We start from the raw sequence: 135175 nt of genomic DNA, 5'->3' as shown, positions 1-135175 counted from the left end.
AATCTTTGCGTGGAATGGAAAAAAAAAATTGAACAAATTTTAAATCAATAAATCATTTATCACTCAAAGATTGGTTCTGTTTAATAGGCCGTGTTGAATGTGACGTAATTTATGAAGTAAAAATAAATCACTCAAAGATTGGTTCTGTTTAGAGTACATTGAAAATCGGCTATTAAAAATTGATCAGTCTAACTGATTTGGAATTTTTTTTAAAAGAAAAATTGACTTATCAGTGCTGCTTTGAGATTTTTAAGGATTAGACAACAACCTTTTTATAAATTATAGCAAGTAACTAAGAATCTCATTACACTGAAAGGCAAAGCAAAAGGAATTCATTACATTTGCTTTGTGCAAGATGTCAATGTTAGAAAATTACATAATTTAACAGGATTTTAATATGTACAATTTGTTACACAGCTGTACAATTTTCATAGCCCCTTGCCACGATAATGATGATGGAAGGCTGCAATATTTAAACAGTGCTCGTACAAACCTAGCCTGTTACTCCTGAATTTCCATATCCAACCTTGATAGATCTTAGAACAATATGGAGATGAGATTGAGAGTAACCAAAAGCGCCTGCAGTAATGCAAAAGAGACTCGTAACTCCCAACTGATATCAGTTATCACTTATAAGTTACAATAAATACATTTACTACCGAGCTTTTAATTAGTCCTTGTTAGTTGAAGATATTCTAATTGAATCCTTAAAATCATCAAATGTTACTCAATGAGTCTCCGTTGTGACCAGTTTAATCGGGACATCCATTCATATTCAGTAATGATATGCCAGCTAACTTTATCTGCAAATACTAAATCATGTTTGCTTTGAATTCTTTCAAACAACGAGCATTGATTAGAAACTACAAAATTTCCTTCAGCGAAGCACTCCCAAAGAGCATGTGAATACCTAGGAAAACATGTGAACCTGTTTGCAAGAATTCTATCTCAACCATGTTTAACAGGTGGCCAAATGATCCGTTTCCCTCTTATGTTAAAAGAGAGGGGGATGGGCTGTTTTGACCACCTTGGATCCACGAAAACCAAATGGTATGAGTAATCACACGAGCTCTCCATTTACCACATCATCACTAAATTTATAGATATGTTGGTTGTAATGTGCACCCAGTTGGAAACTATTCATAACTTTAAGAACCCAATTAGAAAAACTTACAACTAGAGACTAGGATGAAAAATGTGTAAGACCAGGCACTAACATAGTACATAAACCTGAGACTAAGTTAAGCATGACTGAAGCTTGGACAAATGAAGACAATGATCTAACATTGACTGCTAGGAATTAAAAATGGGTTTTTAAGATTGAACTAATAAGTGAGATTTAAAGAAAAAATATTAAGGTCATTACTTGCTATGTGAATAAGCTATAAATTTTCATAGAAGAACACACAATAAAAGAAGTGTACCATCATCATGATTGGAAGAGAGTTATTGTTGCAATATATCCATTCTTCATCACCTGCAAATATCACCAGAATATAAGTGGTCTCTTCAAAGCATCATAGTAGACTAAACTATTAAAATAGCAGAGGACAATATAAGTACAAAGAAGGACACACCTCAAAGGCAATATTTTGATAACCATATACAAGAGTAGAACCAAAGGGGTTACTTGCTGAGCCTTGTGTTTGGATGGCAGCTCGCCCACAATCCCCAAGTATTTCCTAAAAAAATCAATTAGAAACTATTATATGATATAAACTAATATTAATCATTATAAGAAATTCACATCAAATGCCAGTCACAATTTTCTTCTAACAAATTGTTTCATATATTTCAAGTAAAAATCTTTCATCACTCCAAAACAAGATCATCCAATATAAGGGCAACCATATGATTTGAAAGAGATAGATCACCTTAACTTGTTCCCATTTGGTGCTAGGTGTAATAACCCTCTGTTTGCTGTTATTTACTTCCTGGAAAGATCCCCCTACTGCTGGAAAGGCCAAAAATATATTTCATCACTATTTCACAACAAAAATTTACATCTGTTACATCAAGGCCAAACTAAACACTGCAATGCAAATAAGAGATTGCTTACAATCTGAGCCATAGACAACAAAGTTGCACTTAATGTAAGAATTGAAATCAGCATGACCAGGGAAGTTGGTGTGTAACACAAACTTCTTGATTTTGTGAGTCTGAAAATACAACAGACATGTGGGAGTTTCCATTATCAGTTGTGCTGTGGCACATTGTATAGAAACAAAAGCATGATGTAAGTTACAAACCTGTCCATCAAATAATATGTCCAGACCACGAGTAAAATAATTATAAAAGTAGTCTCCACAGAGAGTTGTCCGTGGCCGAAGATCTGAAGCAGAATGAATAACCATTTGATCTACCTATAGAATTACAATTAAGAGTCAGACTTCATACATAGCAAAACTCATTCAAGCAGTTTACTAGCTTAAAATATTATGAAGTTGCTTTGTGCTCAAGGTAGAATTTAGACCTCCTTAAATTTTTTTGATGATTAGACCTCCTCCTTAAATAAATATATATTTGGACAAAAACAATACTTCTCCATGAAGAAAGTAACAAACAAGAAGATTTTCTTTTGACTGTCCTTGTTGGAAAGCCGCCTTAATTGTGGTACCCCTAGCCAGCCTTAGTTGCAGCCTCTTTGGGGGCTGCCTTAATTGCAGCCTCAAGGGTGGTCACTGGTGGTTTAATCCCACATCGACTAGTGATAAGGCCAAAAGTAGTGTAGATAAGTGAGGGTAACCCTCACCTTACAAGCTGGTTTTATAGGGTTGAGTTAGGCCTAAAACCCACATTCTATGAGTTCTCTCTATCTTAGCAACTTCTGTTTGGACACACAAATAAGGCTTAGGCTTTATATATTCCACACAGAAAACCATAAGAAGTACCAATCTATGCCAGCCCTGCTTATAAAAAATCCTTGAAAGAAAACCCAACAAAGAAAATTTCATAATAGAAAGTTTGAAAGAACAATCAGTTCAATAGGAAGGGAAGTTCACAGAAGCATAGCTACATAGCGTGTGAAACATGCCAGAAGAGAGAGTGATTTTGGAAACAGAACAGTTTCATATTCTGTACATTGACCCTTTGTTTTCACCTATCCATCCAAACTGCAGAAATACCTCTATTCATTAATTTTCCCACCCCCTATTTATTTCCTCCCTCTTTTCTCCTAAACCAAATTACCAAAACAAAAGGTATAGTCTAAAACATGATGCAATCAATTGCCTAGGTCCTCATATGATCCATTACATATCAGTCTAGTTCAGTTCCACAAAAATCCTACAGATTAATCATGTTCCATTTAAGAATTACCTGCTTTTGATGAATGCCACAGGGACGTCCAAGCTCAGTCCACACATCCTGCATAAAACAGGAAGCATTACATAAACTTTCCTTCAGATAAAGAATATGAATCAAGTGAAAGATGACGAAAGAAGCAACAGAGAGCACAGGAAAATTTATCCACTAAAAGCATATAAAAGATGGTTTCAATTGTATGTAACAGTAACAAAGTTTACCTGTGGAGATGCACCAAAAGGAATGTGTTGTGAGCCAACAGTGAAGTACAATTCTTCCCCTAGCTATGTAACCAAGAAAGAACTTAATTAGATGCTAATACTAGTATACTACAACCACCTTGCCAATTTAAGCAAAAAAGTCTCTAAAATGAAGCCAACTATATGTGTCATGCTAAATAAGCTAAAAGCCCAAAACCCCAACTGATATAGGGTTTAAAGAACTCAAACCTTCACATGGACCTCTTCCATGTAAATGCTGCCAGCAGGTAATGGAGGAGCAGAAGCCTTGTCCATTAAGGCCCCCACACCAACCTTCTTACCAGAGGAGCTATCATATATAGAAACACGGCATGTAACTGGCGTGGTCCCATCAGGAAACTCCAATGGCAATTCCACTGTCATAATTAAAAGAGAAAATGTAAACATATTAAAATAGAACTAGAAAGCTTGGTAAAACATTTCAATTTCAATTTCTAGATGATACAATAAATACCTCCCCCGTCATGACAGCAGTCTGTAAATTGACTTGGAATAGGAAATGCAAAGGAAAGTCCCTAAAGAACAAACCAAAAATATAAAGCAGAAAGTATTAGTAATGTGGAATTGTAGGAGGAAGAAAAAAAAGCAATAATAGATCAGCATTTGATATCCAAAGTATGTACCGGATAGAATAGGGTGTAAATGCGTCTATCCTTGTCAAAAATTCCAGGATATGTGGGCCCAAACAGTGCATATACAGCAACAAATGTAGCTAAAGTTGATGGTCCCCTAGAAGTAGAAAAAACAATCAATAGTGTTTTACAACAAGTATATACTAAAATTACAAGTCCCAATACTCACCCAATCAAGGAAGTAGAATAGCACATCTGAAGTCGCTTTACATCAAATATTTCAATAAGGCGCAATCTCTAAAATAGCAATGAAATGTTTCATCAAGCCAGAGTCATTTAGACATGTACAGATACCAATAAAAACAAGCACTATAAAACATCTTTAAATGATATTGAAAGCATAAAACTGATGCACACAACAGTGTTATAGCTTTAGATCTTCAAGAGCAAGCAAAAGAAAATAGGAAATGCTCCATTACTTGAACAAAGCAACAATATCTTGATGGGAAGAAGCACATTATTATTGTAACAAAAGAAGTAAAACTAGTGTAGAAAAAAACCCAAAACTTCAAATAATTCACCCCAATTAAATTAACTTGGAGAAGAAAGGATAGCATATAGCTAAATTTTAAGCTTGGATTACTACATTAGTTCAACAGTTCTCATTTGGAGGGGGAAAGTACCAAAAGATCCTTATACAATTTTTCATTCTCATTACTCTCTTGTCATGAAGCATAAAGGAATTCACTATAATACAACTAAAAACTACAGAGTTTTCTAAGAGAATCCAATAACATTCAGAATCCACTTATTTTTTGCAGGAATCCTTTACACAATTGCTGAATTTGCATTTTCACATGTGTCTGACTCATTTAGTTGTGTTTTTTAATAGTTATTTGTGAGAACTAGGGGTACTCATGATTTGGGTATTTACCTAACTATAACCATACCTGATAAATAACTAGATTATAAGTGGGTATTATCTATAACTATTAATAAAGGCAATTACCCCCTTTGGAGTACACATTTCTTATTCCTAAACTACCCTTTTAACATATATAACTGTTTTTATTTCCTTCATAAACTTTCAAAATGTAAATGCTGCCACTTCCCTTAAAATAACAGTTACCACTACTTTCTTTAACAACTTTTTCTTTTTTCTGTTTACTTTTAAAAATAAAGATAGAGGCACTAAGTGCCTCTCTTTCAACTAGTTACTGTAACCATAACTATTTTTTAAAATATGGGTATAATTTGATAAAACTAGTTATTGTTTTTAAAATATGGGTATATAACTAGTTATGAATAAACTAGTTATATAACAAGTTATGTCTAAAACCAATTGCATAACTAGTTAAGGAAGAATAAAAATAAGTTATTTAAAATATCTATCTAGTTTTATAACTATTTTTTAAATAAAAATAAGCTATTTGAAATACCAATAACTATAAAATTGGTTATAGTTTTAGACCTACTCTTATATAAATAGTTATAGTTATTTTTTTAAAACTAGTTTTTTTGAGTGGATAGTGAGAACATATAGCTACCAAGGCACTAGTGATGGCCCCATCAAATCAATTCTAAACAAAAACTTCACTAACTGAAACGCATCACCTCAAGCTTTCTCCAAATAAGGACTCTACATTGGAAGCAAGATGAATGGGGAAAAAATACAACACCTGAGACCACGGATCAAAGCGAAGATGGAAGCCATGATCAGGAAAGCTAATAACAACATCCAACTTCAGGGGTTCCTGCATGTGCATTAAGTAGAAGAACTCAAGATAAAAACAAATGCATCTTTCAAAAAATAAAACAACAGGAGCCTCACAAAGGCAAAGCAACAGATAGTAGTAACCTGCCCGAAGCAGACAGTCAATTGCTAGTGCAAGTTCAAACAATAATAGAAAACATAAATGACAGTAAGTTAAGCCATAAATCATATGCGACAAACCTCATCAAAATACTTGACATGCACCACATCGTATATGTTAGGTTGCTGCTCTATCTGAGCAAATGCTTCACATATAGGCATCCCTAAACAGCACACGAAAACGGCAACAAGCCAAGTCAGTAAACACAGAATCACAAAACGCAAACCACAAACGGGACGCCAATAGCATCATCGACTTCAATCGTCGAATAAGCTGAGCTATTATTATTGAATTAAACCACACGATATGACTTTCAACATCTGATAACCACAACAAGCAAAATTACCATCTCTTCGACCTAAACTTATTATCCTCTCAATTTGAAACCCGAGAAGCGACGAATATTGGAAATAGTAAGAGAATCTAAGAAAAAAAGGGAATTGAGTATGGATAATTATAATAATTACCGAGGGAGAAGGGTCCAATTCCGAGACCGGGACGGAGATCGAGAACGATGGCGCCCATGGCAGTGCCCTCGCAGCGGCGTCTAGGTCTCTGCAACATAGTGGTCGGTGAGAGAGAGAGGGTATTTGAGAGTTTGTGGGTTAAGGAAATCCCTCCGTTACTTTCGGTGAGTAAAGCAAATGAAACGACAGCACGCAGCGCAGGTTTTGAAGGCTTATATAGGGTTGTATTGTATTGTATCCAATCCAATTCGATTTGATTTTGATTAGACGGAAAAACAAACAAACCACCTTCGGTTTCCTTTTTCAACACCGCAGTCGCCAAAGATGCCCCTCTCGCACGCCACGGAAACCCAACTTTTTTTTCTTTTACATAAATAATTATTTTTATCCATAAACATGTATTTTTAATAAGTTTATTCTTAAAAAATAAAAAATTTAATTTAAATTCTCAAACTAGAAAGTGTGGCAACGTATGTTATCGTTAACTAATGAACATACACATTTATCAACAAATTTGTGAGTGTCTTGTATATTTACGGAAGAAAATAATTATTTATCTAAAATATAATTTAATTTTCATATCACATGTAAGTATAATATTATAATGAACACTTAAAAAATAGAAAAATAAATATAAGTTAAAATAAATATACAAACATAATTATAAGTATAATATTGATTAATAAACATAATTTATTTGTTGGTAATGTGATAATATTAGATAATGGTAAAATCAAATTAGGTCTTATTTTTTTAAGGATGAACTTAATAGTTATGTAATTTTATTCGAGTATTATATTTTGGGTAAGGTAATGTCACATCAATAAATAAATTATGTTTATTAATGAATGTTATGTTTATTATTATGTTTGGAATGTTATTCTTCTAAGGATTAAAGTTAAAAGATGAATATTAAATTATATTTTAGATAAATAATCATTTTTGTTCATAAATGAGTATGGCGCTAACAAATTCATTATTGAATGTGTCACATAAATTCTTTCATTAACGATAATGAAGAACAAAAGTTAATGAACTGATAACATTGTCACACTTTAGGAGAGTAAAATTTAAATTTTCATATTTCAGATATGAATTTATCAACATTCTACACATTCACAAACGAAAATAATTATTAATCATTTTCTTTCCTTAAATTGTTACACCTTGTTGTATGTACACTTGTCATATTTATGGGCCAAATGATTATTTTTTTACTTTAGTCGATTTAAAGTTAATATTGTTAATTAGTATTTAAATATCAATATTTTTAGCGTGACAATATATATATATTTTTTCCACATATTCCTCTTTCTCCTCCTTTTCTTTTACCTCTAATGGATTAAAATATTCTTTTAAAATATAAAAAATAAAAGTAATTTTTTTTTTAAAAAAAAAGTCATTTAGCCCATAATTTATGGATAAAATATGTTTGGAGTAATGTTTTTAAAATCTTAAATTGGTGAAAACATTGGTTTAATATTCCATAGTTCAACCATGATTAAATTTAAGTTTAACTAGTTTTATATTTTAATAAAATATAATATTTTAAATGTAAAATAAAAAAATCAGGAGTATAAATTAGTAAAATGACTCAATTATATTTTTTTAAAGTGTCCAGATTAGTTGTCACACTGGTTTTTGGTTGATAAAGTTTTCAAAACAATGGTTTGGAGTCCTTTATTTTATTTTAATGTTAAACTTAGTCCTAATTCTTATATTTTTTTCAATGGGGAAATTATATGTTTTTTTATTTGTCTAATTGATCCAAAAAAAATATGTGATTAAATAATCTATCTTTAATAATAAATAGAATTTAGACAAATATTTTTTAAATTTTTTTAGCACTAATGCATTAATTATTTAATGTATTATTTTTAATTAATTATATTATTAATATGAAGTATTGAATGAAATTATTGATTTATTACCTTTATCAAAGAGGTTATTTCCGATTTCGACCGCATTTTATCCATTTATAAAATTGGAATTGGAATTGGAAATCTCACCTGTTTTATGTCTCTTTTGTTTTGTTTGTTTTTGATGGGTTTTCCAAGCTACAGGTGGCGCCAGTCAACATGTTGCCTCTTGGTGTGCCAATCAGCGAGGCCCTTTGGACGTTGAGTGACGCGTGATGCGATTCCACCAGGCGCTTTCTTCTATAAACGGGGGAAAGGGATGGACAAAGCCTTGCAAGGTAAGTCCTTTTTATTTTTTTGTTTTTTTTTTATTATATAGTTGTTTTCTGCCATTTGGTATTTGTTCTTCTTGTATTGTATTAGGAAAATGTGGTAGAAAAAAATTATTTGTTTTAATTTATTAGGTCACTTGTTGGTTTGTAGTGTTTATTTTTTATATTGTCATTGTGTTTTATTTTTTAATTATTTGCTAGCTCCTTTTTTATGTTTTGTGTTTTTTTCATATTTTATTACGTAGGAAAATATATCTTTGCTTTGTTATTTCTGATTTTTTTTAATTTATTATTTCATTTGTTTTTTTAACGTTTTATTAATTTGTTTTAGTTGTTAAGTAAGTTTTAGAAATAAAAAAATTGTATGATTTAGGAAAAAATTTTCTACCTTTATTGTTTATTTTCGATTAAAAGGCTCATTTTACAATGATTTTGACACAGAAAATATCACTAGATAGACCGATGTAGAAACTAACGGAATCATCATCATTTTATGGAAAAATTATGCATTTTAACGGAAAAAAATCACTCACAATACACCCACTTGAAACTGTTTTTTTTTTCCTCAAGTAATAGTATATATATATATTTTCAATTTTTAGGCTCATTTTATACTAATTTTGATACCGTTTCTAGCTGCACATATGATACCATTGGATAGACCGACTTAAAAAAGACGAAGTCACCTTCATTTTATGGAAAAAAAAGCACCCACAGCACACTCACTTCAAACTGTTTTTTTTTTTTCTCAAGTAATAGTGAATAGATTTTTTCAATTTTTAGGCTCGTTTTATAGTGATTTTGATACCATTTTTGGCTTCACGCGTGATACCATTGGATAAACCGATGTAAAAACTAAGTAATCACCTTCGTTTTATGGAAAATTACACATTTTAACTGAAAAAGCACCCAAAACACACCCACTTGAAATTGTTTTTTTTCTCAAGTAATAGCGAACAAACTTTTTCCCATTTCTAAAATTACTTAAATTATTCAATTACTTAAATTAAATTAATTATTAAAATTATTTAAAAAATGTTCTAACCTCACCTAAAGGATGATATAAAATAAGATGATATCATCCACTACATGATAAAATGCAAATGAGTGTCATAAAACAGAGTAATATCACAACCTCACTTGAAGGGCACCACCAATTACATGACAAGTACCGATGGCGTCACTTTAAGTGTCGCCACACCCAATTTCAATGTGACAAGAATCATCATGACTCTTAAATAATTTAAACAATAACCCAATTGAGTAAAATGTTTTTTAAAATCACTCAAAATGGTCAAATACCCCTTGTTTGGGTGTTCACGGGTCCTATACTATTTTTGGTGTGTGTATATAGTGCAAATGCATGTGAATCATTTCAGCAAACCACGAGCAAATTGCAAATTTAAGACTAGACAATTAAACCTCGTCAATTACTAGCACTAGCTAAGAAAAGAAAAATGAAGGTTGAAGTTGAAGTAATCTCCAAAGAACTCGTGAAACCCTCCTCTCCCACCCCCAACCATCTTCGTCATTACAATCTCTCCTTGCTCGACCACCTCACTCCCCAACTCAACAACTCCATGGTCTACTTCTTCGCTGCCAATAATGTTTCAAACCAATTCTTAAACACCTGCACCGAAAATGCTTCCAACCACCTCAAGAAATCTCTCTCAGAAGCCTTGACACATTACTACCCTCTTGCGGGAAGACTCGTGGACAAGGCTTTCATAGAGTGCAACGACGAGGGTGCCCTCTACTTGGAAGCCAAAGTGAGGTGCAAGCTCAACGATGTTGTGGAGAGTCCTATCCCCAACGAGGTTACAAATTTGTTACCCTTTGGAATGGATGATATCGTTGACACACCCCTTGGCGTTCAACTTAACGTTTTTGAATGCGGTGGAATAGCCATTGGTGCATGCATGTCCCACAAGATTGCTGATGCTATGTCCTTTTTTGTGTTCATTCAAACTTGGGCTGCTATTGCACGTGATTACAATGAAATCAAGACACATTTCGTTTCTGCCTCCTTATTTCCCCCGAGGGATATACCTTGGTATGATCCCAACAAAACCATCACAAAACCTAACACTGTGTCCAGGATATTTGTGTTTGATGCTTCTGTTATAGATGGTCTTAAAGCAAAATATGCAGAAAAAATGGCTCTGCAGAAACCCCCTTCACGAGTTGAGGCTCTATCAACTTTCATATGGACCCGCTTTATGGCTTCCACTCAGGTTGCAGCATCTGAGAGCTCTAAATTCTACGTGGTGGCTCACACTGTGAACCTGCGTTCGAGAATGGACCCTCCACTACCAGCACATGCTTTCGGGAACTACTATCGGGCTGTTAAAGCGTTTCCATCACTTGATGATAAAGGGGAATGCTATGAGCTGGTGGAGAAGCTGAGAGAAGAAATAAGGAAAATTGACAATGAATATATTCTCAAACTTCAGGAGGGCTCTGAGTACTTGAGCTCTCTTAGAGAAGATTTGCGCAGATTCGAGAATATTAAGGGGGAAATTGTGCCGTTTACCTTCACTGCTTTGTGCAGGTTTCCAGTGTATGATGCTGATTTTGGCTGGGGAAAGCCAATTTGGGCATGCCCACCTGCATGGAAAGTAAAAAATGTGGTCGTTTTTACAGATACCAAGTTTGGTGGTGGCATTGAAGCACATATCAGCATGATGGAGGAGGATATGGCTAGATTTCAAAATGACAAGGAGCTCCTTCTACATAGTTCTACTAAATATCTAAATTGATACAGTCAATGGGGGGAGCAAGGTCTTACGTATTTGTAATTTATGACTGCATGCATGTCCTATTTAATTTCTAAACGTGTTGTTGGTTATTGATAAAATTCCTCAAGATCTTGTCTATCTTTAAGCCATAGTATACCAATAAAGGAAATGCTTGATATTTCTTAATCCAGTTGTCAATCTTAATTTGACATCTTTATGTTATCTCTCAAATTCAAAATATAATTAACAAAACTGTCCAGAATAGAACATGTGTCCATACCTGCTGCAACTACACAGAAATTGAATGCGATGTATTCGATGTCCCCAGAATTTAGTGATAAATGAGAATACGATAATGGAAAAATTCTTCAATTATCATTGATATGCATATGCTTGTTTTCAGTTTTGTCCATTTTCTCTACTATTTCTCAGTCATTTAATTCTTGTTATTGCCCTTTCAGGCAGAAAAAAAAAACTTATTACGACTCTCTTCACCCCATTTAACAGTTACCATTTTCATGCTTCTAGAGTTTTAGATCAGGCGCACTGATATCGGACCATTTCCAGCTTTCCCTGTCCTGTCGCTTAAAAATTACACAGTTTTAAAATTGAATCACAAAATTAAATACTAACAAAATTAAATATCAACACAACTACATGGATAACACTGAGACAGTTGAGAAAAGGACAACAGAGAAGCTAATTTCCACTGATGTCTTTGAACTTTTAAGAAATTGCTTTTTTTTTTCTTTTTCAATTTTAACGAGTCTTTTTTTTTCCAATTACATTTTTTCATCCATAAAGCTTCAACCTAAAACCTTATTTAAAGGATTTGAATTCAATTGCATCGCATCAAAGTCTAGTTGGTGAAATTGTTGTGGTTTAAATGTTTCATGCAGTAAAACTAGTTCTGGTTTGCCCTTCTTTGTGGTGAGTACTTATTTTGCTTTCTGTGGTTCTTGTTAAGAAAGATTGTTGATGAGGATTGTATTTGGGTAAGTTTAGTTGTAATTTGTTTGAGGTTAATATTCATGTTATGACATTTAGAGTGGAGGATATCTGCAAGTAGAAGCAATTTTGAACCTGAGCTGAAATTTAGCTGGTTTAGAGTGCACAGATTGAAAATCAATTGAACAAGTGAAAGAAGTGTTGGAGAGATCAATACAGGTTATCAAGAATCCTTCAATTTCAATTTTATATTGATTATGGACCCTATAACAGCAGTGGAATTTTTCTGTTTATTTTCGTGTGCATATGGGCTTGTTTATACCCCGAAAATAGATTATTTTATGCTCTCGTTGGTGGATATCCTCTGCAGACTTTCGTGTTGCGTGGATGTTCTTCTATCTGCCATATATATATTCTCAGTTTGGTTGTTTTTCTTTTAAAGGGTATGGATTGTCTTGCAGGCAGGAGGGCATAGAACAGAATAATAATAAGGATTTCGTATACAAAAATATATATTGCATAAAATATAAATAATACTTAATTTCATTAAAAATGATAGTATTTGATGTAGAGCATCCATTAACTTTCATGATTACTGTTTTGGTATGCCACAAAGTCCCACATTAATCACTTAGGAATCAATAACAATGAGACTTCAAAAATATTTTTCTCCCTTATTGATATGCCTTTTAAAAATAAGATTATGATAATTCTTCGAATATCAAAGAAGTGAATAATACTTGAAGATTTGATCCTAATTATATTTGAGGATTTGAGGTTAAAATGTTGGTGTTTATAATGAACTCTAAGTCACCATTCTTGTCCCTTATCTTTGACTAGTTGGGACTTATTTAGTTATTTCATAAAGTTTCACATAAATTATTTAGGAGTTAAGATCAAACAAAATTTATAAATATTCTTTTCTTTTAACACATTGAGACACTTTTAAGGATAAAATTATGATGAGACATCAAACATAAAAATCAACAATACCTTAAATAAGATGATCCTAATGATACATGTGAAAATTTAAAATCAAAATAATTACTAACTTAATGGAAAGATTTGATTGACCATTGTCCCTCAAGACACTCCTAATGTCTTGTTATAGTAAGTGCACTTTAAATCATCACGGTTTCAATCCCTTTAACAAACTCAAACATAAACATACACACTGAATTAAAGTTAATGCTATTTAATAATTTCTTATTTTTAACTTTCTTGCTCATATAATAACAATAATAATAATATCATTAACATTAATCTTTCAAATAATCTAACTCAAGTTTTATTTTATAAATTTCACGATCCAACAAAATTACTAATAAAAAAAATTCTAAAAATTCATATTTTTACATTACTATCGAATTGTTATTTGTTAGGTAATTTCACACAATCGTGCTAACGATAAAAAAAAAATGTTAGTAATACATGTTTTAATACATTTTTTTAACCTACTTTCTACTAGTAATTGAAATTGATTAAAAATCATAAATTTTGAATTTTTTTTAATGAATTTTAGTGTTCTACTCATAATTTTATAATTTTCAATAATTGACAATCATTACTAATAATCCTCTTAAATTTCATTTAGATCAATCTATTTATAGAAAAAGAAAATACGAAAGTAAGTAAACAAACATTAACTTATATATTTAACTTTTATAAAAATTCTTCTCATTTAACGTCTTTAAAAATTAAAGTGAATAAGTTAATTTTAAGTTATGAAAAAGTTAAATACATTTTTTTTTATTTTCTTATCTATGTTTTTAAAATTTTTTATCCAAACAACATTTGTATTTATTATACACAACAACCATTTTTCACAAAACCCATAAATTTCATACCTTTGAAGTAGTATTTGAATTTTTTTCAGCAACGATTTCCTTTAATTTAAATTAGGGTACTTCAAGTATTTTATTTTTAACTATATATTGTTGTAAAGGATAGGATATATTAATAAAATTTTAATTGCAATTATTGATTAATCACCAACATTATATTACTACTTTACATTCTTATTTTCATTTAAATATTTTTTATTTGTGGAGCATGGTCACGCCTTTCGTGATTAAGTTTTTAAATACTTTCATTAATTTTGTACGTGGTGATTATTTAAGATGTTCAGTAGTCAATTGTCCTTAGGTTTCCTTTTATCTTTTTTAAGGGAAGGTTTCCTTTTATCTTTAAAAAGGAGTATTTTTTATTGTATTTTTTTAAGGTTTCCTTCTATCTTAAAAAAAACATTTTTCTTCATCATATTAATTATGGAAATAATAAACTTATTAAATATTAGCTTTCAAATTAGTAATTTATATTAGATAAAATTATTCAATAAATAATGTTGTTGTACAAGTAAATAATTGGTTGTATTTGAAAATCTTAGGAAACTTTAACTAAAACTACAAATTTTATAATTTTGTGTCAGATTCATACACTACTTCGTGATATTTGCATGCAGGTTATGCATAAGTCTTGTTAATTATAATAATTTCATTAAATTTTTCATGATGAACTTATTCGATATTTGGTTCTCGAAATTAATCATAGGACAAATATATCATAATAAAAAAACACTAAACATAATATATGAAAGAAAAAAAATATGGTTCAAAGAAATTCTACTCATGTAACAAAAGAATGACTTCTACACATTCACCACCCTAAAAAGTTAAAAAAAAAATGTAATGCAAGAAAAAAAATGTAGCAAAAGAAAGTAACATATGTATATTTTAACATGCCAAAAAAAAACATTAATGTATTTCAAGTAAAGTGAAGAACTGAGTAAAAATCATTATTTAACACCACATTATTCCTATAAAAAAAACCACCACGTTATTTTAAAGAAAGTAAACTTATTACCTCGTTTAAAAATTCTTCCTCAAGTTAAAATATATACTGAAAACAATATTTTGTCTAATGCAATACAAATGTGAAATAAACATCATGTATATAGTCCCAATTGCCTAATTCTATTCGACAAACTAATTTCCTACAAATTTATTTGATAAATGAGTTTCCTATATTATGTAGCGTTTAATTTTGTTCAACTTGCTGCGAGGTCTAGAATTAAATTCATATTATGCATCATCTACAACTCTATATTGGGACCCTGTGATGTAAACCACCACGGCCCGCCGCCCATGCAAAAATAAATAAACAAGTTAAACAATTAATGAATAGTATTTCATATTGTATTTTTTTTCCTATAATAACATATCTAATATCTTCTTCTTGAGATATCATTTTTCCAAATGAAGGAAAAAAGTTCAATCACTATAAAAAAAAAAGAAGCAAGTACAGTATATGCTAGTATGTGGAATGGAATCTTCTAATGTATATTCATTTGTTTTTTAAAATTGTATTTTAACCAACTATAATTGGAATTTCTTTTAAAAAAAAGGTCTTTAAAATATATAGCTTATTAAAATGAAAAGTAAATTAAAAAAATAAAAGATTTTTTAATTCAGAAGATATTGGCGTTCACATTTGTCAAATCAATTTGGATTGAAAAAAGCAATCTACACATAGAAGGGGGGGGGGGGGGGGGGGGGGGGGGGGCGGGGGGACTATTCATTTGTAACAAATTGTTTACGATTCCATGTTACATAACCCACGGGCCAAACGAAGCATTTATTAGGATAGCATCATCACATAAATAATGGCGGAACTTCTTGCCTAATGACAGGTATCATAACAGTGACGTAATTATCGCGGCTAACATGAGATGAGAGTGAATCACGATTACGAATAAGAATAATCCATTTTTTTAGTCCCTTACAACTTTCGTGTGGAATTCACCTCACAATATTCTAATGCAGCGAATAACACAAGCACACAGGGATGGATCATGGATGTCAATTGTCTAGTTCTACTTCTAGTAGCTGGCAAGTGTTGTGAATATCTGTTTTTTAATGTTTTCTGTGAATTGGCCTTCCCATTTCAGAAAATTACCATTTAAAGGATTAAACCAAAGAACGTAGACAAATGGGAAAGCGGAACAAGTTAGCCTGCCTTCTTTTTCACCAAACATCCCCTTTGTGCCTCAAGAATAAAAACAAACCTAACTTTCCCTTTTTAAACCGCAGCAAAAAGTAGTTTTCAAAAAGAAAATAATAATAATTAAAATCAAGGAATATGAACCATATTAAAGAATTTAAAATATTTTGGGCGTGTTTATAATAGCGTTGAAGAAAATTAAGCAAATGGCTCCCACATTGGCTTCCCACTAACCACGTGGTGCTCGAGAAACACAGAAACAGAATCGCGGACTCAAAAGGAGTCGCGTTTTGACGATTCACGTGAAACTTAGAATTCTCATCTCAACTAGTGAGATGAAAAATTGAAAGCATGGAGAAAAAGAAAAAAAACCAAAAATACTACTGCATGTTTAGCTTTTTCGGGTGAAAAAATATTTTTGAAACAAAATTAATTTTGTCAAATAATCAGAATTTCATTTTATTTTATTAATTGAAAGACACATAATATTTTAAACTTGAATTTAAGCATACACCGGATAAAATTGAGAGAGAGAGAAATTAGCAGGAGTTGGGCACATTCAACCAATCCAAAAGGAGTATGTCGTCTACCTTCTTCTTACTGAGAGGTCAGAGTTCCACACACTCTCTCTCTTGCAATCGGGATCTCTCCGCTTTTTGACACGATTTTACCAACAAAACAAACACTGCCTTATTTCATCTCCCTTTGGTCTGCACTCCCATGTTAGACTTAGGGTTTTCTTTCTCCCACCTCATGCTCCGCAATCATTGATTCTCTTCTCTTCCTTCGATTCGTTTCTATTTTGTTCTCGCTATGGAGCAGCCGCTTCAACCGCAGCCAGAGACTGCCGCGGGCGGTGCTAGGGATTCGGAGGGCTCGCGGTTGGTTGGAGTTCCCGTCGCGGTCGCTCGCGATGCTGACGTGGCGGAGAGAGAGGGGAACAGTTGCGCGCCGAATTTGCAGGTCACCGTCGTGGACGTCGGTGCCGTTTTGAAACGGAAGCGCGGCCGGCCGGCCAAGGGAGCTCCGAAAGTGGTGCCTCCGGTGAGGCAACAGCAGGACGAGGAGGATGTTTGTTTTATTTGCTTCGACGGTGGGAGCCTCGTTCTCTGTGATCGCCGGTGAGCCATCATTGCGGTTGATTTCGTGTTTGTATGATAAATTGAAATTGATTGATCAACTTCTTTCTACCTCCACTTGCCTTTTTTAGCTTGCAATTAATGAAGGTCGCTTGTGCTTATGCTTTGTGTTATTCAATTCTAATCACTCGTGTCAGTTTTAGTATTTTATCAACTAATAATTGAATTGATTAATTTCTATCTCTTTTCGTTTCCGTTTTTAGGGGATGTCCAAAAGCGTATCATCCCGCGTGTATTAAGCGAGACGAAGAGTTTTTTCGATCAAAGGCCAAGTGGAATTGCGGTATGTTGCGTTTATTAATTAATTCTTTTGGTTTATTGGCATGCAATTGGATTTTTAACCCTGCGTGTTTTATGGGACATGGTTTGATTTCCTATGCACGCGTCATTCTTTGCATTTTTTGCTAGAAAGATTTGGAGTTGGATAACTGTTATAGATTACACAGAATCAGCTCAATATTCTCCAATGCTATTAATCTATTACTGTATCTCTTTTAATTGAGCGGCTTATTTATTACATTTGGCAATTGGCGCACACTTACTCTTTTTTTTTTTTTTTGAGAAGTTAATTGCCTCTATATGTTTTGGATTTTAATATTTAAGTTTGCATTAAAATTAGGAATTTTTCCGTTATTAACCATTTTTGTTTATTGTGCTACTCAGGTTGGCATATATGTAGCGTTTGTCAGAAGTCGTCACAATATATGTGCTATACTTGCACGTACTCTTTGTGTAAGGGATGCACAAAAGATGCTGATTTTGTTTGTATCAGAGATAATAAAGGTTTGTGCGGAATATGCATGAGGACTATAATGATGATTGAGAACAGTGCCCAGGGAAATAACGAAAAGGTATGCTAAACTTTCTTATCTATGCTGGATTACTTGTGTTGAGTTAATGATGCACGATTGCTTGATGGCCTAATATTTTATCTTTGTTTTCCTTGTGGTACACTCTTACAGTGTGAAGTGGATTTTGATGACAAAAGCAGCTGGGAGTATCTTTTCAAGGTGTATTGGATGTATTTGAAAGGAAAGCTATCTTTAACATTTGATGAGCTCCTTCGAGCTAAAAACCCATGGAAAGGTGCTGCTCCTATGAGTTATAAGATTCAAAGTCCCCATGAACTTTATCATCTTAGAGATGACAAAGGTTCTGGTTCAGAGAACTCCTGTATAGACATAGAATCAAATAATTTGAAGAACAAGAAGCCCAAGAGACAGCCAAAGCTTCTTGGTAAGGGTGATTGCTTGGATAGGATAACTTCAGGTGGTGACAGTGGTGTGTCTTTGCCTGAATGCACAAAATGGGCATCAAAGGAGCTTCTAGAGTTTGTTGCGCATATGAAAAATGGTGATACATCTCTCATGTCTCAATTTGATGTCCAGACTCTCTTGCTGGAGTATGCAAATAAAAATAATCTTCGTGATCCTCAACAGAAGTCCCAAATTGTTTGTGACTCTAGACTTTTAAATTTGTTTGGAAAAGCACGTGTTGGCCACATTGAAATGCTAAAGCTCCTTGAACCCCACTTTCTTTTAAAAGACAATGGCCCTGCAGAAAATACTTTTGGAGCAGGAATTATTAATGTTGTTGCTAATGAAGGGGAGGCCATTGACAATTACAATAAACAGTTGATGTTAGTTGATGACAAGAGATGTAAGACACATAATCCAGATGCATATGCTGCTATAGATGTGCACAACATTAAGTTGATCTACATGCAGAGAAGTCTGATGGAGAATCTAACTGAAGATGCTGAAAAGATTCATGAGAAGGTTGTTGGTTCATTTGTGCGGATAAGAATCTCTAGCAGTGATCAAAAACAAGATATGTATAGACTTGTCCAAGTTGTAGGTAAATGAACTTCCACAGCATCCAATACTCAGTAAATTACACTTATTACAAATTGCACATGACTTGAAATTGGTTGTGGTAACTATTTGTGCAGGTACAAGCAAGGTTGCTGAACCTTACAAAATTGGCACAAGAACAACAGATATTAAGCTTGAAATTTTAAACTTAAACAGGAAGGAGGCCATATCCATTTCTGAAATTTCTAATCAGGAGTTCTCTGAGGTGAATAGATATTTTAATCATATTACCTTTAGTAAAATCTCTAGAATGTGTAGAAGAGTAAGTTTCTACTATGTGAGTTTGCTGATGGTTAATATATTTATTTAATATCCAGGACGAATGCAAGCGGTTGCGTCAGAGTATAAAATATGGGCTCTCAAAGAGATTGACTGTGGTTAGTGTGCACATTATGTCAATTTCATAAAGTGTGTTGTATTTTGTGTGTTTAAGATGACCTTTTTTGTTGGCTGTAGGGAGAGATTCTAAACAAAGCAGTGACACTTCAAGCAATTAGAGTTAATGATGTAAGTTCGTTTCCTTCTTTATTGTTAATGCTCATTTTTATTGCAAGAAAAATTCAAAGCATAATAAAAAATGTATACAGATTACAGAAAATTATTAGGGTACCGTATTATGTCACTTAACTACATCTATTCATCTAAATCTTTTTGAATGGAATGATTATTATCTGCCACTTAACAATTGCCTAATGGATTCAATACATGAATTTAGTGAAATGTTTGGGTTGAAACAGCAAAGCTCTTACTTTAGAGGCAGAAAATTTCCCCCTCTTATATTACCAGAGTAATATATATATATATTCCTTGATTTTAAACCTTTCCCATGGTTTTTTAAACATTATGCTCTTTATTTGATATAGTTGCTGGAAGCTGAGATATTGCGGCTTAATCATCTTCGTGATAGAGCAAGTGAAAAGGGGCATAGAAAAGAATATCCTTTACCATTATTACTTTATTCTTTGGTGTTCATTCCTCCTGATACACTAAACTTTGGGTACTGAATAATGCATAGGTTTGATTCTGCAACTATTCATCATCCATAGGTGAAATTTATGCTTATGAATACACAGTAGTTTAGTGTACTAAGCCATTTGGGGTGCTTAGCTGAATGGATGCTATAATCTTGGGAGTTCTATGGAGGAATACATGTTAAAAAATTAGTTTTATTTATAAATATTCTGTCTTATTTTGTCTTGTGCATCTATATATTATTGCTGGGATTACATTTTTATTTTATTTACTTTGTTGTTAAATTTATGAATGCAGCATGTGATATGCTGCACTGTTTTGCTTTTAACAAAAATTGGACATGCGAAAAATATTTGTAAACAGATTGAAATTATAACAAAGATGGGTTAAACAATAAATGGGTAGGTGCACATTAGTTGGTGATTGGCTTATCTGCATGTGTGTGTGTGTGTGCACATGTGCATAAGCATCTACCAAAGGCATGATCAAGGTTCCTTGACCAAACTGCACACTTAAAGAATATGTGGAGAAGTTGCAGCTACTAAACTCTCCGGAGGAACGTCAACGCAGGCTGCATGAAATTCCAGATGTACACTCTGACCCCAATTTGGATTCAATGTTTGAGTCCGATGAAGATGATGGAGAGTCAGATGAAAGGAAGCAAGGTAGCATTCATTTGCTCCACAGACCTTGTTTCATGTTTCTTTTGGCAGTTGTCCAAACAATGTTTGTCTCATGGTAACTATAATTATGTATATGCAGATAGCAACATATTTTCAAAATATCTTGGGTTTGATAGAAAAGAGAGGGGTTCTATTTTTCCAAGAATTTCGAATGGCATCTCCAACGACATGGGAAGCAAAACACAAGACTTGCCTGCTACCCAAGAACCGGTTGGGAATACATGCACATTGAAGAATAATATCAACTCTGATGATACAGCTATTGATGATAGCACTAATGCAGTTGTGAAATCAGAAGTGTCCAGTGTTGCAGTGGAAGTTTCATCATCGCTTCTGTCTACTGGGATGCAGCAGTCATTTAATGATTTTTTGAATGATAGATCATGGCATTATCAGGATCCAACTGGGAAGATTCAAGGACCTTTTTCTATGTTGCAGCTGTACAAGTGGAATGCAAGTGGATGTTTCCCTCCAGATCTCAGAATATGGAGGGTAGGTGAGAAACAAGATAACTCTATACTGTTAACCAATGCACTAAGTGAGAAGTGTTCCAAAAATGTGTCATTGCCATTCAACAGCCAATTGCTCTCTCTAGGGGTCAGTGTTACATTGGATGATAAAGGTAATAGTCAGGATGCTGGGAAGAATGCAAAGAATGAAATTTCTACAGATGGCCAAATTATTGAACAGACAAAGGAACAAAAGCCACAGGTGGATAATACCTCTACCCAGTCTGATGGCAAAGATGAACCGGTTAGGAGCAATGGATGTTCCAGCCAGCTGCCTGTATACCCTTTGCTACTGTCAACTGCCATTCCTGAGAAATTGAATGAGAATACTTCTGATAAATTAAGGAAAGGCCATGCAATTGTGGGAAATTCCGAAAATAGAAATAATGGCTCGAACAGGACATCTGATGTGCAGAGTAATAGTGGGCAGAGTTATCAGAAGCAATCAGACAGTGAAGAGAATTCAGGGCAATCTTCTGGACAGACCTGGAGACACCCTAATGTAAATAGTTCTTCCAATTGCTTGGTTACCACGTCTGCTCATGTTTCTAGTACAAAAACATCACCACATAAGCTGGGATTTGATTTGCATAATCCTCCTTCCCCTCCAGCATGTAATACAACTTCTGGACTGACCTGGATTCACCCTAATGTAAATAGTTCTTCCAATTGCTTGGTTAACACATCAACCCATGTTTCTGATACAAAACCATCACCACATAAGCTTGGGTTTGATTTGCAAAATCCTCCTTCCCCTCCTGCTTGTAATACATCTTCTGGACAGACCTGGAGACACCCTGATATAAATAGTTCTTCCAATTGCTTAGTTACCACATCAACTCATGTTTCTTCTACAAAAACATCACCGCATAAGCTGGGATTTGATTTGCATAATCCTCCTTCCCCTCCAGCATGTAATACATCTACATGGCAGGCAATCATTGGTGAGCCCAATGATTTTGATGAATCAGTTTCAGATCTGTTGGCAGAAGTGGAAGCAATGGAGTCACTTGGTGGCTTGGAATCTCCCACTTCAATCATGAAATGTGGCGAGGATTTGACTGAAGGTTCTAAAAATGATTGTCTCAGTTTTGTTGCAGAGCTTAGCCCAATTCTTGATGCGGGTAAAGGTGATGCCCTGAGCTCCACTGGTGATTTAAACTTACCATCTCACCCGACAGCAGCTGAGGAACCATTACGACAAGCAGATGTGCATCACCATCATCATCAAAGAATTTCTGCGGAGGATTCTTCAAGAAGTTCTAAAGTTGAGGTGGGTACAAAGAACGGTGTTTCAGGTAATCAATGGGATTCAGGCTCAGAAAATTCACCCATTGTTCCATCCCCTGGAACATTGGGCCTGGCTATAGACACCACTTGGAGACTTGGCTTAGAGAATACACACTTGGGATGGAGTGGAATAGATCAAGGAAATGCAAATGTGGGTTGGGGAGTAGGACAGACTGCAGTGCAGGAAAACAGAAGTTCAAGTTCGTACACTTCTACAGTAACTCCAGGCCTTGGGGATAGCCAAACAAGATATGGCAGTGATCGATTTTCTGTGTCCAGAGATCGGGGTTTTCAAGGTCATGGTAGGGAATCAGGTTTTAGTAGAAGCAGAATTCCATATAACAGGCAACCGTCATATGGTGTTGGAAATGGAGGATCATATAGGCCTCTGCCCAAAGGGCAGCGAGTTTGTAAATTTTATGAAAGTGGGTACTGTAAGAAGGGAGCATCCTGTGATTACTGGCACCCATGATTTTAGATTCCATTAGCACTGGTCACACTTGTTTTTTTTGTAATCCTTAACATATCTGAAGTTGGCTCTTTCCAATTGTTGTAATTTAACCGACAGTATTAGTCTAGTTGCATAATTTTTTTTATATGAAACTACTCTTGCTTGATCTATCTGTCTTTTGTGATTGCTAATTACCAATTTGTTTGTTTATGTTTTTTTTCCTGTTCATTCTGTTTCCTTTATCTTCTCTCTCTCTCTATATATATACATATATATATATAGAGAGAGAGAGAGAGAGAGAGAAACAGACAGAGAGACATTTTCATACCAAATTATCATGAGTATATTCTTGAATATGAGTTCTCAGTTTTGTTAGCATGTTTGAATTGTGAAATCTTAATGGCACCAATACACTCAATTCTGATTGTTGTTGCTTGCTAAGTTAGCCTCTGCGGGAATCAGGTGAGTCTGGCATTAGAAAACAGCAAAACAAAAATGGCAAACAAACTGATCTGTGTATATGGCATGACATGGATTGTTGCTGCTGTTTTTGGTTCTCCTGTTCTTCCCCTCTCCCCTTCCTTTTCTAGTAACTGCCCCATTTGATTCCATGTTTCGTGGCTAAATTTTGGTTCTATATTGGCGACTATTTTTGTTTCTATTTTTTTGTACTTCATATCTTTTATTTTTTTTATGATATGCTTCTTCCCAATATATCATTTAAGGATAGTGTATGTGAATGTCACAGTTCTTGCAATTACTATCAGAAGAATTTGGTGATGATTATTCTCAAAGGTCAGGTCAAGAACCTGCTTTGTCAGAAGCTGTTGATGCTACACTACTAGCCTCGAAAAGAAACTCAATCTTTAAAATCTAAATGTGAAAGTTTTTAAGGAATACAAGAATCAATTTTGTGAAAAAGCTTTCAGTTCATATTCGACCAATTTTTGAAAAGGTTGTTCTCTGTTGATGAGGGACCAATTGAAGAGGTAATGTTCAGCTATATGAGGAAAATGACAGTTATCTGTGAACTTGTCTGTCAATTTTAATTGTAACGTGTGAACAACAAAAAATATATTTGGAGAAGAAAAGGCTATGGTACAAAATAGTTTCTAAAATGAATCTTTGAATTGGTAACTTTTTGCAATTGAACTACAACTTGTTATAAGTTGAGGTGATCATGAGATACAAAGTTTTACTATTTATAGTTTTTACTATATTAACATGCTAAGGTCTTAGCTTTGGTTAACATTACTTATGAGTTCACCTTGATTTCTGGGTTACTTGTTAAGGTCAATCATTTATGCATTTAAGTTATAATTTTTGCTTTAAATTTTCATTTATTAAACATCCTACACCTATTGGATTTACATCTTCAATTTATGAAGTTGTATATGTTCATTCTGCAGGAGGCCATTAGCATAGTTGCTAGTTTAGCCATGGCTTTCATTAAAAAGCAAGATTAAAATGGAGGAACTTAAAACAAAAGAAAACTAGTGAGCCAAATTGAAGTGACGTATTATTGGTACCACTGCATTGGGTTAGTGAACCTTGATTACTGCTACTGGGGGTATGAATACCTTAACATTGTTTCCTAATTGTGTTTTGGATTGTATAATTTCAAGTTGATTTATAGTTTTTATGGATTTGATTTTTTGTGTTGTAAGCATTGAGTAGTGATAATTTTTCTAGCAATTGATGCAGGATTTGGTGCTTTAGCTCCAATTTTGGTACCCTGATCCCTGTAATTAGAGCAACTGGATTTGCCACCGCTGGTAGTGCTGCTGCAGGAACTGTTGCTGCTTTGCTTGTGCATCATATGGAGGTATATATGATTGGATTTGCTTGAAATTGAATAGCTTTGTGAAATTCCCATCTTAAACATATTGTTTGAACCACCAAGTTCGTATTCATATTTTTATGGGTCTTAGGTGTGTGTTATGTTCATCTGGGGTTTTGGATTGGTGCTCAATATGGTGGTTTTTGTGCTACATTTACTGATTAACCGGTACATTTTTGTTGCTACAATTTATTGCTTAGCAATTTAGCATGCTTATAGTAATTGCTTGAATAAGATGACTTAGATAACTACCCATCAAGCTGCAAAAGGAACGCTTTAATTCACCTTTAAGAAGAGTCTGGATGAGTAATTCATGCCTTTTAATACTTCATATATTCTCAATGTATTGAAGATGGTACGATCAGTAATGTTCCTTTCTAGATGATGATTTTTCATGCCTTTTATTTTGTATCGATTCTTTCTGATTTTATCAACTTCTGTAGCTGGACTAGATGCAAAATGACTATAGGAAATAACCATAACCGGTGCATCATTTTTATTGATTTCATATCCCTACTTTCAGGGAACATTTTTTACTTGATTGAGTTATGATTTATGCATGTGCGAGCACATTATATTATCTAACCTTTGGTGTACTATCAGACACTATTTTTGTACTTAGTTTATTATTTCAAATTATATTTTTAATAAACTTCTGCTTGCGGAGGCTAGGGATTGAATCTTGATCTCTGGATTTGTCTTATGCGGAGTCTTTTCTAAGGCCATGGGAAGGACAAAATGACGACTTAGAGAAGCACTCATCCTTGTCATTTTCCTTCTAATATGGGAGGAGGTGTACTTTTTTTTGGTGAATCATTATTTAAGTATAAGGAAAATGCAAATTGAATTGAATACAAGTTTCACTGGCCAAGGAAGGTAATTTTTGCATTAAATATGCTCGATTTGGATGAAAATTACTTTATCATATTGTCATCCCCTTGTACCTTTATTGAGTTTCTCTTGAATTTAATAATTGCATTCTTAATATTCTAAAGATTGATGATCCAGTTAAACAAACGACATTTCATGTTGCCTTGCCAAAAGTCAGAATTGGAGTACATGATTTTGGTTTCTGGCTGCCCGTATAATTTAGTAACCTACGATGCCAACATTGCTGTAATTTGCATTAGGAATTAATTGCCATGGAGCGGGCGAACCGAGGGTAAGCAATGATGACTGTTGTGAGTGCACTTTCAAGTTTCAACTGCATCACTTGCAGCAACCGATTTCGTAGACAGCACGTGAGCAATTACTTTTATCACTTGATTATATAGAACTTCTGCATGGTGAGGGGAAAGGTTGGATCTATTTCAACTTTTTGGTTATGTTCAGTAAAACTAACTGAAAATATGAAAAGTTAAAAGTTATTGTTTCAAAAAAATGCTAAAAATTAATGAGAATTTATTAGAAAAAACTTGTTCATCGAACAATCAAATGAGTTTTTCATTCACTAAAAAAAAGTTAAAAATTAATTAAAATATCTTATCGAACATAATTTTTGTTACTCCATAAGAATTAAGTAGGTCATTCGAGAGTTTTTAGTTGTTTTTGTTTAGAAGACTTCCTATTATCACAATCAAATGGATAGATTATCGTCTCCCGAGCGATTAACTCCTAAAGATAATGTAAGAATGAATTATACATGAAATTAAAATAAGAAAGAATAATATTAAAGAAAACACCTGATTACATTGATAGATATGAATCATTACAATACATTTGTTGATTTTTTAGGTCTGTCAGGACCTAACTAAGAGGAGGTTTAAACTCTCATTGTCATGAGAGATTTTTATACTTTAGGGGGTTGATGTGGATGGAAGAAGATGATGGATGACTAAAGAGAGAGGTTTTCCTAAGGGATAGACCCAGTGTGTGGGTTCTGAGACTCCGTGTCTTGGTTCTGAGACTTTGTGTCTTTTCCTTCTGCTTTTTCCTCCTTATATAGGCACCAGGTCGCTTACTTTTCATGCTGACTTCGCGCTAAGCGTGCCTTTGGGCTTCTTTGTGGGCCTTTTTCGCGTTAATCGTGTGTTGTGCGCTGGGCCTGTCTTGCACACTAAACGGACTTTTCAATTTTTTTAATTTTTTTTCAAGGTTTTTTCTTCTAATTTTTGCACCAATTTTCCTCTAAAGCACTTGAAATATTCTTCTTTTGCATTTTGCTAATAAAAAATAGCAAAGATGTTAATTTCTTTATTATTTCATTAAAAACAATAATAAAGTAAAGAAATTACGTCCACTTGTTAATTCAAATTGACTATCGAATTAATTTATATTTCGCAGTTATCAAGTAAAAAATAATAATAAAAAAAATAAACATAGGAGTTGATTCCAGTTGGGCTTTGATTCTTTACCATTCATAATTTATTCTTGGTTTTTTTTGCAATTGTTCAAACTTTTATAAATTAACTGAAGCATTAGAAATTTTTAAGATCATAATATAATTTTATTTGCTCTTAAATTTTTTTAATACTTAGATGACGAAATTGTTTTTGTATTCTATTTCTAACTATGATGCACAATTGAGCTTTTTTTTATTTCAATTAATTCATTATACTATTTTGACAAATTTGTAAGATGATTTCAACTAATGATAAGGAATTAGTTTTAAATGGACCGATGAGTGTGAAAAATCTTTGTGAGTTTTGCATCAAATTCATTAGGAAGAATGAGCGTGTAGCATTTAAATGGAATGACATTAATCAAGAATTTGAAGTCATCATCAATCACAAATGTCTTTACAAAACATTGAAGAACAAGTATGATTATATGAAGAGAGATTGTCGCATTTGGAAGTTTTTGAAGTTTAGGGAAACTAGCTTAGAATGGGATCCTACTACAAGAAAGTTTAGTAGTTCAAAGCAGTGGTGGAACAAAAAAAATTAAGGCTAGTTTATTACATATATTGTTATAGTTAATTTATAATATAATTAATTTATTATAAGATTTAATTTAATGATTAATTATCCATTTTCTTAGGAGAAACCTGAGGTTAAAAGACAATTATGCAATTGGTGAAAATGTTGTTGCATTCTCTATGGATCCTAATGTTGATGAAGTTGTGGAGTTGTGGAACATGGATGATGAGGAAAAAGATAAAGAAATTGATAGGGAAGGGAAGACACTCATTATAAGAGAGATGGAGGTGTTGTTTATAAAAAATATAATCGATATGTTTCTTAAGTGGAAGATTTGTTAAATGAAAAATGTATTTTTTTTGCCTAATTTCATGCGTGAGTTTAGTAGTACCCAAGCACATAACCAAAAATTTTGCAGATGGATTTTGCATACTAATTAATTAAAATAGAATAAAATATAAAAAAGTTAGAAATTAGCGTTTTAAAAAAAATACTACTTTAAGTAGAGTTTCAAAAAATGCTAAAAACTACTGATACTCTTCTAAAAAAAGTTTATTTATTGAACATTCAAATGGACTTTTTTAGTTAGTAAAAGAAGCTAAAAGTTAACTAAAACATCTCGTCGAATATAACATAAATAGTATTTCAAAAAATACTAAAAGTTACTAAAAAACTTATTTACTTAACAATTAAATAAATTTTTTAACTAGTAAAAAAAACTATAAATTAACTAAAATAACTTGTCAAATAGTGTTTTGACATTGTTGACTTGAACAAGTATTAAAACTTGTAAAAAAAAACATTGATAACATAATTAATTAAATGTTGAATTTTACTCAAAATTCTTATTTTTTTATTGGTCGACTCAAAATCCTTTAAAAAAGATAATGAAATAAATTGTCTAGGATGGATTATCCAAGAGTTTTTTATTTGTACGAATTCTTATAACTTTAATAATCATCAATATCATGTAATTTTTAATGTATTTGACTTAATATTATTAACATTTTCACCATCTTAACACTTAATAAATCCCATTCACCTGTCTTTGATCATCTAATATCAATTTACATACTCATAAAAAGTATTTCTTAAAAATCTTGATATCTTGAACTCTTTTAACTAATACATTTTTTCTGACAAGTTTAAACCTTAAATTTTTGTTATATTCAAATCTAGGTCTAATTGAAGATTGGTGTTTCAACATTTAAGAAAATTTCTAAGTAGTCAACAACAACACCATACACAAGAATAAAAGAGTCAATTGTAAAACATTGCTTTTAAATGTCAAGTCGTCCATAATCCTAAATTTTTCTTTAAGAATAACGGCAAAGATTTTTATCTTATAAGGTGTAGGTTGGTTATAACTTATATGGATCATATGACGTTCGGTTCATTATTCATGATGATGTCATTAATGTTTTTTTTAACGAACTTTGACGGTAGAAAAAAAAATTAAACGTTTGACAATGGTAGGGGACTAAAATTGAGAATAAATGAGGAATGAGAAAATAAAAAATGCTAAATTTCAAATCATATTTAAATTTAGTTGTTTTTTCATGATCAACAATTGTTCATTTTTCAAAATTCTTTTTTAAAATCTTAATATAAATAAGTGACTATGCCCTCAAAATAAATTAAACTAAAAACATATTAAATCACTTAAAACCAGCTGATATAAGATTTAGAAAATGTCAACAAAGGTTAACAAACTCATATTTGAGTTTGACTTTCAGCTCCAATGTGATGATCTTATTAATGAATAATATATAAGTACTAAATATTTCTATTAATATTTTTTAAATTTTGAAGTCTATCCTAATTTTAATAAATCTCTAAGATCCAATTCACCTAAAGTGTAACAAACTCAAACGTATCTCACAGGGGTCATAAAACTTTCATTAATGTAAAAATGTACATATTAAGTAATATTATAGAATTTAAAACACCTCAAAATTCATAAATAACTGTACTTTTTAAAGAACATCAAACAAAATGTTGTATATGCCAGACTGCCATTAACAGGACGAAACAAATCTGTGTCAAAGCATTTTGTAACTGAGACTTTAATGAGAATAGTTTAAATGCCTAATTGGAGAAAGAATCTTACGCTAGTTACAGTTACAACTTTCACCCGTCATGCATTTATTTTATATACTAATATAGTTAGATTTTGTTAGTAATATTTTTAAATCAAGATATTTAATTAATTTATTTAAAAATAATAATATAATATTTATGTGAAAAATGATTAAATAAAATGAAAAATATCTTAATAGAAATTAAATTCGTAAATAAAATAATAAACCATTAATATATTTGTTTTATTTATTTAATTACATTAACATTATTTCTATGTATTATTAATCAAGATTTATTAATTTTTTTTGAACTATCAAAATTTATAAATTAAAAATATTTAATATATAAATATTTTGAATTTTATGTTGATAATTAAAATAAAAATAATTTGTATATTAAAATCAATTAAAAAATATATATATATAAATAATTTGCATATTAATTTATGAAATTTAATTATAAATTGGTAAAATAAAAATAAAATATGTAAACTATTTAAAATAAAAACGTATAAAATAAAATTTAATTTTTTTATATATTAAATATATTTTAACTATAAATTTTTATAATTTGAAAAAAATTAATGAATTTTAACTAATGATACATAAAAATAATATTAATATAATTAACTAAACAAAAGTAAATGAGTTACTAATTTATTATCCATATAAGGACCAAAATCACGGATAACCTATTATTTATTATTTGGAATATATAACAATATAACAGCGGTCTTGGTATTTATGAAACAATACAATACATACAAAGTAGTATTTTTCAAACTTAAATTCTAAGAATAAATGCTGCCGCTGTAGGAGCCTCCATCCACCGCCCCACGCCAACCTCCTAACCAGATAATTATTGTGTCCTCCGCCTCCCATTTTGTTTCATTTTTATTGTGATTTTGTAATATTAAAAACTACTACTATTCAATATTTATATTTTTAATCATTTATTGTAAAGTGAGAAAATAAAAAAGTGTAAATGAGAGAGAATATAGTTAATATAAAAAGATAAAAAAATATGTCAGGAATTTATATGATTTTTTATGAAATATAAAATAATAATTATATTTCTTAATATATATATATATATATATATATATATATATATATATATATATATATATTTACCAAAACCTTAAATATCAAACAAAATGAGAGTATAAAATATGGCATGTAACTGGTGTAACATATATGGTGTCATCTCCGATCGGAAACTCAAATGGAAAATGACAATTCCACTTCCTAATGAAAAAGAGACAAAATTTACCATTTAGATTACATGAAAACTCAAGATTACTACAAAATATCCATTTCAAGATTATATAATAAATATTTCTTCCACTGCTGTGATATTGATATGTAGATAAGTGTTTTGTTTTAAATTGTTTTGCAGTATATCAGAGCTATCCTAATGATTTCATCTTTAATTAATATCAGTTTACGGGACACTTGTTTGAATAGCTTTGGTGTGTTTGTGTGTGTGTATGTATATAATTAAAAACCTTTTGTATCACGTAAGGGAAGCCGTATTTCTCCAAACATATTTGTCCATACCATATATAATTAATCGATTAAGCCTTATAAACTCCTTGCATAATGATGTAAAATAATCATATTACATAATTGAGTTTCTGTTTTTCGAGTTGAAAAAAATCCTTTCATTACCTTGTTAAAAAAAATCCTTATTACTGACGTAAAATTTGGATTCTATGTTATTATTTTTTTTAAAAAAAAGCTGCTAGATATTTATAAAGGTATCATTAAAGAAAAATTAGGTACACGTGAATCACATCCTCTTGTCCACCAAAAACTTCAATCAAGGAGAGGCTTTGAACAAACTACGAGTCAAACCAACATTTATGATGGACGACATCATATCTTTTAGGTAAAGGCAAATGATAACTAGTATATCGGTTAATATACTTTAAGTTTTTTTTTTGAGATATGTAAAATTATGTTCATGTTTTTTTTTTAATGTTTTTTTCATAATTTTTATAATAAATATATATTTTAAAATTTCTTTACCGATATTTGAAGATCACTAGTAAGACCCTTAACAAAATTGTGGACATCTTGAATAATGCTTAACTTATTGACAGCAAACATCATATAACTGACGTGGTAATTTATAAAAAAAAGTACTCTATAATAACGACTTCATTCATGTTGAAAAAAAATAACGACTTCATTAACTTGCGGGAGCAAAACATTACTCGCAAGAAAAACTTTTTTTCCCCTTAAAATGAATTAATCTCTAAAAAAGAATTTTCCATTTTTAAATTTTAATAATTTAATAGAGATAATTATTGTGATATATTTTAAATTAAATTAATAATAAATAATATAATTTCATTTATTACATAAACTTTGTCCCTATCATACTTACAAAAAAGACCATTTCTTTAAGTGACGTGTTCTTTTTTTTTTTCAATTTATCATTAAAATTATATTTTTAAATAAATAATAAATGTAATATTTTACATTCTCATTTAATCCTGATCTGACATGTATAATATTTTTTTTTCTATAAAAGTTATCTTATAAATTACTTTCAAAGATAATTTTAATTATTTAATAGTGTGAAATTATCTTTGTCTATTAAACTTATACTCTAGTTATAGTTTTGGGTTTAAGATTTACTTCCATCGGAGCAGATTTAGCTGTTTATATAAGTAATTATTGTTTAACAATATTATATCATAAATGATATATTTTTAAATATTATAGGATCTATAAAATTAATTTAAGTATTTAGTTTAACAATCTTATCATTTGGAATGAATTTGTGTTTAAAATGCTTAAATCTATATAAAATTATAAAAACCAACAAAACTATGATAATCAACTTATATATAAGTAATTATGTATTGCATATGCTCAAAATAAAAAATAAATAAAAAAAAACACAAACAGAGACAATCATGCTGTGCCACAAGGATACCCAAAAACAACATGTCGTTTTGTAAAAGGGTGAGAACGTACATGTTAATGGACAACATAACACTACAGTCAATGAAAAAAAAATCTTAAAGGGAAAATATTATAGGAAGTAAATCTATTTAATAAAAGAGAAATAAATACTGTAAAATTAAGTTATTAATTATTTTTATTGTGGGTAATGCTGCACATGTTAGAAAAATTAAAAGAATAATAATATGAATATTTTTCCCTTAAAACAATACTTATCATTTTTTTATTTATATTATTTAGTTGAATTTTCAAAATTATTATTTTTAATTAAAAAATACATTATCTATTCTAAAAAAATTTAAATGGTAAATTTTAAAAAATTGTTATGTTTCTATTGACATTGTTAATATTTTTACGAGAAAATAAGCTCATTTTTTTTTGCTTGCAAATTGGGTCATGGATGGATTAAATAAAAAACTTAATAATAGTGAATTTAAATATATGAAAATTAATTTTTTTCAAAGTCAAAAGGTAAAAAATAAATTATACAAAGAAAAAGTAATACATTAATCGAAATATTTATTTATATAATAAAATTTGATTTTCTTTGGTCATTGTATATATTATTTATAAAATAAAATTAAAATTTTATTGTCTTAATAAAAAAAAGTGGTTTGAAATTCAAATAATAAATTCTTACTTGAAATAAAATAAATTATGACAATTTACTAATACATTTATATTTTAAAAGTAAAATATAATTTTTAAATAAAATGATAATAATTTCAAAAAGTTTTTTTAAAATAAAACAACTTACCTTAAAATCGATTTTAATTTGGAAAACCATAAAACGAATTCTATTTATAATTCATCATCAAAATCTTGATATAATTAAAAACTATAATGTTAATGTAGTATAATAATAATATATTGAGGGTGGTACATGTGGCAAAAGGAGAATTGGATTTGGATCATGTTTATAGCGTTGAACATAAAGAGAAGTAGGTCCCAGCGACAATGAGTGGCGTTTCCTCGGTAACAACTAAGCACGTGCAGTTCGAGAAACGCAGAATCGGACAGACGTAAGAGTCGCTTTTGTCCATTCATTCACAATCTTAATGGATTATCAAGAACGAACCAAATGCTTATAAACATTAATAATATCAACCAAATAAAATATTAATTTAATTACTCCAAAAATAAAAAAGGAAACAAGTCTCCTTACATATGCACCGAGTCCATTTTTCAATTCCGTGTGCCCACTCACTTCATCAGACCGACCACGCCTAAATCCCAATTCCCAAATTCCTCCCATTAGGGTTTCTCTCTCTCTCTCTCCAATTCATGTTCTCTTATTCTTGATTGATTCTCTTCTATTCGATTCGATTGTTCTATGGAACCGCAGCTTCAGCCCAAGCTGGACCCCGCGCCGGAGGTTGTTAGCGGTGGCGGTGGGGATTCGGAGAAGTCGCATGTCAGTGATGTCACCGAGGTTCGCGACGTTGACATGGCGCAGGCAAACGGCGCTTGTTGCCCTTCCGTTTTGAAACGGAAGCGCGGTCGCCCGGCCAAGGGAAACCGCGTTCCGAAAGGGATTATACCGCCGTCGAGGCAGAAACAGGAAGAAGAGGATGTTTGCTTCATATGCTTCGACGGTGGAAGCCTCGTTCTCTGTGATCGCCGGTGAGTCGTCGTCATCATCACCGTTCTGTTCTTCGCTTCGTGTCTGTGATTGATTCATCGATTATTTTGCGATAATTGATATTCAGTTTGGGTTTTTTACTACAAGTGAGGGTTTCTTTATTAAGTTGTAAGCCTTGGAGGGTTTATCTTATCTTTCTAACACTCCCTTTATCTCTCTCCTTTTTTAGGGGATGCCCTAAAGCGTATCATCCCTCGTGTATTAAGCGAGACGAGGCCTTTTTTCGCTCAAAGGCCAAATGGAATTGCGGTATGTTGCTTTTTAAACTGTCTTCATTCATTTTTCCGGTATAACCTATTAACATGCAATTGGATCGGATTTCGCTTGCTCTACGTATTTTGTGAAACTGGATTACACATGCATATACAGTGTTTTGTGTACCTAGTGATTATTGTAAACTGAGGAGTTCTGATTAAAATTTGGAGTTACAGAATCTTTATGCTTGTTTTCCTACTATATGAGACGAGAGATATTTGAATTAATGCAAAATTTTGAAAATGAATGTTTCATTATCGCCTACATGCAGTCTGATCACATCTGTGAATGAAATTTACATTTGAACTTTTGAAAATTATAGCATAATTGTAGGGTTGATTAACTGATGACACAATTGTGTCGAGGGAATGCTAATTTGGACGGGGTGAAATGGTGAATGCTTGAACAAGTGACATTGGTTCCTCTTGCATGGATTGCTTTATGTAGTACCATATAGATTTCCTATGCATGCATCTCTTCTTTTCCTTATACAGAATCAACTCAATGTTCTTCAATGATATTCACTTATTATCTCTTTTAAAAGGTTTTTGCAATTATTACATTTGCTAATCAGTGCACATTCACTCCTTTTTGAGAAATCAATCCTCTTTATTTATTTTGGTTTTAATATTTTAGTATGTATTAAATGGCTTATCTTCTGTTTAATAAACATTCCTTTTTTGCACTACTTAGGTTGGCATATATGTAGCACTTGTGGGAAGGGATCACATTATTTGTGCTATACCTGTACCTATTCTTTGTGCAAGGGATGTACAAAAAAGGCTGATTTTGTCTCTATCAGAGAAAATAAAGGTTTATGTGGAATGTGCAAGAAGACTATAATGCTTATAGAGAATTGTGCCCAGGGTGACAAGGCAGCGGTATGCTCAACTTTCTTATATACGCATGTTCACTGTTACTACCCCCCCTCCCACTTCTGTTACTGTGTGTTAGGGAGAGAGACAAAAAGAGGGATGGGGTGACCGCTTTACTTAATGATACATGATGGCCTAATTGTTTTTCATTCCTTGTGCTACTTTTATAGTGTGAGGTGGATTTTGATGACAAGAGCAGCTGGGAGTATCTTTTCAAGGTGTACTGGACGTATTTGAAGGAGAAGCTATCTTTGACATTTGATGAGATCCTTCAAGCTAAAAATCCGTACAAAGGTACTGCTTCCATAAGTTTTAGGGTTCAAATTTGCCATGAATTTTAGCATTCTAAAGATGACAAAGGTTCTGATTCTAAAATCTCCTGTGTAGACATAAAAACAGAATTAAATCATTTGAAAAATGCTAATAGAAGTGATAAACAGACATAATTGGAATGGTTTCTTGAATAATGTTAGATGCAGTACACCAGACTTGCTCACTACCTGTGAGCCAACTGTGAATATATGTATAATGAAGAACCAAATTAACCCTAATGAACAGCAATTAATGATAGCACAATGCAGGAGTTGCAAGATTAGAAGCATCTGGTGTTGCGGTGGATGTTTCATCATTACTTCTGTCTCCAAAGATGGAGCTGCCAATCAACAATTTTGTGAATGATAAACCGTGGCATTATCAGGATCCAACAGGGAAGGTTCAAGGACCTTTCTCTTTATTGCAGCTGTATAAGTGGGATGCATTTGGATATTTTCCTCCAGATCTCAGAATATGGAGTGTAGATGAGACACAGGATAACTCTATATTCTTAACTGATGTGCTGAGTGGGAAGTGTACAAATAATGTGTCGCTGCCAAACAACAGCCAACAGCTGTCTTTGGGAACCAATAGTACATTGGAAAATAAAGATAATGGTCAGGATGGTGGTGAGAATGAGAACAATCTGTCTAGGAATGAAAATTCTGCAAACCATCAAATTGTTGAGCGCTGTGAGGAGCAAAAAGTGTCTGATACTTGTACACAATCTAATGGTAAAGATGAATCTGTTAGGAGCAATGGTTGGAACTCTCAGTCTCCAGGTTTGACTATACAAGCAGATGGGAATAACAATGAGGGGCAAAGTGGAAATTCTGAAAGGAGGGAGGAGTCCCCCAAATGTGAAATTTCTTGTCATGATGTCCCCCATGTATACGCTTCACTGCCTTCAACTGTATTTTCAGAGAAACTGAATGAGAATCCTTCTGATAAATTAACAGAAGTTCATAAGATTGAAGTAAAGTCTGAAGATAATGGAAATTTTGACTTGAACAAAATTTCTGAGGGTCGAAGTAACAGTGGGCAAAGTTGTCAGAAACAATCAGACAGTGAGGAGAATTCAGGGCTATCTTCTGGTCAGAATTGGAGATGCCCTGATGTAACCAATCCAGTGTGTAACATATCTACATGGCTATCAATCTTTGGTGAACCAAATGATTTGGATGAGTCAGTTTCAGATCTGCTGGCTGAAGTGGAGGCAATGGAGTCACTTGGGGGCTTGGAATCTCCCACTTCTATCATGAAATGTGGTGAGGAGTTGACTGACGGTTCTATAACTGATTGTCTTAGTTTTGCAGATGCGCTTAGCCCAATGCTTGACGCAGGTAAGGGTGATGCACTAAGCTCCTCAGGTGATTTACACTTACCATCTCAAACCACAACACCAGATGACCCATTAAAGCAAGCAGATGTACATCATCATCCTCAAAAAATATCTGGGGAGCATTCAACAAAGAGTTCAGAAGTTGAGGTATGTATCAGGCTAAGAAAACCCTTCACTAGTGTCATAATTTTTTTCTTTTTAAATTTAGTTTAAAAGGATTACTTTTTGTTGACCAGAAAGTAGAATCTAACCTATTAATTTTATGCAGTCTACTTTCTCTAAGATTAGCTGGAACCCAACCATTCAATATTCCTGGGATCCTCCTAATTGTAAGCTGCTTCTCCAATTTCTTGGCTATTTTAGCAAGTTGCTATCTTATTTTGTATAATTTGGATATTTTGCTAGCATTCATAATTCAACGAATTTGAATATTTTGCTAAAATGGTTTTTTTTTGCATTTGCAGGTTGACATGACAGATTATGTTGCAGGGGGCCATTTTTCTTATCTTTAGGCTAAACATATCTTAGACAAACTTGATTTGGATAGATATTATCCTGTTTATAACAGCATTCTTTGCAAACAGTAACCTCTCGCCTTCATTGTTTGCTTGTTGATGAAGAAAAGAAACAGTGTTAGGGTTCTTCGTAGTCTTGTCTATTCTATGTAATCTCATCTCATTGAATTTTAAATGTGAAGAACTTTACTAGGTTTCATTGTTGGACAGATCCGTATTCGTCTTTTCTTCAAAATTTCGAAGAAATTAATAATTTACAGTATGTATCTGTTCTTCAAAATCTTTAGATTGAATTGTGCAACAATAATAATAATAAATAAAAAACCTCATTGGATTGAATTAACGCATTATAGATTGGATCACCAAGTACCAACATCCCACAGGTAGTTGCACGAGTAGGTTCAGAAAACTCGGAATCAAGTTGCTTGTGTGATAGATAGGTCGTAAGCTGGGTCCAACATTGTTATTAGTTGGGCAAATTCCGAATTATGAAGGTGGGAATTGACATTCATTGTGATTACTATAATTTGTTTAAACGGTGTCATTTCCTTTAGATTTTGAAATTTTGTTAACTTTTTTGTTGAAATTTTATTCTAATGAATTTGCATGGTTTCACAAAAAATTTAAAATGTATTTTTAAACTTTGGTTGCCTTGAGAAACAATTTTTCAGTGACACGGTTGATTAGTTCGTGTTACAAGGAATATGTATGATCATTGAGTCAGAGTTTCATTGATGGATGAATATTAGTTTCCAAAGTCCATTCTTTTAAAAGAAATTGAAAAATAAGGAGAGAAAAATGTTATTATTATGCATATAAAATTTTGTATAATTTAAAAATTAATTGATAATTTATTAATTAAGTATATTTTAACATATATTGTACCTATAATTATAAACAAGTAATATCATTTGAAAATTATATATTTATAAGAGTTTAATTTTGGTACATTGTTAATATAAATACTTTTACCTTTTTAATTAATTAAAAATTATTTTAAATATATTTTGGAAGACTCACATCAGGGATCTTTTGGAAGTAATATGGATGAGATTCCAACTGAGGAAAGTGACAGTGCTCTACGAGCTTCTCTCTGCTTGTCTATCAGATTTAGGTGAAAATAACAAGAAATTTAGCCGGAGGAGAAAGGGCTATGATGCTCAACAACGTGTCACTCTGCGGCTGCTAGCAACTTGGCTCGATATCAAGTGGGCAAAAATGGTTGGTGAACGAATCTTTTAATTGGTAACTGAATGTGATTGGGCAACAACTTTTGATAAATTGAGGTGATCTTGAAATATAAGTGCAAGGTTTTGTTTTACTGTTTATACTGTATTAATAAAGACATGGCAAAAACTAACCTTCGCTTTGGTGAACATTGCCTACACATCCCCCCTTGATATATAAGTTGCTAATTCAGAGCCTAATTCTACATAGGGATATGCTATAGACTTAGCTTTAAATTGTCCCTTGTGAAAAAGAAATCACTTTTTTTTGGTTCCATATTTTCTAGTGATAAAGATGAATCTTCACTTTGCAGGAGGCCATTGAGACAATAGGTGCTAGTTCTGCAATGGTTTTATTAAAGAGCAAGAGGCAAGTAAAGAAGAAATTCAATCAAATGAAGACAAGTGGGCTAAATGGAAGAGGGGTGGTATCATTGGTGCTCCTGCCTTAACAGGGGGAACTTTGATGGCTATTACTGGTGGTGTGAATACCTTAACATCTTTTCTGTGTTCTGGAATATATAATTTCAAATTGGATGAGTTTCCTTGTTGATTTGATTGTTTTTGTTTTTATGCATTTAACAGGATTAGCTGCCCCAGCAATTGCTGCAGGGCTTGGTGCTTTGGCTCCAACCTTGGGTACTCTGATTCCTGTAATTGGAGCAAATGAATTTGCTGCAGCTGCTAGTGCTGCTGGAACTGTTGCTGGTTCTGTTGCCGTTGCTGCATCATTTGGAGGTACATGTTTCCTTATATGTGATTGGGCTTTACTATAATCTTCTCATGTTGTGCTATCATGCCTTCAATTTATACAGAAATTAAATAGCCTTTTGTAAATTTCTAGTGTAGTTTAAGGATACTATCAGAACCACCGACTACCAAGTCATTATCCATAAATTTATGTGTCTTGGTGGTGTATTATCTTTAACTGCTACATTAACTTGCATCTTTAATTAAGTGCATTGTATGTGTGATTGTACCCCTCCTTTTTGGTACCTCTGGTACCTAACTTACTAATATATACACATTTGAATTTGCTGATTACAAAAACAAAACATTAATTGCTTTATGGCATTGTTTGATTCGTGTAACTAATACCCCTAGTAGAAAAAGGCTTGGTTGTTTACACTTTACAGTAATTGCTTCAATGAAATAAGTTAGATAATTGTCAGTCAAGCTGCAAAAGGAACTCTTTGAATTGCCTTTATAAGAGAAGTTATAGAGGTTATATGGGATTTTTTTTCTTAAATTTTAAATAGTCAAGAGGAGTTAAGCATGCCCTTACCTCCTATATGCTATTATCTTGAAGACAGTACGTGGCTATTTGGTTTAGCGTTAAAGTAGAATTGATTTTGAAAATGCTGAGAGAGAAATTGCACTGTAATGTGTATTTTCTATTAGAAAGTGTGAGAATTGATTTCTAACTGTACAACAAATGGAGTCTACGTTTAGCCACTAATTTACAATATTCCTTTGCAAATTGCCATACAAGCTAGTTATGTTATTCAGATGTATTTATGATCTATATTGCAAATAAACAACTCACTTTCTTGCAGTTTTTTTTTTTGTGTGTGTGTGTGTGTTTCTGTTGGTGATGCTCCTTTTTTAGACGATGAAAATACTTTATGTATCACTTTGTTTTACTAGCTGCTGGAGCTGGACTCAGTGGAAGCAAAATGGCTAGGAGAGTTGGGGATGTTGACGAGTTTGAACTCAAAGCTGTAGGCAAAAACCATAACCAAGGTGTAAGTTTTTATTGATTTCATATTCCTACTTTCTGGTAACTATTTCTTACCTGGGTCATGATCTGTGTGCAGGGAAAAATATACATGTGCAATCTTTGTCTAACCTTTCTCATATTATCTAACACTACTTTACACTTAGTTTATTGATTCAAATTAGATTCTTATTTGACTTCTGCTTGCAGAGGCTTGGGATTATGATCATGGTCTCTGGATTTGTCTTTGAGGATGACGATTTTATAAGGCCGTGGGAAGTACTGGATGACAACTTGGAGAGGTACACATCATTACTATTTTACTTCTCCTAAAATGGTTATGCTTGGCAAAATTATGACATTGAATTTTAATCACATAAGTTCGTGCAATTTCTCTCCAGTTTAAAAAATGCAATATTTAGTGTGCTTGGTTCAACTTATTTTGGAGAAATAACTGCATATTTTTACTAGCTTCCTAGAGAGTTGTGAATAATAAGGGATTATTACTCTAGAAACAATTGTTTGCATAGAAGCACATAATTATGGCCTTGCTACTCAAATGACATTTCCTATGGCCTTGCCAAAAGTTAGGTATGCACTGCAGTGGGAGTCCAAGAATCTATTTTCCCTGAGCACTGCAATTCAGGATTGGCTTTCTTCAAGTAATTGGTTTTGATTCCAGGCTGCCAGTACTTTTGTATAGTATATTTAAGTAGAGATGTATATGATTGGTGCCAATATTGTTGTGATATTCTTTAGGAATTGCAACGGAGCTGATGAAGCAAGGGGCGACGATGACGGTCTTGCATGCTCTTTTAACTGCATTGGCTTGGCCAGCTGCATTACTTGCTGCAACTGAATTCATAGACAGCACATGGACAATTGCTATCGACAGGTTTACCTTTTTCTCTTGATCGTATGTATATAGAACTTTTACACAGTAAAAGGAAAAACATCTACTTGCTATTTGTTACTTGGTAACACATAGGCAATTGAAAGGTTTCAATTGTTTTGCTGGATTGTACATAGTGATGCAATTGCTAATTAGTGGATAATTATAGTGTTTCATAAAGTTGAAAAACTGTCATTGGAGTTGGCAACTGCATAGAGGGCGAGCCCTGGTGCAGCGGTAAAGTTGTGCCTTGGTGACTTGTTGGTCATGGGTTCGAATCCGGAAACAGCCTCTTTGCATATGCAAGGGTAAGGCTGCGTACAACATCCCTCCCCCATACCTTCGCATAACGAAGAGCCTCCGGGCAATGGGGTACGAAGTTTTGTAGTTGGCAACTGCATGAGACTAATTTGAATTAATTTCCTCTTGGGGGGAACTTGCTTAGCACATATCGTTTATGCTTTTCCTAATTCCTAGCATACAGGGTTTTTAAGGCTACATCTTCTATGTTGTGAAAATGAAATCTTGGGTTTGCTTATTACCTGTTTGTCAAATGTCATCATATTCTAGCCAAAACCTAGTGGATAAACTGGGATGTTGAGTTGATTTGGCATGCCAAGGATGTTATTGTTCGTCTCTCTTTTAATAAGATGCTTGGCAAGGAGGCATGTTTTCAATTTTTGTCATCTCAAGGAAAAATTTGTTACAGTCAGTTTCCATTCTTAGTTTGCAATTAATCCTGCTTATCTCACTTTCAGATCAGACAAGGCAGGAAAGTTGCTTGCTGAAGTATTATTGGGAGGATTGCAGGGAAATCGGTATTTTGCTTATTTCAAAGTTTCTTTAAACAATTTAGCTCCTTTAAAATTGTGGAATATGAAATATTTTTAATCTATGAATTTTAGGCCTGTCACACTTGTAGGTAGTATAGAGTTTTTAGCTGAAACAGAAAACAGTGGTAAGCATTTCCACATTTTTTGTCTTTGATGTGATATAGATTATTTGTCTATCTTTTTGGTATTTTTAATCTTATTGTCTGTCTCTCGAACTTAAACTTTTCAACTCTGGTTATTTAGATATTATATGATTTCTGTGGGGGAATCATGCGTTTATCTGTTAAATAAGATGTTCCCTTTCTTATTGATTCCGAGGCACTGCTTCTGTTTATTGGCAGCTGAACTGGTCGAGAGAGTTGTTCTTCTTGGATTACCCATTGCAATCAAGGATGAGAATTGGGAAGCTGCTAGAAAGGTGGAAGAAGATTTAATTTTTCTCATAAATAGTATCTTCTTGATCTCACATGTATGGTAGAAATATAGTTTTATTAATTACTATGAGATCCTGGTATTCTGTAGATGGTAGCAGGAAGATTTGTAAATGCTTATTCAAGAAATGACTGGATGCTTGGAGTTGCTTGCTTTCCGTGCCAGGTACACAATAATGTAGTGGTAGAATTCTGCCGTGTTGTGAGATTATTCCATACACATAACTTTTATGAACCGATTAATTTTTCCAAAGATTCACTTCACAATCAAAATTGAAAAAAAATGAAAGAATGGCATGAAGTCGGATTCGTTGTTCTCACCACATAATCCCCTTCGACCAAATGCTTTTTATGCAGTTTTACACATGAAGTCGTGAGTTATGGCATTCTGATCCTGCAATAGCCGAGAATAGCATTCCATATTTTCATTGACTCAGTTTCATCTATTGATTAAGATCCATAAAGTTCTCGTGACCGTGGTCAATCTTCACAAAGAGCATGCTTATGTAGTATGAATAGAATAATTTTTAATAATTAAGAAGAAAAAAAAGAGGGATTTCCTGGTAGACTTTTTAGTAGACAGTAGAAACTAATCTAACTATCAATTTTGTGCAGTCTACTTTCTCAAGGATTAGCTGGAATCCAACCCGTCGATGTTTCTGGGATCCAAAATGTAAGATTTTTCTCCATCTCCTTGGCTACGCATGTCTATTGTTGCAAGTTTCTGTTTCTTTGTTCATTTTGGGTTACTAGTGCAATTTGCAAGTTGCTATTTTAACTTATAAACTAGTGCCAGCATTCGTAGTTCTTCTGATTTGGATCTTTTACTAAAATGGTTCCTTGGATTTGCAGGTTGACGTGACAGATCACATAGAGGGCCATTCTTCATATTTGTGGGCTACAGAACAGGTCCTAGATGAACTTGAATTAGATACGTATTATCCCGTTTATAACAATATCCCAAAGAAACATACAGTGTCGCTGTCAAGTGAATCGGGTTCTCCTACAATATCCCAGAGATAAGGATCTTTTCACTAAAATGCTTGTGTTGAATGAACGCCTTGTATTGTATTTGTATATGGATTACTGTATAGCTTTCTAGCCACATGAGCATCATCCATTACTAAAACCAAAATTCTCCATTTTCAATTTGCTATACTATAATGAAAAGAAATCTTTGTAAATTTTTTAATTATCAATATACTTTCAGAAAGGGCAACCTTCAGGTTATAAGGGTAATTGCATACGCGTTAAAGATAATTTATTATAGCTATACAATATTTATTATTCAAGTCATTAAAATTTGTAAGCTGGCGATATTTCTTTTTTTTTTTTTTACAAAAAGCTGACGACATTTAAAACTGTGATATAAATATTTATTTCTTGGTTACACTTATGAAACAACGAAATTTGAAAAACAACAATGAAATGCTAAATGCTAAAACTTTATTAAGTTCAATTAAGCAAGAATAAATGTCTGAATTTCTTTTATCCTTATATCATTTTTTTAGAAAATTTTAGGGTTAAATATAATTTTTGTCTCTGATCTTGATAAATTTTTCTTTTTATTAAATTCTTAATATTTCAAAAATTTTAACTTAGGTCTTTATCATTAGTTCTTAATTATTAATTACTTAGATGGTCACTCAGGAATATCACATTTGGTGTTAGGTGAGATTTTTCTTTGATTAGGATTACATGTGAAAAAATATTTTTTTTAGTACAAAACGACGTCGTGCATGTTAAAAAAAATTCTTTTTTCTTTTTTTTTTCCAAATAATTTATTTTCCTCATGAACCCTAGTGAGGGGTTTTGCCGTGAGTGCAGACCTTTCGCACCGCTTCCATTCTTTCTCCCTCCCAATTTCACTTGTAGGCCAAACGCAGCGTTTCGGCAGCATGATACGCGGAGGCGAAAACTACGTTTCTTCCGCTCCGGCGTTCTCGAACGACGCAAGCGCCTTCTCGTTTGCAGCGGCTCCACCGTGTCCATCTTCAGCACCGCCACCGGCTCCCTCGTTTCCTCGCTCGAAGGCCACACCGCCGTCGTGGTGGTCCCCTCCTCCACTGGCCTAAGCTACTGCTGGACCGCTTCCGTCGACGGAACCATCTGCCACTGGGACTTCTCCGTTCCCGAATGCGTCAAGATTATCGATCTTTGCTTACCCATCTTCTCTATGGTAACACACTCATTACCGATATTGTCCTAAGCTAAGCATTTGTTAAATTGTTATTCGCTTCAAAACTTTTTATATCTTTATTTTTAGGTGGTGCCTTCGATATTGTCTCCGCGGGAAGAAGACGGCGAATGTTATTGCTTACGTGTCTGTTCAAGATATAAACGCACCGGACAATCACCCCAAGCCTCTTTATGGACAGATCAGGAAGTGTAATTTTGTTCTTTCTTTTGGCACAGTGGTGGGGTATGAGGAAGATGAAGCGTGATTAATTTTGCATGCTACCATAATTGTCCTATGTAACAAATGATGAAAATTTTATATGAATACATTCTTGTAAAATGCAGTACTAAGATTTTGCATGCTACCATTTATATGAATAGTAGGGTGTAATTTTGTTCTTTCTTTTGGCACAGTGGTGGGGTATGAGGAAGATGAAGCCTGATGGAGACAGATAGGAGAAAGGGGCAATCCTACATCGTTGTTACTTTTAAAAAAATTACACAATTACATGTGACATCATTCATACCTGACATGCTTGTGTTGTCCGCCAACAGTAGGGCCATTAACGGTTAAACATAAAAAAAAACGTGTATTTATCAAAACCAAAAACATATTTAAAGAAGTTTTTTTTATTTGCTTAAATCATATAAGAAAGATTATATATATGTCTCATTTTAAGGAAGTAATGGTAAAGTACGCAATCTGCAGTCATGTATTTTCCAATCAATGGTCGATATTCTAATATATTTATGATTAGTTGTGTATGTAATTATTTTCATTGAGATTATTTATTTTATTCTCTAGGACTCGTTTTAGAAGAGTTATATTCGAAGATTATATTGGGATAGTTCCTTTAAAGTAAGAAGATTATATGAGGTATATCCTGTGAGAAAATCATTTTTATACGAGAGTAAGAAGAATAAAAGCTAAGGCCATGTAATTATTTGTGGAGGAATTAGATTTAATGTAAGGCGATTATTTTAAAACTCAAAAAATTGTTTAGTTTAATTTTGACTATTCATGACAAGATCTAATTATTAATATTCATTTCTCCTATTCTCATATATAAAAAGTCTCTCACTTGATACATTTCGTATATGAATATTTGTGCCCATTAGTCTTGAATATCTAAAAATAAGGGAAGCTGGTTGTAGTGTTTATAAATTTTTCATCATTTGTTAACATGGGACAATTATAACTAGTACTAGTATGTGTTTGTCTTAGAGAACTAATTTAATTGTCCCTTAGTTAAAATGTAAACATTAATCGAATTTATGTCATGATTACTCTCCACCTGAATTTGTATTAGTCCAACAAAATTTGTTGCGCTGACCCTACTATTCATATAAATGGTAGCATGCAAAATCTTAGTACTGCATTTTACAAGAATGTATTCATATAAAATTTTCATCATTTGTTACATAGGACAATTATAGTAGCTAGTACTAGTATGTGTTTGTCTTAGACAATTAATTTAATTGTCCCTTAGTTAAAATATAGGCATTAATCGAATTTATGACATAATTACGCTCCACCTCAAAATTTGCATTAATCCAACAAAATTTGTTGCGCTGACCCTACTATTCATATAAATGATATGCAAAATCTCTGTACTGCAATTTACAAGAATAAGAAAGAAAGCCTTTTCATTTTATATATTATTCTCTCCAAAAGATTCGGCTCTCTCTCTCTCTCTCTCCAAATCTATTCTAAATTCAACAAAAAAAACCTTGGCATGGGGCCATGACTCCATAATCAGGCCTTCCACGGGTTTATATTTAGCTAATAAAGTAAACACAAAATTGGGCGGTCCTCATTTATTGTTTTGTTTTTAGGTTAATGGTGATCAAATTTCATTGTTTATGCAATTTGTTCACATTGTCTGATTGAATTGAACTAGCAAATTGAAAATATTTATGTCTGACTGTCTAGTGCCTAGTAAAGAGTAATAACTTGACACCTTAACGAGACACATGTCACCAAATGATAATCTGCTGACTTGTTTGAGATTCCATGTCTGAAAACAACCAGTGTTCACGCTGACAAACAAGCATTGTGTTAATCGAGTGCCAGATTTTTGTTTTTCAGAAGCAAAATAGTCAAACAAACGGGGCTTTTAATTTAAACATAAGTGTAGTCTGTGTTGGTATCACAAAGTAGTTAAAGCTTTGCAACCCCGGAGTAGTTCCTCAGTTGACTTAGCCTATGCATACAAAATAAGGGCCCAACAACAAGGGTCATTTTCACGGTTTTAACTTTTTATATTGAATTTCAATATAATCGAAGAATGGCCCCACGTTCCTTTCAACACTCACTAAAACACTTCGACTTCTACTCTCAACTTCCTGTTTCGATTTTACACGCCATTACATATACGCTTTGAAATATACTTTTCCACGCTGCACCTTCAATCAATTCTATTATAATACTATGCACTTTCGTATACAAAACAAATTACTGCCACATGTAGAAAAAGTCTTTCCCATTAGAGGCAGCGTATTCAAACTCAATTAGGAAAGCAATTTATAGCCCAGGGCCCATGCATTTCAACATCATTATATTTATTTTCAGGACTAATCAACCTGAGCGATGTTGATTTTTGGGACACTCGTTGTTGATTTGTATCGCCCCTTCTAATAATGGCTACATTTTCCTTTCAATCTTTCACACTCCAAAGTCATCAACTTCGTCTCTAGAATACACTTACTTAGAAAACAATACTACCACTGTTAAATACGTGATTTGATGTGAAATCCCCGCAACAAAAATAAAATTCCCCATGGGACACACTTGCATATTCACTGTCGCATTGAAGACAAAAATTTGTCACAACAAATTATTGGTAATGCCATTATGCCACCATAACCACTGATTCTTTCAATGGCCGGTTCACTTTTATTTCAGTTTTTTAATCAAAACGGAAGTGAGGCAAAAAGAAACAAAATACATACATAATTAATTGTTTCTGCACAAAAGCTCACATCAATGATCAAGAAGAGTTTTACAAATTTTTTTCTTCCAAATACTCCCACATTCTTATTGCGCACCTCCCTTTTTTCCCTTTATATCATTTATTATGATTATGTATAATTAAGGGATAAAAAGAAAATACAAAGAGGAAAAAAAGAAAGATCCAAGTGTTTTTTTTTTATTTTTAAAAGAGAGGGCACACCACGCGCTTGGTTGGTACAGCAATGAGTCGCGTGGACCTTGGAGCGGTGAGTCCGAACACGTCACCCATGTCCATCTCACTTGGTTTCATTCCATCTGGCAATTCCCACGTGAAGCAGTGAAGAAGATGAGCCACCGCCAATTCAAGCGCGTAGAGCCCCAACACCATTCCGGGGCAGGATCTTCGACCCGACCCGAATGGAATGAACTCGAAGTTGCTCCCCTTGAAATCGGGCACGCCCGGTTTAAGGAACCGGGCGGGCTTAAAAGTTTCGGGTTCCTCCCAGGAATTCTTGTCCCTCCCAATGGCCCACGCGTTGATCATAACACGCGCCTTCCTGGGGACGAAGTAGCCGCCGACGGTGGCGTCCTCCGCCGTCTCGTGGAGGAGGAGCGGTATCGGAGGGTGGAGGCGGAGGGTCTCTTTGAGGGCACATTTGAGATAAGTGAGTTTCTCGAAATCGGACTCTTCGACCCGACGGTCCAGGCCCACTACATCCGCCAGCTCTTGTTGGACCCGCTTTTGGTCTTCTGGGCTTCTCATCAGCTCCGACATGACCCACTCGATTGCTGACGCCACCGTTTCCGTGCCTCCGAACATCACGTCCTGTGTAAAGTGTAATAATATTAACACACACCACAAACAAATGAAACAATCATCACCGATATCAATTTTCTTTATTTACTTACCACCTTCATAGGGCACAACGTTGAATTTTGCATTCAAAAATAAAACTTTGATTGAAACAAAAAAAAAAAAGAGAGAGAGAGAAGAAGAAGCAACTGTAGATATGGACGGAGAAATGACACCAACCCAAACCCACTATGAAACACGTTGGGATAGTCACTCACTAGTACTGCATGTTTGGTGGCTAGTGTTTCCAAATCTTATGATCTTATCTACCTTATTTGTTCATCTCCAGTTAGCCCATAATAATCATAGTAAATCTGCTTTTACTTTTTTCAATTTCGGCATAAATAATCATAATTGATTTGGAGACATTTTTTTGTAAATGTTGAAAATTTGTTTTCTAAATGAACTCAAATCAGTTTAATAAGTAAACTACATATTGATGACACATAAATAGAAAATTTATAACTTAGGCACTTAAATCAACTTCTGACAAATTAAAACTTCCAAACAAAGCAATTTAGGATGACTAACAGACATGCAAATACTTCTATACAACTAAAAGGTTTAAAAAATATTTAACACGCATTTTATGTATAATATATTGATATTTTTAATTTAAATGAAGTATAAAATGTTTGAAAAAAGCATTTAAAAATACATATATCTAATTTAAAAAATGTAAATTCAAAATTGAAAATTAAGAATATCACGAATTCAACCAGCCTTTACAGAAAGTAAATTTTTTTTAAATATATTATAATTTAGCAAACAAAAGTTGATATTTTTACACATTCCCAATATATTATACATACTCAAGGTAGAGCCACTTTTTTTCTTTTTAAGGTGAAGGACGATAAAGAATTAAAAATAGTAAAAGTCTTTTTGGACAACTTCTTAATAAACACCAATAAAAAAATATAAAATGTATAGGAGATGAAATAAATAAACTTTTTAAAAGGTTAATTCTTCATCCAATTTTTCTATGAACATCAATAAATTAAACTTTATAGATCTTAATATTCTTGCACTAAAAAACATTTAACAATTAGATTTCACAATAAAAAAATCCCATTAAAGTATTAAAGTAGAAATTAATCCAAAGATAAGCTGAAGATCAATCCAATCATTGAGGTATTGGCGTTAAGTTGTACGTGCTTAGGTGGTTTTTGAGAAAAAAAAACAGTGCTCTTATCTTAAATACTCTGGATGAAATAGTAAAATGCTTAAACTTTCATGCCATGAATAATTATCGATTTCATTAGGTGGCTGATAAGAATAAGATATATTTATTTGAAAACGAATCCATACCATAATGATAGCCTTGATGTTATCCTTAGTGAGTCTGATAGAGTTCTGCAAATTATCGTCCGATTCATTGTTCAACTTCGCCTCCTCGCCGTAGAACGCCAGCAACTCATCCACCATGTCCGTTTCACCATCACCAATTTCACTGCTCTGATAATTATTCTTCTTCTGCACGTGCTCGTCGATGATCTTATCAATGAAGCTATCGAGCGCGCCACGTGCCCTAGCGAGTCTGGAGTTCAAACCTTGTGGATCTACGCGCCCGAGGTAGGGTATAAAATCCGCAATATTAAACGCGCCAAAGAGCTTAGAGAACTCCTGCAATATTTTAATGAAATCGTCTTGACCTTCCTGCGAACTCGACCCGAACGCGGCGCGGTAGATGATGTTCTTGGTGAGGTTAAACACTAATTCTCCGATGTTGACGGGTTTTCCGACGCTGTTGGCGACGGCGCGGACGGCGGAGTCGACCTCGTCGCGAACGGACTGCCAGGACTCGGCGCGCTTGCGGCTGAAGAGCTTCATGACGCAGAGTTTCCTCATCTGGCGCCAGAAGGGGCCGTAGTGGGCGAAGGCCATGTCGGCGCGGTCGTAGGTGAGGTAGCTGATGGCGATGGTGGCGGGGCGGTTGGAAAAGATGTTGTCTTGGACTTGGAGAACCTGTCGCGCGGCATCGGGGTCGGAGATGGCGACCATGTGGAGGAAGCCCATGCGAAGGTGGAAGATTCCGCCGTAGTGTTTGGCCAGGTTGGCGAGACCGCGGTGGGTTAGCTGGTCCATCATAAACATGTTTCCTATGATTGGGAAGCCCTTAGGGCCTGGTGGATAGGGCGGTCTTGGACGGGTACGAGATAGTAACAGCAGCAGGAGTAGTGTTAGTGGGACGAGGATTAAGATTGTTCTTTGGAATGGGTCCAGGTTGCCCATCATGCTTTGCCAATCCATTTTCACTCTCTAAAATCTTAATAGATGGAATGTGTTTGGATGATTTCGCAACTACAAGTAAGTGTTGTTGTTGCTGGGTTCAGGGGAGTCTCATGTGGACTTATATATACACTTTCTTCTCTTCAGATATTTATTAAACGTGGACGTTTCTAATTAATTTAATATAATAACAAAGATACTACCGATTCAAATAAACTCGACCACTAATTGTATACGTCTAATTTTACTCTTTTAAATTTTATAAATGCATGATTTTAGTTTCTTAAATTTTAATTTCGTTCTCATAAAAAAAAATTTTAATTTGGTGTGTTAATGTTATAGCCAAATATTTCTTATTATTAACTATACTTAAAATATGCTTATGCATTATATAATAAATATTTAGTAAGTAAGTATATTTAAATAATAAATATTTACGATTATTTATTATATTTTACTCATATTTAGTATTAAAATACTAATATATTTAATGAATATTTATTACTTAATATTTATAAGAAATACTTATTACATTTATTACTTAATATTTATAATAAATATTTGATAAATATTCCTTAAATACATTTCACTTTATTTTTCTTAATCTCAAACTATTCCTAATTTCAAGAAAGTACCTAGCACCTCCGGAGTCAATTATAAACAATAAAAAAGATATGATGAACTCAAATATAATTAAGTTTTAACTATTTTAGTTTTTTAATAATATTATCCTAAAAATATCATTCAATTAATTGAATATATATTTTCAATAACTATTTTTTTATCAATTCCAATGAAGAGCTCTTAAGAAAAATTATTTATTAAATATAATTAGTAAAATTAAATAATTAATATTAACTAATAACTAAACTCAATCTCCTTGTGAAAGATGTCAAGTTAATTTGAGCCTTGTATGTTAAAAGATAAGGTTGGAAATGAGATTCTATAAGTTAAAAGTTATCAATGAGATTCTCCAAATCAATGTCATGATATTAATATAATATTATATTTTTTTATCTTAAAATAAGTGTCATTTTAAATTATTTTATATAAATTAAGAAAAAATAATAAATAAATGAAAAATTAATAATTTTATAAAATTAACCTTAATAAAAAATTAATATTAAAGTAAAAAATTAACATGTATGACATTTATTTTGAGATAATATTTTCAAATGTGATATTTATTTAAAGATAAAAGGAATATTATTTAACTTTTTTAATTAGTATAGAAGTTAGTTAAACTTTCTTATAATATATAGAAAAGTTTAAAATTAAAAACACATTTATAATAATTTTAAACAAATTAAATTAGTAAATTTGAAACAACTAAAATCTAATATAGTGGTACCAACTTTCCTTTAAAAAAACATAGTACTCCCAACTATTCCTAATTCCAAGAAAGTATTTATTACGTTTTAAAATTATACAATTTCAAGAAAGTTCCTGGCCCACTCAGGAATAAAAAATTCAAGAAAGTTTGTAGTACATTTATTGGATAAATATTAGGTCAACTCTAAAGTTGTAAAAAAATTGTAAAATTTGTTGACTTTAAAAAACTGAATTCCTATGGAGAAACCTTAGGTACAATATCATATGTATGTTTTTGCTAATGATTCTTCTTGATAATCTACAAAATATTTTAATACAATATAAATTACTGAGAAACTTTAATTTTAATTGAAAAATAGTACAAACAGTACCTAAAGTGATGTTGTTTTCCTTCAAAAAGTTCATGTTATTTGAATTACTTTTCGCTTTAATAAAAATGAGTCATTATTATAGTTAAATTCAGAGCATTTAGTAAAAGTACCGCGGTTGTATGTCAATCTAGTAGAATGACAAAATGTTAATAAAATAAAAGTATAATTAAATAAATTATACTTTTAAAATGAAGAGTATTTAATAATTCTTATTCATTATATAAAACTTCAAATAATAAGGCCTTTTGTTTATTTACTATTTTCAAAACCAGTATTTTGTTTTTTTAATGTATTTGATCATATTTGTAATAAAAAAATCAGTAATTTTTAAATCAATATTTTTACTCTTCAAATGATGGCCATCAAATAGCTATGAGTAAATTATGGAGGAGAATGACAAATTCAATTAAGGTATCTTAGGTGAGATGAGAGGGTTTTCGTCTTTTCGAATAGGTAATAACCCATACTACATTGCACATAGACGATTTTTTTTTTTTTTTTTGCGAGTGTTGAATGTTAATTGTGCAGTGCATTTGGCAAAACATTAATTTGTGTTTTGTGTACGTCGACATCTCTCTTAAATATCTAGAAAACGCACGAACATGCATGTACGTATACGTAACTAAATTAATTAACCTGCAGAAAGTTGTTCTAAATTCGTTAACCTGCAGATGCTATTCTGTTGCGAGATTGATATGGTATCAGATTCAAAATTTGTTCAACCAAATTCTACATCAACAAAAAAGGGTCAAAAGCTTGTGAACTGAAATTCAGAGTATAATATATAGTGAAATGTACTCGTGCGTGTAACTTGATTTTTCTTTTCTTTTCTTTTATTACTTTTTCTACGATAAAGATACATCAACATAAAAATTTATCTCATTCTTCTGATAAAATAATCGTTTCATTCTCACACTGTTTTCAATAATAAAATAAAGAAAAAAAGTAAAATGTAAAAGTATTGTAATTTTCTCCTTTAGGTTATTGTCATTTAGTCACGTATGCAAGTCAGCTTTTAGGTTATTGTCATAGACTACGTTTGTTTATGTTCAAATTAAGTTTAACATGAATTTAACAATTTCTTACTTTCACGTTTAACTGTTTTGAAAAGTACACTAACATTAAAATTAACCAAATACGCTCGTAAGAATCCATAATGTATTAAGTACTTATTTGGTGCAAAAGTGAGCTGAATTTAATTAATAGATGGGTATGTTAATTTTTTTTATCATGTTATAGAGGGAAAGTATCTACTAATTTTTGTCATTGACTAGTCTCTATAGAGAATTAAATTGACCATATTTAATAGATTATCTATTCTGAATCATGTTTTTTATTTATATTTATAATACTTAAACTTAATATTTAAAAAATGAGTTAATACTTGGACCTGTGTAATGAGTCTGAATAGTCTAATAAAAAATATTGATTAAATTTAAATGTATTTTATCTTTATTTTTTTTGCTTGATAAAAACTCGTTTCAGAACTGAGAACCAAGCCAACTCAACAAGCTTATGTATCATATGATGTGTTAATAGGTTTGTCTACGTTCTTTTTTATAAATTTAATATTATTGTCACAAAACACCTAATGTTTATTTTTGGGATATTTAAACTATGAAGAAGAAAAATACAATAAAACAAGAAAATAGCTTTTTTTACGTAATAATTAGAAGTTGAACCACATAAAATTATTCTTAAAAAAATCATTGGCCTACCTAACCCCGTAGAACTTGTTGCGTCGGCAATTCATTACAAATGAATTAATTTGCTTTGCACCGAGCAATTCGCCCTTCAGGCCGGAGCCTCAACCTAAACGCGACAAATAACTCAAATTGACATACACATTTACTGGGTTTAATTAGGTACGTTTTGTATTTCATGCCACTAGGTGCATGATTTCATTTGCAATTAAATCATGATTTTCAATCTGCAACTAAATCATAAATGATACGGCACATCAAGTGAAATAAGCGATGCTGTTTTTGTACTATTTTCTTTGCTGAAATAAGTGACGCTTGACCATGTCTCCTGTAGTGTCACACTTTTGGTAAGGAATTCTTCACTTTTAATGTGTTTTCAAGAAATGTATAAATGCTATATTACTATACTTGGTTACTAGCTGTGTCACAGAGCCTTTTTTTTTTTTTTTTTTCAAATTACAAGTACATTATCCTTACGTGTTTGGTTTAGAATCACACCTTCCTTCATTTGATCTATGCCACAGCGGAAACCACAAATCTGCATTTATTGCACCATTTAACATGATTTTTACAGTCAAACTTATGTGATAAATTACATGTGTACAAACACACAATATATCATTAAGTCATCTATTTTTATTTTCTTTTCTTATCTCTTCCTTTATCAGTAACATCACAATTGATTTGTGCACAATCAATATTGGGACAGAGTACGTTTTTTCTTTATAATAGTTATATTTATTTTTTGTATAAAGATGTTGGTCCTAAACGGATTAGGTAGAGCCAAAATTCCCTACACATAAACAGAACCAAAACAGTAAAGCAAACGCATAAATGAATACAAACCAGAATTGAAATTTATGCAGAAAATTACATTCAGCAGAGAAAAAAAAGACGCAGCAACAGATTGCAGCAATTGTGCAGTAAAATGAAGTAATAAAACGCTAAAGAACAAAGAAAAATGCATCAAATCACATATTTTACATTATTATCTAATTACAGATTATTATTTATAAGAAGTTTATTAACTTTCATAATAATTATCTTAAAAATTATAATAAATATAACTTTTAATTGATTGACCGTTTAAGTTTTTTTTACAATGATAATGCATAATAAACTAAAAAATAAAGTAAGAAATAAACAGAAAATCTTTTCTCAACTCAAATGGAAGGGTAGTTAAACTATGAACATTGTTATATGGTACATACCAATACAGTACGAATTCCATACAAAAAAAATGTGGCCGCATATAATTGGTTAAATTATAAATTAAAGAATGATAAAAAGAAGGAAAGTCTGATGGAATACATAAGCTTTGTGCGGTTCGTTTCATACCATCTAGCATTTCCCTTACTATTTGGCCAATGGCCATTCATACCTGTCATGTTTCTTTTCTGTTATTTCTTTTGGAAATATATCTATGTACGTATACGATTAGGTTTCTAATTTACCTTTTCATTTGCGTGCCTTAACAAGAAGATAAATCCGCAGAAGGATTGTTTAACTGTCTTAATGATTCCTCTCTTTGTCTTTTCTACATATGTATTTATATATCCTGCTTTGGAAATGTACTTCATCAAGTTTAAAGATAGGTTGAACCTTGTGATCATCCAGCAGCACTGAAAGCTGATAGATTTGATATCAGACCTTATTTCTAGCTATATTTCTAGACATCAAAGCCATTGACGGTTTCGTTTTACCATTTAGTCCAATATTTTTGTAACATTTGGTTTTTTCTTTTCCTTTTCTGTTTGCTGAATTCTCTCCCTTAGCATCAAAGTCACTAGCTAATAATACGGGTTACGCATATTTCAGCCATAATTATTGCTTCCATAACTTTTGCTACTCCTAAAAATTGAAATTTATAATCAGCACGCACTGAATTGCATATACTATATATATATTGCGTGTTTTAGCATCACCGTAATGTTACTTTCTTTTCTTTAATGAAAGCAACAACTAGTGAACTTTCTGTCGTTATGTCCATGATAAACATTAGGCGAAATGATAATTACTCACTTGTCAATATATCAGTCAATATGAAATAAAATAACAATGAATTTGATCAGTGTGAAGTCCCATTTTGAGTACAAAAGCTCAGACGCCTAGCTAAAAGTAAAAGGATATGATTAGAGATTGATCAGGCTGTGTTTCTCATTACCAGAAATTCTGAAAACATGAGCTTAGGATAGTTTGACGTACCCACCAAACGACATGGAATACACCACGTAATGTTATAGTTTGGAATTGGAACACCGACATGGACATCATAGCCAGCAGTAACAACCCCCCACAGGCATGGGACCGCAAATATCGCATTTTTGGAGTGCAAGCGAAGCAGACACGTCCTTTTTTTTTGCTTTCAATGTCAACGTACATTAACTAAGAGAGAATTTTATTATTATTATTTGGTAGGAGATCAGGAGGGGATATATGAACTCTAAAACATTTTTTTTCAACTTTTGAACAATAACATAAAAATTAAAAACAACATGAACAAGTATATTTGGATTAGTACTACTGAGTACTGACAACCTCAACCAAAGTAGTGCACCTATTCAAATTGGGTCTAGTTAGCTGTGAGATTATCAGTTGACAAATGAGTTAGCTGATTGGCAAATTATTAATTGATTGGTTAATATAAGCACCAGTCTCGAAGGCGCCGATGGAATTCAAGAGGAAAAGGATATCAGTTATGAGCCAACTGCATAATCGCTTTTAAAATTCTCAGCGTATTAGCGTATGTTTACAGCAGCTTCGATGGGGATATTTTGATGAATAAGTTGTTTAAGTTTTTTTTTCCTACTAAAGTATATAATATATAATGTGGAGTTGTTTATAGAAATAATTATTGTTTAATAATATTATATAATAAATAATATATTTTTAAATATCTTAAAATTTATCATAGAATTAATTTAAGCATTTATTTTAATAATTTTAATATTAGAGTAAATTTTATTTAAAATATTTAAATTTATATAAAATTATAAGGTTCATAAAATTATGATAATACGCTGAATTTATAAATATTTTTAGTTTCAGGATAGAAAATTGATTTTAAATTTAGAATTAATTTTTGGATATATTTTAACATGTTTGATTTTATATTAAAAAAATCTAAAATGTTATGACTTTAGAATTGGTTCTAAGTTAAAAAAATTTTAAATAACTTTTACATTCGAATCCAATTTTTTTTTTAATTTTATTCATAACTTGATTTTATAATAAAAATATTATAAATATAAATTACATCATTTCAATATCAATTCCATTAATCAAAATTAATTTTGTTAATATTTATTCAAACACATATTTAATGGTATAATTATATATATATATATATATATATATATATATATATATATATATATATATATATATATATATATATATATATAATTGAGCTGATTTTAATAACTACCATTATTTATATTTGTTAGCCATGTTCCTACATGATTGTAAATGTAAATGTGGATTAAAGAGTAAAAAATGTAGAAGACGACATACTTATAAGTGTTGGCTCTATCTATCACATGAGAATCTAGCAACCCAGTAGTATATATATCTAATCCACCAAATAAATATACATGCAGCTCGTCTTACGCCCCAGATGATATGCAGATGTGCCTTGAAACGTAGAAGCTTAAGTTAGACTATGCACCAACTTATATGATGGGTGACTGATGTTTTGAAACAGAAATACTAGTAATATACATTTTAATATACTTTTTAATTAAAATTTACACAAAAATAAAAAAGCACAAGTTTCATCTCTTATTTAATAAGTCTGCTTATAATTTTTGTAGGTTCTAATAAAGTTTAACTAAAAAGTATGTTTGCAAATGTTACCAACACTTTTCTCTTCCTCAGTTATCAATATATATTTCTTGAAATTTATTGGAAACACGACAAGATCAGTGTGGCCGAACAAGTAAACCAGTACTGTCTCCATTAGAATTAACACATGCTTTACTGTGATGGCTAGGTCAATTTCTTCTTTTCTTTCAAGTTTTCTATTTTTCTCTTGTATTTTTATGACACCCATCAAGAGCTAAACTCTATTATAATAAGTTTGAGATAATCAATGTTTAATTATCGTATCACTTTTCTTACTTTTAGGAATTTACTCTACCATTCTTCACACCAAATCTATTTTTCGAGTTCAACGAATTGACCATTTGCTAAATTTATGAATTGCATTAAATCAATTAGGATTGTTGTAATTGTCTATTAGTTCTAATAATTAAGGATAAACAATGGTTTCCCTTAAAAAGGGGGGGGGGGGGGGGGGGGGGATAAAACAATGGTTGTCGTTATGCGAATTGAAACATAATTTAACTTAAATAAATCGAGTGTACGCATCTATTTATTAGAACTAACTTCCTCTAAAATCTGATGTTATTGGTAGGTTAAATTCTTAATTAAGATCGAGCTTGTTTAGGAGTTACTTATCAATTAGGAAAGGATCAAATAGTGATTAGTTATTAGAGTCGATTAGTAACTATAATAAATTAATTCTTTCAAAAAACTATAATAAATTAATAATTTATCTAAAAAGGATAACGTGATAAATTTATCAAGGACTTAACTCTAAGTACATATCAATTATGAAGTTTTAATTAACTTTTTATGTACGATCGAAAACATTAAATAAGGCCAAACCATCTGTAGATAATTAGGATTCAGTCCGTTGTAAATTATTATCTTATATATATATATATATATGTATGTATGTATACATGTAAGTAACATATATATACTAAATAGTTCACTCATCTCTTCTTACATACAAAAATTATTCTCATTCTTAAATAGAAAAAAAAACTTTCACGTGAGGCATTCTCCTATACAGAGAGACTCCACTTATCCCTTCAACTAGTGGTGAGTTCTATCTTCCTTTATCTCTCTATTCCGCATAACCAACGCTTGCCAATGGTAGTGCTGCGGTTGTGGTGTACCTCTCTCTCTATCTATCTATCGCTAGCTACAATATTGGCTATTACATAATTGGTAATAAAGAAAAACATAGCAGCAAACCATCACAGCAATGTTCTCCAAATCACGATACATAAATAACAACCCATTTTCGCTCGCTCATTCTATAATCCAGAAAACATCTTCAACCAAGACCAACACTACACTGTTCCAAAAAAATTCCATAAATGAACACTTAACCAAAATACTGAAACTCCCCGATGCTTCATTTTTCTCCATAACTCCTACAACTACAAGTAACAAAAACAACAATTCAATTCCCATAACCCAGAAAATATATAGCAAATGCGTACGTCTCTTGGCTAGCTAGCAATGCTCCAAAAAAGAAGAAAAGTAAAACCTTCATCTTTGCTGTCATAGTAGAGCAGCATCCCAGCAAGATCCAGAAATCAAGTGTCCTTAAAAATCTCTATTAGCATCTCCACTATCAGGTAGTTTTTTGTCTCCGAACCAACCAACCATGAACGCATATATAGCCACTATTATTAATTGCATTGCATGTTGCAGCAGGTTTTCCTTGTGATTACCTGCATGCACCATCTTGCAATGAACCACACTGCCTCTACCCACCCAATAGCCAGCTTAGTTTGCATTGCCAACGAAACACAAAACCTAAAGTATAGGATGTGTGGGTTGGTGACGCGTTGCACTGGGCTTTTATGGAGACTTTTCTTTGCCATAAATTTAAGCATAGTCGATTACTTATTGGTACAAGCATAGTCGATGGTTAATCGACACTACCATTAATTTGATTTTTAATTAACAGATTAGGAATTTTAGGTTAAAGAAGTTGACTTTCCCTGCTGTAAAGTGTAAAACTCATTTTGAGGGATGCTATTTAAACATGTTTTAAGTTACATTTTGTTCTCATGTACGTTCTTTTGATATTACAGTTTTTAAAAAAAATTAAAATTAGAGTTATTTTTCATAATTTAGCATAACAAATGTTTATAAAAGTGAGTGTATAAAAATATTGATGAGAAATATTAATTACAATTATTGGAGTATATATAACACCAAAAAATACTTAAGAAAATGAATCTAAGTTTTGTTATCTCCCTTATCCAATGATAATTAATTGCAAGAAACCGATAGAAATTAATTAAATTATATACACAATATATTTTATTTTTATAAAAACAAAAATATTTTTATAGAAAGACAAATAAAAATATATCCTTCAATATTTTAGTTCGTGACATTAAGAGATGATGCAATAGTTATCTTGGTAGCCATAAACTATTGATGTAGTACAAAGTTAAAAAAAACAATAATGTCTGTTTTTTTACAAATAAGAATACTTTTTCATAAAGAAATAATCTTACCAGAAAAACACGTGAAATTTAGGCCAAATTCCATTGTTTAAAGGGTAAAAATAACACTTTTCCGTTTTGATATTTTTGCATTAGGATATATATATATATATATATTAATATTATAAAGAGTGAGGGGTGGGGGGGAAGAGATGTAAGACCTTATGAAGGAATAGTTGATTGACTTAAAAATTGAGAGTTTTCTGAATTTTTATCGTCAACTTCTCAATACTTGTTGAATCCTTGAATCATTAAATTGCATGTTATAAGATATGGTGATACTCGAATTGATGGTTCGGTAAGAGTCATTGATTTTGAGTGTTGCTAAATCTGTACAAGGAATAGGTTCGGGTATTAAAGATAGTGATTAAGAAGGGGGTGGTTAAGTGAGGGGATTCAGTGAGAAAGTGGGACATATATATATGTAACTGTTAATTTGTAAACTTCTTTCACGTTATAAAAGTTAACTTTTGGCGGTTAAAAAAAAGTATGCCATATCAGCTACTACTCTACTAGTCTATATACAAGGGACATTTTAGCTCCTTCTCGTTTTCAAATGACATTTTAGGTGTATATACAAGGGAAAAGTCATGTATATATATATATATCGCGCATAGAAATATAATACTTATTTTAAAAAAAATTATGATAGATTATATAATAGAATTTTGCACATTTGAAGATTTATATAAACATGCATATATTTTTTAAAAGTAAATTAAATATTCGTTGATAATTATTATAGAAAAATTATATGGATAGATTTTATTTATGGCCAGGGGGATTCAGATATTTTTCCAGTTTTAAGGTGAAGAATTGAAGAAGAAAAAACACCATAGAAGTTCAAGTTACATTTTTTGTGTGCGTGGTGAAAATAAGTTCAAGTTACATATACATATGGTCGTGTTGTCATGTTCAAATTAACGTGATCGATCAACTTAGGTTTTAAGTGAGATAAGCATTACGTACCTTTTATTAATGGTCTTCGTTAGTTCATTCCCGATCCCCTTCTGATGATATTTAGATAGACGTAAGATATATCCACGTTATTGCTAATATCAATCTGCTTGAATAATTATTTTGTTTTCGTTGAAAAATATTTCGCACCATAATTTCCTTGCATTGCATGAAATGATTTCAACAAACATTTTTCCATGTTAGTCGCTATGAGTTCACATCTAAATCCAAAATCTATCTTCATCTTGCTTTTGACTATAGTTGATCGTTGCTTGCACGAATTTATGTGACCAAAATGAAATCTTACACTTATCCACACACACACACAATATATATATATATATATATATATATATATATAAAATGATCAAATATTAATTCCACTTAATTAAAATAGTTACCATTGATAAGGTATAAAGGGAAGCTGTTTATCATGCATTCAGGTCAAAGAAATTTTTATCAGAGCATCATAATCGATCAGGAGGAAGATGTCGTTATCGTGTTTGGTGGAGTTAAATCAGCTACCCCTTAAGATCATCCTCAAAGATGTACATTTTATTATTAATTCATTTTCTTACGGAAAAGATTCGCTGTCGTTTTACCAGCTTTCTTACTTTGCAGGTTAGCTGTTAATTTATGACATTATTATCATGCTCGCATATAGTATAAATGTAATTTGTATCAAACTGGCAAATGAAGAAACAAAACTCGCTTGGCCCTTACACCCTTTCTCAGAACATGCCAAAACTGTCTTTGGAGATCAATAGTTAATATAGATCATGCGGTAATTTTAACCAGATAATTTTTTGGGTACATGGTAACACTTTTTCTTGTACCAAAACTCAAATTCCTCATCCTTCTACTAGCAAATTCTAGTCATCTTAAAAGAAGAATAAAAAAAATGTATATATATATATATATATATATATATATATATATATATATATATATATATATATATATATATATATATATATATATATATATATATATATATATATATCATTGCCACTTATTATATTTTGAATTAGTTTAAACATTATGGTTGGATTCGCTTATTTGAATATAGTGGGCGTGGTAATTGAAACTATTTTATCTATGATATTTCATAAGGCCATGGTTTGCTAACATCTATCATTTACTACTTGTGCTAAAAGTAGACCATTTGTTTTATTCTCAAGGACCGGAATTGACATATATCTTTCCATCTCTCTCTTTAAAATGCAATAACTTCGATGAAGTAATGTTCTGATCGATATGATATGCCTCGCTCATTCCCAATTAAACTGCCTTTTTTTTCATTCTACTAAGGAGTCATTTATTAAGATAACTCTCTTCTCACGATAATTCAATTTTAACTCTTGTACTTCAAGCATGCTGGCCAAATTAATTAGATGCAAATTAAGCTTGCGTCTATGAATTAGATCTATCTTAATAATTCGGCATCAACCTCTCACCTTCAATGAACTTGGAGCCAATCAGATTAGAAGCGCCTGTTATAATTAAAATCCAAAACTTGCTCCAACAGATCATTAATTGGTTATTAATTAAATCTTCTTTTGTTAATTTGACTTAGAAGAGAGAGGATCAAAAGCATTAATATTCACCATGAATTAAGGTAGAAATTACTTAATTACTAATTCATCGTGACAATATTGGAATGAGAGTGACGCATGAGACAACTATCTATATCCGACGACATTAATTATTGATAGGTTCCAGTCACATAATTTACTGTCGCCAGTAAAAGAGAGTATAGTACATAACCTAATTACCATGAGAAGATAAATTAAGCCAAACTTAAAACGGGTTTAACTTTAATATTGTGTTAATTATATGAGGACTAAACAAAAATATCTAAAAGATCACTTCATTTGTCCCCAGAAGCATCGAGAAGGCAACCGTGGCTTCTTACTTCATGCATTGGTCAGTCTGACCTCACCAATTATTAGGATAATATAATAAAAATGGTTCATATTAGATATGAACGTCAACCAATTCGCCCCTTCGATAGTGCTCTTATCATAAATTAGAAACACCCATTTTCTTTCTGTCCACACGCGATAATTGACTAGGATAAGTTTGTTTTTAAGCAAAATAATCTGATATGTAATGTAGAAAATCGTTTTCGTTTATGATCATTTTCTAACGTTAGTATGTTGAAATAAGGATGTTTTTTTTTAAGAAAAAAGGTTTGTATTAAACGAGGATTATTTTGAAAAAGTATTTTTAAGTGAAAATATCGAGGTTAATAAAACAATTTCTTAAATGAATTGCAATATTAATTAACTAGAAATATTTTTCGTTTAATTGTTATATATATATATATATATATATATATATATATATATATATATATATATATATATATATATATATTAAACGTAAAGAAATATATTCTTACACTAAACGAAATAAAAATTATCCTGTGCTAAACACTTATTGTTTTGTTAAAAGAATAATTACATGCCCCAACAAACCCGGCCCCATATATCAAAATAAAAGGTTAGTAAAGAAAAAAAAAACAGATTTGGTTCATCTAAAATAAGTAGGAAAAAATCTATTGATCTCAATTACTGTTGATGAGAAGATTAACAATTATATTATAAAACATTCATGATTTATCATACATATTTACAGAATGACAGTTAACTTTTTCATCAATAACTGAAATTACTTATTTTATCATTCAAATGATTGTTCTCTTTAGAAGAATTAGATTTTAAAAAAAGAAAAAACACTCTTGTAATTTTAGTGACTTGGTCCTTTTCTACACACCCTACAATAATGAACTTTCAAGTTCCAAACAATTCATGTATTTGGTTTGCGGTGTGATGGTTGAGTCTTTGCTATCAATGATGTAGAGATGTTTTCACATGTTGGTGGCGTATCCAATACATATTTAGGATCGATATTTGTTTTCTTTTTACGAGCAGTATATATATTTCTGTTAGATATAGACACACTTAATTATATTTTTAATCCTTTTTATTTAGATTATATGTGTGATTTTAGTCCTTTAAATTTTTTTAAGCAAACTAAGTCATTCTATTCTTAAAATTTATAAAATTTTGTCCCTGCTGTCTCTATTGATTTCCTTCTATCTAAAACTCATATTTTCCTTTCTATCTCAATATTTAGGGCTTTATCATAAATTTGGGATATAAATAAAAACTTGGCATTATGATATTCTATCTCAATTTTTTATTAAATATATCAAATTAATGTTTCACTCATTTAATGTTATCCAGTAAATATTAATTTTTACTTGAGTTAGAATATTTTGAAAAGTATATTTATTTTATTTAATCGCTTTATTGTTTTATTTTATATCTTTAGCTGATATGCACGTATCATTTAAAAAAAATAAAAAAAAATATCATATACCATTACCATATACCTTTACCAGTGTAAATACTGTTCCACATATCCACATAATTTAAAGGATATTTGATTTTGTAATAGATGTTTTTATGTTTGTTTTTAATTCTAAAAATATTACATATTTTCATTTTAAAATCTTATATAACAAACAGTAAAAATAATAAAAAAATGTTTTTACCAGCTATTTCCTATACAATTTTTTAAAAAATAAAATAAACATAAAATATTATTCATATCAGACCAAACAACTTACCTCCTTAATTTACTATGTTAGCGATAATGGTCATGTGCAGACAACAAAAGGCATTACCAATATGGGTGGCCCTTTACTAGATATTCAACAAATAACATGGCAAATTTTGAACTGTTTTTATTGGTTGACTTAAATATATTTTTATATTTATAATATTTTTTAATTTATTGTTTAAAAAATATTTTTATTTTATTATTTGACATTTTAAAATTTTTACTTTTTTGATATTTATTGTTAGTCTAAATTCGTTAAAAGATAATGTCACACTTTTGTTAGCTTGTTATATCAATTTAATGAGTTAAGACTAACAACAAGTATCAAAAACAAAAGTTTAAAAAATATCATATAAAAAATAAAAAATATTTTTAAGTAATATTTAAATTGAAAAAGAAATATTTTACAAAAATAAAAAGTATATATAAACCTTTCAAGATATTAAAATAAGGATCCGTCTGATGTCAAGCCATATCTGATTCATGTGTATTTATCGATCGGGCCAACAATTTCACTTCATCCACTATGAGCAAGCTCGAATCAGGCTATCACTAGATAAAAAAAATTATATTTTACTTTGTATATATTTTGCGTGATTTTACATTTCTGTAATTTCATATATTTTTAATTATTTAAACAGATAATTTTATCAAATATTTATAATTCAATAAATTAATTTAATTACTTTCATCTATCACTTAATTATTTAAATTTCAGTTAATTTTATCATATATAATCTTAATCTTCACCAATTATGATCAAATTTAATAATTAATTTGTTTCTTTACTCTCACATTAAAAAAAAATTCTTACTAAATATATTAGTTTTTATAATGAAATAATATTATTTTAGAACAATAATATTTAGACACCTTTAAATATATGATCAAACACTTTCATCAACATTCACAATATTTATCTATATGTCTGTTTTTTATCACTTTATATTATTTATCATATTTATATTTTTTTTTCTCTTTTCTCTTTTTCTCTTTATCTCTTTAGTTGTTCTCATTTAATATTGGAAGTTGATGTATTCTTCCCCACTATTCTAAGGTTTAAAAGGACAAGTCCTAACACAGTACTAAAGTTGTGCACTAAAGTTGTGCTTTGGGAGAATGGTTGATGATGAATTCAAATATAAAAATAATCTCTTACTATATGTAAGGACAAGACTATACTACAGTGATCATCCCTTATACTTTTGTATAGCTCTTCCTTATACTTTTGCATAGCGAGAGCTTCCGGGCATATAATTTGCAGAAATAGGGGCTATATATATAGTTTGCAGATAATCAAAATAAGCTCTGCGGAAAATATCTGCATTCCGCAGATACAAAGAGTAATTAAAGTAATTATTTTATAAAAATTTCAATCAATAGTAATACATCTAATTAATTGGGTATAAATGATCGTTTCTACAACTTGACATGGTCTGGACATCATCGTCAATCGCTACCTACCACGTCTCGGCGAAAAGAATGTTATAATATATATCCCACTTAGACAGTAGCCATTATATTTTAAAGTTTAAACAGGATGCATATCCATTTTTAACCAATATTGAAACCCGACATGCTTGGGTGCTGCACTCCTCCACAAATCTTAATTTCAAAATTGATGTATTGGCGCAGTCAATTATTGACTACTTGAGTTTCCTATACAGACAGTGGACAGGCAAATGATAGTGAACTAGTGTGATTATCCTCAACTGTAGGAGTATCTCCTCTTTTACTTTTATTTTATTATGTTCATATATATCCTAGTTGAGGATCTTCACGTCCAAATTCTGACTTTTTAGAAGTTCCTCGTCCCATTAAATTTTTAAGTGCATATATGCACTTTTGATGTAGCTCAGCATAAAAATTCAGTAAACATATATATATAGGTTTGGGGAAAATGGCATTACAAGGAAAATCACATTTCTATTCATCATCTTTACGCCTAGCTTTTGCACTGGTAATATTAAGGAGCCGGTGAGTGATCATTAAATAAATTTTGGATTGGATCAGAATGGATAGGTTAATATAAATTACATCATTTAAGGTTCAGTGTAGAAAACAGTTAAAACCTAGTTGGTAACACTTGTATTGTATGGCCCATTTTTAACGTCGGGATATACAGTTCATCATCCATAAATCATTTTATACTATAAATCATGATATTTAACTCACCTACCTAAAATTAGTTTTAAAATACACTCAATTTTTATATATCTACTTTAAAAATGATATGTTAATATGTGTGTGCGCATATAACCTAAATAATATATTTATACATCAGCACATTTTTTGTTAAAATTTTGTCTTTTGTTTATTTATATTTGAGATTGTTGAATATGGACTTCATCACTTCATCCGAGTCTCAACAAGTCCATTGAATTAATAGGTTACAAATTGGATATCTAAAAGATATTAATTGATTATTATATTGGTTGGTACGTTAACTAAAACTGACATTTATTGTTGTAGATATATGAATATTTGTATTGGATATATATTTTTTCTTTCTTTCTGAAAACAAGATATCTTTGTAGTAAAAAAAAATGAAACTAATCTTCAAAATAATTAAGATAAGTTTTGTCTCTCAATAAAATCTTTTGCATATGCACGATCAGATATAATACTAGTGGCAGAATGTAAAACGAATAGTCTGCTACAGTGCTACTTTTGGTAATCTTAAGTCCTTGTTAATTTGGATAATCAATTAGAGTAGGGAGGCACAACGAATAGTGGATAACTAACGCACTCAAGTATTAGGTCCACTTAATTCATGGGAGAATCTTTGTCAGTTGTGACATGCTAATTAACGATTGTTAGGTACAACATGTTACATATATGTGCTAGGGCGAAGGTAATGGAAAGTTCGGATGTTGGGTGTTGGGGCATCGAGCAGAGCATATATCAGACACATCCATTTCTTCAAGTATGGTTAGGCAACTTGAATCACTACCAACCTCGTCTAATTTCAATATGTATACAAAATTCTTACAGGTTGACATTTCCTTCATTCATTTCGTTACGGTGCTGCAACTGACTCTGATAGCCAACAACAATGTATTAACATCAATATTAGGCAGTAGTCCTCCTCTTATCCACAATTGACTAATTGCTTGTATTAATACGATAATGTATTGATTATTCTGTAGCATGTTGCCTCAGTCATGTGGGAAATTTAATTATCTTTAAATTGGTGCTGTTAATATTTTTTCTGAGAATATGTTAAATTTTTTTAAAAAATATTAGATGGAAAACATAACTATTTAATTAACATTTTAAATTAAATTATTTAACATTTTCTGCATGAAAATAAAATAGTAACATGTATTGCACAGACAAACCTATCATATTTTTTTATTTATAAAACTCAAATTTACTTAAGATGTTTACCTTAATTTTACTTCGATTAATATAATATTAGTAATATGAGTGAGTTTGTTTAAACTTTTTTAAAAAAAATATTTTTTTAATAAAATAAACAGTTTTTTATTTTCCTGATATGTTTGTCTAAATTGCTTTTTTTTTAAATATTTATTTTAAAATTGCTTCTTTTTAAGTTTAAAAAACCCACCCAATATACCTCGATCCAACTTAAACATAACCCATTTCTTTTTATTTTAATTCAACTCCTAATAAAAGAACCAATTACTTTGACTTAAGTTTGTAAAAGAGAATCAAACTCCGAAACCAACTTGTGAAAGAGTATCACGACTCACGAGTATCATTACATCTAAAATATCATGTTATTACTAAAGCAGCTATTGGGCTTTTCCACCCAATAATCAGTTGGGTTGAATTCTCCTTCCATTCTGAGTAACGAATTCATGATAACGGGTTTGGTTTTTGGGTCCAGGCATATGTGTTGACAAAATCCTTTAAAAAATCTATAAGAAATCTCGTTGGATTAATTATCATTTCAGTTTTTTTTTAATTAAGTTTTTCATACTTGGGATTATTTTTAAATTATTATTTAATATTTTTTTTTTCAATTTTTCCCGCTCTGTTTTCTAATTTCTTATTATCAGTTAGCAAAATTAACTAAAAGATCAAAGGGCTAAAACAAAAGGGTTTAAGGTTTGAAATTTGAACTGGAATGTAGAATAATTGTGACAAGAAAAACATAAATGTTCCGACAATGACTGTACTTCATATCAGTTAGTTATTTCCTGTAAGTTTGTTAGTCGTATTAACAAGTAACAACTATAACTAGCTGGTTCTGTTACTTTGTATCTGTTTATTGATCAGTTGAATAAATATATTTTTTTCTCTTATTGTTTAAATAATTCTCTTCCTCTCCATTTTGTATGAGATGTAACATGCATCTGAACGAGTCTACAAAAGCGTGCGTAAAAAGTGAAATGAGTAAGCAAAAGGGTTCAAAAAAATGTTTGTGTTTATGACTGACACGCACTCAAGCAATTCCAAAGTGCTAAACACCTAACCTTATCCTTGTATTATATGAAAAAAACTTTGCAAGCTACTTTTAGTTTTTATCAAAAGCTTATTATTGTTCTAACAAATTGTAAACTCTTTTAAATTGAGTCATGGTCACTTCATTATCTAGTATATTTTTTATTAATTTTTTAATTTCACTTGGCACATGTTAAAGCAAATTTTGCTATCAGTAGATAATTATTATCTAGTATTAAAATATTATATTAATAAAGTTAAAAAATTATTTAAGAAAAAATACATAAAAAAATTAAGTTATAAATGAGCTAAACAAATCAAGCTCAAACTTAATATTTTTTAATAAGTGAATCTCAAGTTTTATATCAGATTCCACTCAAGCTTGAATTATTAAATTTTTTCATAAGTCATTTTAAGAATTCGATTTGACTGTTTATACCCTAAGTAAAAGTTCTCATATCTACTTTAAAGTTAGCTTAACTAAAAATAGACAACTTCTTTTGATGTCTCTGATCCACAATATCCAATATCATCTAATTCTCAAACCTAATTCCTAATCAGCGGGGAAGACCCTAAAAGTGTTACAATCTTTTGATGGTTCTTTTGATTTCTTATTGGTCGATAGTATACATTTTTTTTTACGGTGATACAGTACACAACCAGTAAATTTATATAGGTTTTTAGGTTTACATGGTTGTGTAACTGCAACCTGTCCAAAAATCAATTCACCAAGAGATGCATAATCTTGCCATGTTATTTTAAACACTCATTTAGGCAGGACAAAGTGCTTGTTTGATTAAAATTTAAGAACTGTGCACAGATCTGTGTCAAAGTCACGTTCATCACAAAATTTACTTCTTGTAGCTTACAAAAGTCACGTAAAAAACTTGCCACAATTTTCTGAGGGTAGAGGCAGAACCAAACAGACTAGAAGAAATAATACTTTTAAAAATATAGTAGTACATTTAGTTCTAAAATAATAACTTTTTAAATCAATTCGAACACAATTTAAATCAACCATTGCCCAATTATAACGGAAAGGAGTTTTAGGTGGAAATTGATATTCACCAGAGTTGTGTAGGTATTTAACAACAAAAAAAAAAGTTTCAATTGTGTTGCTTAAAATTTGAGTCAAGAGTAACGTAATAGACTCAAACTTAACTAAAAAAATTATTCACTACTGGATTTGGCGACTATCAAAGTATGTCATTTTTGTGTAAATAAAAAAATCGTCAAAAAAAAAAATAAAAAGTTAGCTTGAGGGTCAAATTACATTATCTATTCTTTAAAATCTCATTAACAAGCCAATACTCTCATGTGAATGCTTTTTTTTTTTCTTCTAGTTATGACATTGGCGACTTCATTTTTTTAAGGGGTATAATCCAATTTTTTTCCCTATATATGGGCCTCTTTATTGTTATCTCCAATGCCCAAACGAACCAGAGAAAACAAGAAACAAGTAGACTCTTTCGATAATGCTATTCCCTCCATATTCTCCTGATTCCACAAGATAATCATCACTGCACCTTTCTCTTCTCAACAAATTCTTTCTAATTGAATCCGAAACATAAGATTCTGTGTGCACAAAATATGGTAGTTGAAGTCAGAAGTTCACAACTGTGATTGCTGAAAGCAAAACACGCGTATAAATATCTCATACAAATAATTTTAATGATCAATATTTATCTGCCAGCAAGAATGGTGTCAGCCCACTGATTGAAAAAAACACAATGGAGACATTTTACATGTGCCTTAATTTCCAACAAAGAACAAAAGAAGGAAAATGATTAGAAGTTGTTGGTTTAACCTCACCCTCGTATAAATATCACTTCTGTTGTCTGCCCTGCAAAGCATTTACAGATCAAGCACCAGACTATTGTGATCAATGAGCAGATGATACTGTTAGTCAGTCACTTGGCACCGGAACTTATTCATGGGTCCATTGGGTGGATGCAGTATAGCAATATGAAGGAGACAATGTAGAACGCCATTTTGATGGAAATTTTAAGTCACAGGCAGAATATTGGCAATCATTGGGAAGCAGTTACAGACTTAGAATGTCTGGAACTTTCACAGCCTGGGCAGTTATGTAAGCTCTCATGAACGTAGATGTCACAATCAAGGCAGAATTGTTGCTTACATTTTGGGCAAATAACAGAAAGTCCAGGCTTGTTTCCTGTGTCACGAGTCAATGGAGGGAGGTTAGGAAAATTGAACAACAATATATTCTATATGCAATACTATTTTGGAAGAAAAGAGAAATGCCAAGGAATTTTACAGCATTAACTGTACAACTGAAGATTTTTAGCAGTGGGTTAGTAAACCAATCAATATCACACAGCATAAATACCCATAACCAAAAGAAGTCAACAGTTTCTGTCATATTCAAGAAATATGTGACCACAACCACTTAAAATCACGTTCCTTCAAAATTTTCAAATTCTTTGGTAAACCAGTAGTTGTAATTAGCATGCTTTAAGCATACACATTGTTATTAGAATCCAACATTGTCCACACTTTCCTTAAGCAGCCATAGGTGCTTTTTTAAAATTAGGGATCAATTGCATAACTTAATCATCAACTCTAGCTTGAAACCATATTGTGATGACAAGAAATCTGAGACTTTTATGTCTGGTTAAAACTATTCCCTATTATCATGAACATGATACCATAGTTGATAGAATTATTCTAGCATAGAGACACAACAGCCATTAACATATTTTCAGGCTTGGATAATATAGATTGAAAGCCAATTCCAACTCTGAAAAAGACTATTGCTAATTTCTTTTAATATGGTGAGATCGTTTAATGTAAGATATAATAATAATAATAATAATAATAACAATAATAATACATAAACAAACCAGGTTGGACAGAACGAGCCCTAAAACAACTTCCATTACCAATTTATTAACTTCTATAAAATATGGAAGATAAAATCTGTGTGAATAACTTGTGAAATTACAGATCTCTTCATCTTTACGATTATTTCACCTTCAAAGCAGTATGATATGACGAATCCATATTTGACATCTATATGCTGGCCAACTTGATAAAATTGACCAAAATTGGAAATGTAGGAAGGAACATACCCTGACTAAGAAGACTTTGTTGACAACCAAAACAAGTATTGGGAAAACTGCGGCTTGAATCCTTTTGAGATGGAGTGACCTCATCAAACATCACTATAGGAAATAAATGATGATATGACCTAGCCAAATGGGGTGAAGAAATAAGGGTCAATCCACACACACGACATTCAGTGGGAAGCTCACAGACCCGAACTTTGCATCTTGGACAAGTGTATCCCCCTCCGGTCTTGGCCTCTTCATGACATGTGCAAATTGCCACAGAACCCTCAGCTGATCGCTGTGGGAAACCCATCTTAATTAAATTAGCAGTAGAATACTCTGCTATTGCTGGAGGTGGAGGGGCATGCTCTAGGATCAACTCTTTAAAGTGGGACTGCACAAGATGTATGTACATATAAATGCATACATTCATGAATTTACAAACACTTGAAAAATGCAAACAAATTCTAAGGTGATCAGCAATATCTTAAGTACTTGCTTAAATTAAGGTTGCTTGACTATAAAAATTCAAATAACTTTCATAGATAATTATTTGTATTTGTACTACATCTACATGGGTATCATCAAAATCAACAAACTAACCTCATCTAGTGCAACAGAATAAGTCCCTCCAGTTTCCTCGCAGAGATGTTTGCACACAAACATTTCAGCTGCAAGACCAATGACTGAGCACCTTATTTTACTCTTTTTGCATTTCTGGATGGTTTCCATGAGATCACCAGGATCACATGTACTGAGAGCCGAATATAAGATCAGAACTTCTCGATGACCATATGATGGGATTTGATTTAGATATCCAAGAACAAGCTCTAGTGCGTTTTGTAAGGAGGCATCACCTGAGCATTCCAGTTTACCCATCAAAGCTTTAATGTGAGACTCAGGACTGCCACCAAGTTCTGTTATGCAATGAGCAATCCCATCTTTTATAGTCACCAGACCAACATGACTAAGTGGATTCTGATCAAAGAATTCCCTGATAAATGCCTCAACTTGTTTCCCCATCACAACCATCCTACTTGGTCGAAAGTCTCTCTCTGAAGCTGCCTTCACATGATAACAGAAACTGAGTTATATACAAGGACTAGAGATTAAAAGGATATGCATGTGTCATGTAACTGCAACATTCTAGAGTTTTACAATATATTTCTTTTTTTTTCGTTTTATATTTTTTATTATATATTCCTACCAGTAATTTTATTGTTAACACGGATATTACCTCAACTACAATTTGAATAATCTACTCCCCATAAGCAGGTTTCTGATGTCTTTACAGGCATAAAAACAACTCAACATGGAAACACTAGTGTGAATGTGATACACTAATGAACAATGTAGTTATGTTTTATTCAATGCTTGTATATAAAGGAAAAGGCTAATAATTCAAAAAATAAAGTTATTTCAAGCCTATGTCAAGCCTATGTCAAAGGTGGGCACTACAGATATTGGAAGAAATGTCACCCATGAAAACTGAGTAAATTCAACTTTTAATATTTTATTCACAAAGTGTTTCTATCATGAGCAATGAAATCCAATTTTCAGTAATCAAAGCATTGCTCCATGCCATGAAACTCAGAAACACACAGAAAACCTATAATCAAATACCTTGGACAGGTCAACAACAATGTACAGGTATCGTATAAGCCCCTTCTGAATCCGTGCAGTAGCCGCTGTGGCAGCAAGGGTACGGAGGCGCCTGCGATACTGGGCATGGTAAATGGCTGTAGTATCTATGGGGCGAAGAAGTCCGGATTCATCCTCTTGCAAAGCCTCCCATGATCTATCCTCTGCATAAGTTCTCTCCCAGGCTTCGAGGCCTCCACCATCATCCTCATCATCATCCTCTACATCTTTGTTAAGTGGTCTTTCAGCAACATTATTCATAATTGCTAAACCAAAAGATGCAACAGTTAAACAGTTAACTAACTAAGGGCAGCAAAAGTAATAATCAGAAATTTGGTATCTTATTTCATTCAACATGCTTCAATCTTAAAACACAAGAGGAAACATACACAATTACACAATAAAGGAGATAGCAAAGAAATATCATAACTGAATCATTGTTTTACCTGGATATATATTAATTAAGAGTAGGTTAGGAGGTTGCAACCAGAATAAGATCAATATATCCAACTCCTCCGTGGTTGTGTTTCAAAAATAACAAAACTGAAGATAGAAGCAGCCTCATCGTAGAGAATGATATCTGGTAAGTAATTGCAAGCAGATATATACAATCTACGGCATTGAAAAGTGCGAGTAATTCAAGGGGCGGCGTAGTGTAAGAAATTACCCTAAACAAAATCAAATTAGTAGCAATGATTTTATGTAGCGAAGGCGGCTACTGTATCTCAATCTACGAGCACAAGTCAGAGCACCTCTGGATGGTGATCGACACACTCCTCTGCTACACCGCCACCTTGCTCTCCTCGCCAATGAATAAAACTTGCTGTGACTGTGACTGTGAGTGTGAGAATGAAGACTAAATGTGCATGAATTAGCAGCTAACCTCTGCCATCATCCTTTGTTAAAGTATACACTGGTAAAGTCTATAGTAACACTATCAAAAGTCTATAGTATACACTGGTAAATATATCCAGGTAACACAATGATTCAGTATTGGTCAACACTCAAATAGCTATATTTCCAAAAGTGATTAAAATTTAAATCAATCAATCAAAAAGGGGTAATTAACAGTGAAATATTTCCTTGCAACCATCGTGTAGTCTGATAATTTATTAATTGATCATCAAGTGCCTTTAATAACTCTTCATAATACACTACAAGAAGATCAGAAAAGGCTAAGCAACCATTCATGCCAAAAAGCTAAGCAACTCTTCATAATACACTACAAGAATCATTCTTAAACTAACTAGTTCACTACAAAAGAGTTTGTCAGAACAGACAGCAAGAAAAGCAACTTATTCCAGCACATATGGTAAAAATGTATTTATGAATTTTGCCTTACCAGTTTCAGAAAGCTGAAGGAGAATGAAAGGAAAAGGAACAAAGCTCTCCGGCAGCCTGTAGAACAAGCACAGATCTTGATTATTTCAGAGACAGAGAGACCAAGTGGTGCGGTGTGTCCCTGAGAGGCTCGACGGCGGACAGTGGGTGCTCGACGGTGGTTGGCGTCCGCGTCAATTGGTTAGGAAGGAAGCATGGAGCTTATTAGTCATCATAGTAAAAAAATAGGGTTATATGGAAATGGGCCAAGTCTATTTTTTTAGTGTTTCTGTTCAGTTTTGGTTTACTGGGCTTCACTAGTTTATCTTTTCTTTTATTATTTTATTTATTTTTCAATCATAGCATATGACAATAAAAAATAACAAAAACATATAATATAATAAATAAAATAATAATAATAATATGTAATAATTATTGATCCATTTTATTTATTTTTCAATCAAGCGAAGTAGACTTATTTTACATATTAATTTTGTTATTGAATAAGGGAAAATTGATGAATTGGTCCAATATAAATGAGTTAGTTTGTTTAAAATTTAAAAAATAATTTTAAAATATGCATTTTGATATAAAGATTTTTTTTAAGAAATAGATAAGATTTGTTTCTTAAAATAACAAAAAAATATTAAACTTAAATATTTTAGACAAACACACTAATAAATTTATTTTAATAAATATAAGTGTTTATTTCAACAAGTAAGTTTAAACATACTGGTCCAATATGAAACTTGTAAATTCCCACTTTTTATTAACTTATTTTTAAGCTTAAAAACAGTATGATTTATAAATGCTAAAAACATGTAAAATAAAGCAAACAACAAGTCACACTTGTACGCTCTCCTCTTCCGAACCTGAATAGAGAGCTTTAGATTGTGCAACCTGTGAGTTGCAATGGCTTTTTTTTCTTGTTGTGTGATATACATATACATATTTCATATTCTAAGTGACATGTGTTTACTGTGCTAATCTCAATGCACTCCACATTGCTAAGAACCTAGTCTTTCAGAAATGTCTAACTAGACTAGTGCATTTGGCTCTCCCTTCCAGTTTTTGCTTTGCAAATTGGGGTTGATCGATATCTATCAACCTCCAATTGCGAGGTGTACATCACCTAATTGTGCAGGTACTAACACTAGAATATAATTAGTCTGTTAAATCGTCATCTTAACTCCACCAGTTAGTTATTTCCTGTAAGTTTGTTAGTCGTATTAACAAATAACAATTATAACCAGCTGTTTAGCTGGTTCTGCTACTTTGTATCAGCTCATTGATCAGTTGAATAAATACAATTTTTTTCTCTTATTTGACTAACTCTCTTCCTCTCCGTTTTTTATGAGATGCAGCATGCATGTGAACGAGTCTACAAAGCGTGCGTAAAAAGTGAAATGAGTTAGCAAAGGCTCCAAAAACTTTACAAGCTACTTTTAGTTTATCAAAAACTTATTATTGTTCTAACAATTTCTAAACTCTTTCAAATATAGTCGTGGTCACTTTGTAGTGCTGTGGCTTTGTATCCTATATGATCCAGAGTGACGTGACTGTGGTGGCCGCTGCAAACGTGATTTTGTGGCTTGCATGAGATGATTTGGATCCATATATTTTAACCCCCGGCTTATACTATAATGTATATTTTAATTAAAAGTTATATTTCGATTTTTTTTAGTGTGGTATCATATCATATCTAATTTGATTTTCTGAAAAGACTTGGGATGATTATTAGTAGTTTGAGTTAATTTGGAGTAAGTTAATTAGTAAATTGATTGTGGTATTTGAGTAGGCTAACTAACTGGAAGGTTAGACTCCTTAATAACATCACCCGATCCCGATCAGTTGATGTTTCATGCCCAATCACTTTGCTAAACAAATTCCATAACCTGGTTTAATGTTGGAAAAGCCTATATTTCTCCAGAATTGTTAATGGACTACCATTTGCGCTTGATCCAAATCCAGACTAGGGCCTTTTTGCAGCTGGGATATATTGTTTCTGTTCTAGGCCATATTGATTGCAAAACTAAGAAAGAGTAAATGTACCAAAAAAATATCCGTAGAGTAGATCCTAAAATTCTTAAAAAATTAAAAAGCCTGCTTTAAAACTTAACTCTGTAACTAATTTAATTTAACTATTTTCTGTTAAATTGATAGACTGTTTTATCCTGAAAAGAATTGACGTGAATATGATTTTATAAAAGTCATGATTTTTGTTATTAAAAAAAACTCAAAAACTAAATGGTCATGCAAATGGATGACGTGGTTGCAAATGCAACGCCTAGGAGAGATAAAATCTGGCAGTCGATCATCTTAGCGTTGACCCAAACCCTCTCATGATTGTGTCGCATTTAAGATTTAAGACAAGATCCCTAACCATAAATCAACAAAAAAAATTTTAAAAAAAGAGAGAATCTAGAAGTGAAAATCAAAGAGGTTTCGTGTACGAAGTTAAGTTGAGGGAGGGCTAAATCTATTACACTGTGCCAAGGATTTCTGTTGACCACCCTGGCAGAAAAAGAAACTATGAGGGCACCTGTATAAGCAGTTACCAACCAAACTCACGTTCGCAGAATCGCGTTTCAGCGCTAACAAGGGTCGAGGTATCCCTCCCAGCAAGTAATTCCCACCCAACAGAAGCCTCCCGAACGAAGACACTCCCTTTTCGGGAAAGACCGTTTTCACACCGAACTGGGTCGGTATTCTTCCCGTGAATTCGTTATTCTCCAACGACAACGACGAAAGCTTAGGCATCACCGCCATGAACGACGGCAAAAAACCCCGAAGCCTGTTGTTGCTCAGATCAACCGCTATAAGTCCACTCTGCGATTCCACTCCCTTAAAAGGTGCCTCGAGATTCGTGAATTTGTTGAAGGATAGTGTCAATTGCTGCAACGATGGAAGCTCGAAGAAAACAGAGGGAACAGAGCCACTCAATTGGTTGGAGCTGAAATCCACCACCTGCAACCTCCTCAAGCTCTTAAAACTTTCACCAAGTAAGACACCGCTTAAGTTGTTGTTCCTGATTGAAATCTGAACCAAGGAAACAGGGAGCGACGCCGACAACGCTCCGGCGATGAAATTGTCGCTGAGGTAGAGGAATTTGAGATTTCTTAGGGACTCCAAGTTTGGAAGGTGGGTGTTGAGTTTGTTAGACTGGAGTTCGAGTCTTTTAAGGTTGGCCAGGTGGTTGAAACTTTCTGGGATTGCTCCTCGCAGGTTGTTGTTGTCGAGATAAAGCTCTTGGAGGTCGGAGAGTGTGCCTAGGGAAGAGGGTATCTCGCCGGAGAACGAGTTGAACGAGAGACTGAGTCGGCTCAGACGAGTGAGGTTTGAGAAGGAATATGGAATTTGACCGGAGAAGTAGTTGTTGGAGAGATCGAGAGTTTGTAGATAAGGAAGGTTCCAAGTGAAGGAGGAGAGGGAGCCAGAGTAACCAGCTTGGTCTAATGTGAGTTCCGTGACTCGACTCAGCCCCGAAACGACGACGTCACATCTGAAGCCGCACGTGAATTTCTCACCGAAAAGGTTGTCGCATGGGTCCACGGTGAAGTCCCAGGAACTCACACACGAGCCTGGCTTCACCGAAGCTGGGTCCAGACCTTGCTTCAGCTCCTTCAGAACCTCTGCATCTCCAACATGTGTTTTTGATGCTGCTCCTAATAATACTCCCCAAAAAATTGCGATGATCGCAAATAGAGGGAAACAGAGAGTCCCCATTCGCGATTTTCACTCTTCTCTCTGTGTGGGGAACTGGAGGCAAATCAGAACCGTTGTATGCGGAGTGAAAGTGAGAGAGTTTTGATGGTCATGGAAGAAAAGGTGAGTTTTGTGGTAAGAGATATCTTTTTTGGTTCACGGGCGGAACTGATTCAACTCAGAAACTTGTCCGATGCACCAACCTTTTTCCAAATTCAGATTTTTTCTGTGTTTTTATTGTTTCTAGAAAGAAAGAATACAAGAGAGAGAGAGTATTGAGTCTTGCTAAATGGTGACGACTCGTTCGCTATATATATGTATGAATCTTGGGTTGGGTTCGTTTTGGACATTAGTTTTAATATTTATGTATTTTTTTATTCTTCTAGCTGGGCTAGCCGTTATGTATGATTCTCCCTCTGGCCCGCTTCTTATCCAACGTTTGATAATTTGCCCTTGGAGATGTGATATGATTAAAGGTATGTTTGGTTTAAATGAGAGAAATAAAAGAAAAATAAGTATTTTATTCTTTTTTATATTTATAATAATATGCCTTCTGATTAAGGATTAGTATATATTAATTTATGGTTATACATGGCAATGATAGATTTATTATACATCAACTTATTAGTATAGTACATAAGTCATTTTAAAATATGTGTGAAAAATAATAAGATCGTGCAATCACACAAATATCTTATTAGTTTTTAAATTAAAATAAAATGTAAAACGTATGGATTTTATGAAATAAAATACAATTTTTTTTATTCATACCAAACACAACTTAAGAAAAGGATGAGTAAGTATGAATGGAAAATCCGAAATAGGTAGTTTCCTATTATAATTGTTAATAGGTAGTCGTGAGATGTAAGGAACTTGGTAAGGTTGGTGAAGATTAACAAAAATCAAATGCCAGGCAATGTGGCATCTTATGCGATAGCGGTGGTTGCAATTGCAAAGTGGTTTGGGCATCGGGTCCCGATGCTAAAGGTTAGTTCGTTGTGTTTAGACATTTTTATCATTATCATAACTAACAAACTTTCAATTTTCGCAAAGTCATTCAAAACTCAAAAGGCTTGCCTATCTTTTACAAACAATTTCTATTGGTGCCTCCAACCAACTTATCAAACCATTGGTAATTCTGGAAGAAACAGTGTATTTGATGGATTAGGTGTCGCCCAAAGTCATACATTTGGTACAACTCATTTCCTGATCAGCACAATGATTGCTAGATGAAATGAAGTTACTTTCAACTTCTGTTCTAATTAATCTCACACATGTCCAGTGATAAAATTCTTCTTCTACAAAGTTTAGGATTGCAAACCATATTCTAGAGTTTTCATTATATTGACTGGAAATTCACCTTTAACATAAACTTAGCTTAAGATTTTGATGTTGATTTTGTGAATTGGTCCTTAAAAAACATTTATTCATGCTCCAAAAAGTTTATGCACAACTTTCCTTCTTGTTTTTTCCTTGCTTCTTTTTTTTCCCCTTTAAAGATTCATTCTTATTGACATCTTCAAGGTTTGCACCGGTTGACTTTTCTTTTAATTGTAAAACAATCGTATAAAATCTCAGATTTTAAAAATTCTCTCATTTTATTTTAAACAGAATTACTTATATTTCTAGTCCTCCATATATCATGACTGTGCAAGTTTTTTTTTTTTTTATCAAGTTTCGATTACATTAATTGCTTCCCTCGAGTGTGTTTTTATTCATTTACTAACAGGTCTCTTCATCCCATTTTCATAAAATATTTAACGGAGTTAATAATTCGACAAAACATCAATGTAATTTGCCAAAAATTCAGAAATATCAATATAATTTGCTTTAAAATTTAAACTCTAAATAAAAACCTTCAAGTCCATGAACTGTTGTAAGCGAATTAACTATTCCGTTTGCACTGAGTCATCGGGACAAAAAATACACCGTCTCAGTTCTTGAGCAAAAATCAATGGATCAAATCAAGGTTTGGGAAATGAAATCATAAGTTGAACCACATAACAAGTTAACAACCTTTTTTATTATTAAAAAAAGAAGAAGAAGAAAAGTTAACAACCTTTTTTTATTTCTCTTTTATGATAAGTTGTCCTTATTTAACTGTTAACTATTAAATGAATAAGTTAGGATTCCAATTTTTAAGCCCGTTTATTAAATTCAGCATCTGGACCCTGTTTGGATGATACGGCTAACCTGTCTCGGACCAGGCCTGTACTTAACCCGCTTTTTTTTTTTTTTTTATGGGTTTTTTAACTCTATTATTGAGGGGTAGAGGAGTACTACAAGTCTTCAACGTTCTGTTGTGGTACACTGTTAGTCTGTCACTTTAAATAATATGCAAAATTGTAAAATTGGTCTCCACTTTATCTCTAATTATGAATTTGGTCCCCCTATAATTTATTTACAAATTTGGTCCCTCAATTTTATAAATCTTTACAAAATTGGTTCCAGAAGTCCGATTTGGAGGTTGACTGTTAACTTCACTGTCACGTGTCAATGTCTAAGTGGTTCCCCGTAAAGACTTCATTTTTTTGTAAGTAAAATTACACTTTTGGTCTCTCAGTTTTACTCCAATTTCGATTTTGGTCCCCCTATAGTTTTATCCACACATTTGATTCCCCAGTTTTATAAATTCCTTTATAAATTGTTCCTGTAAAATTGGTCTTTTGAATGATTTAACCACTAGTATTAGAGACATGATAGGTCTTGATAAATCCCGTACTTCTTTTTTATTGCAAGTTTTTCACTCACTTGGAACCCAGAGAAAAATCATTCTTTGTCTCTCTCCTACTTTCGAGATTGTTTCAACTTGAGAAAGTGACACATGAATTTCAACCTGGGTCTGAAAAGGTTCTATAATAACTCCCTCTTTTTTTTTCTTTTTTTGCTCCCCCATGCGATATTATGTGTATACGACTGCTTAAGTGATCTATGTATGACAATAGTATTTTTGTTTGAAATTTGAAATACAACTTCTCTAGTAATGAAATTTGGCTTAATTTATAAAGAGATTTATAAAACTGGAGCACCAAATGTGTGAATTAAATTATAAGGGAATCAAAATCGAAATTGGAGTAAAACTGGGGGACCAAAAGTGTAATTTTACTTACAAAAAATGAAACATTTATAGGAAATCACTCAGATGTTGACACGTGGTATTGACACGTGACAGTCAACGTCTGAGGTTAACGGTCAACGTCTAAATCGGACTTTCAGGACCAATTTTGCAAGGATTTATTAAATTGGGGGACCAAATTTGTGAATTAAATTATAGGGGGACCAAATCCAAAATTAGAGATAAACTTAGGGACCAAAAGTACAATTTTACCAAAATAATACTAACCGGACCAAAAAAATTAAGAGTATCTTTGGGATAAATTTTTTATTTTAAAAAAGCTATTGAATCAAGAAAAGCTGTCTCTGTTACCCTTCATTCACGTTAAGACAACTTAATTATAATAGTTAGTTATTTTTTTTAAGAAAACAACCTTTTAATAATAAAAATAAATAAAGTTATTATTGAAAATTGAGAGCCTATTTTTAATTTTTTTTATCTCTAATAATTAAATGTTTTAAATATAAAATTAGTAATTAGAAATAATTTCAGTTATCCAATTTTAGTATATATATTTGTAATGTTAAAGTGGGATAACCAAACTAAATTTAGTATATTTTAGGATATATGCATAAAAAATATAAAAAAATAAGAGGCAAAAATAACTGTATAAAGTATCAATTTATTCATGTTTAAATGATCAAATTGACGGAAATAATATCTCACTTGTCTGACATGGATAATCTTATTCAAGTTAAATAAGACTAAGTGACAAAATTATTTCTCTAAATATTTAAGTATTTAACACAGGTAAATACAAGAACTATAACAATGGCTTGTTGGTTTTCACTCATTCTCACTTGCATAAGACAGGTTGGCCCCTTTGTTTATTTTCTAATAGTAAGTTGAAGAACTTAATCCACCCCGTTTTAAGGGTGGGCATTGACCCACTAATTCACTTAAAAAAATGAGAGTAATTTGGCCCACCCAAGCCGAAAAGTATATAAAAAAGCAAAACATTAAAAAAAAATAAAACTCAATAAAAAATCATAATTTTTAAAATATTATTTTAGTTCATAGGATCAACTCTTATCCTAAGCTTTTTTTTATTTTATTTTGGGTGGATTGAACGTGATAGATTAAGTGCAGTAACTACTAAAAGGATAGGTTAAATGTGCCGGTTTGATGAATATCTGATAGACTTCGACTGTTCAATAAAAAAACATTTAATTCAATGATTAGATTATTAAAATTAATTTAATATACATAAAAGTTATTGAACAGAATAATTTATTTTTAAAAGTTATTGATTAACTATACCTGCAAAGTAAAAATGTTGATTTTGCTTTATCTACTCGGGTCAGGTAGGCTAGGTTTATCTAAGTAGTATGATCATACTGAAGCAACGTACCAAGCAATTAATATTACATAACCACTCAATGTAAACTTATAATAACAAATAAAATACAGTCTTTCTGTTTTTCATACCACACTCTTGCCAAATACTACATAATATATATAAGCTTCAGCTAATTCTCGATCTGGATAGAGACTAGAGAGGTTGGAAGCAACGTTGCGTTTAAGTTTAACAGGTCCAATATAGGATAATACAAAGCATAATTAACAAGTGCTTAGTGCTTGCTTGCTAGCTAGTTAATTTACATTGCTAGTTAATTGTTGCACTCAATTAAGCAAGGCGAAGGTCATCAGTTTTAAAGGGTTCTTCTCCGTGAGAATGGTGGGAGGGAAGGTTCAGATGAGAATGGTGCTGATGACAGAACGCATACAGGGTGGAGGCGCCGTTGGCCAGTGCAACTGCTGATTCCTCGTCTCCTTCATCGTGCAAAATAAATTGTGGATGGATCGCACACTTTTCCTTCTTAATATTCAATCAAACATCAATGAAACCAAATCAAAAACAACATATATATGCAACAACTTTCATATCTATTATATATATTCATCTCAAGTTTCATCAAGAAGAAAAGTAGTTCTTACAAGTTCAAACAGCAGATCTCTATTCATCTGCTCCAGGCTTTTAACCTGTAAACCAACTTCATCGGATTATCAAGAGATCATATATAGAGTGTGGACCATAACCAAGAAAATTAAAGCACTAATTAATAATTATGCTACTAAATTTGAGCTATTCATTAATCATTACAATATATATTGCTGACCTTTTTCCTGCAGGTATCAGTCCGTGTTTTGATCACGTGGAACTGTAAAATAAAATGCACAAAAAAACATAACATGTCAGTTTGAAGCCTAAGGACAAATAGTGACGCAGCTAAATCAGCAATCCCAGTTGAAAGTTGGTTTACAAATATTCCTTTTTATTAAGAAACAACACAAAAATATTGCTAGATAAACTGAAAAGATAGGAGAATTAATAGTTTGTGAATTAAAGCTTTCTTTGAGATATGGTAGACCGAATTTAAAAACTAGAGTATGGAGAAATGGGAAACTACTGAATTGAACGAAGTAAAACCACATCAATCCTAAACTCCTTTCCTTATCCACTATTTAACTATAGAAATATTATCTTTGACCGGTTAGATGAGGTGTTCATTATTTTCTTTTAGTAAGTAGTATGATAAATATCATGGCACCTTTTTTCTCCTGCGTAATTTAATTACTTCACAGGTTTGGTCCTGTACTTACTCTTGTCTGACCTATGTTTTTTCAGCTTTCAATTTTAGAGGCCATTTAAAAAGTCATCTTAATCTAGTGAAAGGGGAAAATCTAGAGCAGTTGTGTGGATGACAATATGGTTGGTAGTCACATGGTGTGTTTGGATTCACAGAAATGCAATAGTTTTTAAGAAGGAAAGTTTGACTTAATTAGATCATTGGACCTTATTAAGGTTAAAATCATGATTGTTTTGTCTTCAAACTTTATAGTTAGGAAAATCTTTTCCATTTTTACATGCTGCTGTGTTAATCCTTTACAGTGTTTGAAGAGCTATATACTGTTTGTTTGTGTTGATGTCTTTGGAGTTGTTGAAAGAGTTGGCGTACCCTTATATATATTCTCTTTGTATAAATAATGTTTTTGTTCATAAACAAAAACTAATTAATTAAATGAAGCAAGTGTGAAAGATTTTTGTACCTTTCGTTCTCGTATTTTCCCTATGGAAGAAACCAAATCCTCTTCAAGAGTGCGCAGTTGCTGGAAGCTCATGTCGTCCATGTCCAAACCCTCACCTATCCTATGCCTTTCCAATTCACACAAGACAACTCCACCAATGAGCTTTCTTCAACCGTACCAAACAGTGAACACGTGTAATAAAAATATCAATTATTTATGACCTAAATACGTTGAAAGTCCCTAGTATGCGAACTTAGTTCTAGGCCCTTAATAAAAAAAATTATTATTTTAACTATTAGATATATTAAAATTTTGTTTTCAGTGTTAACTAGTTAAGTAATAATGTGTTATTTTATAAATTGATATTTCAAATATTATCAACAATTATCATAATATTATGTCATTACATAATTATAATAATAAAAATTTAAAATAAGTTTTAATATATAAAAAAAATATTAAGAATAAAAAATAAAATTTAAAATAAAATTCAGTTATTTATCATACAACTTAAACATATTTAAATGATTATGTATTTTCATGTTTTATTTACCTGATCTGTCTTCTGAGCTTGTTGTTAATATCTATCAGCTTCTTCAAGTTTTCAAGCATTTTCTGATAGCAAGAAAACACAAAAAAATCAGAAAGCAAAACATAATCACCATATATAATTACAAAAAAAAAAGAGAAGAAAAAGATGAGTGGTTGGTTAACCTCATAGTGAGAACGCCACAGATCAATATCCCCCAAAGTCTTCTGATACTGATCAATGATCCTTTTTGTCCTATTACAAGTCACAACCAAATGGAGTAAAAAAGAAGTGATTTTCCAGATATATATTGGAAAGAACAATTAAGAGATAGAAAGAGTTGATAGTAGAGTGTAGCTAGGGTACGGACGTGAGGCCAGGGCTAATGTATTCATGCATCTTGTTGTTTTTAGAGAACATGATAAGTGAAACCTTGGCATCACAGAGAACACTGAGTTCATGAGCTTTCTTGAAGATACCATTCCTTCGCTTGGAGTAAGTGACTTGCCTGTTGGTGGGGTTCTCAATCAACTTTATCTCAATCTTGCCTCGACCCATCTCCAGATATCGATCACTCACTAACTACTGAACCTAGCTTATTAGCTATGGATCTTCTCTTTTCTTTTGCTTCCTTTTCTTTCCAAGCACTGATATTAATAATAAGAGGGGTGGGAGTGCAGTGAAGAATAGAAGAGGAGAAGAGAGGCTGATACACATACACACAAAAAACAAAAAGGTGGAGAGCAGTGAAGAGAGAGAGGGTTTCCTAAATAGGAAGCTAAGCTGCCAAAGAAAAAGTAGGCTTGGAGTGTAACTCCGAATAAGTTCTAAATTGAAGAAAGTGTGTGTGGAAAGCAAAGCCAAGCACTAGTGGACAGCTGGTACCCCTCTTTAATTAATATACAGCGTTCTCTTCTTACTTCTATTTATTGGACACTGCCACAGTGTTAGTTACTACTAACCTTCATATATAGTTCACTTGCTTAAATCATTATTATTCTGTTAATTAAACTGCACCCTCGTGGGGAATCAAGTACATATGTGGTCTTAATTAGTCATATATGGTTGAGATGGAGCTTAGGATTAATGATGTTGCAATTAATCATTGGTTGAATTGATCATGCTTTATTCAATTAGAAGTACCATAATTTTCTGCATTGAGTTTTCCTTTCTCATGCTTGAGCTTGATGGCTGTTTGCGGTACGGTGATTGTTGGTCATTTCCGTAGAAGAAAGTAGAAACCTAGCTACTAGCTTCTTGCGTGCTTTATTTCAGTCATGATGGGTACACTGGAAGTTTTATAATTACTCCAAACACGATATCACGAAACATCAACTCCACGCTTATTTATTCAAACAAGAAATCATGGAGACAAAGAGCTCTAATTAAGTAGCTTTCCTCACCCAGGTTAATTAATGGAGATCAGATTTATTTAGGAATCATATGTATATATATATAACTTGGATTAAAAAGGTATTTCTGTTTCAACATATATATGAAGAATGTTGCACGAATAAGACACAAAGAAAGCCAGTACACTAGTTAGTTTATTCATTTTTAAGGGGTGACTGAAGGGAGAAATATTTTTCCACGTATTTTTTTTACACATTTTTAACTAATATCTCTAGTTAGTCTAGTGATACGAGATTGCTACATAGATTACCTAGTTTGACATAAAAGTGATGGAGTTTCCCTCATAATATTTTTTTACGTATTTTTTAATATTATTTTCTTTAATATTCGTCACTAATAAAACTTCCCAGCAGCTGATGGCCATAACTTGCTCACATAACCAATAAGTATTTACCAAACCGAGTATGCTTTCCTCTCCAACTTTTGACCTTTGTGTTTATTTTAATATGGAAATAGAGATCATGAAATTAACAAATTGGACCAAATGAGACAAACTAAGGTTTAAGGCACAGATAAGATAAGAACATTGAAAGTTTGTAATTAGTAAAGCCAAAGAGTGGAGTATCAAGTGTGTGTATATATATATATATATATATATATATCAGCAACACAAGTACAGAACACATTGATGTTGAAAGCAAATAGCGACTACTGTGGTATCAGCATATGGTGTCATTATACTAATATATAGGTATAGCTAGCTTAGCTTGGTACTAGTTGCAAATTATTTATCGCTCATCATTGTCGAGGCACGGCAATGTGATAGAGAAAGTTCGAAGATATTAACGTTGTTGGGTTGCATACGACCCGTTCCATCTTTCTCTAACCCAATGCGGCAATGCACACGGTCCTTCTTCCTGGCTCGCTAATTCCTTCTTTTCACTTCAATCACATGCTTCTCATTGTAATTTGTAATTTTACCACTTCTACAAGCTGCTTCTCATTCTAAGATCTTTTATAATTAGGAGTAACATTGTTTACGCCATAAAATTTCACGTACGTCAATTTTTACTTGAGAGAGATTAAAAAAAAAAAGACTACTAAAAAAAAAAAGACGTGTGTGATGAGATTTATAAATTTTTTGGTTTACAAGATGAGATATACTAATACAATCTAATAAAGAGAAAAAAAGTAAACATATTAAAAGTCACATTGTAATTTGATGATTATGTAAAAAAAAAAATTACACTTTCGTTATATAACCCTCTTTCTGTATAAGAATATGATAATTTATCATGTTTCAGTAAAAAAAAAAAAAAAAACTATCGTGTTAGTAACATTAATACTAACAAGTTAATAGTATCACCAGCATGAACCTCTCTGCTGTCTCTCAATCAAAGGCTTCTTTAATTACCGTTTATTATTATTGTCTCTCTTCCTTGATTGTTGCAATAAAAAATGAAAGGCTTAAGATGTTGTAACTTGTAAGACATTGGCTGCATGAAGATTCGGGGAAGGATACAAATTCATCAATCAATCATGCCATCGTCTCAATCTATCTATCATAAGCGAACATATTATTTGTAGAACAAATCAAGCATCCAATTTTACATCAATAACTGAGAAAAAGATAAAATAACAATATAGAATTTTTTTTAAAAATGTGACAAATTATATAACCAATATAGATCAAGGTAAAAAAATTATATAAATTGTTATTATAGGAATAGACCGAATATTACAACTCGTAAAATTCTTCTGTTTAATTGTGATATAAATATAAATTTTAAAAATCCGTTATCAGTGGAAATAATTTCAATTGTATGTAATAGCACAAATAATCTACTATGCTCTATTGATAAAATTTCACCAATAATAATCCAATTTGATTAGAATAGAATTATCTCTAAAAAAATATGTGACCTAGTATGAAAATTAATATTTAGATGAATTAATATAACTTTACTACTCATTATTTTATGTATATTGATTAAGAAATTTAAAATAAATATAATAAAAATATAATATCTAATGTTATAAATATAGTTATTTTTTAATAAAATTTTCTATTTATTAATTTTTTATTCATTATCCTTAAGGATGTTTCTAATTAAACACTATAGAAAATCCGTTAAAATAAATGTAAAATATGTTGGAATTTTAATGTAAAAAAACTACTTATAATTTTTCGAGTAATAATACTCTGAAGACTGAAACCCTTATTATCATTCTCCTTTTGTTATTTGGTAACCGAGTAACCGCATTCCAGTTTTCGTTCATTCTCTTTTTTCATTCCTTGTGGCGTCAAAATGTTGTTTATTTTATTTTATTTGTGGATGCGCAGAGCCATACAGACACAGAAGCTAGGCGTAGGTCTGCTGGATTTGACGTTCAGTCTAAATTCTGACCGTCTCAATGTAATGAACCTCCATTGGACATGAAAGGATGAGAGAGACGTACAAAGAATAATAATAATAATAAATGATGTAATGAGAAAAAATTACAAAATTCTGTAAAAAAAAGGAATTTTTTTTTTTAAAATAGAATGAGTAAATGTTAAAAATTAAATATATATTTATAATAACTCTTTTATATTCAAAAGCCATAACCCAAACATTTACGTTGTATTTGGTAGAGTAAGGAAACAAAGGAAGTGGAAATAGGAAGAAAAGAAAAAAAAACATAATAAAAATAGAGTGAAAATAAAATTATGAGATTGCTTGATTTGAAAGAATAAAAAGAAATTAAATTATTAATAAAATATCATTTTACCTTTACAATGTTAATATTCTTTTTTTTTTTAAGTATCTCCATATAATCAATTATGGTTACACATAATCAATTATACATGTATACATGTGTTTGATTTTGAATCAGTGTGAAACTAAATTCACGTCCAATTGCCAATTTACACAGGGATTTATATTTTCTGTTTCAAGTTTTCACGTCATTGACCCACATATAGCCTCTGCCGTACCAAACAGATTCTATGTATATATGCATAATTTATTATGCTAATGATAATAAATTTTGCTCCTCCACATAATTGAGTAATTCTGCCGTACCAACACAGGCCTCGTATAATCGATTATGCTCCTCCACATAGTTGATTAACTCGTGTCTTGTACACCACAAATCACACGAGTTTTTGCTACTAGTGAGACTAAAAGTTTGAGCTTGTGAGGAAGAAGATAGAGAAACGCAGCATGAGCACGAGCATGTGTTCCAAAGTTGCAGCTTGCAAGAAAGAAGAAACACAAGGAGCACGAGGACACCTGTTTAGTTTTTTAAAAGAACGGGTGGCTGAAGATTTTCCACACAAATCTTTGATATCTTGAGTGTAACCTAAAAACTATTATTGACCTTACCAATTTTTTGAATATTTCGCTTATTTCCACTCTACCAAACTTTAAAAAAAATATCTCCAAATTTTAAAGACTAAAAAAATACAAGTTTTAATTTAGAGGACTAAAAATTCGTGATTCTATCTTTGAAGATTTTTATGCTGGTTTATTATGAAGATATAATTTCGATCTACAGTTAAATTTTCAACTTCATAGAATCCTAATCGAAGAATTCAATTATATGAATAAAGCTATGCCTTTCTGACAAAATCATATATCCTTTTGATTACTACAAACAGAAGTTCTAAACAAAAAAATAAGAGAAACATTTAATATCTGGGAAGCCTAAAAATGTTTAATAATTTGTACATTAAGATATTATTTGAAAGATATAGAATTATTCACGCGCAGTCCTCACAACACACACAAAATGCAATGTTAGCGAATAACTGTCTCCCATTCTTTTTCTTTTGGGCAAGAATAAGGGTTAACCATTCCAAACTCGTAACTTTTCTAACCAAAACAATAAAATAAAAAATACTAGGTGCTATAAATAATAAATATCAGAAGTTATTTTCTATATCAATACTGAAACTCGGAATATCGGCAATGCATATAGTCAATTATGAGATATAATGGGCAATTCTTAAAAGAAGTATGAAACACAAGTTGTCAATAAGGGGGTTAATCAGACCATCTATATCCACATCCAAATACCTGTGAGATTAACCACAATGTTTTGAGTTTGTTTGCTCCTTAAGTTGCTTAAGACACATAGTTTCCCCTTCCTTTACAAATACCAGGCAATGCCAATTTACAGCAGAGTTATTATCCATTGAATTTAAAGGGATCCTGGTTTCTCAAAATGCATTTTCCCATTTCTTCATTTTGTTTTCAAAAGGATAATCCTCTACTCTACTTTTGTGGACTTATTAGAGAAACTGGTTTATAATTATTATACTTTGTCATCATGGAACCACCACCTTGTCTCCTTGGGTGATCTGCCATTTCTGCAGTTCTTTACATAGCGGTCATTATCTTCAGGGCGTTGCTGCCAAAGAAATAAAGTAAAGAGTTATTAAGCCGAAATGACACCCATGATGGATCGATGACCTACCTAAATTCACCTGAAGAATCTTAAATAATAACCAATCATTTATCAAATTAATGTTTATTTAACACCTTGGTTAAAAATATAGCATGTCCTATATGGTCCAGTAATCCCATCATAGCACAAAAGGAATTAGGAAAATACAAGATTCATGGTAAAAAAATTCACACCTTTGTGGTTGAGCTTGAAAGCATTGAGAGAATACTGATGCAGATAGAACTAACTGTCATCGCCGGAGACCATGAATCATACAATATATCTGCATGATGCCAAGCACATTAAATGTCAGCTCACCATCAAAAACCAGTACCAAGTCAATCACGCTTTCATCTAAATTTAAAAAGAAAAAAATGGCTAACTATAAAGTATGACACTAATATTGATGGGATTTCAGAGCACATCAAATTCCCAGAAGCAAAAGGTTGATGCTTCTTAAATCCCTTCCATTTCTTAACCCCAAAATGAATGATAAAGAGAATTATCATCAACTAGTATTTTAACATGTGCATTATAAAGGATAAATATTTATTTTTATATAATTAAAATTAAAAAAAAATTACTATCTAGTATCTACGAATATATAAATTACACTTTTTATTTAAAATGAACAATTTAAATAGTAATAAAATATTGTTTTTAACTATTGACAATTTCTTTTAAAAACTTATTGAAATTTAATTTAGAGATAAAAATAAAAGGGGCTAGATAAAAAAGAATAAATGGTTAAGATAATTAAGTATACAAATAAAAATAAAGGAATGATAGTTTAAGATGATTAAGAGAATTTATTTGGGAAGTTATGGGGATAGTACATTAAATGCACATCTAAATATGAGAAAAGAGAAAATATTGAAAAAGTCTAATTGAGAAAATGCATATCTAAATATGAATTCTAATTTATAATATACGAGTTAGATATCTAGACTGGCATGAATGCATAAAGGAGAAAATAATGCATTCTTAACTTCAATTATACCCACTCTCCATTGCTACCCTTCTTCAAATGCCTATTTTTAATAAAAAAATAAAAAAGGCGGCGCGGGGGGGGGGGAGAGGTCTTACAGAAACTTCTTAATCAAATATCATACAACTCATTTACAAAGTCAAACCATTTTTCCGTACAAACTCCTCCACAATTCATCCCAGAATAGATAGAGAGAAAAAGAAAACAATAGAAGCAGCTCAAACCCAAATTTAGACCCTCGGGAGGGAGGGAGGTAGAGACATTTTCAAAGATGAATATGAACATTGAAATATACCTAAACTTGTCAAATCATGAATCATTTGTTCAATTTTAGAAACATTAGCTATAACATATATACAATTTTAAACATTAATAAAAAAAAACTTAAATATCCATGATTCAACACCCTAAACATCAAGGAAATTCTCAAAAGTCTCAAATAGTGCTTATATTTCACAAATCACCAAAGAAAAAGTAAATTCCAATAACACAATATCATCATAAGCCAAGTTAGATGAATTCATAAGTCATAATTCTTTACGTGCTCCTATAAATGATAGTTCATCCTAAGTGCAATCTATTGTCAAGAACGGTACAAAGTTATGAGAAAGCATCCTTCTTCCCCTTAGCCTTAGGAGCTACATAATGTTACATTACTGCTTGAAGCCTATATTTCAAAAGAGCACAAAACAGAGCAACGATACAGCAAATTAAGGTGCATAGAGTAAGCAGGTGACTGTGTAAAGCTTCTATTTCAGAAGAATGAAAATGGAGCAATGGAACAACCAAATAGGGTGCATAGAGTAAGTAAATGAGTGAGCATATGGAGTCCCTATTTCAAAAGTATGAAAAACAGAGAAATGGAACAATTAATAGGGTGCATTTAACAGCACTTCTTCAATTTATTCTCATTTGACAATTTGAGCTTCTTTGGTTTTAAAATTTCTCTCATGAATATTGGAACGAAAAATAAAAAATAAACTAACAAATTATTGAATCATTTGTCTCATGTCAGTGATATAGAATCACATCAATTCAAGCATGCATGACACAATTCAAAGCTATCTACAGTTTATTAGAAGAAACAAATTACTAGCTAGGCAAATTGCATACAACTGTGCAATTTGAATAGTTTTTTTTATTGGCAAATGTTAGTTTTTAATTGTTAGTTTTCTGTTAGTGGGGGGAATCGAACACGCTACCTTTCTCTCCCTCCCTTCTACCACCCAACCAACCTTATAACCTGTGCAATTTGAATAGTGAATCAAACCATTCTAACCACACAAAACAAGATATGAGGGCATGGAAACACCAAAAAGAAAACCACTTTGTACGATACAAAGGACACATTCTTCTCTCTATTCCTCACATATATGGTATACCATACTTTTTCTATCGTTTTGCTAGGTTACCATCACAACCATATAGTAGCATTCCTAACATATTTAAACTTGTATTATGGTCCAATTAGATTCTTGGACATGCCAAACCAGGGAGATACACATCTGCAAAATGTCAAGATCATTTACTACAAGATTCTCTTGTTTCATCCATTTTCTAAAGTTTATTCACTTTTTAAGTATGAGCTATTTTCAATAAAAGAATGCTATATCTTGCTAACAAATATCCCTAATTACACAAAGCCGTAAGTATTCAACAACAATGTAACAGCATTCACTGTCTTTGAAACTTCAAATGCACCCGATTGTTAATATTTTCTTTTAATTAATTAGGAGAATTTTGTTGGGAAAAAGATAGAATTATCCCTTTAAAATTACAAAATAAATTGATTTTATCAGGTACTGGAGAAGCTTAAACAAGTAAACAACCAATCGCATACTCTTCCCCAAAATTCAGAGCACGCAATTATAATTTTGAATGTCAAGACTTCAGAGGAAAATCCGAAGCAGATTACAACAAAAGTCAGGGTCTGAAACAATCCCACAGCATAAAAGCCAAAACAAACAAACAAACAACAACACATAACAAAACCATGTACCAAAAGGGTATGCCAGAATATAAACAGAAAAAAACACTAACGAACGGAATATCCCATAGATTAAACCACAAAACACGGTAACTGAAAAATCCACAGACATACCTAAACAAATGTGGCCGTTACTGTAGATATGGGGATGCAGCGGAGCCGGATGCAAGAATATCACCTGTAAAACCGTCGATAACATCAGTGAAAACCAAAACATGGTACAAATCAAAGGTTAATTTTGTGTATGAAAGGGACAAAAGAGGAACCTGAGGAGCCTCCATTGGGTAATTCTCAGGAAAATCAACCTGAAGCTGGTAGGTCTCATTAGCGTAAAGTGTCCCAGGAGCTCCAGTGACTTCAACCACCCACCTTCCAGAGAGAAACAAAGCAAAGGAATGTAAAGGAATAATGGAAGAACGAAATCGATAATATTTAGGGTGTGGATTGAGAAGAATCTGGTACCTCTGGAGATTGTCTGTGACTTTGTGCTTGAAACCAGTGGGGGGATTGACCTGCCACTCCACGAGCTCTTTCTGGAGCCTATTGCAGGCAATCTTACTCAGATTCTGAAACATACATCATCATCATCATCAAATAAAATCCCAAAATTCAACCTAAGAAACGAATGAACACGCGGAAAGAGAGAATCGAAGAGATTTTGAGAGTTAGGGCTAACCTTGCGAGCGGCAGCAGAGGAACTCGTCATGATTCTTTTGCGCGTACACGAATGGAAGAGAAGAGAGGAACAATTCTCAATTGTCAAAGAAAAAGAAAAAAGAGAAAGAAAGAGTAGTGAAAATGTGTAATTAAATAGTGAAATGTGAAACCAAGAGAGGGGTTTGACGAACCATTGGTACCGGCGACTACGGTTAATATTTATTTATTTATTTCGCTTGCAGGGATATAAATAAAGTTGCATAAAAGTTTTTATTTGCGCTTGCATAACCGCTTTAAAAGTTTTTATTTTCTTAATAAATTTAAATCACTTTTATATCATTTATTTTATTTACACGGTTGATTTAACAATTTTTATATTATTATAAATGTGATTTCTAACATAATTAATAAAAGAAATTAATAATTGATATTATTTTATTGTCTGCGATAAAAAATTACTAGTATCCTTCAACCACTCTACATCAAAGAAATTTACATAATAAGAATTAAATATAAATTTATCCACTAAACAACTTATTCTTACCCACATGAATAGAATCTTACACTAGGAGTCTACTCAATTAGGATTTTAAAAGTTTTTTTTATATAAAAAAATTATAATATTCAATCGACTTTTAAACGATAGGAATAAATTTTATAATATGCAAACAAGGCTATCATAATTTTTTAAGAAATATAATAAAATTTATTAATATTTAATTAAGATTTTTTATAGCTTATAAAATGTCATCCGATATTTAAAAGTAACATATTTTGATGGATTATTTTTTAAAATTAAATTTCAGATTTACAGGAATAGATTAATTTTTTTATGATGAGTCATAAGACTAAATTCAGACCTAGACATGAAATTTTGATCAAATTTTTGACAAGTTTCCTTAAAAAAATAATATCTCTTAATTTCTCAAACCGGGAATATTTTTTATTAATTTTTAAAATGATAAATTTTATGTGCCTTTTTAATAAAAATTATAAATACTATATCCATCAAACAAATTCATCCATACCTTAAAATTTTGCTAGAATATTATATAGTGTATTTGGGTGAAACACAAATATGATGTAATAATAAATATTAATAAAGCGTATTATATAAATGATGTAGCGGTGCGGTGAAAGATAAACGTATCCAAATTTCATATTAAATGTAAAACTACTTGGTATCGTAAATATTTTTATGCTTTTTTACAATTTTGGAGGGGTAGTAGTGTGAACATGTAAAACAGTGAAGCCACTTTTGTGGCACAAAAGTAAAAAAAAAAAAAGACATCTTAAAATTTATCTCTACATGAGTACATATGCTAGGCTTGTAGACTGGCTGGAGGGTGGAAATTTTGCAATCAATATTCAATGATTAAACTCGAAAATAATAATTAAATCTAAATCATTTTTAGTTTATTCATATATCTAATGGTAAGAAGGACAAGTTATTTCTCACCACACAAGTAGATTTTCTATTTTTTTGTTAAAATAAGATTTATGATAAGAGAAATTATTTTTAAGTAATTCAGTAATAAAAACAAATAAATAGTTTTAGTTTACAAACTATTTATTAACTGAGATTCTAATTTTAAAGTGAAAAAATGCCATTGATAAAAGAAAATGTGTTTCTCATGTATTTGTATGAAAGAACATCCTGAACAAAAAAAAAAAGGAATCTCTTAATCGTGATGAATTAGTTCTTAATTTTCAATTAAAAATATGTGGGTTCACCTAAAAATAAAAACTAATTATATAAATCAATCTAATTTGTAAAGTAAATCATTTCGATCTAAGGTCAACAGTAATAACAATCATTGTTGATAAATTATACGTAAATACATTGACCAATCTTATTTATTACTTAGAAAGAGAGTACAAATATGATAGAAGAATGATATAATAGAAAGAAAAACATAAAAAAATATATTAATAAAGCATATTATATATATGATGCGAGAGTATTTTCTGTAGCGGTGCGGTGAAAGAAAATCATATCTAATTTTCATATTAATATAAAGTTACTTCCTATCGTAAATATTTTTACTTTTTTTTTATGATTTGGAGAGTTAGTAGTGTGAACCCGTAAAATAGTAAAGTCGCTTTTGTGTCACAAAAGTTGAAAAAAGACATAAAATTTATCTCTAAATGAGTACATATGCTAGGCTTGTAAAATGGCTGTAGGGTGGAAACTTTGCCATCAACATTCAATACTTAAAATCAAGTCTTTGGCTATAACTAGCAAGCCATTTGATGGGTTTTATGACTTTATCATCCCATCCAAGAGAGACAATTATGAGAGTTCTTTTAAGTGATTTCTCTATTTCACAAAAAAAATGTGTATTCTCCTATAAGAAGAATAGTGTAATTATTTTCTCCTTCTATTTAGAGAGATTATGATTTTTCTTTCACTAAAATCATTTCTTTAGTCTTCCTGCTTTTTTTCTTACGAGTAGAGAATTTTCCCATATTAAAACACTAAGTGTCAATTTCTATTTTTCTTAACTATTTTTTATTATTTTGATATCCAACAAGCAAAACCAAACAAATATATCTGCATATCATAATTCTTGCTATGAACAAGTTTTTCTCTTTCTTTTTATATACCATACAAGATACGTCATACACAAGACAGCGAGCCGGATTCATTGTCGTTGTTATATAACACTAGAAGAGAAATGTTCATAATTTAAACATAATACAAGATATACAAAGGTGTTGCATAAAACTTGAAACCATTGAAAAGCTAAAAGTTTTTTCTTCTTCAATTCCGAAAAATATATTTCTTTAAAACAATGTTTTCAAGGTACGATCGAGTATTGAAAGTTAACATCCTTCCCAACACAAATTTAAATATTAATTTATCGCGTTATAAGGGACTAATCTATTCGACTAGACCTAATCCCTAATAGTTGAAAATTCAAGATATTGTGCATAATTTCATATCCACTTTTTTTTTTTTAGAAACCATTGGTCGAACTGCGAAAATTAAAGAAAGGTATTCCATGAACCCTCACAAAGATCCTTAGCAATAGTGATGCACTGATGTTCATAGAATAAACTAAAGATAGAAAAGGAAGAAATGTAGCCCATATAGAATTCTTGTTTGTTTTATTTTAAAGTTAAAAAATACTTTGTTATGCTTTTAATTAAAAAAACAAACATTTTAATATAAATATACAACTTAGATTAATTAAAATGCAAATTTCTATTACATTTAACAAATTTAAAATTAGTTTATTAAACTCAGAAAGAACCTCGAGTAAAATTTCATGCATGAGCGCTGCTTAATCATCGAATACCAAATTGCTTGAGCTATGGATAATGGGATATAATAATTCAGCTAGGCTGTCAAGTGAAAATCCCAACACTTATGCACTATTATTTGCCTTGACATGAATCTTATGATCCCTCCACTCACAATTGGGAATATGGAGTTCGACGAAAAAAATTGCAGAAGCTGAACAAATGTTCTCCTCAAACAATGTAACATTCTAATTGCTCTATTAGTTCCCACATGGCAGCCTAGTCATAGGGACTTATCATTTTAGTCCATCAAATTATAAAGTATCATAAACTTAATTTCTAAAATCATTAAAATTGAAGATTGCCAATCATGATTTTTAATCAACTAATGATGTAGCACCTTAAGTGCCTTTTTGCCATCTCATTGGCCCATACATGGCAAACTAGACACATAAACCATTTTGGCATTTTTTTTTCATGCAATGTTCACCTTTAATTTTCCTCTTGTTAAAAACATTCGTGGAATGCTAAAGAGGTAATGATAACTAGTGTTGCAGGACCATTTGCACAATTGTTAGAACAAAAAAAAAAAGGCATAATTAGGAATTGGAGCGCATATGCAAGCTCGAGAGCCAATGACTAGAAAAATAAGGCTCGGAATTGTGTTTTTGCAAGTATGGTTTGATAGTAGTTATGCAAATTCTTCTTGGGATTAATTTGAGTTTTAGAGGTTTAAATATATGCTCTTAAACCACATAGCAAAAAAGCAGAATCACTAATTACATTTTTTCTTTTTAATCAATGATCCTCTGGCCTACAGATGCATTGCGATTCCAACTTGTGTCTTTTCTGTTATGTCTTAATTGCACAAACAATCCTACATTGCCCAATATCATTACCTCTATGTTGTCTTTCTTGAAACTTTGGTTTTGCATACTATGGAGTTTCAGGGACTTTTTGAACAAATGGAGGAAAAAGATGGAAGAAGGTAAACGTTGCAAAAAATAAAGAAAATCAAAGTGGCACCTATGATTGGTTTGCCACATATATAGGCCAACATGGGAACCAAAGACACTTAACGTGCAACATATGACGCCATTAGTTATGTGAGAAATTATCCCATTTTATTAGAATCAACCCCTTTGATGCACTCCTATGTGAAACATGAAATCAAACTTACTCCATATCCTTCTCAATATATTTTCTCTTTTATATTCTGTTCATTTGTTAGATATTCTTGCCGACCAAAAAAAGTTGTTAAGATATTCTTGATATATAAAGTTATTCTCGAGCCTAATTAATCTGAGTTACATTGAGCGGTTATAATGCTTTTTTCCCACGACTTGAACTTTAATTATTGTTTAATAAGAGCCAAATTCTTTATCACTTATGCTAATTAACATTAGTTTTTATTCCTATCTTTAATTCTTTTTTCCCAAGTGGACGTGTTGCATTGACTTTCCTCACTAGAGCACTAGCAATTTATACCTCGAAATTATGCTTATTCTCATGGCAAATTCAGGATTGAAGATAAGCATATTCCACGCGTGATTAGTGGAAAACTTACATCACGGTTAGTCCTTCAGAAAACCTTGGGTCAAAACATGGCTAGTCGTTGAAACTTGAAAGTATAGAAAATAGAAACTTGAAAGATGGGTCATGGCCATGGGTGTGCTATTGACAAACACGAATGAATTGCCTATTCTTGCTTTTTAGAACATGCGTTGGAGGGGAACACGTTGAGAAATAATGCAAAATCCTATAAAAAAAAATATTATATTTCTTGGCCTCCCTTCCCCGTATTTTGTCATCAAACTACCTATAAGTATAGGGTTTTATTTATACTGAAATGTAATTAAGTTTATTCATACGAAAATTTATAAATAGAATTTTTGGTTCGATTAAAAGCTAGCCACATGAAACAACACTAGATAGTTAACCCAATCCACACAAATTCTACCAGAAGAATCATTGCTCTATTTACAGGTCACTTCCGCTTTCGCATACCCTTGAAAAGGACCAAGACAATGGTGAACGTAATTTTCATATTTGGAGTGTGTGGTAAATAAAATAAAGAAAAATTCAGAGATGAAAGAGACAGTAACTATAATAAATAATCAATAAAAAAATGAAGTGAAAATAAGATGAAAGAGACAGTAAACATAGGAAATAATAGTACACCAAAAACATACGATACTAATAACTAAAAGGACTAAGGTATTGTATCAGTGTTTTTTTTTTATATATATTTTTATTTTATGTTTGAGCCTTCCATTTTTCTAGTCGAACACAATGAAGTATGTGAATGTAAATACGTAAAAGATATCTGCAAAAACTAGGACCACTTATATCTTAACTTACGTACAAGATATCTACTTGATATTTGGAATATCAAGTAAAAGGCATTGTCAAATATCATCAATCAAATAGTTGGAGGGGGCCAGAGATTATAAAAAATTGTCACCAATTTATTACACTAATATTTATATTTATTATTCACAATGTAGCAATACACTTTTAGAAGAGTGAGGTCACCGGCAAGTAAAGAAGTAGCATTCTCACCTTTTTTAAGGAAGTGAACAAAGATATGAATACAACATCAAGTTTTCCACATCAGATTATGAAATGAGAGAGTGAGGAAGAACTTTATACGGGTTGAGTATGTGATTAGGGTCCAGCATATTCTTGATTGAAGCCATCACTTGCACCTGTCCAATTTCATATACTAGTTTAGACATTCAATTCACAAGTTTACATTCCGAAATGGAGAACTACAACTTGGGTCAGATAATATACATACAGTTTCACGTGATTTGCTGTAGAAAATTTCGTTGGCTTTCATTAGTCCCAGACCATGCTCCGCGCTAATACTACCTCGGCGCTCAGATGTCCATTCATATACATAAGGTTCAATTTGCGACAAAATCTGCAAATTTTAATGCTGATAATGTTAGAAAAAGCATAATTATTGATTATAAAGCTTTCTGAATGCAAAATAAGCTAATCCAATATCCAAACACATTTTTTTTACACAACAAAAGGCTAAAAGATAGGAAAGCATTAATCTGTTGATAAATCGATATTAGAAATATATAATGATTCTATTTTTTATAGTGGAAATGCAGTACAGTGCTCAACAAAAATTATACTAAGTTCACAAAACAATTAACAGAAATTCCAAACAAAACTAGAGAGACCAAGATAAACACACAGGGAAGGAGGTAGCTCATAATTCATAACAAATGCACTAAATGGTCTACCTTGTCGAAATATATGATCTTATTCATAGAACTAAGACAAACAATCACCTGCAACATCAGATTATAAGAAAACTATTAATAATCATGAGTTTGTTTTCTAATATATTGAAGGTTGAACTCTTGTCACCCAAGAAAATGAGTTAAAGGGTATACTTCATCAAAGACAGGCACACTTACTCCTACAAGACCAGTATTTCCACCTTGGGGAACAACAGCCAAGTTTCTGGAGTTACAATATTTAAGAATCTGAGAAACCTGCAAAATGGAAACACAGAATGAAGCCAATTTCCAAATGCTACACTGAACCAAGGTCCTAAAGGGTAATTGTTCATTCTATTCAACAGAGGCAAAACAAATAATAATAATAATAATAATAATAATAATAATAAACAATAAAAGAACCTGGTCAGCGGTCCTAGGTTGTAACAATAGCTTACTGGAGCCTTTGTACTTATGCATCCAATCAGTGTTTGAAGTGACAAGCTTGCCCTCATCTTGAACAACATTTTTGGTACCCAATATTCCCTCAAAGTATCGAACATCATCATCATTCAACTTTGAGAATCTGGGGTTCCTTTGAACCGACCCAGCCATAGAACCAAAGCATTTGCACTGAATTCCAACACCCCATTGTTTGGTTTCCGCGAAATTTCTTGAAGGGTTGAAAAATGACAAAACTTGATGATCCCTGCGAACAATATTGCTCGGTAACTGCGTCAATTTTTCATCAAAAGATGTCCCCGAAGTAAACCAAGAACACGACGTTGCTGAAGGGAGAAGAGGTGGATTCCTTCGGCGATTGAAGAAGGGGTTTAAGGAGCGTAAGTGGAAAGTGGAGGACGTTGTGTGTATTTTTTATAGCATGGTGTTAACTAGGAGGTTCAGTTGTTCTGAGTTCTGACACACTGTAAGACACAGATGGACCCATGTGAACACCCGTGCCAGCTACCATCTGAAGAACGGATAAATATGTAAAAACAAGAACAAGAACAAGAACGGATAAATATTTAGTATGATTTTAGCGTTGAAAATGTACCGCGGTAGCATTAGTTAGTTTTCTAAACTTTTAATTCTTAAATTCGGAAGTATCTCTTCTTGTACTTAATTTCTAATGATCTCTTTTGAAAATGTATCACGGTAGCATTAGTTAGTTTTCTAAACTTTTAATTCTTAAATTCGGAAGTATGTCTTCTTATACTTAATTTCTAACGATATCTTTTAATTTTTATAGCTATGTACTGATTTGATTTTTATAATTTTATTATTTATATATTTTAATTCTTATTTTAAAAGTAATTTTTTTAGTTTTAATTTTTTTTGTTTCTGTGGATTGAAAATATTTTTTTTTAATTTATATATTTTATATCTTAATTTTTTTTTAAGATTTAAATTAACTAAAACATTATTTTCAAATTATAAGGATTAAAAGATATATGAATGAAATGAACAATTTAACTTTTTATATATCATTTTGATTTTTTAGTTTTTATAATAAATAACTAAAACTATATAAAAATAATGTTTTTTTAGAGAAATATAAAAAATAATAATAAAGAACTAAAAAATTTAAAATGATATGTATAATATGTAATGATTAAAATGAATTGTTTTTAAATATAAGAATAAATAAAATAAAATTTTCCTAAGTATAAGGATGAATAATTAAACCTATTGTGAGAAATAAAAAGTCGAGAATGTGAGGTGATAGGGCGAGAAATGCAAATGCAAAACTTTTCCATTGTGACCACACGGACCCTATCCTCCCCATAACAGCGGCATTTCATTTCAGAACTTAGAGACAGACATGGCTTCTTCACTGTCTTCCGTTATCAACCAACCTCACTTAGCTCAACGCCTCAAGCTTCACCGTCCATCCTCTCTTACCACTTTCACAATCTTCCACCACAAACACAAACACCAACACCGACACAATGCTTCGTTTCCACACCCTTATACCTCATTGCCTCGCTCACGCCCTCTCAATCTCATCATCGCCTCCAGAACCTTCTCTCCTTCCAATACTCTCCACCTTCACTTCATTCCTCAAGCTACACTCACTGCTTCCGAAGCTCAACCCCGGTGAGTTTTCGTTGCAATTGCAAACACCCCACGCCTCTCTATTTTCACGAGCTTTAATTACTACAGGATGTCTGCTACAAAAATTAGTTTTTGCTTTGTGGGCATTTGCGATTCACTTCAGTTTCAATGAATTTAATCAAAAGACCACCTTTTTTTTTTTTTTTTTTACTTTTGCATTTTTCAATATTACTGCTAGTCACTTTTGGGAGACCGGATATGAGAATGTTAATGGGAAAGATGCAAAATTCATTTTTTTTCCCATATCATCATTGCAGAATTGCAAGTTTTAGATAGGATAGAGTGGGGTTTAATTAGGAATGAAATCTATTTACTCGTTATTTGTTTATTTATTTTTATTTGTTCGGGTAGCTTTGTGCCAGATACTGAAGTTCCTCCCACTGGTCGAATATATCATGAGACTTATGGATGTCAAATGAATGTTAATGATATGGAGATTGTTCTGTCTATAATGAAAAATGCTGGTTATGGTGAAATTGTGAGTGTTCCCGAAAGTGCCGAAATAATATTCATCAATACCTGTGCCATTAGAGATAATGCAGAACAGAAAGTATGGCAGAGGCTTAACTACTTTTGGTTTCTTAAGAGGCATTGGAAGAACAACGTTGCTACTGGAAGGTCACAATCCCTGCACCCTCCAAAAGTAGTGGTTTTGGGATGTATGGCTGAGAGGTTAAAGGAGAAGATACTTGATTCAGACAAAATGGTTGATGTTGTTTGTGGGCCTGATGCTTACAGGGATTTGCCGCGATTACTGGAGGAGGTTGACTATGGTCAGAAAGGGATCAATACTCTCCTTTCGCTTGAGGAGACTTATGCTGATATTAATCCAGTTCGAATCTCCAAGAATTCAGTTACTGCATTTGTCTCAGTGATGAGGGGTTGCAACAATATGTGCTCGTTTTGTATTGTACCTTTTACCAGAGGCAGAGAGCGATCACGTCCTGTGGAGTCAATTGTGAGAGAGGTGGCAGAGCTTTGGAAAGAGGGTGTTAAGGAAGTAACACTTCTTGGCCAGAATGTGAACAGCTACAACGATGCATCTGAAATTGAGAGAAAGGTTGAATCAGGGTCCAATTGGAAACTTAGTGAAGGATTTTCCAGCATGGCTAAGGTCAAGAATATGGGCTTAAGGTTCTCTGATCTACTGGATCGATTGTCCTCAGAATTTCCTGAGATGCGATTCAGATTCACGTCTCCACACCCTAAAGATTTTCCAGATGAATTGCTTTATCTAATGCGAGAAAGACATAATATATGCAAACTGATACATTTACCTGCACAAACTGGAAGTAGCCCGGTACTTGAGAGAATGAGAAGAGGATATACTCGAGAGGCGTATTTGGATCTTGTCCAAAAAATACGGAGTATTATTCCAGACGTGGCTTTGAGCAGTGATTTCATTTGTGGTAATATGTTTTTTAAATTTCTTTCTTCCTGTCCTTTTTCCTTTCCATTGTTTTTCATTTGTTTGACCTTCTACTATTGGAGCTCCTTCATTTCAACTAATGAGTGCGGGAGTTTCTCATTAATCTGATGGTCTTGTATTCTTATGGAATCTAATTTATTTTCTCATGCTATTCAACTTCAGAATACACAATTTACATCTAGTGTACATTTTCTAGAGGTGTAAATTTTGCATCTCTGAAATTAATGAACACTTATTCAATAATTTTTACAACAAAATTAAATGGATGAATGAAATCTTTATTTGCAAAGGTCATTGTCAAATTTTTTGTTGGTTTTTTTGAAGGGTAGCAGTTTTTGTTTTTTTGTGTTATTGAGAAGTAGCATTATTTGCTAACTTATTGTCAAATTGGGGAGTAACATTGTTTGTCAATTTTTTTGTTTGTTTTAGAATACACAATTTACTCGTTTTTTAAAAAACTCATCTGGTATACATCTCCTAGAGGTGCAAATTTTGCATTTCTGAAATTATTGAACACTATTCAATAATTTTTCACAACAAAATAAAAGGGATAAATAAAATCTTTATTTGCAAACCTCATTGTCAAGTTTTTTTTTGTGTTATTGAGGAATAGCATACCACCAGTATTGCAATATGTTTATTTTGTTGGAAGTATTGATGGTGTATTGCATGTTTTACTGCCCAGTAAAAGGGGTTGAGGGAGACTAAAAAGGATATTGGAGGAAATTGTTAAAAAGGAACTCATGGTGAATAATGTCCTTGAGATTTGGTTTTTAACCGAGTCTAATGGTGTCACCTAGTAGGATAAGACCATTGTAGTTGTTTATCTATGTAGTTATAGTTCCCAAATCCTAGTTACTACCCTGTAATTTTTCTTTGCCACACTAATATTTTACTGTATAAACAACTTACCTCTGCTTGCAATCTTTAATGTTTGCAATTCTAACAGGATTTTGTGGAGAAACAGAGGAGGAGCATTCTGAGACGTTAACTCTAGTAAAAGCTGTTGGTTATGATATGGCATTCATGTTTGCGTATAGCATGAGGGAGAAAACTCATGCCCACAGAAATTATGTTGATGATGTTCCTGAGGAAATAAAGCAGAGGAGGCTAGCTGAACTTATTGAGACTTTCCGTGGGAGCACAGGACAGTGTTTTGACTCTCAGATTGGAACTACACAGCTTGTATTAGTTGAAGGACCCAATAAAAGAGCTCCGGATACTGAGCTTATGGGCAAGAGCGATAAGGGCCATCGAGTGTTGTTTGTCAATATGCCAATCCCAGACAGGGAAGACATTAATACGAAGCGAAATCCTGTGGTTGGTGATTATGTTGAAGTCCGCATAACAAGATCTACGAGGGCATCACTCTTTGGTGAAGCACTTGCTATAACTAAACTGACTTCATTTTACAATAATCTGGATAAAGAAGCTGTTGCATTCAGCATGTAGAACCTTGTAGCATCAATTGGTTGTCATGGCAATTTTTGGATATAGTTATTCATTGTTGTTTCCCTTGTTTGGCTGACTACACAACATGACAACACATTTTGTGGGAGAAGCCACTGCAAGGGAGTGAGATTTTGCATTCACCAGCGACTTTTCAGCAAGATCAAGATTGTGTATTCTTTGTTAATCCTCTCTTCACATTAAAAGGGTTCGAGTCTGCATTAAAATATACACTATGTATTACTGAGAATCCCATTGGCAACCTGCAATGCAACATTAAAATCAAATAGCCTCAGAGAGGATTGTTGTGATTTTTTGCCTTTTAACAATAGTTAAGTGTGTTTTGATTAGGTATACGGTAGAATGTGGCTTTTGGTTCATCATATTTCCAGTTTAAATAGAACATCACAGGTCTTACAAGTCAAATGTCATCATTCATCAAATTATCCTAAATAGTAGTTTTTCTATTTCTCTCTCTGGGTACCTGTCCCTATGTTTATATTTTGGAGCAGCACAGGGAAAGTGATATAAGTCCATGTTTGGTTGCGCAATGGAGACACAAACCACGTAAAAAAATGTGAAAATCTGGAAGTGATAAACATTAAAACACTTGTGGTACTGTAAACGTGAAAAATTAATTGTCTTCACACCACAAAACTGAACACCCTATAAATGTTATATAGGGGTAGGGAGGCAGTTGCTAGGACAATAATAAACACCTTTATCATTTAATTTTTATTCATAAATTTTCTTGTTGCGTACAATAAGTACATTCGACAATTCTCTTTGGAAGGTGTAGAATGAGTTTATTAAACACAATGTGGTGTCCGCAGATGCTACTAGATGTCAAGCTGTTTGTGTTCCCCGACCTTGAAATGGTGACTAAGTACGAATAATTGGAATATCATTTGGGATTTAAAACGATGATTCAATGTTGGGTCTGATGACAGTGAGTACACTCGCTGCACTAGCACGGTCCATTCTGCATAGCATTGAAACCATTCATGAAAGCAAAGTCAAATACCCCCTTGATTCACATAAAATAATAATCGGACCACTTGATATTTACTGGCTCAACAGACCATACATTAACAATCACTATTCAGCTTTCAAAGAAAAGAAGACTTGAAAATTCATGCTGTTTGGTCAAAAGTGTATGAAAGAAGAGAGTGCAAAGACAGTTTTGTATGTATAATTGATGAGCATGAGTAAATGGGTGAGAGATAGAGACGGGGAGAGTGGTGTGGTGTTGGTGAAGTCTGAGTAGTACTGAGGAATGATGCAGACTAGACAAAAGCACCTATAATGGAAAAGTGGAAGAAGGAAAAGACGTTAACGACTTCGGCACCGTTTTTTCATTGGGCCATAAGGTTTCTCTCACATGCACACTTGGAGGCTAGTGTAGTGTAGTGGTGCACTGCCTCATAGTAGAGACACAACCCGAGGTTCTCTTCTTTTCTGGCTCCATTTCTTCTTAACAAACAGCAGTCTTATGCACACATTAACAATTTTATAACTTAATAGTTGTAATTAATTTTTATGTATACACTTCAGTTCTGACACCTCCTTAACAACTAAGAAAGATATGGGATGGAAAAATAATGTATGCATTGCATTGTGATTGTGCATTATTCTTTTCTCGCAGTGTGATAATGTGCATCTCCCCACCAACTGATATATGATTAGACATTTCATTACCACTACTAAAATAATAGCATTTCAAGACCATCCATCAATGTCAGTTCCCAAAATACCATAGTTAAAGAAAATACAAAGGTAATATCGTAATTAAAATGAAATAGGCGATATCAATTTTAATTAAACCATCTTTATTTACTGCGTTTAACGATGGTTTTGAACCGTCGTGGTCTATTCACATTCTGCCAACTAGTGACCACGCGCCATATCGCGCACGAGCTACAGCGGCGGACAGTGGCGTGAGCTACGACAGCAGGGCAGAGTCGTCATAGGCTTTCTCTGAACGTGGAATCGAATCTGTTTCCAGCGATTCCCTAACCTCACGCGCCTTAAGCTCCGCGCGTGCTGCAAGCTCACCGACTGAAATGGAAGCGTTCGGGAAGAACTGCAAGGGATTGAAGAAGCTCTCCTGCGGATCGTGCACGTTCGGATCCAAAGGCATGAATGCGGTGCTGCTTCGCACCGTCTCGTAGTTGTAGCGTCACATTGGTTTATTTTGAAACCCTAAAGGATGAGGGAGGTAGCAATGGCATTGGTGGGTTGAACATGCGGGTAATATCTGTCTGAATTGAGTGAAGACAAAATAAACGAGCGTGGCGCATTAGGTGAACCCAATATGACCATCTCAATAAATGATTGTTTTGGAGCCCTAGGTCTTCACAATCCTCCCTTCCCTTCTCAATATATATCCATCCATCCACACTCAACTTTCATTTATAACTCTTCAAAGGGAAGGACAAAAAGAAGTATCAAACATTTAACATCTCTCTCTCTCTCTCTCTACCCTTTCCTCTCTTTCTTTTTCACCCAAACAGTGCATACAGTGATCAAGTACAATAAAACATCTGCATGAACTGAAAACCGACAACAAGTCATCACAGGCAGCTCTTGGTAGTGCCATAACAGCTGACAACAAAAAGTTATTGAGAGTTTTTTGAAAGTATGGAATGGATCATAGGTGTTTGTGTTTCGATGGGCATGTTGTTCTTGATGAGTTGGTGGATTCTTCTATGTGGCAAGAATGATGATGAGAAAACAGTGGCAAAGGGCAAAGTTCCAAAAGGGAACTCCGGTTGGCCTTTACTCGGAGAGACCCTTGATTTCATTGCTTCTGGATACACCTCAACCCCTGTCAGCTTCTTGGAAAAGCGCAAGTCTTTGTAAGCTTCTATCATCCCCCATTATAATGCATTATCCCCCACCACACATGGATATGAGTCATTTTGATTTGTGCTTCTTATTGCTTTTTTTCCTATTCTCGTCCTTTCGTTTTCCACGAGGTCAATGACATGCATGCCTATCTGCTTTCAAAATTTCAATACTTTTGGAATTATATTATATACACATATATGTAATAACGCAAAAATTAATCAAAAGCGCTAAAAGATTTTGTTATATATCCACCGTAGCCATATCTTGTCTATTCCTTGTGAAGGCCCAATATTTGAAGATGTCTAGGGTCCTTTGCGATATTTGCATGTGTTGGTGACAATTTTGTCCTCGTGGTCCACATTTTAGATAACGACTGTTGGTTTCAAGTGATAGCGATGGAGTATTATTTGCCTTAATTAAGATTTTGGATTTGAGTTACTTTCGAGAGAATTTTGTTCCATAATCCATTGTTAAGTCGCTTCTATGGCAATAGAGACTAGAGAGGAATGAAATGCAGAAAATGAAGATGAGATTAAAATATTAAAAGGTTTGTTTGATTTTCTTACCTTTTTATTTTAAATCTGTTTTAGAATATTTTCACGCTATTTAATAATCAATTTTTCATTCAAAATTTATTAAATTTTAAAAGTTATTCCTAAACAGGTATTTTAAAATAAAAATAAACATAATTGAGAGATACTTTCTCATTTTCTTATTCTGTTTTCCTTAAGTGTTCAAATAATAACTTTTAGGAATGATAAAAAAATTTAATGGAAAAAAAATGAAGGAAAGAAAATTTTAAGCTTTTACTTCTGTAGAATAGAAGACAAGTTTTCTGTAGAATAGAAGACAAGTTTTCTTTAGCCCCTCATTCTATCATTAATCATGTTTTCTTTCCTCCCCACTCTCCTTCCCAACTAAACATACCATTAGAAAACATAAATGTACTTAGGGAATAAATCATTTTAAATGGCTTAAGAGACAAACAAATTTTAGAAAATAGCTGGATAATCTTTTTCTTAAAAACATTCAACGAAACAGGGCCTAAATTTTACTATCTGTGTAGGAGAGAAAAAGCCTGCCTGGCACTGCTTCTGCAGTAACTTCAACTAGCTAGAAAAAGCCTGCTTCTGCAGTAACTTCAACTAGCTAGAGTAGATTCCCTATTCAACTATGTGGAAGGGAATGAATAACCTACAGTCTCTATGTCGATATTGTGAATTTGTGATCCCTGCCTGGCACTGCATCTATGAGCGAAGCAACTCTACCTATTCTTAGTCTTCCCTTAATAATAAATACTACAATAAAACTCAGAAAAAGAAACATCGTTTTATATATATTACTGTATTTATTTTCTATTGTTAAACTATGTGTATAGGTACGGGAATGTGTTTAAGACATGCATTTTGGGAAGCAATGTGATAGTTTCCACTGACCCGGACGTGAACAAGGTGGTTCTGCAGAACCAAGCCAATAACTTCGTCCCCGCTTATCCAAAATCAATTAGAGAATTAATGGGAGAACAATCCATACTCAAAATGAACGGGACCATGCATAAGAAAGTGCATACACTCATCGCAGGGTTCCTACGATCCCCACAACTAAAAGCTCGAATTACCAGAGACATTGAACACACTGTTAAACAATGCTTCGCTTCTTGGACGCCCCACCAACCAATCTATGTTCAAGATCAAGTCAAAAAGGTTTCTCTCTTGCACTTCTTTATTTTTCGTCCCCTTAATTAACTTGTTCTTTTTATGTAATCTCCTAATTAGCTTATATTTTTTTCTCTTGAACTTTTTTTGCGTGCATATATATCAGATTACATTTCCTGTTTTGATCAAAGTTCTGATGAGCGTTGGTCCTGGTGAAGATTTGGACTTCCTGTATAGAGAATTTGCAGAATTCATCAAAGGGTTGATTTGCTTACCCCTCAAATTTCCAGGAACAAGACTATATAAATCCTTGAAGGTCCTATAAACTATACCTAGTTGTTATTTCTTAAATTTTTATAAATTAAACAATATATGCACCGATTTTATATTTTCATTTAATCATAAAATATCATATCATATATTAATTGACAATCTAAAAACTTTTTTATACTAACAATATATGCCTATTAACTCTCTTTTATAAAATAAACCTAGTATTTATATAAGTTAAAGGAAATATATATATATATATATATATATATATATATATATATATATATATATATATATATATATATTCTCTTGAATAATTTGTAATTTATATAATAAACTTTTATTTTTGACATGTACTAATGTTTGTCCGTTGTGCAGGCTAAAGATAGGATGGTGAAGATGGTGAGGAATATAGTAGAGGAGAGGAAGAAGCTACAGAAGGATAATAATGCAGATGATCATGGTGATACAGTAGCAGTAGCAGTGAATGATGTGGTGGACGTACTATTAAGGGATAAGGTTGACTCGAACTCTAGCTCACGTTTGACTCCAGAAATGATTAGCCAAAACATAATAGAGATGATGGTACCAGGGGAGGAGACTCTTCCTACGGCTATGACCATTGCCCTCAAGTTCCTCAGTGACTCCCCTCTCGCTCTATCCAAACTTCAGGTACGTTCGGAACTTAAGGAACGAAATTATTTTAAAACAAATAAGTATAGACAATAACCATCCCACAATATTGAAAGTTTTAACCAAAATCTTGTTGATAAAATTAAACACACAGACACTCAGATAAAATAAATTGAAAAATCAAATAAAAGTGTTTTTTCAATCAAGTAATATTGTACTGTTGTTTTAATAAGAATTAAGTAGTTTTAAATAAAATGTAAACAAAAAGTAGGTTTATATATAAAGTAGTAAATACATTTTAATGTTTATAAAAAAATTGTGGTTGCATATTTCATTATTATTATGTAAAAGGTTAAACTATAGTAATAAGTTTAATTTTTATGTATTATTAGTGTAAATTGTTTTTATATTATTAACCATTTTTCTAAATCATTTTAAATATGATTTTAAAATAATTATTAAAAAAATCAATAATCTTGTCCAACATGACCATCTGGGAGTGTAAACATAATTTATATTTAAATTAAATTCTTCACTGTTGAACTCATGGAGTACTATGATAGAGGGAAGCTGAATGAAACAGCAAAACAGAAAATGAGGATGAATGAAACAGTTTTAGTTACCGAACGGAACGGAAACGGTTGGTAGTTGCGACTTGCGATTGAGCATTGGGTTTAGGCCCCAAGCCAAGGAGGAGTGGTCCTCTGTGGTGTGGGCCAACGATATGCCCTAGAAGTGTTTGACTTGTTCTAAGAAGTCGCTTTCGAAAACAGCACTATAAAACGCTCACGAGGGAGTGTGGGCCTCACATGGTGTGCGAGTTCTTCCTGGCCGTACGATATGTTGTTGATGTCATTTGAACTCAACGGCTGTAAAAACAGCTCTACTAATGAAATTCTGCCTCCAAAGGACCCAATTGTTGAGGACATGTTTGGATATTCATTGAAGGTCTGATCAACTAACAAAAAAACACATTTTCCTAAAACATGAACCTAGAAGTAATAAGGGTGCTGCTTTTGAAAAAACACTTGTTATATTGAACAAACTTTTTCCAAACACGTCCACTGTTTCATTGCAGTACAACCATTATTCTTATTTTTTAAAAATATTCATAACAAAATGACAATTAAAATATAGTATTTTTTTAACTTAAAGTGATTAATCTATTAAAACTTATTCATCTTAGTTTCTAAACTAAAAAACTTTTCACAATATAATAATCACATGTTCTTATTGTAGTTATGTATTATTTTATGAAAAAACACTTCAAAAAGAGAAGACTGATATAAATTGTGTTGTACAGTAGTACTTCTTAATACTCACAATCATTTATTTTTCTCAATCTCTCTCTTCTCGTATCAAACTATTCATCATATTTTCCACTTTTTTTTTCTCTATGTATATACTAGTATATGAGTGTCCTTGAATAATTTTTCTTCTGTTTATAAATTCCCGCACGATAACGCTGTCCGACTCCCTCTGACAATAATGTGAGTGAATCATCGTTTCTATATAAAATAGAGCATCCATCACTTTTTCAAGGGTGCAAAGAACGAACCAACAATGAAAATTGATAGCCAATGTTTTTTATGTACGGTATTTTCGCAGCATTATTACAATACAATAGTATTTCCATATTTCGCATGACGTAACACTGACAAGTCTATCTTACATTCTTCTAAGCAATGAAATCTGAAGTTAGTAAATTGACACAAGTATTTTGTCAATTACATTCACCTTCCAAAGATAATTTTATATTTGGTTAAGCTGATTTTATTTTATCTTCTTATCAGGAGGAGAACATGGAATTGAAGAGGCTGAAGACTAATTGCTCAGATGATTATGCATGGACTGATTACATGTCACTGCCATTTACTCAAAACGTGAGTCTCTAAAGTTAGCGACCATATGCAAAATCAGCTGCCATTGATACATTATAAATTTTCAGAGTATATGACATTTTTGTTCATTGTTTTGTCTTTCACTTCCTAATTCTGAAAGGTTATCAGTGAAACTCTCAGAATGGCCAATATTGTCAATGGCATTTGGAGGAAATCGGTCAATGACATAGAAATTAAAGGTGAATTCTTCATAAGAGTAAACTGTGTTTGGCCTCCTTTAATACAGAGAAAATACTAATGCAGTTTCACTATATATTCTGAATATCTAGGGTACCTAATTCCGAAACACTGGTGTGTTATGGCATCTCTTACCTCTGTTCACATGGATGGGAAGAACTATGAAAACCCTTTTAAATTTGATCCTTGGAGATGGGAGGTAAACTTCTAAAGCTATATATATATATATCATCATCATGTTTATCCAGGAATTAATTCATAACTACAACAGCTATTCTAATGCTCTATGTTTTTGTAGAAAATTGGAGTTGTGGCCGGTAACAACTGCTTTACCCCATTTGGTGGTGGACATAGACTATGCCCTGGATTAGAACTCTCCAGGCTAGAGCTATCTATTTTCCTTCACCATCTTGTTACTACGTACAGGTCTTATAAATATTACATGTATAATTGCTTGATTAGTTATTTTTGAAGATGTTCACTTAATGATTTTAGTATGTGATTGGTTTTAATTACCATGCAGATGGGTCGCTGAGAGGGATGAAATCATCTACTTTCCAACTGTTAAGATGAAGAGGAAGCTCCCAATTAGTGTGCAACCCATTAACGCATGATTGGATTTATGCAACATCAAGAAATTGGGGAGATATGTGTATGTGATTGCTTATTTCAACCTAGAGGGTAAATTATTGAAATTATGGGTTGTAGGCCCCGAAGGAGTAGATTGAGATAAAAAAGACTTTGAATAACGTTTTTCTGTGCGCTGTTCTGTATTACAATAAGATATAGGGTATCGGTAACTGTATTGAATAAGACCGGAAAATTATGATAGTTACCGATTGATAGTTAAAGAAAAAATAAAGTTAAATTATTTTTGCATATCCAACGATATCTAGCATAATTAATAAATAATTGAGTTTGTTAACCATATTATTAGAAATTTGTGTTTTGAGTAAGCACATTTTAGGGAAAAAATGTAAATTATATTAAATCCAAAATGATACAATAATAAACAGGACATACCCCGCAGTTAAAGAAAATCAAAAGTCTCCCTAATATAAAAAGACATATATCAACATGCTAAAACAAATACAACAGGTGCGCTTGTCTATACATAAGAAACTTAATCTTACTAATAACCTCTATGACAGAAAATTGATAATCTTAAAAAATCAACTTGTTCCTAGACAGCCAAATGCAGTAGACTGTCATTGCTATAGTCACACAACGTAATTTTCCTTAAACACCTGATGTGGATCTGCCCTAATTAAAGAGTCAGTAATGCGCTTACCTTCTCCGTCGACAACACTTGAGACTGAAAAATTGTGTATCTTTACATTCATTGGCAAACAAGGACATTTTGAGTAGTAATTCATTCTTAGTCGGCGACCAAAGGGTTTACCTCAAAGATAACGAGATTACAACTAACCCACGATATAGGAAAACCACCTCAAAAAATTTGGAAACAAGGGAGGACAGATTTCACACACACTCAAATGCTTTGCATAGACAGCCTTGAACCCTAGCCGAGGAAACCTATACCAAAACATGAATCAGTAATCTTTATTTTTACTGCATTATTTAGTAATCTTAATCATATTAAAAATAATCATAGAATATTATAAAATAGAAAACTAATTTTACAATATAGTTTTTAAAATCTTTTAAATACTATATTGATATAATGAAATATTGTAATAACATAAATTTTAAGTGAGCAGAAGAGAACAATAGGGTGGGCTTTGAAGAAGATAGGATTATGTATTATTGTGTTAGCTCCATTAGATGTTAGCTCTTGTGTCACATCGGTTTTCAGAGAAGAAAGGTACCTTGGGCCCTCTATCCATCTTCGAAAACAGAATGCAAGTGGGCATGATTGAAGCTAACTCTCACATCGTGAGTCTATAAGACTATAACAATTAATTTATTTCTGTTTGATGCCAATGCAATAACGTTTGATGCCATGACACCACCTCGTGCTCCACTACCCGCTGTTACTATCTCAACAATTAGTGTGGACTCGTAGTACAACTCTAGTACCAGCACCATGATTCCGCAATCAACACCAATCGGTTTCAAAACTAAAAAATGCAAAAAGCCAAAGGGCACCCACAAGCAAAAAATCTGCAGGAAATTCTAGTATTGCAGAAATTAAGTAATATTTTACATTTTATCTCTCAAACTAATTAACACTCTTGCTTCTTCTTAAACCTCTCGGACGTTATAAATATGCCAAGCCTACATTAGTACTGATGCGATCTTGCAAGCCAAATCTTGATAGGAAACCGAACCTCTTGAATTGATGGAAAAGTCAACACAAGTGGGGGCTGAAGGAGTTGGCAGAAACCCACCTGAACTTTTATTAATTAACGTGTAAAAAACTGATTGGAGGATTGAAAATGGAAGTGGCATCCCACTTAGCATTCCACCTCATTCGTATGATTTTCACAAAATCTAGTTTGTACGAACCAACTTTTTGCTTGTCATCATTTATTTATGAACATAACTAAATAGTACGAGATCAACTGTAACAAAAAGTTTAGAGAATTAGAGTAAAGTAGTTGCATTTTTTTTCTGAATAGGGGTAAAGTATAGTCGCATTAAGAGAGATCATAGTGAAATCAAAATATACATTAATTTATAAAATATGACACATTATTTTATTTGTAGAACTATGTGTTTGTTAATGCAAGAAGTACTGATTAGTTTCTTTAAACTATTCTCAATTAAATTTTAAGCCTGTGTAATTTGTAAATTCCTCTTATTCTAATAAGCTTTGATTCATTCATTTGTCCCTTTCGTTAGAAGCATGATAGGAGTTATTCAATGGAAGTGTTTCATTTCCTTTTGTTCCAATGATCTCCCCACCTTAATCCATTTCTTTCTTATCCACCTCAATTCACATCGTACTAGAAAAGAATATAGATGACAATAGGTAGGATATTACCCTTATCGTTACCATATCCACATTTAAGAAAATACTTGTATCCGACTCAATGATCATTTGAGTAGTAATTTTAATTTTATCCTTGTACTTGTTGAATATTTATATGTCCATATCCGCACCAAGCAAGGCCATGACAAAAAATTGTAAGGTTTTTTTAAAAAAAATTTATATTCAATATTTTATTTAAGATAATTTATTAATTAGATCTTATTTTATTATTTTATCAACTACAATGTTATTCAGAAAATCCTCTTAGAATTAATTATTTTTAACGTTTCACTATCGTTAAAAAGACAAATTCATTTAATTTATTCCTTAACTTAGTTAATACTGTATCAAATAACATTTGAATAATTTTAAAAAAACTGTGTAATAACAATAATTATAATTATTGTCAATAGAAGCAATGCATGCATTTTAGAAACAATAATTGTCGACAATATTTACAAGTATTGTTGGCATATATGTGTGCGTATCTGTGTAGAAAAATGTCAAAAAAATCTCTAAAATGGAAATTTGTTAGTCCATTTTGTTAACTCTGTTAAGGACTATAAAATAGTAACATATAAAATTTAGATATTATAATGACAATAAGTTATACATATTAGGAAGTGAAATGATAGTAATTTCTATTTGAGAGATTTATTTGATATTTTCTAACTTTTATAGACTAATATGACATGCCTCATAAATTCAAGACTAGAATGGGGTTTACTAAATGCGATACTGAGAAACTACGTTCAAAACCTAAACCATTGAGGATTTTATGTCTAACATCCATCAAGCAGTACGATTGATTCCGATGACTAAAAGGAAGTTGTAGAGACTATAGAGCCTCCACGAACCCATCGAGATGGAGCTTGGAAACGACGTGGTCAAGGTTCTCTACAACGAAAATGAAAGAGGTAAAGCAATGCATTATGAGTTCAGCCCGACAAATGCTGGGAATTGTGGGCTCTAACCTTGGCCAGACGAGTTCAGCCCATAACATATATATGCTGGGAACGGGTATTAGATCCATACCAATGCATTATGATTACTGGACCAAAAAAATGCACAATGGGTTCACAACAGCCTTCCATGATGGTATTCTTGATTGTTTTTCACGTTACTACTCTTTAAAGTCTTACAAGGTATTGAAGACAAATGCTTGCGTAGTATCATTCGTAATGGGAAGTGAGAAGCAATAATGGATTTATTTTTTTAACTTGTTTACTTTCTAATTTCTAATATCTTGTAATTGCTCTATTGAACACAATACGGGACACAACTGCAGCATAGCGAGCATACTAATCCAAAGTTCCTTCATTAGCAAACAAATAAACCAAGAAAGATCTTAGCCATCTTAAACCAAATCTACTTATTAAATGTGCAGTAATCGTTAAAGAAACGAAACAGTATAATAGATTAATAGTTGGCATCAAAAATTGATTTTCTATCAAAATATTTAAATCAGAAAAGTAACATGCACGTTTTGATTTTCTACAACTTAAATCCTATAGGCTACAGGTACAATAGAACAGCGCTCTTTAGCACTAGGATGCGAGAGTTAGCTTCAATTTGTTCTATAAAAACTACAAGTGAATCCTATGCCAAACCTAATGAATCTTACATATTGCCATTTGGAAACAACCACTGCCAAATTTGTTAACTACCATTTACTGTACCATGAATTCAACATGCAGCTTCTGGCCTTTGCCAATACAGCCATAAGGGTGCATCTTTTCAATAAATATAGAGAGAGGGAGTATCAAGTGAGAGCATAAAAAGAGCTGATTTTGGTTATTCAATCTCACATTGATGTTTTGTTTAAGTAAAACCAATCTTGACCAACCAAGCAAGATTTAATGGTTAGAGTGAACTTTTCTCATTTTTCATACTCTCACTTTTGCTTTGGTGTGCATTACTTTTTCTCAAAATATCATCAAATCAAGAATGCTTGCTTTCTAGTGAAAAAAAACAAACCAATGATAATGTTAAACACAAAGCAGTTGATAAGCATCTCAGCAGGGTGCACTATTCATCATTGTCGTCAAGCATATCTTCAATCTTGTGACGTCCACGGTGATTAAAATAAATGCCAGCTTGATTGAACAAAGAGAGCAAATGCAGAAGCTCCTGGAGAGAAAGTTTTGCAGGTCTTTTATCTTCAAAGCCACCCGTTCTAACCACTCCAATAATCTTTTCCTTGAACGAGGTCAACCCTCCTTCGTCTTGAACCTCATCACCCTTGTGGAGAGAACATTCATCATTTCCATTGGAGATTTTAAACAACTCAAAAACTTTCCCCTTAAGCTTAAACAATGCCCCGAGTGTCTTGTTCCTATTACTACTAAAACAAGTCCTGGTGAAAGACCTCCATTCATGAAGATCCACATTGGGAATTTGATGCTTGGGGCGAATTATGACCACAGAAGAATCAACTTTAGGTGAAGGGAGAAAGTCCCTCTTGCTTACATCCATCACAAGCTCCACGTCAGCCACAAGCTTCACATTCGCCGACAACCGGTTAAACCCACCGGAGTCACCGGGGCAAGCCAGTAACCTCCGAGCGAACTCTTTCTGGAGCAGAAGCGTGGCACTCCGAAACGGCGTTGCTCCATACACCAGTTTAATCACAAGAGGGGAAGATATCCGGTAAGGAATGTTGGCCACAACAAGATCAAACCGCGGGAACGGGGCTCTCATTGCATCTCTTTCTATAACCTGCAAAAACAAAAACAAAACCCAAGTGTCATGTTTTCTTCCTTTTTTTTTTGGCTTAGGCATTTCATCAAACAGGTAAAGTGTGAAATGAGTGGTTAAGTGAGTTAGCACTTACCCTGAGCTTATCTTTGAGGCCACGTTGGAGGACGCGCTTCTCGAGAACCTGGACCATGCGGTGATCGATCTCGATGGCTACGACCTTGTGCGCGGCTTCGAGGAGCTTGAGGGTGAGGTTGCCGGTGCCGGGTCCGATTTCGAGGACCGTGTCGGTGGGGTTTATCGCGGATCTCCGAACGATGGTGTCCAGAATTCGAGGGTTGATGAGAATGTGTTGGCCTCTGCTCTTGTGGAAACGTAGAGCCTCTTCGCCATCCCCATCTCCATGCACTTGCCGCACCGATCGTAACCTCCGAGGAATGAATCCAACCACGCGTCTAGTGGCGCCAAGCATGCTGCCACTCTCATGCACATGTTTGATGCGCTTCGCAAACATTGATACCTAGTTTGTTCCTTTCTTCCAAAGGCCCACCAAAGCCCAAATAACAGAACCCAAAGCCCAACTAAATTTCCTTTCGTCATTGGTCTTTGGGGAGGAAGACCCTTGGATCCTCACCAATCCAGGCCCAATATATAAATTAAATTATAATATTATTTCGAGAAAAAAAATATTATACAGCGACTATCATCCCATCCCAATCCACAATTTATGATAAGTTAATTAATCTTTACAAATATATGTTAAGGTCATTGATAATTAGATGAGAATGTATATCAACATTAAACTCTATTTTATTTTACCCGCTTTGAAAAAGTAATTATTCTGAAATGTGGGAACTGATTTGATAGTCAGCTATGATTTTCCTGGTTCTATGGTCAAAGCGAATTGCATAAAAGGCTTCTCAAAATTATTTGAAAAGTAACGTGTCCGGTGGCGTCCCAATACATCATTACATAGGCATATTGTGGGACACAAATGACTTTCTGAGCTGATCATGCAAATGGATTGGAATCATCTTCTTGTCCTTGGTATCACTGCGAGCTTTCTACTTGTCTATCTATACGAATAATTGGAGCCAAACTCGGCCTAAAGTGCTGTTCTTCTAGACTGCTACCAAAATGAAGAAACATGAGCATAGCATGGAGCGAACCAATGATTGTTTCAAGCTTGGAGGAATTCGCAATTCATTACAATTTACATCTGTGTCGTGCTCTCAATCCCTTTGATGAATGAAGTACTTTTTGTTAGCATTTGCAATCGTAAATGATTGGTCCTTGCTTGGTTAGGGGTATAGTGTGAGTGAGAAAAAACAATTGTATTGTCTCATCTTTGTTCTGCTTTATGTTATCCTTTTCTATGACAGATAATATAACAAGGTCATTTTGGTGGTTGCTATTTCACTGCTCCATGGGGTGCCAAAATAATTAGATTCAAATTTTCTATATGACTTTTTGTTACGGCACATCCTTAATTCAAAATTGTCTCCTTAGATATGGATTAGCTTTGTCATTAAAAAAAAAAAAAAAGATATGGATTAGCTTTATGTTGTAATACTCCATTAGGATTAACTAATAATGTTTTAAAAATTTACTTGGACCAACCCACCGTCCTTGAATTTTAGTTATAGAAAAATTAGTGATATGTATGGCAAAAAGAAGAGGCTGGTTATGAAAGCATAATGGTCTCATTCAAACGGTCCAAAACATTGATTACACTATGCATTGCAATTTGCACCTTACCTAACTAACGCCCACATGTCACAGCCCCGTGACTCACGGGAAACAGCGAGAAGTGAATAAAATATAGTTTGAGAAGCATGTTTTCTTGGCGCCATGTATAAACTATAATTCCTTTAATGTGTTTTTTAAATTTATCTGATCTTTTATTTTTTTAGGTTTAATTCGATCTTATAATTTGTTAAAAAAAATTAATTTGGTTATTTTAGTCTAAATTGAATTAATCATATTAAAAAAATACATTTTATAATTATTTAAAATCGTCACAAGTGATTTTAACTGTTATAAAAACATTTTTCTAACCCAGACAATCTAACTTAGACCACATGATTAAATTAAATAAACTTAAAAAATTAAAAAACTAAATAAACTTAAAAAAGTAAAAGAAAAAAACTAATTTAACCAAATATAAATACACCACTGTACCGCCAAAACAAGGAAAGTGAACAAAGTCGAAAAAATCAATTCACTTCTAGAAGATCAAAATTATTGAAAGCCAGCGCATATTAGTATGATGGACCAAAAAGGATTATTTAAAAAAATCAGTTTTTATATTTTTATTGCTTTGTTTTATACAATCTGATTAAAAGATTGAGGAAAAAAAATATTTTCATGATTTATTTAAGAAAAAATAAATAAAAGAAAATGAAAGTGTGTGGATCACTTTAGAAAACCTTCACAAAAGTAGGCATGACAATTCGAGAGGTTCGGTCTCTTTGTCCCCAACTCTTTATGTCATCTCCACCCCACTTTCAATCCCCGTTGAAATCCAAAAATTATACTCATTCCTTGTTTGGGATCAAACTATACTAATTCCTGTTTTTACTTGTAGATCGGGTTTTCTCGTTTTGTCTGTGACCCTATCTTGGTTTTTTTTTTAATTCATAAAGAATGGAAAAGATAGGACAATTTTTTTTAATTGGACTAAATCTATTATAGCATGTTAAATTAAAATTTCAAATAAAAATTATTTAATCTTATTTATTTTTGGATAGCTTAAAGACATAATAATCATGACATCTTGTTTATCAAGCTTAAATAAAAATTATTTGTTCTTATTTTTTTTTAGCTCAACATAAATTTAGGTAAAAATTATACACAATTATAAGGAAAATAATAATTTCAAGCATAAAACAAGCATTAATCCATTAAAATTGTAAGGTTATAATAATAATTTAAAATATTTATTATATCAAAATAATAGTGAGGTGGGGACTAGCATACCCGACCAATCTTTGGACGTGACTTTCTCAATCAAAAAAAAATTAAACTCAAACTCAACTTCAATCAACAAAATTTTTCTATCAAAATCGACACAAAGGCAAATTAATCCCCCATGGAGGGATACATTTATCATGCCTACAAGAGACATGAAAGTTGGGGATAGAGAATAGGTTATTTTTTTGTTTTAAAATTTACACAACAGTTTTATAACATTAAAAAAGCATTTTATATTAAGAAAAATGATAAAATAAAAAGTTTAATACCTTTATATTAAATTAAATTTTCAAAATAATATAACCTTTATTTATATATTTTCTGCCATTTTTTCTACCTATTTAAATAAGTAGAAAATATTTAATTTCAGTACGTTTATTTAGCTAAATAACACATTTATTTCTATCCATTTTTTCTACGTTTTTCTTCCAAATTTCACTCTTGAACGGTTGAACCAAAACAAATGTATTTAGATGGGACTGGCCTTTGGATCATAGCTGACTGAAAAAAGTGTACTCCACTATTTAGAGTAAATCTTAGGGTCGAGGGAATCTCCATAGAAGCGCGTGCACAATGCTAACGAATCCTATTCTCCTTTTTTCTCAAAGCATATTCATGGGTCATTCTAGTTCTAGGCTCTAGCAGTAAGTGGTTGATATAATTTTCTTAAGGGTCATTCCAGCCATGTGCTAATGAATAATAAGTCATGTATTCAGAACTGTTACCTAATTAAACCTGCTTGGTGCCTTTGTTTTTAATTATTTATTCCCCCAGACCACCCTAATTAAGATAGTATAAGGTAAACTGTAGAATACAATTGTCCACTATAAAAACATAAAAATTGTCTCAACAAATAAAATCTTTAAACTAAGAATCTTAAACTAGTAAAATTGATAAAAATAAGAATTTTACGTCAAATATTATCATAGTAGGGATAGGACATTAGTGAGGGAATCTTTTCATGTTTTAAATTGTAATTGGCAAGCAAAAGAACATAAGAAGGGGGTACTGCCTGTGTTTAATGGTACTGTGGGTACCCAAATTTGTCATACGATTGAAATTGTGGCCACTCCCTAGTGACCAAATCTATCTTTTTTTTTCTTTTATACGATGACAAAATGACTGGTATATTTGGTGGTGAGAACTTTGCTCACTCTCAAAATATGATGATATTCGGCTTACTAATAATAAGTTACAGTCTTTGTAAAAAAAATGCCAAGGCCAGGTAAATTAAATAACTGAATGTCATAATAGTAAATTTCAAAGAACGATATATAGATTTGTCTTCGAAAATCCGGCCAAGCAACAAATGCAATAATGAAATGATAAGTATATGTACAATTTAGGATGCAGTAAAGGTTGAATCTATATATAGTATAATTTATAACACTCACGAAGTTTTTTTTACAAGATAATGAAATCATTCATTTTTTAAAATAACTTACATTCGTAAACGTTAATGAGGAGCTACTTTAAGTTACAGTTTAAAATAATGTAAGTTATTTCATAATTTTGGTTTAATAATTTCTTTTAAACAAAAAAGTTTCATTTCATATAGTCTCACATAAATTAATTCGTATGAGAGAGGGAGAGAGAAACTAGGATATGCAATTTTTTAAAGTTAATTTAGTTATTTTGTAAACTACATTTCCCTTTGTTATACATATATAAACAAGTTTCTTGAATTTTTTAAGAATTCTTTTTTCAAGTGTGTTTTAACCCAACTTCTATTTTAAGAGATTTTTTGTTTTTTTTTTAAAAAAAGTTGAGTCAAACACTACCATAATTCCAGTGAGCAGACCATATGATTATTATCTTATTAAAACTTCAGCCTTTAGTCTTGTTATTAAAAGCATGGCTATCTTAATTTCCCTGCAAATAGTCTTTCATGATCAAAGTATTAAAATATGCATATACGAAATTTGAAATTCTTCGTGAAAGATAAGAGACAAATGAAGTAGGGGCATTGAGAGCATTAAAATGTCCATACTTTATTCTCTTGTAGAGCATCTTAATATCACTCATTGAATATTTCATCGGAGCAAAGTGGGTTGAGCGAAATTTATGGAGGAATAACACAAAAGCGCAATTTACTTTGTAGTATCAACAAAAGGATATGCTTTTTTATTCATTGCCATCAAAAGTGTACACATAATCGTACATAAATAAAAACTATCTATGTATTTCTGATTAACATTAATTTAACACAAGTTAACTATGATATTGTATTAGTAATGAGACTTCAAAGTCCAAGGGTGGACCACAATAAGATCTACAAAAGCCCCACTGCCTTTGGGTTCCAAAATTCCAATCTCCATCCGTTGTTTTCGCCGTTAAACGTTGATGAAAGCTGAAACACCAAAACAAATAAAAACTACTCTAAAAACATCAAATTTAATTAATAAGAATTCAGAACAAGGGTTTCCTCTACCCTTTATGTTCAAATGAGTCTGAGTCAAATACTCATTTGTTCTTTTCTTGCAGGAAATCTCTCCAAGTTTGGGCTCACATTCGTGATTTGGCTCCTTTTCGCAGGAGTTTCACTTCTTTACAGCGCATTACTGACTCTTTAAGTAGGGGTAGATCCACATCAGGTGTTCAATGTCTGGTTATAGCAATTACAATCTACTGCATTTGGCTGTCTAGAAAAAAGCTGATTTTTGAAAATTATCAATTTTCTGTCGTAGAGGTTATTAGCAAGATTAAGTTTTTTATGTATAGACAAGCGCACCTGTTACATTTGTTTTAGCATCTTGATATATGTCTTATTGTATTAGGGAGACTTTTGATTTTCTTTAACTGCGGAGTATGCCCTGTTTATTATTGTATCATTTTGGGTTTAATATAATTTACATTTTTTTCCAATGAATTCATAACATCGTAAACGACACTATGAAACGGAATTACTGGGTGGATTCAGAACCAAACATGGGCATGTGGTGCTTCAATTTCTAGGACAAATATCATGACTTACCAACCATATAAACCACATTTACCCATGCTTAACCGTATGACTTCGGGTTGGTCGCGACTTAAAACTAATTTAAGTAGCACTTGCATGGTAGAATGATTTTTCTGGCTTTATAAATTATAATGGGTTAATATAAAGTGAGTATTTTAGGGGAGCATCTACACACACAAGTGAACAAAATATACTTTTGCTTTCTCTATCTTTTGGTGTCTTTTTACTGTTTTTGAAAAAGAAAAACTGAATATTCGGTTAATGAATAACGAACTTTAATTCTTTATCTCGGATCAAGATATTCACCCAAGCCTGCTCAGTACACATAATAAAATAACAAAGCTCTGCTATAAAAAAATAAAATAAAAATAACAAGGTTCCCCACCCGGAGATGAGAAGGGATGTGAGTGAGAGGAATAGAATGGCTCAACAGCATGCCTATTTGGCTATATCTCCATCATGATTCAGGAGGCCATTATTTAAATATGTTTCTAAATTTTATAAAATATGTTATTTTAATTGTAGTTTCTCATTTTTTTCTTAGTTTTAAATATGTTATTTTAGTATACAATAAACAACTTCTATTTGGATTGGATGATTAACCGAGAAGAAAAAGATGAAAGGTCATCAGTTTAAGTTTGAGTTCTATTTTCGTTGTTAACAAAAATTAACAATATTATCAATTAATATTTAGCGATAAAAATACCCATATGTAAATTAATAAATACAATTAATTAATGGTTTCGTGTATCTTTTTGTTTATTTTATTAACAGGAATTTTTTTTTTTGTTTCTTTTAATGTTTACAATAATATTCCTTACAGAGGGATACAATATCATATTTTTCAAACAATTAAAGAATGTTAATATAGGAATAGATTTTTTTTTTGTGATTTCACTAAATCACAAAGAATATGAATGCTATTTACTTTTTTAATTAAGAGAGATCCATATGGTGTTTTGACTCACCTTGCAACTCAACACCAATGTATTGCTTAAATATGTGCATTGACTAAACGATAAACAGAAATTAAGCACAAAATTTTATAGTTAAATTTTGAGTTCATCCTTCTTTATTCAATTAGAATTATCGCTTTGTCAAAATTATTATCCAATGAATTTTTATGCCTTGTTTTTTTATTTAACTTCTTTTGCTTTATTTTCCTTTCTGGCCCTAGGACCCTCTTTTTACATATAAAAAGGACTAGTTTTTTTTTTTTTTTTCCAGCAGTACTTGCCTGTTTTTTTGTTACAGTTGGTTATGGTGAACTTGATGGACGAAATTATTTAATTTATATATATGCTTGAAACTTGCTTACATTTACATAAGACACAAATAAGTAGTGACCCAACTAAAATAAATGGCAGCTTGTCCTCATGTCGGGTCCTTCATCTAATTTTTCCTTATGCTTCGGTCATTAGCGGAAAGTTGAGACAAAAAATAAAGGTGATAGGAGTTTGGTACTACTTAAAGACTAAAGAAATTGACCAAAAAAAGCGAGGTTTGATATTTTTTTTTTCTTCTCTGGCATCCAAGGTTGTGTGTGTTATGGTTCTAGTAATTAATTATTTTGTATATCACTTTGTTTTCTCCATTTTTTTATAAAGAAAATGCTCAACATTGTGAAATTGTGACAATGGTAAATGGCTGTTGTGAAGGCAATACGATAAGGGGTTGGCTCACCGTTGGTTCACATGACATGTCCAACAAACACCACAAAGAAGGCAAAGAAGGAAAAGGGTTTTCCTTTCTGTTTTGGGTTCACATGAAATCACCACTCATGTGTGTGTGTCATGATTGTTCATTAATATCGCATTCGAATACTCGCTCATCAAACCCAACCCCTAAATTGCTAAACCGTTGTTGTATTCTATTAGTAGTAATCTACATAACAGACTATTCCTTGTGTTGTGGCACGTTCTTAATACAAAGTGCTTACTAACGAGCAACGTTTTTTATGCGCCTATTGAATTTCATTCTTTGCACCTTATCAACTGAGAATAGCATTACTACAATCAGTCAACTAAAAATTTGTTCGAGAATAATGCTTATTCTTACCCTTTTTTAGTGAGTGGTAACTAACTAAATTTGATTTATTTTAAATAAAGTGTAGGTTCAAATTCAATTCGAGTCTCATTACTGAAAGATTAAGCCGATTTATTGCACTCAAAATGATTATCCTACTTAAAACAAAGAGTTGAAAATAAAAACCCCAAGAGTTCAGAAAAAAATAAAATCTTTGGTATTGACCGTTCATCTATAATTATATGACTCAACTTAATAATTCTCAGATTTTATAATAAAAAAGTGGTCCCTTGATACTGTTTATAGTGTGAATAATAAAGATCGTCAACATTTACTTATGTGAATAATATTAAACATTTTATGAAAACATGAAAGAAAAAACAAAATATGCAGTAAATAAAAGAATGTCCAACAAAAGAATATAGGGTTGTTCTATTGCAGCAGTATTTATTTAGATCACATTCTTTCTGTTATGGTTGTTTGGCAGAGAGATTAGACTTACGGAGAGGTACTACATCATTACCATAATTTACACATTACTTTACAGCGTTGGTAGCCACGCTGAGAGCGGTGCCATGGACACCTGTGGCTACGAATGAGTGTGCCAAAAAAAAGCTGTTTTCCATTACGTCTTATATAAAATGGTCTACTCAACACTCAGCAGAGTCTCAGACTTTAGTGTCCCCAACACCGAGTTAAATTGACCTACTTGGCACCTTCACCACCCTTTTCTCTTTCTCTTTGCATACCATTACCAACACTCAAAGCAGCAACAACACCCTTTTTTCTTTCCTCTCTCTCTCTCTCTCTCTCCATTCTCCATTTTCTTCGAGAGTGGTAGGGAAAACATGGAAACCACCTTGGTTTCCAAAATGCAATTTGCAGCATTCTTTTGTTTGGCGTTGTGGTTGGGTTTTCAGCTTGAGCAGGTTCACTGTAGCGTTACCTACGACAGAAAAGCCATCCTCATCAATGGCCAAAGGAGAATCCTTTTTTCTGGCTCTATACATTACCCCAGAAGCACCCCAGATGTATTCTTCTTCTTCTTCTTCTTCTTCTTCCATTTCCCATATTTTATTTTCTCGTATGCCCAAAGAAACTTTACCTTATTCACTGTTCTTTTTTCTTTCTCTGTGTAGATGTGGGAAGATCTCATTTACAAGGCCAAAGAGGGAGGTCTAGACGTCATTGAAACCTACATCTTTTGGAATGTTCACGAGCCTTCTCGTGGCAATGTACCTCTCTTAGCCACTTATTTCTGTTTTTTTTTTTTTAAGAAAAAAATTGTTGAATTTGAGGTTCATTCTCTATGTGTTCTCTCTGCGTGCAATTTGGTTCAGTATAACTTTGAAGGAAGGTATGATCTGGTGAGGTTCGTTAAGACAATACAGAAAGCGGGACTATATGCTCATCTTCGCATAGGACCTTATGTCTGTGCAGAATGGAATTTCGGGTACCTTCAAATTTTTTCAGTCTCTTATGTTGTTTCTAACACTCGAGGTTTTGGCCATGTGGGGGCGGTGTTCGATTGTTTAATGATTTTCTCTTGTAATGTGCAGAGGATTTCCTGTTTGGCTCAAGTATGTTCCCGGCATCAGCTTTAGAACAGACAATGAACCTTTCAAGGTCTCTCTCCCCTCAAAATCAGTTTTCATTACTACATTATTAAATAACTAACTAAAAGGAAATTTTGGAAATTTCTTTCTGTCTCTTTCAATTGAAATGGTTTTATTGATGACCCTTTAACGGTGTCGCAGAAAGCAATGCAAGGGTTCACCGAGAAGATTGTGGGAATGATGAAGAGTGAACGTCTCTATGAATCTCAGGGTGGCCCTATCATACTCTCTCAGGTGTTGTATAGTTTCCATTGCTAACTTGCTTTTTGTGTATTTATAATCTACCAGTTTTCTCAAAAAATATATAAATTAGGAAAGGCACTAGATAAACCAGTAGTGGCTGTAGACATTTCAGTTTAGATCTGGCTAAGTGGCTATAATAATAGGGAGACATGCACATTATGCTGTTTCAGATTGAGAATGAGTATGGGGCACAGAGTAAATTACTTGGACCCGCGGGCCAAAATTATGTGAACTGGGCTGCAAAAATGGCTGTGGAAACTGGAACTGGGGTCCCCTGGGTGATGTGCAAGGAAGATGATGCGCCAGATCCTGTGGTGAGACCATTCTCATTCTTTTTTACTCTTGAAAGTTATGTAGTGCAATATTAAATGCTGTCCTCAGATGCCCCATCGACATTTTTTTTCTAGCTTAAATAAAATGGAGCAACCAACCAATTGTAGCCCCAATTTTTCTTTTCAAGAATCTTGAATGTTCAGGAATTTGGTTGATATATTAATCTGTTTCTGTTTCTTGTTTAATGACAGATAAACACGTGCAATGGCTTTTATTGTGATTATTTTACTCCTAATAAACCCTATAAGCCTTCAATTTGGACAGAGGCTTGGAGTGGCTGGTAATCATTTTTATTGTTACTCTCAAATTTTGGAATTAAAGAAATGAGCTTGCATAATTTTATTTTATTTTTCCATCAAATATGAAGGTTTTCTGAATTTGGAGGTCCAAATCATGAAAGACCTGTTCAGGATTTGGCATTTGGAGTTGCCCGATTCATACAAAAAGGAGGATCCTTTGTAAACTATTACATGGTTGGTTTTTTTATACTGACTTAACACTTAAAAATTTGATAATGATGATGACGACAGCGACAATGACATTTACACTTATAACTTTCCTTTGCACCTGTAGTATCATGGAGGAACCAATTTTGGCCGTACAGCTGGAGGCCCTTTCATCACTACAAGTTATGACTATGATGCTCCACTGGATGAATATGGTGAGAACCTAAATTTTTGTAGATTATGCTACTGCTGGCTATTTGTGTTCTTTTTCTTATTTGCTTCTGGTGCATATATATCAACTATTTTAAGTCAAGATTCAAGACATTCACCACACTTCACTAGTCTAAAGTAACACTCTAAATGCTTTCACCTAAGATTTAATTCTCAGCAGTATGCCCAGACTATATTACTGATAACTTGACTGACTACATTTGTTGACAAAAATGACAGGTTTGATTAGGCAACCAAAGTATGGTCATCTAAAGGAGCTTCATAAGGCCATCAAGATGTGTGAACGGGCTTTAGTTTCAGCTGACCCAGCTGTTACTTCAATGGGGAACTTCCAACAGGTTTAACCTACTCTTTCTTTTTTAATTTTGCTGTGCCACAAGTTTCTTTGCTGACCCTAGTGCACCTTTTATCAGGCTCATGTATACACTACAAAATCTGGAGACTGTGCTGCTTTCCTCTCAAACTTTGATACAAAATCTTCTGTTAGAGTGATGTTCAACAATATGCACTATAACTTACCTCCTTGGTCCATCAGCATCCTCCCTGATTGCAGAAATGTTGTTTTTAATACAGCAAAAGTATGTAACAGAAGCCTGATATTTGAAATCATCATATTCCTTTGGTACTATGGGATCACCATTATGCTTCCTAGGATACAATTTATTCACATTCAATATCTCCATCAATGAGATTCAACAATTTAAAATTGTTTAAAACCACTAAATTCATCTTCTCTTCTATTAGGTTGGAGTGCAAACATCTCAGATGCAAATGTTACCAACAAATACTCATATGTTCTCCTGGGAGAGTTTTGATGAAGATATTTCTTCTCTTGATGACGGCTCTGCAATTACAATCACTACTTCTGGTCTCCTGGAACAGATAAATGTTACACGGGATACGAGTGATTATCTTTGGTATATAACTAGGTAAGCTTGATTTTTTCTAGATTTGATTAGGTTTGCTCCTTAGGTAAGTGACTTTGTCAATTTAATTTTGAAATTCCTTATGCCTTTAGTTCCTAGTTTGTTGAAGAAATGTACAAGTCGTTTAATTCTATCACATTGACAACAATCTTCTTTGTTCATTTTTCAAACACACAGAAGATCACTTGCATCAACCATGAAAATAAACAGTTAATTTTATAGGTGCTGAATATGGAATTAACATAGCCACGATGTCCACATCTTAAATCTGTCTTCCTGAATAGCATGTCTCTGACATTTAATGAAATCTCTCATAGGTTGCTGCTGTTAAATGATAATTGTCTAGAAACCATTTTGATCATACTGATTTATTTCATGTCAACTTGTCTGTAGTGTTGATATAGGTTCATCCGAATCCTTTCTCCGAGGAGGCAAACTACCCACTCTCATTGTTCAATCCACAGGCCATGCTGTGCATGTTTTTATCAATGGTCAACTTTCTGGTGTGTAGTCTGTTTCCTTCTTTTCCAGATCCCCTTTCCATGTTATTAGACAAAGAATCATGATAATTATGATTGAAAACAGGTTCTGCCTATGGAACGAGGGAGGATAGGAGATTCAGATATACTGGCACAGTAAACCTCCGTGCTGGAACAAACAGAATAGCTCTGCTCAGTGTTGCTGTTGGACTTCCAGTAAGTTTTGTTTCCCACCTTTACTTTCTGAAACCCTACTACATACAATACAACAGCTGATGCAATTCATTGTCAAGAACCAAATTTTCAGAAAAACCGTTTGAAGTTTATTTTATATGGTTTCTCATTAAGTTTTCTTATGAAAGGTTTCTACCCTTTTTTAACTGAACGAATTGTCATCACGTACAATCATCCTCCTTATCGTTGTCTCAGCTGCGCTTCCAAAGGCTTTATTCTTTGTCTATTAATGACTAACATCATTCTTTTGTGATGCATTGTCATAGAATGTGGGAGGACATTTCGAGACTTGGAACACAGGAATCCTTGGTCCAGTTGTACTCCGTGGACTTAACCAAGGAAAGTTGGACTTATCTTGGCAGAAATGGACTTATCAGGTTGCTTAGTCTTTCTTTTAGCTACTTAAGTTGTCTTGGTTACAAAGAAAACTATATATTAAGCCATGCCAATTCTTAAAACAGGTTGGGCTGAAAGGTGAGGCCATGAATCTTGCATCTCCAAATGGTATCTCTTCTGTAGAGTGGATGCAGTCTGCATTAGTTTCAGAGAAAAATCAACCACTGACTTGGCACAAGGTAAAAATAAACAGAAACGTGCTTAAGGTTCATTGCAACCAAGTATTGGCCATAAAAAATGATAAATTTATTGGTGTATTTGCAGACTTATTTTGATGCTCCAGATGGAGACGAGCCGTTAGCATTGGACATGGAGGGTATGGGTAAAGGTCAAATATGGATTAATGGGCTGAGCATTGGAAGATACTGGACTGCTCCGGCTGCTGGTATTTGCAATGGTTGCAGCTATGCTGGCACATTCAGACCTCCAAAGTGCCAGGTTGGTTGTGGCCAACCAACCCAGCGATGGTAAGTTTTACTTTTGGTTGATATTATATATAGGTGATGATGCATGGCTCACTCAGAAGTCCCCTTATATATGGTACTAAAATATTTCAGGTACCATGTACCTCGATCTTGGTTGAAGCCAAATCATAATCTGTTGGTTGTTTTTGAGGAACTTGGGGGAGATCCTTCAAAAATTTCACTTGTAAAGAGATCGGTAAGCAGTATCTGTGCTGATGTGTCTGAGTACCACCCAAATATTAGGAATTGGCACATTGATAGCTACGGAAAATCGGAAGAGTTCCATCCTCCAAAAGTTCACTTGCATTGTAGTCCTAGCCAGGCCATCTCTTCCATTAAATTTGCAAGCTTTGGAACTCCTTTGGGAACATGTGGGAATTATGAGAAGGGAGTTTGTCATTCTCCCACTTCCTATGCCACCCTAGAGAAGGTAATCTTCAACTTTATAACAAGCTTTATCTTTGGATGATAATATAACTTATGCTCTTTGTCATTTCTTTTTTCACAGAAATGTATAGGAAAGCCAAGATGCACGGTTACTGTATCAAACAGTAACTTTGGGCAAGACCCTTGTCCTAATGTGTTGAAGCGGTTATCAGTTGAAGCTGTTTGCTCTCCAACCAATCGGAGGGGCTGAATGATTAAGGAAGGAAGCCACCCTTTTACGTGTAGTATGAAGTGACTTAACAAGAAAAACGAAAGGACCATAATAGTATAGGTAAAGTTAAGTGTCATGGTTGTTTTTAGGGAGAAAGTAATAATGTTTATGATATGTTGGTGCCGAAGGCACGAGGTTTTTAGTTTCATTTAGTGATGTTGTGTTGACGGGAATGTATAAAAATTAGTGATTGTCGGATAGGTGAATCTTAATCAGGGAGTCCAAAATTGGGATCCTTGGTGGAGTAGTTCCCGGCCTTTTACGTTTTAACTATAGGCACGGGGAAGAGAGGGAATTTGGTTTGTGTGATGTTTTTTCGTTTTACTTTGTGGGGTTAAATTAAACTCCAAATCAGGTTCAAGTTGGGAGCGGATCCTACTGTAACCACTCTACGTTTATTTAAAGCCCATTGTTCAATTCTGTGCACATTGCCTCGGTTCTTTCTTTTCGTATTTTTTTTTAGTTGCAGTAGCTACCAATGACCAGGCAGAATTAAAATTTAAAAGTGCAACTAAATTTACTTGGTCAATAATGACATTCCTCTAGGAAATGGTTTAAGACTTTAATTGAAACTATTTATTTGGAGATTTATGTTATCTGAGAAGCTAGTACTGCTACCGTCTACAGTACTTTCAGTCGTTTATATATATATATATATATCGAGATAAATGAAAATAGTTAACTTTATTAATTTTAATTAATGTCACGATTTTAATTTTGCTTAAAAAGTATTCATAAAATTAAATAGTTTAACTGTATTTGATA

The 135175-nt window shown here is 32.4% G+C and overlaps 15 protein-coding genes and 1 pseudogene across 29 annotated transcripts; 8 read left to right on the top strand and 8 right to left on the bottom strand.

Moving 5' to 3' along the window:
• Positions 1–256: 256 nt before the first annotated feature.
• LOC114377233 (UPF0183 protein At3g51130-like) lies at positions 257–6830 on the bottom strand. Of its 2 annotated transcripts, none has more exons than XM_028335665.1 (15): positions 6477–6830; positions 6090–6172; positions 5815–5889; positions 4365–4432; positions 4187–4292; positions 4018–4078; positions 3753–3919; positions 3525–3587; positions 3319–3366; positions 2250–2363; positions 2060–2159; positions 1875–1951; positions 1578–1682; positions 1425–1477; positions 257–579 (listed from the first exon to the last, which is right to left on the bottom strand). In XM_028335665.1, exons 1-14 carry the CDS (start codon positions 6571–6573, stop codon positions 1430–1432), a joined length of 1212 nt encoding a protein of 403 aa, XP_028191466.1. In that variant the 5' UTR covers positions 6574–6830; the 3' UTR covers positions 257–579; positions 1425–1429. The 2 variants fall into 2 exon arrangements, with proteins under 2 accessions (XP_028191466.1, XP_028191465.1); XM_028335664.1 differs by having other exon boundaries at positions 1875–1954; positions 6477–6829.
• Positions 6831–10049: 3219 nt separating this feature from the next.
• On the top strand, positions 10050–11591 carry LOC114375353 (vinorine synthase-like). The gene has a single exon (XM_028333129.1). The coding sequence runs from the start codon at positions 10125–10127 to the stop codon at positions 11424–11426; it is 1302 nt and encodes a 433-aa protein (XP_028188930.1). The 5' UTR covers positions 10050–10124; the 3' UTR covers positions 11427–11591.
• A 5280-nt stretch (positions 11592–16871) lies between these two features.
• LOC114376785 (zinc finger CCCH domain-containing protein 44-like) lies at positions 16872–23440 on the top strand. Of its 2 annotated transcripts, XM_028335062.1 has the most exons (11): positions 16872–17473; positions 17695–17774; positions 18155–18342; positions 18454–19348; positions 19443–19570; positions 19683–19742; positions 19822–19872; positions 20229–20299; positions 20848–21002; positions 21100–22143; positions 22444–23440. In XM_028335062.1, exons 1-11 carry the CDS (start codon positions 17166–17168, stop codon positions 23289–23291), a joined length of 3828 nt encoding a protein of 1275 aa, XP_028190863.1. In that variant the 5' UTR covers positions 16872–17165; the 3' UTR covers positions 23292–23440. The 2 variants fall into 2 exon arrangements, with proteins under 2 accessions (XP_028190863.1, XP_028190862.1); XM_028335061.1 differs by having other exon boundaries at positions 16873–17473; positions 21100–23440.
• Positions 23441–34190: 10750 nt separating this feature from the next.
• On the top strand, positions 34191–38228 carry LOC114374964 (zinc finger CCCH domain-containing protein 44-like). The gene is made up of 7 exons (XM_028332695.1): positions 34191–34648; positions 34837–34916; positions 35616–35803; positions 35968–36091; positions 36379–37598; positions 37720–37780; positions 37916–38228. The coding sequence occupies exons 1-7, from the start codon at positions 34359–34361 to the stop codon at positions 37918–37920; spliced, it is 1968 nt and encodes a 655-aa protein (XP_028188496.1). The 5' UTR covers positions 34191–34358; the 3' UTR covers positions 37921–38228.
• A 751-nt stretch (positions 38229–38979) lies between these two features.
• Positions 38980–44325, top strand: LOC114374965 (annotated as a pseudogene).
• A 361-nt stretch (positions 44326–44686) lies between these two features.
• LOC114373801 lies at positions 44687–45642 on the top strand. Its single transcript, XM_028331347.1, has 2 exons — positions 44687–45244; positions 45332–45642. The coding sequence occupies exons 1-2, from the start codon at positions 44858–44860 to the stop codon at positions 45455–45457; spliced, it is 513 nt and encodes a 170-aa protein (XP_028187148.1). The 5' UTR covers positions 44687–44857; the 3' UTR covers positions 45458–45642.
• A 2526-nt stretch (positions 45643–48168) lies between these two features.
• LOC114376916 (cytochrome P450 84A1-like) lies at positions 48169–51386 on the bottom strand. Its single transcript, XM_028335241.1, has 2 exons — positions 50358–51386; positions 48169–49022 (listed from the first exon to the last, which is right to left on the bottom strand). The coding sequence occupies exons 1-2, from the start codon at positions 51297–51299 to the stop codon at positions 48399–48401; spliced, it is 1566 nt and encodes a 521-aa protein (XP_028191042.1). The 5' UTR covers positions 51300–51386; the 3' UTR covers positions 48169–48398.
• Positions 51387–71234: 19848 nt separating this feature from the next.
• LOC114377444 (general transcription factor IIH subunit 2-like) lies at positions 71235–76267 on the bottom strand. 9 transcript variants are annotated; one of them, XM_028335949.1, is made up of 7 exons: positions 76050–76267; positions 75375–75630; positions 75154–75287; positions 74690–74973; positions 73670–74131; positions 73088–73460; positions 71587–72171 (listed from the first exon to the last, which is right to left on the bottom strand). In XM_028335949.1, exons 4-7 carry the CDS (start codon positions 74966–74968, stop codon positions 72026–72028), a joined length of 1260 nt encoding a protein of 419 aa, XP_028191750.1. In that variant the 5' UTR covers positions 74969–74973; positions 75154–75287; positions 75375–75630; positions 76050–76267; the 3' UTR covers positions 71587–72025. The 9 variants fall into 9 exon arrangements, 7 of the variants coding, with proteins under 7 accessions (XP_028191750.1, XP_028191751.1, XP_028191752.1 ...); XM_028335950.1 differs by having other exon boundaries at positions 75154–75250; XM_028335951.1 differs by having other exon boundaries at positions 75375–75592.
• Positions 76268–78352: 2085 nt separating this feature from the next.
• On the bottom strand, positions 78353–80004 carry LOC114373790 (leucine-rich repeat receptor-like serine/threonine-protein kinase BAM3). The gene has a single exon (XM_028331333.1). It carries the CDS (start codon positions 79751–79753, stop codon positions 78485–78487), a length of 1269 nt encoding a protein of 422 aa, XP_028187134.1. The 5' UTR covers positions 79754–80004; the 3' UTR covers positions 78353–78484.
• Positions 80005–84205: 4201 nt separating this feature from the next.
• LOC114375432 (floral homeotic protein DEFICIENS-like) lies at positions 84206–87280 on the bottom strand. 4 transcript variants are annotated; one of them, XM_028333211.1, is made up of 7 exons: positions 86777–87280; positions 86592–86661; positions 86431–86492; positions 85899–86043; positions 84968–85009; positions 84786–84830; positions 84206–84663 (listed from the first exon to the last, which is right to left on the bottom strand). In XM_028333211.1, exons 1-7 carry the CDS (start codon positions 86962–86964, stop codon positions 84475–84477), a joined length of 741 nt encoding a protein of 246 aa, XP_028189012.1. In that variant the 5' UTR covers positions 86965–87280; the 3' UTR covers positions 84206–84474. The 4 variants fall into 4 exon arrangements, with proteins under 4 accessions (XP_028189012.1, XP_028189014.1, XP_028189010.1 ...); XM_028333213.1 differs by having other exon boundaries at positions 85899–86004; positions 86777–87278; XM_028333209.1 differs by having other exon boundaries at positions 84206–84666; positions 86777–87277.
• Positions 87281–91704: 4424 nt separating this feature from the next.
• Positions 91705–96001, bottom strand: LOC114373798 (probable ubiquitin-conjugating enzyme E2 16). The gene is made up of 6 exons (XM_028331345.1): positions 95842–96001; positions 95628–95731; positions 95432–95534; positions 95280–95343; positions 92385–92473; positions 91705–92154 (listed from the first exon to the last, which is right to left on the bottom strand). The coding sequence occupies exons 1-6, from the start codon at positions 95869–95871 to the stop codon at positions 92059–92061; spliced, it is 486 nt and encodes a 161-aa protein (XP_028187146.1). The 5' UTR covers positions 95872–96001; the 3' UTR covers positions 91705–92058.
• Positions 96002–101509: 5508 nt separating this feature from the next.
• LOC114373676 (D-2-hydroxyglutarate dehydrogenase, mitochondrial-like) lies at positions 101510–103280 on the bottom strand. The gene is made up of 5 exons (XM_028331191.1): positions 102731–103280; positions 102506–102583; positions 102329–102376; positions 101869–101994; positions 101510–101776 (listed from the first exon to the last, which is right to left on the bottom strand). Exons 1-5 carry the CDS (start codon positions 102920–102922, stop codon positions 101687–101689), a joined length of 534 nt encoding a protein of 177 aa, XP_028186992.1. The 5' UTR covers positions 102923–103280; the 3' UTR covers positions 101510–101686.
• A 747-nt stretch (positions 103281–104027) lies between these two features.
• LOC114376639 (CDK5RAP1-like protein) lies at positions 104028–107774 on the top strand. 2 transcript variants are annotated; one of them, XM_028334840.1, is made up of 3 exons: positions 104028–104407; positions 104777–105834; positions 106804–107774. In XM_028334840.1, the coding sequence occupies exons 1-3, from the start codon at positions 104133–104135 to the stop codon at positions 107304–107306; spliced, it is 1836 nt and encodes a 611-aa protein (XP_028190641.1). In that variant the 5' UTR covers positions 104028–104132; the 3' UTR covers positions 107307–107774. The 2 variants fall into 2 exon arrangements, with proteins under 2 accessions (XP_028190641.1, XP_028190642.1); XM_028334841.1 differs by having other exon boundaries at positions 104101–104407; positions 104788–105834.
• Positions 107775–109354: 1580 nt separating this feature from the next.
• Positions 109355–115670, top strand: LOC114375691 (3-epi-6-deoxocathasterone 23-monooxygenase CYP90C1-like). Its single transcript, XM_028333542.1, has 9 exons — positions 109355–110161; positions 111532–111856; positions 111975–112124; positions 112460–112753; positions 114508–114597; positions 114716–114794; positions 114885–114991; positions 115091–115218; positions 115316–115670. Exons 1-9 carry the CDS (start codon positions 109944–109946, stop codon positions 115404–115406), a joined length of 1482 nt encoding a protein of 493 aa, XP_028189343.1. The 5' UTR covers positions 109355–109943; the 3' UTR covers positions 115407–115670.
• Positions 115671–119494: 3824 nt separating this feature from the next.
• Positions 119495–120960, bottom strand: LOC114374265 (ribosomal RNA small subunit methyltransferase, mitochondrial-like). Its single transcript, XM_028331889.1, has 2 exons — positions 120561–120960; positions 119495–120445 (listed from the first exon to the last, which is right to left on the bottom strand). Exons 1-2 carry the CDS (start codon positions 120936–120938, stop codon positions 119756–119758), a joined length of 1068 nt encoding a protein of 355 aa, XP_028187690.1. The 5' UTR covers positions 120939–120960; the 3' UTR covers positions 119495–119755.
• Positions 120961–128952: 7992 nt separating this feature from the next.
• Positions 128953–134836, top strand: LOC114377359 (beta-galactosidase 3-like). The gene is made up of 19 exons (XM_028335836.1): positions 128953–129415; positions 129524–129619; positions 129725–129837; positions 129944–130010; positions 130142–130234; positions 130414–130557; positions 130768–130856; positions 130944–131049; positions 131150–131237; positions 131473–131591; positions 131667–131831; positions 131998–132182; positions 132573–132682; positions 132765–132874; positions 133159–133269; positions 133354–133467; positions 133553–133755; positions 133846–134182; positions 134261–134836. Exons 1-19 carry the CDS (start codon positions 129233–129235, stop codon positions 134387–134389), a joined length of 2562 nt encoding a protein of 853 aa, XP_028191637.1. The 5' UTR covers positions 128953–129232; the 3' UTR covers positions 134390–134836.
• Positions 134837–135175: the final 339 nt, after the last annotated feature.

This window comes from Glycine soja, chromosome 11 (genome assembly GCF_004193775.1).
Source record: "Glycine soja cultivar W05 chromosome 11, ASM419377v2, whole genome shotgun sequence".
In the NCBI taxonomy this organism is placed as follows: Eukaryota; Viridiplantae; Streptophyta; class Magnoliopsida; order Fabales; family Fabaceae; genus Glycine; species Glycine soja.
Note: the sequence above shows the minus strand (reverse complement) of the source record. Positions and strands in the feature narration are given on the sequence as shown.

Coding starts and splice junctions, on each gene's coding strand:
- LOC114373798 (XM_028331345.1), bottom strand. CDS start 95,871: ATGACGAGTTCCTCTGCTGCCGCTCGCAAG. Junction 92,474..95,279: donor TAACGGCCACATTTGTTTAG/GTATGTCTGTGG, acceptor GGCATCATGCAG/ATATATTGTATGATTCATGG. Junction 92,155..92,384: donor TTTCAAGCTCAACCACAAAG/GTGTGAATTTTT, acceptor TTTCTTTGGCAG/CAACGCCCTGAAGATAATGA.
- LOC114377233 (XM_028335664.1), bottom strand. CDS start 6,573: ATGTTGCAGAGACCTAGACGCCGCTGCGAGGGCACTGCCATGGGCGCC. Junction 4,079..4,186: donor TTTACACCCTATTCTATCCG/GTACATACTTTG, acceptor TTTGTTCTTTAG/GGACTTTCCTTTGCATTTCC. Junction 1,478..1,577: donor ATCAAAATATTGCCTTTGAG/GTGTGTCCTTCT, acceptor TGATATTTGCAG/GTGATGAAGAATGGATATAT.
- LOC114375691 (XM_028333542.1), top strand. CDS start 109,944: ATGGAATGGATCATAGGTGTTTGTGTTTCGATGGGCATGTTGTTCTTG. Junction 112,754..114,507: donor TCGCTCTATCCAAACTTCAG/GTACGTTCGGAA, acceptor TCTTCTTATCAG/GAGGAGAACATGGAATTGAA. Junction 114,992..115,090: donor TTGATCCTTGGAGATGGGAG/GTAAACTTCTAA, acceptor ATGTTTTTGTAG/AAAATTGGAGTTGTGGCCGG.
- LOC114376916 (XM_028335241.1), bottom strand. CDS start 51,299: ATGGATTGGCAAAGCATGATGGGCAACCTGGACCCATTCCAAAGAACA. Junction 49,023..50,357: donor ACATCAAGGCTATCATTATG/GTATGGATTCGT, acceptor CACTTTACACAG/GACGTGATGTTCGGAGGCAC.
- LOC114374265 (XM_028331889.1), bottom strand. CDS start 120,938: ATGTTTGCGAAGCGCATCAAACATGTGCATGAGAGTGGCAGCATGCTT. Junction 120,446..120,560: donor GCCTCAAAGATAAGCTCAGG/GTAAGTGCTAAC, acceptor TTGTTTTTGCAG/GTTATAGAAAGAGATGCAAT.
- LOC114373790 (XM_028331333.1), bottom strand. CDS start 79,753: ATGGGGACTCTCTGTTTCCCTCTATTTGCGATCATCGCAATTTTTTGG.
- LOC114376785 (XM_028335061.1), top strand. CDS start 17,166: ATGGAGCAGCCGCTTCAACCGCAGCCAGAGACTGCCGCGGGCGGTGCT. Junction 17,474..17,694: donor CTCGTTCTCTGTGATCGCCG/GTGAGCCATCAT, acceptor TTCCGTTTTTAG/GGGATGTCCAAAAGCGTATC. Junction 19,743..19,821: donor TCTCAAAGAGATTGACTGTG/GTTAGTGTGCAC, acceptor TGTTGGCTGTAG/GGAGAGATTCTAAACAAAGC.
- LOC114377359 (XM_028335836.1), top strand. CDS start 129,233: ATGGAAACCACCTTGGTTTCCAAAATGCAATTTGCAGCATTCTTTTGT. Junction 130,011..130,141: donor CAGACAATGAACCTTTCAAG/GTCTCTCTCCCC, acceptor ACGGTGTCGCAG/AAAGCAATGCAAGGGTTCAC. Junction 134,183..134,260: donor CCTATGCCACCCTAGAGAAG/GTAATCTTCAAC, acceptor CTTTTTTCACAG/AAATGTATAGGAAAGCCAAG.
- LOC114375353 (XM_028333129.1), top strand. CDS start 10,125: ATGAAGGTTGAAGTTGAAGTAATCTCCAAAGAACTCGTGAAACCCTCC.
- LOC114375432 (XM_028333209.1), bottom strand. CDS start 86,964: ATGGGTCGAGGCAAGATTGAGATAAAGTTGATTGAGAACCCCACCAAC. Junction 86,044..86,430: donor AAGCTCAGAAGACAGATCAG/GTAAATAAAACA, acceptor GTACGGTTGAAG/AAAGCTCATTGGTGGAGTTG. Junction 85,010..85,898: donor GGAAAATACGAGAACGAAAG/GTACAAAAATCT, acceptor TTTATTTTACAG/TTCCACGTGATCAAAACACG.
- LOC114374964 (XM_028332695.1), top strand. CDS start 34,359: ATGGAACCGCAGCTTCAGCCCAAGCTGGACCCCGCGCCGGAGGTTGTT. Junction 34,917..35,615: donor AAAGGCCAAATGGAATTGCG/GTATGTTGCTTT, acceptor TGCACTACTTAG/GTTGGCATATATGTAGCACT. Junction 36,092..36,378: donor AGCTAAAAATCCGTACAAAG/GTACTGCTTCCA, acceptor AGCACAATGCAG/GAGTTGCAAGATTAGAAGCA.
- LOC114373801 (XM_028331347.1), top strand. CDS start 44,858: ATGAACCCTAGTGAGGGGTTTTGCCGTGAGTGCAGACCTTTCGCACCG. Junction 45,245..45,331: donor GCTTACCCATCTTCTCTATG/GTAACACACTCA, acceptor CTTTATTTTTAG/GTGGTGCCTTCGATATTGTC.
- LOC114377444 (XM_028335949.1), bottom strand. CDS start 74,968: ATGAATAATGTTGCTGAAAGACCACTTAACAAAGATGTAGAGGATGAT. Junction 74,132..74,689: donor TTGTTGTTGACCTGTCCAAG/GTATTTGATTAT, acceptor TATCATGTGAAG/GCAGCTTCAGAGAGAGACTT. Junction 72,172..73,087: donor ACAAAGTCTTCTTAGTCAGG/GTATGTTCCTTC, acceptor CTCGTGACACAG/GAAACAAGCCTGGACTTTCT.
- LOC114373676 (XM_028331191.1), bottom strand. CDS start 102,922: ATGGCTGGGTCGGTTCAAAGGAACCCCAGATTCTCAAAGTTGAATGAT. Junction 102,584..102,730: donor AACCTAGGACCGCTGACCAG/GTTCTTTTATTG, acceptor TCCATTTTGCAG/GTTTCTCAGATTCTTAAATA. Junction 101,995..102,328: donor AGATCATATATTTCGACAAG/GTAGACCATTTA, acceptor TAAAATTTGCAG/ATTTTGTCGCAAATTGAACC.
- LOC114376639 (XM_028334840.1), top strand. CDS start 104,133: ATGGCTTCTTCACTGTCTTCCGTTATCAACCAACCTCACTTAGCTCAA. Junction 104,408..104,776: donor GCTTCCGAAGCTCAACCCCG/GTGAGTTTTCGT, acceptor TTGTTCGGGTAG/CTTTGTGCCAGATACTGAAG. Junction 105,835..106,803: donor GAGCAGTGATTTCATTTGTG/GTAATATGTTTT, acceptor CAATTCTAACAG/GATTTTGTGGAGAAACAGAG.